At 39.7% G+C, this 142,412-nt stretch overlaps 1 protein-coding gene across 2 annotated transcripts; it reads right to left on the bottom strand.

Moving 5' to 3' along the window:
* Positions 1–45,962: 45,962 nt before the first annotated feature.
* Positions 45,963–91,859, bottom strand: OXTR (oxytocin receptor). 2 transcript variants are annotated; one of them, XM_039348907.1, is made up of 4 exons: positions 91,071–91,859; positions 88,369–88,504; positions 65,683–66,935; positions 45,963–47,433 (listed from the first exon to the last, which is right to left on the bottom strand). In XM_039348907.1, the coding sequence occupies exons 3-4, from the start codon at positions 66,581–66,583 to the stop codon at positions 47,186–47,188; spliced, it is 1,149 nt and encodes a 382-aa protein (XP_039204841.1). In that variant the 5' UTR covers positions 66,584–66,935; positions 88,369–88,504; positions 91,071–91,859; the 3' UTR covers positions 45,963–47,185. The 2 variants fall into 2 exon arrangements, with proteins under 2 accessions (XP_039204841.1, XP_039204838.1); XM_039348904.1 differs by lacking the exons at positions 88,369–88,504; positions 91,071–91,859 and adding an exon at positions 67,324–67,658.
* Between the last annotated feature and the right edge of the window lie 50,553 nt (positions 91,860–142,412).

The raw sequence follows: 142,412 nt of genomic DNA, 5'->3' as shown, positions 1-142,412 counted from the left end.
TAGATAGATAGATAGATAGATAGATAGATAGATAGGTGGGTGGCCAGGCACCCACATAGAAATTAGTTGGTTAATAGAACATAGAATCATAGAACTGGAAGGGACCTCAAAGATCTTCTAGTCCTGCCCCCTGCTCAAGTTGTTGTTGTTGTTCGTTGCGAAGTCATGTCTGACCCATCGCGACCCCATGGACAACGTTCCTCCAGGTCTTCCTGTCTTCTACCATCTTCTGGAGTCCATTTAAGCTCACAGCTACTGCTTCACTGACTCCATCCAGCCACCTCATTCTCTGTCGTCCCTTTCTTCTATTGCCCTCAATGTCAAATTAGGAGACATTATACTATCTGGTCAAATGGTTGTCCTGTCTACTTTTGAAAAATTCTAATGCTGGAGCACCGAGAAGGTATTCCACTATTGTTCTCACTGTCAGAAAATGTATCCTTACTTCTTTTTTTTTTTAATTTTAATTTTTTCTTTTTCTCTTTACAAAAAACAAAATACAAAGTACATTTTTCTTTTTTTTTAACAGGCAGGCAGGCAGCAGGCAGAACAAAAAAAAGGGCATCCTTTAAGCCAGAACCATCTTAGGAAAACATATCTGCTAAAACTAAAAATATTCTGTATCAACTGAATATACCCAATTTTTGAGCATGAATTGTTACCAAATAATATTCTTCAAGATAAGATATAGAACCTAAGAAATAACATAATTAGCCATGACTATATTATTCATTTCAGCTTCATAGTTATCAGGGGATGGCAACTGTTTTTCTGTTCTGAAAAACTAATTGCAGACAATTAGTCCTATCAGAATGCTCTATATTGTACAGTCCATCTTTCCGTACATTCTCTGAGCAGAGAGATACAGATATTACATTATGCCATGCCCCATATATGTGTTTTTACATAACTTCCACACACTCCTCTCTTGGTCTGTGCTATTTTTACATATCCTGCATCCTGTTGACATTTTTAGTTACACTGACCACCAGGGGGCATCACATGTCATAGGTATGCCATAAACCATAATGACATAATATAACATAATATTATGCCATAAGTCCATAGCTTCTAAAGCTAACTTACTGTATATAGTCACTGGTGGTGCAGTGGTTAGAATGCAGTATTGCAAGCTACTTCTACTGACTCCTGGCTGCCAGCAGTTCCAGTCTCACCAGCTCAGTGTTTCTCAACCTTGACAATTTTAAGGCATGTGGACTTCAACTCCCAGAATTCCACAGCCAGCGATGCTGGCTGTGGAATTCTGGGAGTTGAAGTCCACATGCCTTAAAATTGTCAAGGTTGAGAAACACTGCACCAGCTCAAGGTTGACCTAGCCTTCCGAGATCAGTAAAATGAGGAGCCAGATTGTTGGGCAATAGGTTGACTCTGTAAACCACTTAGAGAGGGCTGTAAAGTCCTGTGAAACGATATATAAGTCTAAGTGCTATTGCTATCTACTGTAAATGTGAAGGATCCTGAATTCAATTCCTGGTAAAGGGCTTGAACTCCACAGAATGTCTGATTCTTCTCCTCTGAGGAGTCCCAATGAGAATACTGGTCATCTGACACCTGCTGGCAGTCACCGAAATTGCAGAGATTAGTAAACAATGAAGTTGAAAGGAACCCTTCAGGTTTCTGTAATCCTGGATCTTGTTCTACTTGCCATCCTCCTGGGCTCTTGTGAAGCTAATATATTTCTGTCTCCCCAGTCACATTAGGCTATCAGTCTCCTCAGTCTCTGTTAAAACTTCAAAGGATGAATCATTAGCAGCTTCAAAGTGGCAATCAAATCTCTCATTTGCACGTCATTAGCCTCAGGTGCTTGAACAAAACACACACTGGGCTCAGTAATGATCATATCTAGTAGTCTATATTCCTTTTGTTTCTATTGTATTCTACATTTAAAAAAAGTAAACCATAAACTTTATTTTTTTACATCTTTAATTATCACTATGAAATAATTGTTGAGATCAGACTATGAGGCTGCCTGGAGTTTGGAATAGAGTCATAATTCATATTAAGGTTCAATTAAAGGCCTTGTTGAGACCTTCAGAGTCTTTGAAATCCAAATTACCAATTACAAATGCTTTTAAAGCTGCTGATTGGATGATCAGAAGCTCTTCTCTCCTCTATCTCTTTTACTTTGTTAGCTGGTGTTGAAGGAAAAATCTTCATCAGGGTTCAACTGACCACATGGAGCAGAGTGGTGGGCTTTTATACCTTCTGGGGCTCTTGAGGTTGTTTCCTGTTCCTATTAGAGGCTTTGTATTTCCTGTGTAATGTACTTTGACCTGAGTCTGAGTGTGTTCTTTTGGTACTGGTGGGTTAATCCTATTATGTCTCCTGTCCTTAGAATTTGGGTGGGGGTATGTAGATTTTTTAGGTGTCTTTGTCTTCCTAGTTTCTAGCTTCCTGGTTCCAACCTTCCTGAATGGATTATTGAATTTGCATTTCTAAAAGCTGGCTTCTACCTAGGGCTGGTCTGATTTCTGGGGGCTGGTTTCTGTTTTTTTTAAAATATCTTCTCCATTATTTCTTTGGGGAAATGTTTTCTGCCTTTTTAATATTTCCCAAAATATTTCTTTCTCTGGATTCTTCTCATATTCTTAACTTTTTGTTGGTTAGATTGCTTATTTTGCCCAGTTACTGCTTTCACAGGATGTTATAGAACAATTTATCTCCTGTCAATTTGTTTTTAAAAAATAATTTAAATTCAATTAAATGTGAACACTTTTACCCACATAGAAATTAGTTGGTTAATAGAACATAGAATCATAGAACTGGAAGGGACCTCAAAGATCTTCTAGTCCCGCCCCCTGCTCAAGTTGTTGTTGTTGTTCCTTGCGAAGTCATATCCGACCCATCGCGACCCCATGGACAACGTTCCTCCAGGTCTTCCTGTCTTCTACCATCTTCTGGAGTCCATTTAAGCTCACAGCTACTGCTTCACTGATTCCATCCAGCCACCTCATTCTCTGTCATCCCTTTCTTCTATTGCCCTCAATGTCAAATTAGGAGACATTATACTATCTGGTCAAATGGTTGTCTTGTCTACTTTTGAAAAATTCTATGCTGGAGCACCGAGAAGGTATTCCACTATTGTTCTCACTGTCAGAAAATGTATCCTTACTTCTTCTTTTTTTTAATTTTAATTTTTTCTTTTTCTCTTTACAAAAAACAAAATACAAAGTACATTTTTCTTTTTTCTTAACAATACTATGTCCTATATTTCTTACATTTATTTACACTTATTTACATTATCCATACTTCTAAAGGGTCTGTTCAGTGCTTTTTATTTCATTCCAAAAGATGCTCTGGATTGAGTGGGGGTGTGAATATATCACCTGCTTGCAACCCTTTAAAACAGCTCTGTAATTTCCTGGGGAAAAAATACAAGATTCATAAACAAATGGTACATTCACACTCTTGCATGCTTCATCACACAATCTTATTAGTTAGGCACTACTGAGTAAGGACTGGCCCTTGATGACTGAATGGATCAATGACTACCATCTCAACCTGTTCCAAGCAACAATTCTTATCTCTTCCCAGAATGTTTCAGTGATTTCTCTGATACCATCCATCTAACTTATCTCTTGTCTCCTTAAAAGATGGTACAGTAAGATTATCTGTCAATTTTAATTTGTAAAAAGTTCAGACTGAGTCATGAGTCCTACAGGCACCTACAAATCTTGTCTGGAGAACTGAAGCACCATTTGAATGCAGGCACCAAACTTTCAGGTGCCAGTAGCTTTGGGCTGGTGGTCACCATTCTGACAGCTTCTCTGCCTGTTTTGGGGAAACCTGAACAAGCCAGCAGCAGAAGCAGATAGGACTTCTGAGAAAGGAACTGAGCATTTTGCAAGAGATCTGATTCCAGTTTGTGGGCTCTCCCTTGGACTTTACTAGCAGGCCTTTCTAGGACATCTGAGCTGTTCCTAAGATTGGTTTGGAAGATTTGTGGAAGAGCAGGCTGCTTACAAAAATTGCAGGCATTTGTGCTGTATTTGTTCCCTCCCATTTCCCCAGAATCAGCATGGCAGAGTTGCCAATAAAGCTGCAACCTTGAAACAATTATGGGAGGAGACAAGAGGAACATGAGGATGAAGCATGTTTTTGGAAGCTCTGCAGCCACCAGCAGAGTAAAGTAGCGGAATAAAAGGTGGTACTTCAAAGGGAGTGGATGGTGCAGATGGGGGAAAAATTATAGAGGCACAACATGGAAAGGTGCAAGTACTCTACACACTAACCATAAACAGAGAAGAAATCCCAAAGAGAGAGGAATTAAGGCAGAATGATTTGTAAGAAGAAACCACTGCTATATAATAGTACAGTAGGAAGAACAATAGTAAAAGCAAAATTAGTTTCAAAACTCTCTGTTAACAAACTGTTATTGTAATCCATTCCTAGAAAGTTTATCACAGCATCTTATCTATCCCAAGTCATCCCAAAAGTTATGGGTCAAATACTTTAATACCATCTCTTAACTACTTTGTCAATTATATAACATATAGAAGATAATTTAACAATTTGCAAATAGACTTGGCTGTTGGAATTGGGTATGTCTAGTTTAACGAAGAGAAGGATGAGGGGGACATCATAGCAATGTTCCAATATCTCAGGGGCTGCCACAAAGAAGAGGGAGTCAAGTTATTCTCCAAAGCACCTGAAGACAGGACAAGAAGCAATGGATGGAAACTAATCAAGGAGAGAAGCAACCTAGAACTAAATGCTGGCGGCTTCCCGAGCTGTTCTCCTGCTCGCCATTGCGGTTACATCCTCTGGCGCGTGTGTAAATGCCCAGGGGCTGGGTCTCCAGTTGCTCTCACTCATCGTTCCCTCCCCTCCCCATTTTGACTGGTGCAGAGCCTTTAGGAACAAAGTTTTGCTTTGTACTCTGATGATGTTAGCAGTTTGGCCGACAAAAGCTAAGTAGTTGTATATATTAAACAGTTTGTTTATACTTTATTCTGGTGCTCAAGATTTTTGTTATTTTGGTAATATGTGTATACCCAGGATTTGTATTTTTAACACAATTAGGGATATGTATGTATGTATATATATATATATATATATATATATATATATATATATATATATATATATACACACACACACATACATACATACATATATATATATGTGTGTGTTTTCTGATGTTTTCACGGGTGTTTGTATGTAGGTCTTTGGTTATTCAGGTTTTCTCCCACGTAAAATTGGAAGTGTCTTGGCGACGTTTCGACACTGTCTACTTTATACACCTGTGTATAAAGCTCATAAGCCTCAATCAGCCTTTGCAAAAAAACTTTCCGAACTTTCATCTGCCTCCTGCATCACAAAAGACGGCTTTAACACATTCACTGAAGGCTTTCCAGCCTTGCAAAGAGCCTCTTCTACTAAATTCTGATATTCCTTTAACAAAGTCATGTGTGCTGGATTTTGTGTATTCCATTCAGGGTCCTTTTCTGGTGCCCTGGCTTCCATCTCTGGCTGTATATCCCGCACAGCCGGCAACCTATCCTTCAAACACTGCCTAACAGCAGCCTTCCACTTCTCCCTTTCCTCGGGAGTCAACAAAATATTCAACAATTGCTCCTCTTTACTTACTTCTCCCCTCACATTTACAGAGAGACCTTCCAAATCCCCTTCCTCCTTGGGGGCTGACAGCCTCCCCCTTTCTGTTTTCGTCTCACAGCTGGCTGCCTTTCTTCGGACACAGCAGGGGCAATCAGCCCTTCCTCCGTCAGAGCGGCTGCTGGCTCTGCCACAGCCGGCACTGGGGGGGGGAGGGGGAGAAAGGTGGAACGTAGGGAGGAGGTCTGAGAATCAACTCCTCTACCTCCATCCTTATCTCCTTCTTAGCATCTGACACCTTAGTTTCTGAAATCTTCACATTTTTCACTCTTTTAGTTTGTACTTGAAGCTTTTTTTTTTCCCCTTTGGGTCTAGCCACACACAAACAAACCATTTCAGCCTGACATTGCAATAACTCATCAGCTCGTCCTGCTACTGCATCCCCCCACTGATCTATATACTGAAATTGGTTAGGATAGTTTTCTTAAAAGTCCCCTCTGGGGGCCACCCCACATCCATACTACGCCCCCCCATCCTAACACACTGCCAATGACCTACAGCGCCGGCGGTCACTAGTAGGGAATGCACTGGCTTAACCACCCACACAACCTAACACGGACTTCATTAGGATCGCCGTCCCGAGTCCAGGGGAGTGATCAGGCCCCCTCTTCTATCTTCAAATGAGATAGGTACCATTACTTTAAACACATACTCGCCTGCCTTGTAGTTACACCCATCCTGGCCAGGAGTTGGTTCAGACTTCCTTTCCTTTCCCAAAGGGTTCTTGGACTGGCCTTCAGTACTGTTGGCTCTGCTGCGAAGCCACAGCTGTCTCCTGGAGGAAACACACCCCCATGGCGCCTGGAGAATTGTTCAGAGATGGCTTACCAGCAGGTCCGAAGGGTCCAGCCGTCCTCAGCGAAATATCGCCTCACTCAAGCTTTTCCCGGCCAATGCACCAGAAAATGTAGTAGAATTGAAAAACTTGAATCAGCTCTTTCAGGAAAGGGAAGTTTATTGCGTGCAGGTTCAGAGAGCCATCCTGGCTGTAGAAATCTGAACCCAGATTGTACCTTGATGACCATTTTTATAACCCTTTCTGGCGGGGGTTATTTTCAGGTCACATTACATTCTATAGGTCCTTATTCTAACATAGAAAAACTACTAGACAGATCTATAATCGATAGCTCCTCGTTTACATTGGAATGTTTTTAGCAATCAGCAATATATCAAGTGTTAAGCAATTTAGATATACCATGTGACAGGCAGTTAGTAATATATCATGTGCAGAGCTGGGAACAGGATGTCTGGCCATCCTAAATTTAAGAGTTGTCTTGTAAGCAAAACAAACCTCTCTTTTACCCACATTTTTGTTGGGCCATCTGCTTTTTATACACAACCTTTGTCGGACCATCAGTATTTTTCCAGGTACCACTTTAGAACAGCCAAGCGGAGGATGATTGGGAAAGGAAGGGGAGGTGTACGTTACCACTCAAACCTGATGGGGAGGATGGGTTGAAGAACAGAGATAATTTGAACGGTAGGGGAGTCATCCCACCCATCCCAGAATCGAAAGAAAGGAGGAGAGACGACAACACACACGTAACTAAGAGGAATAGGAGGAAGCAAACCAATCAAGCGCAGTTGAATCAATTAGGCCCGGTGACGAGATCGAGGAACCGGGCGCAGACTCTGACTTGCCTATAAAAAACTCTCACACTTTCTGGCGCTTTAGCCCTGATGATGCCAGCAGGGACGGCGAAAGCTTGACGCTTTTTAATTAAACTTTTATAGTTTTACTACCCTGGTGTTCATTTTATTTTTTGATATGAATACTCCCAGGGTTCATATTTTTAGCATATATATATATATATATATATATATATATATATATATATATATATATATAGAGAGAGAGAGAGAGAGAGAGAGAGAGAGAGAGAGAGAGAGAGAATACTGTAGTATAGGGGAAATATTTTAATAGTAATTGAATAGTAATGGAATAGAATATAGTTATAGTAATAATTTAACATAGTAATTTCACAGGGATGAATTTAGAAATGTCAGTTTCCTACAATCAAGCCCACTTTATTTTTTCAGCAGATGTTTGGTGATATGCAGGAAAGAATAGTGACACTATTTCTGAGCTGTGGTTAATATGGATTAGGTTTCTTGTGACGTCTGCACTGCCGAGAAAAAAGAAGATTAATTGAAATGCAAGTATAGTACTTGCTCATTTAAATTGCAAGTGCAAGGAATCGATCAAAATTAAGATTTCAGCAGGGAAAAAGTGTCACAGGCATGGTTCTTCTACTCTCTCACATCCAATAATACCTTATTCAATGATTTCCTGAAATAAAAGCAAAACACAGTCCCGGAAAATCATAAGATATGAGCAAGTTCCAGCAACAGTCATTACTTATCTCATGTTGCCTAATTGGCCTCATCCTTGGTTACCTTAAAAATATCCCTGCTGGTTTAACCAGTTGGAGTCTCAATGCCATAGAAATAGGGCCAAGAGAAACAGAATTACATGAAACAAAACAAAGATCAGTTTGTGTCTAGTACCTTGTGTATTCTTGAAGGAACCAGTGGGAGTGAGGGAATTAAAAGCAATTTCTCAAAAATAGCTAAACCTCCTTCTGGGAAAACAAGTCATTAAAGCTACTCATCAGAATCACTCAACCCATTGATTGGAACTAAAATGTGCAACAGAAGACTAGATTAACCATCTCCAATTGTCTCCTTTTCTAACCTGGGCAAAGCCATTTAAATGATTTATTACTTTCAGCAGAATTTCACAGAGAAAATTAATCTGGTACCTATACTGTAACCTCCAAGGACCAGTTAAGCTGCGACTTCTCAAGATCATTAAACGTTTATGATGTGACAAATGTCATGCTTAAAATGTATTAGCGTTAAAGTAAAAAGAACGTATGGTTTTGAATATTTTAAAACCAAGTTTGAAACAGAATTGTTTCAACAAGTGATGAATATGCAATTGCTAAAATGTATAAACTTTTATTAAAGAAATGCACAATAAAATTTGGTTATAACCTGCAGATGGAACAATGGGAAAATATGTAACTGAAGGGTCTGAAAATTAGACTATGTTATAATCTTAAGAGAATTTTTATAAAATAATGCACCATTGATATATGTCACAAGAGAAATTGTCTAGAATGTATAAAGGCATCATTTGGGGGGGGGTTATCCTACTTTTATTATTTTTACAAATAAATCAAGGCAATTAAAATGCATAATACTCCTTCCTCCTTCTATGTTGGAAATGTGAGCAACAAAAAACGGATCTCTTACTGTATCCTTGGAAATAAGCGAGTTAAAAAAAGCTAGAAAATCCTGCATTCAGATACATACAGAGATTCAGAGGATTATAAAAGAGTAATATATAACTGAGACCAAACTTCATCTTTTTTTTGTATATGATAACTGCAATAAGATTATTGTATGCACAAAAATTGTAAGATTCAAAAAATACCCACAGTGGAGGAATGAATAAGATGATGGAACTTGCTAAAATGGCCAAATTGACCTGTTTGATCAGAGAAAAGACAATATCTGTCAAACGCCAAGGAAATCAGGAGATTTAGGCAGTTCAAATGAGTATAAAGATTTATTGCAAACTTAATCTTTCTACAAAAAATCTACCCTACTAATGGTCAAGGGAAATGCACCAGGAATTAAGAAGGAATTCAAAGTGGGCTGGACTTAGATCTCTTGAGGGCACACAGGGACTTATGACACAGGCTCAGCCTGGTCATCTCCTACAATATCTACATATACTGCTGACTGGAAATCCCTTATAGAATTTTGGTGTGAAACAGAAAAACATGACTGTTATGTTTTATGGTTTTGATGATTAGACATGATGGATTATAGAAAGAATTATGCTGTAACCATAGAGTAAGAGGTAAATCTATAATTGTACTTATAACTGCTATAAAGAAGACAAGAAGCTACTTCTCTAAATCTTTTTTCTTTATTTTCCATTTTTTAAAGTTTTTTTTTACTTTTTGCACGTTTAACTTTCTTTTTTTCTTTTTCTTAATTTATATTCATTCATATTAGTTTTTAATCTTCCTTTAAAAATCTTTAATAACAATTATTTAAAATGCTTAAAATTCAATAGTGGTGGATTTCAGGCAAATTATTTAATGTTGTCTAAACATCTTAATATCTGTTAAATATTAGCAACTTCATCAATGCTTCTTTGAGCACTGTCACTTACTTATCCTGAATACTTGCAGATCTTTTCTCAATCTTAATTCCCTAGGAATTTATACAGCAACAACCATCCCAATCTGTTATGTTTCTTTTCTTTAAAATAAAAAAAAAGGAAGGGTGTACATGTTTGGTTTCACAAACGTACAGAAGCATCCCCAAAACCAATAATTTCTAGTGTTTCACTTCTTAACAACTGCATATTTTTCTGGGATTCCCATATACATATATACAAGCCCATCGTTCCATTTTGTTTTTGATAAGCAGGATTAAGAAAAGAACAGAAAGAGAATAGCAAGCAGTGAGCAAAATAAATTAAAGGAAGAAGTGACCTAAGCAAATCTGATATACACCAATAGTAAGGTGACCAACTTTTTTACAATGAAAAGGAGGACACGAATAAATTGAAGAAAAAAATATCGTAAATAAAAGAAACATTATATTTATTGCAACAATAATACAGAATACACTATAATATGATAAATGCATAATAAAAACATTTGTAACAATAACATTTTATATTGTAATTATGCTTACATGCCTATTAATTATTTAAATGCGTACTTTTCCATTGAATGAATATTTTTTGTCAGTGTATCATCTTCTAACAATATATTGGAAATATCTGAACAAGAAATATCCTTCATATTGAATTTTACGGCAAGTGCTGCAGCTAGAGTATCAACATTCAATCTCGATTTCTCACTTGTCCAAAAATCTACACGGCTGGACTGCGTGGGGGTGGGCGGTGGAAGCAGGTGTTGTGAGCCAGGTGCTCCAGGACGGCCACGTAGGTGCGCAGGGTGAGGTGGTGGCAGCACAGGTCAGCACTGCATAGACCACCAGCTGGCGCTGCCCATGGAAGGTCAACTGCCTGCCGAACCCCCGCCCACAGCCGCCCCACCAGCACCGCTGCCCTGCCATGGAGAGCCGGCCCCATGGCTTGCAAAGCACCAGCCGAGCCAGCTCCGGCCCTGCAACCGCTCCCCCAGCATCACTGCCCACCCTGCGTATCCCCGTAGAGCTGGCCCCGCGGCTCGCAAAGGCAAAGCACCAGCCGCGCCAGCTCCAGCCCTGCAGCCACCCCTCCAGCCACCCCCCAGCACCACCGCCTCCCCCCCTAGCTGCCCCCCAGCACCACTGTATCCCCATGTAGAACCGAACAAGGAAGATCAAGAGAAACTTACGTTCCAGTCTCCTCCAGCTATCTTCGGAACTAAGTAGGAGATGGTGTAGTTGGGTAGCAATGAGAGGTGCAAAGTTCCTGCAACTTGCACATGCAAAGTTTGCTGCCTGGGTATTTTGGCGCGCTCAGCAGCAATTCCTATTGGCTTTCGAAAGCCAAGAGGGGGAGTAGCACAGCTCATGCAAAAGTTGAAAAATGCCATCAAAAAAAGGTCTGTGAGGAAAAAAAAGCCCTGCAGATTAGTCTTCAAATATAGAAAAAGAGGACATTTAGGAGGACACTTTTCAAGGGAAGACAGAACTCACAAAAAGAGGACTGTCCTCCCAAAAGGAGGACGGCATATGGAAAAGGAGGACATTTAGGAGGACACTTTTCAAGGGAGGACAGAACTCACAAAAGGAGGACTGTCCTCCCAAAAAGAGGACGGTTGGTCACCTTACCAATGGCATTGTCTATAGTGCCACATACACACACTGTAATATCTTATGAATCATCCTTACTTCTACCACATTCATACATCAAAACTTTACAAATGTGTATGAAGCGATTCTTGGGAGTGTTTATTATACAAGCAGAAGAGATTGCCAAGATTGTTATTGGAGGACTGGATTTCATATAAAGGGGGGGGGAATATCCCTGAGTATCAGGGACCTCTCATTTTCCTTGCAGAATTGTGGCAGCTGACTGCCTATCTGAATACTTAATTCCCTGTTTTTCTATTCAGGGAAACCATAAGTCTTCTTGCTTAAATTGCCCTTCAAGAGACAAATTGAAAGCATGTGTGAAACTTTGAAACTCTGATCTACACCTCGCCTGTAAAGAGTCATCTCTCAACAGGAGGTTAATAATTTCAATTGTCATTAGGGCCAGCCATTTCTTGCTTTTTTTAAAAAAAAAGATACGGTATTCAGAAATAAAACATGATGTCCCTTTAAAGTGGGAGAAGTAATAGTGGGATGAATAATTTTGGGGATGCTTTATTTTGTAAAATGCCACTGTTCCTAAGGACTGCTGTGAAATAAGAGTAGCTTACTGCTTTGAATTTGTCTTCAATACTTTTTTCTTTAAGGTCAGTGATAAAAATCAAGAAGCTAAGCCCAGACTGCATTGTCCTTCAAGATTCTACTAGATCTTTAGAAATGGGTTCCGCTGTTTTCTAATGCAAGAAATTCCTAATTCCTTTCTGGAACTATTTTTGGATTTTGCCTTTATCCTCACCTTCCTTTCTTTTTTTTCTTTTCTTTTTAGCCTTGCAAATACAGTACAGGTAGTCCTCAATTTACAGCAGTTCATTTAGTGACCATTTGAAGTTACAAAGGCCACTGAAAAATGTAACATGACCATTTTTCATACAACAGTTGTAGCATCCCCATAATCATGTGATCAAAATTCACAGCTTGGCAACTGACTCATATTTACTATGGGTTGTAGTATCCTGGGGGTCACGTGATCGCCTTTTACAACTCTCTGACAAGCAAAGTCAATGGGGAAGCCAGATTAACTCAACAACAACAACAACAATAATAATAATAATAATAATAAAGTTGGAAGGGACTTTGGAGGGCATCTAGTCCAACCCCCTATACCATTCTGGACAAATGGCTGTCCAGTCTCTTCTTAAAAACTTCCAGTGTTGGAATATTCACCGCTTCTGGAGGCAGGTTGTTCCACTGGTTAACTATTCTAACTGTCAGGAAGTTTTTCCTTAGTTCTAGGTTGCTTCTCTCTTTGGTTAGTTCCCATCTGTTGCTTCTTGTCCTGCCTTCAGGTGATTTGAAGAATAGCTTGACTCCCTCTTCTTTGTGGCAGCCCTGAGATATTGAAAGACTGCTATCATGTCCCCCCTCGTCTTTCTCTTCATTAAAAACTTAACGATCGTGGCAAGAAATGTCATAAAATGGGACAAAACTTATTTAACAACTATCTCACTTAGCAACAGAAATTTTGGGCTCAGCTGTAGTTGTATGTCAAGAACTATCCATATTACCATCTGATCTCTATCGCCAGTTTAATCATACTTCATTCCTTTCTACTCTTCTATTCTTACAAACTAATATAAGATGCTCAATTATCTTTTTTTTTTCTTTGTGTGGTTTTTGACCTTTAACACATAAGCCTTCAAAGGCTGTCTGGAGTTAAGCAACCTTAAAATTTAATGAAATAAAAAATAAGATAAAATTGAGGTGGGGAACAGTATATACGTGTTTCAAAACTAACAAGAAGAGTTTGATTTCCAGTTACCTGTGTGCAGAACTGGTTAATAACAGCTTTGCCTCTGCCATGTACTGTACCATTCCCAATGTGCTAAATTATTATACAGCTTCTGTGTTCAACTAATTAAAAGCTATGTCTTCAGTGCTAATGATGGGCAACTATCTGAACATCCCATGTGACCACTGTTTCCTCTTTTGGGGAACTGCCAATGTAAAGATAGTGAACAGGTTCTTCCAGGTTGTGCTTTTTACAAAAATATTCATGGAACATTTATAATACTTTTCTTTAAAGCATTTTCCAGACAGTGAGTCCAAATGTCATGTATCAAACAAAAATTTGAGCAACTCCAGGAGTGTATGATTGCCTACTTCCAACATCCAAAAGCTAATACAATCCTTGGTTGTATAAACAGAGGCATAGAATCAAAATCATGTGAAGTATTAGTACCACTTTATAAAACCCTAGTAAGACCACACCTGGAATACTGCATCCAGTTTTGATTCCCCCCATTACAAAAAAGATGTTGAGACTTTGAAAAAAATACAAACAAGAGCAACTAAGATGATTAAAGGCCTGGAGACTAAAACATATGAAGAACAGTTGGAGGATTTGGGTTTGGCTAGTCTAGAGAAAAGAAAGACTGCGGGAGGGGGGGACATGATAACAGTATTCCAGTATTTGAGAGGCTGCCACAAAGAGAAGGAGGTCAGTTTTTTTCCAAAGCACCAGAAGGCAAGACAAGAAACAGTGGATGGAAACTAATCAAGGAGAGAAGCTACCTGGAATTAAGGGGAATCTTCCTAACAGCGAGGACAATTAACCAGTGGAACAGCTTGCCTTCAGATGTTGTGGCTGCTTCATCACTGGAGGTTTTTAAGAAGAGACTGGACAATCACTTGTCTGAAATGGTATAGGATCTCCTGCTTGAGAGTGGACTGGACTAGGAGACTTTCAAGGTCCCTTCCAGCTCTATTCTGATTCTGAACATCATTTGCCAGTTTTAATTGTCCAGCATTCAATAAACTTTTGTTATTTTTCAACACTGTTGCAGCTAACCAACACTAACTGATCTTGAGAAAGCTAAGCAAAGTCAGAATTGATTCATCCTTGCAATGGAGACCAGTATGAAATCCTAAAGTTATGGATGACATAGGAAAGATCAAAACATAACCCAGAAGAAAGCCACTGATATATTGTTACCAAGGAAACTTCATGGAAGTATTTGATTTCAGTGTACACTGCTATAATTAACTAACATACACAGGCTGCATTCTCTGAATATGGATGCACTGAATCCCTTTGTGGAAATACATTGTTAGCTCCCTTTTCCTGTCCAGAGTGGAAGCAACACAACTAAGCAGCAGGAAAACAAGTTTACCAGCAAATCTGGGCTGGGTTGTATGATGCAGCTGCCCTCAGCTGTTTAGAAGGAATGAGAACTGAAAAAGCTTCTTGGATGAGAAGTGGAACGTCTTCATGGAAAAACAAAGAAAGTCCAGTTGCCCTTTGGAAAAGCACCTTTGGAACAACCATGACCTGGATGACTGAAAATCTCCATAGATGTTTAGGAGGGCATGATCTGAAACCATGAAAAGTTCACAATGTTCCAGGTATTTCATGCATACAAAACATTTGGGTGGATTTTTATTTGCTTGATTTTCTGTAAGTAAGAGAGGATCTGAATCTGTTCAAACAATATATAAAGTTCAGCAGTCTGGAAAATGATGTCAGAAGACCATACAAGCCTTGCAAAGAAAAGGATTTTCCCACAAAAGAAAAGGACCTGGAGAAGAACATCTCAAAGCACATTGATGAAGCTGGTACACCTCTGCACTGAGTATATTAATAGAATCATACATGAGCACTGGTGGAAAGAATCCCTGGTGGAATGTGACTCACAGTATAAATATCTTCTTTTGTCTATTTATATGGTACAAGGATGGATTTTGAATTCTGATGCCATTGCGTACCAACTATAAGGAATTCAAGCATATTGTGATGGGTAACCATTATACAAAATGAGATTATGGAGTATCCTGAGATTTGATTGTATCACTGTTCTTTGATTCATATATGTTTATGCTTGATTTACAGAATGCATATTTACAGCAAAGAAATAGCATAGAGTAGTGAAAGAAGAAAAGTCTCGGAGCATAGAAAGCAAACAAAGATTAGAAATTATAATTATTCACCTGCAGAAAGAGAGGGATCCTAGATGCTCTGATCACTGCAATGGCACTTGTAAAGTAGAAATCATAGGCAGAATCAGTAAAAGTGAATTTTGTGCAATAGCTTTCTAAAGGAATTCTAAATCGCACTGCTATTGGCAGATGGCAGAATCTGGGAGGAAAGCTGTATCTCACATCTGCATATTTTATTACAATTTTTTAATTGATTTCCCTTAGGAATTCACTTGTTTAACTTCATTTATTTTGTACTGGCTATTTCATTGTTATTCTCAGTGTTTCTAAATATAATTATTGGTAGTTTGGGTAAAGTTATTACAATACAATAATCAAATCACAATAATCAGTATAGTATAATAATTCAAACAGTAGGCCAAAAGCAGAAAGAAAAAAAACATATGCCCAAAGTTTAATGTTTGAGATCAACCACACCTCTCTAGGGAAAGAGTTTCATAATCTTCAGTGGAAAAGATGCCATGGAAAATAAGATATAGAAGACAGTGTCTGAAGACCATGGGAAGAGAATAATTGTATGCAGAATCTAAGGGTTCTGCCTTTTAAACAGGAAATCACAAAAAGTCGTTTTGTTTTGTTTTTGCTTTCAAGATTTTCAGAAATATTAAATACAGATTTCTTCACTATTACTTCTCAGAATCATAAGCTGGCCATATGTGTAAATGAAAACAGTTTATTGAGGCGCTACCTTTTCTACTAAAAGCTCAATAAACTCTTTATAATGCCTTGGTAAGGCCACACTTGCAATACTGCATCCAGTTTTTGTAGCCACGATGTAAAAAGATGTTGAGACTCTAGAAAGAGTACAGAAAAGAGCAACAAAGATGATTAGAGGACTGGAGGCTAAAACATATAAGGAATGGTTGCTGAAATTGGGTATATCTAATTTAACGAAGAAAAGGACTAAGGGTGACATGATAGCAGTGTTCCAATATCTCAGGGGCTGCCACAAAGAAGAGGGAGTCAACTTATATTCCAAAGCACCAAAAGGCAAGAAACAATGGATGGAAACTAATCAAGGAAAGAAGCAACTTAGAACTAAGGAGAAATTTCCTGACAGTTAGAACAATTAATCAGTAGGAACAACTTGCCTCCAGAAGTTGTAGGTGCTCCAATTCTAGAAGTTTTTAGGAAGAGATTGGAACAACCATTTGTCTGAAATGGTGTAGGGTTTCCTGCTTGAGCAGGGGGTTGAACTAGAAGACCTCCAAGGTTCCTTCCAACTGGATGCTATTCTCTTATTCTGTTAATACAAATATTATTGCATTATACAGAAATATACCACACCTTTCTGATAATAATTCAGAGATGCTATTTCTTCTGTTTGCCATCTGAGCTTGGCACACTTACAGGAAAGAAACACTCGTGTGAATGCTATTTGTTGACTTCAGTTCGACACGTAATGCAATCATTCCTCAGTATCTACTAAACAAACTGGACCTTTTAGGCCTTAATATTCCTTTGTGCAACTGAATTCTTGATTTTCTTATTGACAGACCCCAGTATGCGCGAATTGGGACTAATATTCCTAACACCATTTTCTTGAGCATAGGTTCTCCTCAGGACTGCATTCTAAGTCTACTGTTGTTTACCCTGTTGATCCATGACTCTGTTGTGGAAGATTTGCCACCAACCATATTGTGAAGTATGCAGAGGATAGAACAGTAGTGGGCCTTATGAGGGTGCTTACCACAAGGAGGTTGAGGGTTTGATGAACTGGTGTAATAAAAACAGCCTAGTTTTAAATGTTGAAAAAACTAAAGAGATCATTGTTGATTTCAGAAAAGGCAGGCACAGCTACACTCCTCTGTATATTAAGATGGTTAGCAACATCAAATTTCTGGGTGTGCAGCTAACAACTAGGTTGGCTTGGTCGCACAACAGTGAGACACTGGTGAAGTGGGCACAGCAGGGCTCCATATTCTGCATCACATGAAAAAAGCACATCTTCCTTCCTCTGTCCTTATCATTTTCAATAGATGGACAGTCAAGAGCATCCTGTCATACCGCATTACAGTCTGGTTTGCAAGCATTACTGCTTCAGACAGGAAGGCGGTGCAGAGTGTGGTGAAAATGGCTGAAAAGATTGTTGGCAGTTCACTTCCTTCTATCCAGGACATAGCACATAAGTGATGCTTGAGCAGGGTCAGCAAGACTGTCTGGGACGCTATACATCCTCTTCATAACCTGTTTTCCTTATTACCTTCTGGGAGGAGGCTTCGTGGTATCTCAAGCAGAACATCCAGATTCAGTCAAAGTTTTGTTCCATACAATATCAACCTTGTGAACTCTCAAGCTTCCTCTTTCCACTATGTATTCAAGATGGACAGTGATTAATATTTATATGTATTTATATTTAAGGGTTTAGATATATACATATGTATGTATATAGCATGTCTACATGTGTGTTATATATGTGTACATTTTTGAGAGTAGGCAACAGAATTTCATTTTTAATGTGTGCCTGTGTGCCCACAGTAAAAAAAAATAACAATAAAGGTTATCTTATCTTACCTTATCTTATGATTTTTCTATGTTTCTATTGTTTCCCTAATTCACTACTCTCTGTTAGGTGGCATACATGCAAGGGAAAGACAGTAGTAGCTGCACCTGTTATTAGCATTTTTAGCCAACAATACCCAAATGAGAAATATGCATAGTTGGATATCTGCTTTGTGGTACAATTAATAGAGATGTACATAGCACTGGCATCTTGCAACATTTGTGATTAAATTAATAGGAAAGAGAGAAAAAGTAATAAAAAAGGTTGCTATAAGATTGGGAATATGCCTATGAAGCAATTTCATAGAATATTTGTTTTGCTAAGCAGTTTTTGGTCATGATTCATGATTTTGGGAATCCATAACCTAGTTTAGGCTAAGACTACAAACTCTATACATGTTTATTAGAAAGAATACCCCCACAACACAATTTGATTTATTTTTGAGAAAACATGACTGTAGTTTCAGCAGTTTTATTGAAATTTAGTGATGTGTTTGATTACTTTGTCATTATCTTTGAGAGCTCTTCCAAAAAAAAAACTACAGGTGGTCCTCGCTTTGCAACCACAATTGAGTCCAAAATTTCTGTTGCTAAGTGAGAAAGTTGTTAAGTGAATTTTGGCCCATTTTACAACCTTTCTGCCACAATTGTTAAGTGAATCAGTGCAGTTGTTAATTGAGTAATATGCTTGTTAAGTGAATCTGGCTTCCCCATTGATTTCGCTTGTCAAAAGATCAGAAAAGATGATCACATGACCCCGGGGCACTGCAAATATGAGTCAGTTGCCAAGCAACTGAATTTGGTCATGTGTTCAGGCAGCAATAGGGATGCTGCAATGATCATAAGTGTGAAAAACGATAAGTCGCTTTTTTCAGTGCCATTTCCAGTGCCACTTCTAATAGTTATTAAATGTACTGTTGAACTTGAGAACAACTGCACCTCCTTTCACGCTAAACTATACATTTTTATTCTTCAATTTGTAAGTGTAACAGAAATAGACTAGTATTGGAACAGCTTCCAGATGAGGCTTTTATAATTCCAATCCCACTCCTTTACAAAAAATTATACGAGGACCAGGCAGCATTGTTTTCCATTTATAGCATTTTTGTGATTTTCTGCTTTTTTAGTAAAAAACAAAATGTTGAAGAGAAAAAGAAGACCTGCACAATAACTTTTTAATTGATAGAACTTTTTAATTGATAATGCCAGTTAGAAGTAATCACTACCAACCATGAATAGACAGAGGGGTGAAACAAGGATGGAAAGCATGGATATTGGTTACACAAAGATAATTGCTGGGATATGACAACTGCAGTCACCACAGAAAAAGTAGAGAAGGTCCAATACAGTGGTTCTCAACCTGTGGGTCGGGACCCCATTTGGGGTCAAATGACCATTTCACAGGGGCCGCCAAACAACGCAGTCCGCCATTTTTTCCCCCTTTTCCTTAGCTGTGCTACTCCCTTTTATTCTATTGGCTTTTGAAAGCCAATAGAATAGACTCTCTTGAATAGAGTCTAATTCTATTGGCTTTCAAAAGCCAATAGGAATTGTCCAGGCTGTCTCTGCCTTGCTGAGCACGCCAAAAGTCCCATTCTGCAAACGGTGCTGCACCAGTTGAGTAGTCCTCGACTTACGACCGCTTGAGTAGTCCTTGACTTACAACCGGTTGGGGGTCGCGGCATTAAAAAGGTTGAGAACCACTGGTCCAATATAATGAATAGGGGACAAAGAAGTAAAGCCATCCAAGGAGAGAAAGAAGTAGCCAGAGAGACTTAACATCTGTTCTGTTGTGGTTGGCATCCTTATTGCTAATTTTATACATTCGTATCCCACCTCAAGCAAATTGCAGTCACCATATTATCAAATTAATCTATTCTGACCATCCATTAGGAGAAAAACTTGTTATACAGTATAATGGCAAATAAAACATGTGGTTCCAAAAGCCTTGGAAAATTTGCTGTGGAGATACTAATATTTGCTATGTTTTATTTAACAGTTTAAAAAGGGAACAATTACTTCATATAATAGTTTCCAGTTGTCCCTGAGTTCTGGTTGTTTACTTTCCCAGGGATTTTTGAAAGAAATAATTACCATCACCAAGATTTGCAAAGCACTTCCAATGCAATTGTCCACTGGCAGATTGATATTCTCAAATATTTTGCAACAAAAATAGAACTATAATCAAGAAAATAGATCTGTTTTTAAACAATAATTCTTCTTATGCACCTCACTCATGTCAGAACATTAAATGAAAACTGGGAGAAGAAATAATCTCAAATGTCTATTAGAAAGAGAGAATCAGAGAAGAAAGTTTGACTTCAATATTAAAATTCACACTAAAAGACTAGAAATGGACAGAATGGAATTTTATACTTTGGCTGGGGAAAGACCATGAGAAATCCTTTTTTTTTATCCCAATTTAAATTGCAAGAACAAGATTGAAAGTCCCATGTTAAAATGTCTCCTTAATGTTAAAGCTAATTTAGTTCCTTGTAATTAAAAAGAGAGCAATCAGCTTTAACGTACTTGACTTGTAATTGAGTTCTCATGTCACAAACGCCACAGTCCTCTTCATAAAGTGCCCAGGAAAATACTTAAGGCTGCTTAAGTGCTGGCCTATTTGTAAGTTAAGTGATTTATTTAATGACTGCAGCATGTGAGAAAAGCATAAATTTAATATACCCCCACAGGGACACTTCAAACATCCTTTTCCTAACCTTAAAAATGGTACTGATTTTTGTTTTACTTTCAGTAACTTTATTGCCTTCTGCAGAGTTGTTTTGTTTGTTTATCAAATTTAGAGACTGTGCATCTCACTCTCAGAGCAGCTCTTAGACAAGATAACAAAAAAGAGATTAGATCCAATACCTACACTAGCTATGCAAAACAAATGCAAGAGTCAGTGAATTTGCTTTGAAAAATATGTGCTATAACCACTGCCCAGAATTGAATTCAAGTGGTTCTAGTAATTTGAGAGGGTCCTTGATGTACCTGAATACTTGCCATTAGCAAGATTGCAGATAATAAGACTATGAGACCATGCATGCATAAAAGCCATTCAGTAAAACACCATCAAAAAACCATTGTTATGTAAAACTTGTCATAGACAGAAAAGTCTATAGTTTTTAACTGGATAAAATCTGGGGTAATAAGACTACAGATAATAATGGTAGTTTGGAATCTCCTATTTAAGATCTTTTACTCTGCAAAAATCTAGTATGCTGAGGAAAAAAAAATAGGTCCTCCTTATTCTTAACATGCTAGTTTCCTGCATGTTAATTAATTTCCTGGGATGTAAATTTAAATATTTAAACCTTCTACTACAGAGGTGTCAAACTGCTGGCCCAAGGGCCAGATGCGTCATCCGGAAGCTGCACCCACCCCATTGCCAGCAAGGGCAAAACCTTCCAGATATGTTGTGCGATGGTATGTGACGTCGCAAGTTTGACATGTCTGTTCTACTATATTCTGAAAAGATGAAGACCAGGAAGTTAAATGTGCTCTTAAAACTAAAGAAATTAAGGGGATACAAGAGGATACATGATATATGGAACAGCTTCAGGCAGAGTCTGCTTTTATTATGGAGGCTGTTTATTGCAGCTATCTGCTAATGCCTTCCTGTGGAAATGATAACTACAAGGAAGTAGATATATCATTCCTTCCCTGCACGATTATTTCTCTATTTCTCAACATCTTACACATCACCATTACATCTGGAAAATAGGTGATTCAGACTTTTATTCTCAGAATTTCTGATTGGGTGGCAACCTATGATTCTGACAGTCTTAAAAAAATGGGGGTTAAGTATGCTCAAACATGGCACAATACAGTACTTCTAGTGCAATTAATTTTAATTTTTTAAAATTGTATTTATAGCTGCCTTTATTATTTTTATGAACAACTGAAGGTGGATAACTTATCTATTACTCTTCCTCCTCCTATTTTCCCTGCAACAACAACCCTGTGAAGTGAGTTAGGCTGAGAAGGAGTGACTGGCCCAAGGTCATCCACCTGGATTTCATGGCTAAGGAAGGATTAGAACTCATAGTCTCCAAGTTTCTAGCCTGATGTCTTAACCATTAGACCAAAGTGGGCTCAGTTGGGCTCCTTGGGGGTTTGAAGATCTTGATGATTCCTGAGAAATTTGCTCTTCCATATTCATTGAAATTCAGTGACTCATCAGAATAACAGAGTTGGAAAGGACCTTGGAGCTTTTCTAGTCTGACCCCCTGCTCGAGCAGGAGACCCTAAACCATTTCAGACAAGTGGTTGTCCAATCTCTTCTTAAAAACCTCCAGAGATGGAGCACCCACACCCACACCCACCCTTCTGAAGGCAAGCTTTTCCATTGGTTGATTGTTCACATTATCAAGAAATTTCTCCTTAGTTCTAGTTTTACCACCTTCCTTCCAAAAGTGAGTTATGCTAAGAGCTCCCGCTCAACAACATGCTTTTAAAGTTTTTTTTTAATTATATTTTATTGATTTTTTAATATAAACATCTTGATATTTGGTAAACAGCGAGTTGTCTGGGTTTATATTTAAATTTCTATATTCCAAAATCCACGTTATAACTTTGCTTGATTTTCTCTTCTTCCAATAATATTCTCTTTGCAACCTAAATTAATACAATTCTTCTTAATTTGATAGGTAACAATTAAATGTAAAGATTTTTCTAAAAATTCTACCAATAATAATCTCATCAATATCATGCTTCTTTTCTATATGGTTGCCTCATCACAAATCCTGTTTACAATTCTTAATTAAATCTATTTTCCATTTCTACTGGTTAAAATTTTCCCAGAATTAATTACCCTAAAGTATTTAAATCTATTTTCATATCTTAAAAAATAAGTAAGAAAAAGAGACAAAAGAAAGACATAGAAAAAGAAAAGACGTGAGAGAGAAAAAGAAAAAGAGAAAAAGAAAAAAGAGAAAAGAGAAAAAGAAAAAAAGAAAAAAAGAAAGAAAATAATATACTACTTAAAATACATATCCCTTTTGAATTAGTATACACTTATTTCCAAATTCTTTCTGTTCTTTTTACCCATAATTAAACCTATGTTTAATCTTTAAATATTCCATTTAATAAATCCAATCATCTAATCTTTTAACTCTATTCAAAACATTTTCCCCATTTTTAGTTATCCATTGGAATTTTCTTAAAATCAATTACATTCTAAAACATTTCCTTTATGTTAATCATCCCACGCATTTTTATAGTTCTCATGTCGAAAAACAAAAGAAAAAAAGATACTGTCTTTCTTAGAGAGTTCATCCCTCTTAAACTAAAATCTTTCAATTTCTTCAGCCATATTCAAACAAGTGTTTAATTTTTAAATATTCTCTCTGATACACCCCATCATCTAATTCCTCAATTCTCACTTTAGCCGTCTTCTTTTGCCAAGCATCTCTCCCAATCAATATATTCCGTTGCATCAAGGAGTCTTTCCATAATCTTGTAAATGTTGTTGTGGATATAGTAGGAAATCAAACATCATGTCTTTGTAAAAAGATTTTGCCCCTTCATATTCATTGAAGATTTCTCTCATATCCCTTGTCTCCCCATTTCTTGTGGTACTCCCAATGGCTCAGCAATCCATTTTGTCAAATCTTTTTCCTTATCCTCAAATTTACTTTGTGATCTTAGAGTTATCTTTTCAATATTCAATGTTCCTTGTAAGTCCTTCTCTACTTGAGTCTCCACTAGCTTATATTCAGTTGTCTGCTTTACATGATCTCTCTCTCTCTTTGTTTTCTGATCATTTGATTGTTGTGACATTAAATTGAGAATGCATTCATTTAAATTTTCAAATTCATTTTTAATTTCCTCATGGTTTGAAGTTAATATCATTTGCATTTGTTGTAATAGAAAAAACATTTCCTCCTGGTATTTATTTTTTCTTGATATGTTCTTTCTGCAAATCTCTGATGCTCCATAATGACCAAAAGTCCTTTCTCTGCCAATCACTTTAAAGTCACAATTTAAAAAATATTTATAATCCAGGAAGGTCAATTTTTTCTAAGTTTTGTAGTTCTCACTTTGTAGATAGTCCAGCTGTTCTTTGTTTAATCAACACCCTGAAGGTCACGATAATAGGCTTGTTGGGCTGTATATTTAGGGCAGTATTTTCATCCACCACTAGATGTCAGCACCAGTCCATCTTTCAATCTTCCCCCCTAAACTTAATTTGCTGCTTCTGTTTAAGGAGGGTGGAACAAGGACATACACCCCCTCACTTTCGGAGGATTTTTACTTCTGGATTTTTTTTTTTTCTCAGGAAATCAGTCAGGTAGAAGAGAAAAAAATCAATATTCTTACCCAGTTCAATCACACTGTTTACAATCAGACTTAGTTTTTGACTTCAGCTGCATGTAGCTTGGGCTAGACTCATGAATGATGCTTTCTTCTGTCATTTTTGGAGAGCTTTCCCCAGACATCCAGATCGACCATTGTCTCCCCATGATCGGTGGGGCTTCCCTCCTTCCTTGCCACCTCTCCAGGGTGGCTTTGGGCCCATTTAGAGTCCCCAAATAGAGAGAAATCAGCTGTAGGGATCGGATTGTCTCGATCCCTCAGTGATGCGCTAGCTGCGCAGAACCGGAAGCCCAACATGCTTTTTCAGTTTTATCACCAAATGTATTAATCTCTAGAGCAGGGGTCTTCAAACTTGACCCTTTTATGACTTATGTGCCTGGCTGGGGAATTCTGGGAGTTGAAGTCTACAAGTCATAAAAGGGCCAAGTTCGAAGACCCCTGCTCTAGAGCAGCGGTTTTCAACCTATGGGTCGCGACCCCATTTGGGGTCGATCGACCATTTTTCGGGGGTCGCCAAAGGCGGTGATCCACCATTTTCTCCCCTACGGGGGCGGCGCCGCGCATGCGCACCGCGCATGGGGCGGCGCCGTGCATGGGTGCGGCGCCGCGCCCCCAGGGGCAGCACCGCGCATGCATGCACGCCGCGCCACGCATGCGCATAACGTTTGTGTGACGGGGGTCGCCGTCACACAAACGTTGAGAACCGCTGCTCTAGAGCATCATAAGAAGCACCCATAAGGCTGGTTTCTTTCAGGATTGCATTTTGCCATAATTGCCTAGCTTTTTTTTTTCTTTGAAGTTGCTTTTAAATGCATTTACATCACAGGGAAATGAAATTAATTCCAATTTTCAGTGGCTTTTGTTCCTAGAGACTATATTTTATCTCCCCCTCCTAGTTTGACTTTTGTGGCTTTATGCCCATGTAATTCAGGTTTACAGCATCAGAAATCAAAACAGGATGCCAATGAATGTCCTCCAAAGTTGTAAATTGAAATGTTTGATTTGTTAATGCATTTGGTGTGGCTATACGGCATTCCAACTTAATTGAATTGCATCTAAACTTTGCACAGTAATTGAATGACATCAGCTTGTATTTTTTTTATACACAATGAATGCTGATATATTCACTCCCCTGTTTTTGTATACATGGACATGTTATACACAAATATATTATGAAATGTGTTAAGAAATGTGTTAGGATATAAAATCACAAGAAAATCTATAAAACCAGCCCGGCAATTGGAATGTCTTAAAGGGAATCTGTTTTAGTAGGACAAAAAAATCAATATGGCAACTACAATGACAACCACACAATCAGATCTCTGTCCATTTTTTAATGTGCATTATACCCATAACGCGTGTAATAAAGGGCATGGTTTTGACGGTGCAATATAATTCATGAGCCAGGATGGTTGAAATCATGGTGGAAAGAATGCAAAGTTTCAGTGAAGCAGATTGGGCACTTCAGAGGGATCACAGCATTGAATTTCATTACATTTATTACCAGAACCAACCTAACAGCCCCAAAATGCAAAAAGGAAGGCAAAAATGAAATGGCCTCTGAACTGCCATTCCCTGCTTAAAATGGCATCACCCCAGATCATAGGTAAATGCTGGTGAAAAGTTTCAGTGGATCGTGTTGTATGGACAAAACATTTAAAAGCTCATTAAAAAAACATTGAGCATTTGGATCAAAATTTCTGATCCAATTCACAGATACTTGTTGGCTTACATTAAAGCTGTTTTTATTCCTTTAGGCACATCTTCTCCAAATATATATTTTAAATTATAGAGAAGAGTTATTTTGAATATGCCTTCCTTCCTTCCTTCCTTCCTTCCTTCCTTCCTTCCTTCCTTCCTTCCTTCCTTCCTTCCTTCCTTCCTTCCTTCCTTCCGCTTTTGAAATAGGATCATGAAAACTGGAAGCACTATGACTTCATGGGTATTGCTTTTCTTCAGTTCCTTGCCCACTTTACCAGCAAATGCTGGAAGCTTAAGTATTATCTCAGACTTTATCAGGGCTTATTTACAGCTGGGGATTAGTTGAGAGCTAATTTGGCACAGTACTATGTTTTAACCTACTATTACTCTGCAGCAGAATTATAGCCATCAGGTGGCCTTTTTTTCATATATAGAGCTCCTTCTGCCACCTCCAAACAAATAACTTCTTCCCCCTCCAAAGTTCTCTGTCTCTCCAACTCTTGTTCTGACTTCTCTATGTCCATAACCACTATGCTTTCTCCCCAGCTCAGCCCCAACTTTCTTCATTGCATAGAGAGAACACTTTTTGGGCAGACTGCTCATCTCCATTTCTCCCATGGCTTAGGGGACTGCCATCAACTTTTGAGGTGTTATATTGACAGCTGGGCTATGCTATCCAACTCCCCCATAACTAGTAAAACCTAATAGAGATTGCGGTGGAACAATTAGACTGCATTATTCTCATACACACATACCCCCAGATTCCTAGGCTCGGGGCCTTCTAAGAGGGTTAATGACAGATTTATCTACATTTTTGTTGGGGAATGCAATGTTGCCAATGAATTTCCTGCAGTCAAGAGCAGGAGGGATGGCCATGTAACTGTGATTCCATGTCAGTTTTTCCCAAACTCTCTCACTCTTCTTTGATAGCAGCTAATCTGGTACAGATAGCTCTGGACAGTAACTGAGCCTGGCAATTATAGTCATAAACCATGATGGTCATAAAGCAAGTCAGACCTGTTTTTTAATGACCTTTTTGGTGGTGGTTGTTAAGTGAATGCAGGAGCCATTTGCTATGAGCCAGTTTTTGTTTGAAACTGGAAGGAAACATCAGTTTCTGGTGAAACCATTGTAAATTGTGATTATATAACCATGGGGTGCTGCAAAAGGTCATAAATGAGGGCCAATTGCAAAGTACCCAAAATATGACCACAGATGTGGGCCAATATCAGAACTTCAAACCCAATCCATTTTTAGGGGTCTGTTGTAACTTGAAACAATCTAAGCAATTGGTCATAAGTCAAGGATTTTCTGTACAGAAAGAAACTCCTTTGAACCATAAAAAGGATAGGTGGGATTGGCAGGCAGGGCGTCCTCTCCTTCCCATTCAAGATAATTAATGGAGAAAAAGTCATGCATCTTCAGACTTCAAAGCGAATGAACAAACATCTACAAGCAACAAGGCACATGGGTGCTTCATAAAAAGGAATGTATTTCTCTGTACTCTATTTATAATTATAATTTGGTCAATAATGGTACATTCCATGCATAAAGTATCAGGAAATGACAAGTAATTAGTCTTGAAATAGCTGCATGGGAAGTTTGAAGTAATACAACAATTCAAAACTTTATTTCTGGCTATAATTTTCTGTCATATGAGCCCTTATAGTACATCTTCTGCCAGTGGTTCAATAGGGTGACTTGTGCCATTTCTAATCTTGTATATTATAGGGCTGTGCATCAAAAATTGTTTGGAAGAACACAGCACTTTTCTGCTATTCATTCAAGCAGCCTCTCTTTTTTTCTGGCTCCTGTATGCAACTGAAAAAAAAAGTGTGACTGCTTTAAAGAATCAGATTTTTTTTAATACTCAGCTGTTAAAGAAAAAGCAGAGGCATCTTTTTTTTCCAACCTGCAGTTGAGTTGTTTTAATGAGTAGCTGCCCTTGTGCCAACATGAACACCAAATGATTTTTTAATCGTTTTTTTTTTAAAAAATGCACTGCCAGGTTGCATGATATGCCCAAATGGGTTCAACTATTTTTTAAATCTGAGCCAGTTTTCTCAATATTAACCCAAGCCATGCTATGAATCGATCTATGTGACCATGGAAATGACTTTCACGAGACTCAGGGGTGACATTCGCCAACATTGTCCTTGCCATTCTGCAAATCAATGTTCAGTCTTTTGGTGCATGCTTTCACTTATTTATTCATTTTACTGTATTTATATTCTACTTTCCTCTCAATATAGAGCCAGAAAAGCTAACAATAACATGAGAATAAAATGACATTATAATTAAAACCACCAAACTTAGAAATGGGTTGAAAAAAGGACATTGATTGGAAATAAACAACTCTTACTGGGTCAAACACCAGGGCTGTTCATCTTTTCTCTTCCCATAAACTATATTCTTGTTTCTTGGTTTGACTTACCACCCTTTTATCAAATTTGTTGTCTTTTTGTTAACTGCTACACATTGGCCTAGGCCAGGAATAGATGATGTACACGTTCAATAAATAAGTACTATGAGGCCATGGTAGGAAGGACAGACATTCCCTTTTATGTGATGATTGACACCCACCTCTGATGGACAATGTGGCATGTTTCTGTCTTTGCATGCTTTTAAAGATGGAAGGTCCATGCCTTTATCATCTAGGAAGCTGAGAGGGGAGGAAATATGGAAAGTTGCTCTATTGTTTTTTTTCTTTCTCATCCTCATTGCTGGTTAATCAAACCTGGAGACTAACATATATGAAGAATGGATGCAGGAATTGGATATGGCTAGTCTAAAAAAATAAAAGATTAGAAGTGACATGACAGCAGTGTTCCAGTATTTGAGGGTCTGCCATAAAGAAGAGGAGATCAACTTATTTTCCAAAGCACCATAAAATATGACAAGAAACAATGGATGGAAACTAATCAAGGAAAGCATCCTAGAATTAAGGAGAAACTTCCTAACAGTTAGAATGACTTGTCTCCAGAAGTTATAGGTGCTCCAACATTGGAGGTTGTTAAGAAGAGATTGGACAACCATTTCTCTGAAATGGTATAGGGTTTTCTACTTGAACAGGGGGTTGAACTAGAAGACCTCCAAGGCCGCATCCAGCTCTGTTATTCTGTTATTCTGCTAATTCAAACAATATTGCATTATACAGGAATATACCACACCTTTCTGATGATGATTATTATATGAGTCTATTGTTTCCCTAATTCATTACGTTTTCTTAGGTGACATACATAGGAGGTTGGACTAGAAGACCTCCAAAGTCCCTTCCTGCTTAAGTCTGTAACTAACTGGAATAAATTCCCTCTCCTTCTTGGTATTTTAAAAATAAAATGAGGACCCCTGCTCATCCTAATGTTGTAAGCCAGCTGCACCAGCTTGTGTTAACTTCCCTTTCATTTCTTACGCTTCAGTCAGCTTAGCAGGTGCTACCATTATTCAGCAATTGCTTTTTCCCTTTAGAAAATGCTGGGGATTTTAAAGAGGGCCCTCTTGAATACAAAGCTCTGGCTTTTTACGGGGGGGGGGGGGGGGAGGGGGGGCTTTATGCAATGCCAGGTAAAGGGAATAACTGGAGATAAGTGTTTGTGTGTTCCTAAGTATCTTAATACCTGGAGATGTCTATTTGAGAACAAATAGTTTTTCAAAGGCCTATATGGCTTTATAGTCAAAAAGCTGCTTTTTCAATTGTTCCTAGAAAAGCAGCGTATGAAACTCTTCCAGTCAAAATGTTGCAATAAGCTATTTTTTTTTTCATTACAAGCCATCCAACTCCATCATGAATCTAGATACAGCATAAAACAGTAAGGTAGAGTAATACAAAACCTTACAAGAAGAAATATCTGGGGAAAAAATGCACCAGGACTAATAAATCAAATATCACTCAAGACATCTACATGCCCCTTTTAGCAAGAACTGAGGGGAGAGCTAGATTTTAAAAGCTCATTTGATTAGGAACTAAGTGCAGAGCCATATAACTGTCGGAAAGGGCTATTATTCCAGAGCAGGGGTGTCAAACTCGCACCGACACATGATGAGTTGTGACCTGTGGGGACTTTTTTGCCATTGCTGGCAATGGGGTTTTGCTATGATGCAGCTGGCCCAAAGGCTGGCAGTTTGACACCCCTGTTCTAGAGAGTGGGTGCTGCAATAGAAACAACTCACTTCCTGGGTCCTATCAAATGACCCAGTATGTAACTGATAAGACCTGAAGCAGGCAAACTCTGCTGGATTTAGGAAAAATAGGAAAAACCTGAGGATAAATGGTCCATCAATAACCAGGGTCTGTACCATGAAGGATTATAATTTGCCCATTTATAGGCTGGTTCTGGTACTCTGAACTACTCAAATTTGCTTATATATACATATATAAACTTGAACTTGCATTACAATTTGTAAAATTGGGGCAGGTGGGGGGAGATAACCGGATGCCATCAGCACTGGGGTAGCACTGAACTATCAGTCTTCAGATAGCTTATTGTCTCATGAATATGTTAAATATCATAGGCAAAAAGATGAATGCTCCCCCCCCCAAAATGCTATAAACTAATAGCTTTGGCATCAAGCATGAATTCCCAGAACAACATAGTGAAAAACAATAATTAGGATTGGCTGTATGAACCATGCAGGATGTCATTTTCCAATTCAATGGCTTTTTTCCAATATCAGATACGGTTAGTAGCAATAAATATTCTGAAAACGCCATAGGGATTCACCACCCCCTTTTCTCTCTGTCCAGTTTGATAGTTCTCCTTAAATGTCATGTAAACTTAACTCATTATAAAGGCTTCAGTCTCTGCTGGCCATTGTCAGGCCTGGTCGCCTAATACTTAGCAATTAGATGTAGGAGTTGATTTGCAATTTAAATTCCCCACAAGAAATACTATATCTGGGATATTGCAAATAATGAAGAGGTAGAGTAGGTTCATAGCTAATGCTGCTTCCATACAATCCTTGTCCCCTTCAAAATGGGACATTTTTAAGAGTACTCTCTTTGGACTTTTGCCCATTCAACATAGAAACATAATGGCAAATGTTAGGAGGATGTGTATGCAAATAAAAAAGCTTGTTACTTTTACTAGTCAAAGTTGAAGTGTACTATATTTCCATATATTACAATTTCAATTGCTCTCAGAACATTATTTGACAATGTACTGTTTTATTAACATATGCAATGGCAAGCAATTTTGGTGATTTTTATTCTTCTACTTTTTTACTACATAATAAGCATCTAAGAATAAGAAAATTTGTGATATATAAGCCATGTAATGCTCATTGCTGAATCAGGGGATAGTAGCTTTATAATATTTTAGAAGGAAAGTTTGCAGGGGAACGTCATGCAAAAGGTATGTAGTTGGCTGTCTCACTCTTATGACAAATATCCCTCTGTATACAGTAGATGGAAATCAGAGAGTATGACCTTCAGGTTTGCAAATTTAATAATTCCTAGAGCAAGGATAATACAAAATACAAAGTTCATTCTACTCAGTCATTCTGCATTTAATATTGACTAACAAGCACTGATGATGTTGTCTAGTTTGGATACTCCTCATTTCATTTCAACCTGGAGCTACAATATTTTCCTTTATTGGTACCTTTTCTAACTGTCCTGAATGTAGTTAATGGAAAGCCAAGATCTTATTCAGATGTAATATGTAAGTTATTTAACAAGGTTAATTGTACTAATTTTATATAGAATTCTGTGCCTATGATTGTTGCCTTCCTTTGTTTACTCTATATTTCTCTTTCCTCAATAAGTTCTTCATTACATCCAAAGATGTGTCTTAATTGGTTTTCTAAGGGTTTCTCATTAAAACCTTCTCCACACCTCTCCATTCCAAGATTGCACTGTTACTATTTGTACTTCAAGATTAATGAAGGGTTCGACCCATTCATAGATGTCATGGAGATCAATGGATATTAACTTTCATGGCAGTGTAAAAGTCCACTACTAGGAGGCTAGTGGGTCTCTTTGTGTTGGTCAATGTGAGAACAGACTGCTAGACTAGGTGGATCAAGGGTCTCATCTAGCAGGTACTGCTTATGTTCTTACGACACAAACTTTCAAAGCATTTTTAGGCTTTGAAAGCATTTTTAGATCTGCTCAAAAGAACTCCTGGATAGAAGGGATAAGAAATGTCCAGCTGGATAGATGGTGTCAAAAGGTTCCGGTTGGTGGTAGCAGCTTATCATATTTTTATTGGGAAACTTTGGAAAAAGGAGTTTACTAGGATATTTTTAAAATTCCTTCCCCCTCCTTCTTGTATAACACTTACTGGAATAAGTTTACATCTCAGAATGACCTTACTAGGCAATTTCTGGTCGATATTGAATACCACAGGGATAAAGCAAAGTCTTATGAATACTAAATGTTGAAGCACCATAAGGATCATGGAGGAATCACAACCATAATCTTCCTGTAATGGTAGTAATTAGTGAAATTAATCTAAGACCATTTCACCTAATTTGGAGAATTGCTCCAGGAGGAAATAGTGTTTAGTGGTAGCAAAAGCCAATTATAGTCCAGGAGAATCAATAGGGTTATACTCTCCCTGTCTCTTTCCAGGCAACACTGTGGCCCATATAGTTTTAGTGGTAAAGCCAGGCCTAAGCCTAATTTAAATGGATCTAGAAAAATCTGTTTCATACAAGAATGTCTGAATCTGATCAGTCATTGTGTGCTTGATAAATTTGAGCAGGGAAGGAATGCAGTATTGGTCTTCCCCGTATGTTTAGAAGTAAGAATTATGAGATTTGAGTCAATATACATGAAGGCCACAGAATAGAAACTATAGGATTAGGGTTTAATTCATTACTACATTGTTCTATATCAGGGATGTCAAACTTGCAACATCACGTGACGTGTCGCGATGTATCGTGACTTTTTTTGCCATTGCCGGCAATGGGGTGGTATGGTTTCACTATGATGCATCCGGCCCGCAGGCTGGCAGTTTGACACCCTTGTTCTACATGCTTTCTAAAAGAAATTTTTCCAGATGAAAGCACATGTGAACGCTTGAGTTTTGCCCATCCCACTTGGTTTTTGAAACTTATTAAAATACATTCATTGAACCAACAGATAACCTATGGTCCACGTCTCTCTTGCCCCTCTTCTATCCTGCTGCTCCCTATATGAAAATTGAGAAGTGGCTTGATGCTTTCATCAATGGGGATACATTGAGCCAGATAGGAACTGGAATATGATGGACATTTCCTATAAATACATTTCCTTATTTAGTTGATTGGTTAGTTGTTTTACATTGCCCATCTCACCTAAGTGACTGGGCAATTTACAAAGCACCTCAGAAATGGGCAAAATGAAATGAAGTGAAATGACCTGAAACTAAGATTAAATTTAGAGATCTATATTCTGGGCTTCTATTCCAAAGTTATAAGCTATAGACATGTAAAGCAAGTGATAATTTAAATGACAAATGATCAGATTGGAAAATAGTTGGTGTACAAATGTAGAAAGCTTGGGTATATGTGGCAAGTGTAAAGAAGCAAAGTGTTATACATAACGTAACACCATTTCTGAGGAAGTAAAATAGTAGGAAAAGTGGAGTTTGTTCGTTGTTTGGGGCAAAATTCATTATTTCCTGACATTCAAAAACAGATCTATCAGATTTTTTTGCTAAAATTTACTAAATCAAAGCTGATTAAATTGAGAGTTTTCTAGCTCTAAGGAAGCTTGGCTAAACATGTTTTCAGTATCGATCTAATTTTGACCTTCTTAAATCCTTAATGTGGCCAAGTTAGGTATCATATCAGATTCTGTCCTTTTGCTTTGTTTCTATTTTCTTTCAGTCCAGGCTAGTTTTCATCCGGAAAGCTAGCTTCCAGAAAAATATGACTACAGCAAGCAAACAGGGAAGAGTTGCATGGAATTTTGGCTAAGGGAATTGGTAGGGAAGGGTCCAAACAATGAGGAAAACATCATTATGACATGTAAAGTTTGTGTAATATTTACCTTCCCGACTGAAGAATCCCCAAACTACACCTGCTGCAAGTCCAAGCTTTCGGGAAGAGAAAATAAATGGACTCCCAAGAGAGAGTTGTTACATTGAAATGCATCAGTCTTTATCCTTTCTAATGCATATTTTTTCAATGTTTTCTCTAATTTTGTTTTGGTATTTTTGGGGGGAGGGCGCTCGTATTTTAACTTTCTAAATAAAAAAATTAATTGTGATGAAATGTATCAGGAAAGAGGTTGCTAGATAGGACAGCTGAAGCTCTGTAGGAAGGACAGAGAATACCAAAAGCACTGGGAAAAAAAGACTTTGCACTGCAACATGGAAAAAAACTGTTCCCCAAAGAAGCCGGGGGTCAGAAATTTAAGAAGTACTTAATGCTAGTGGGACTCACCTTCTAATGGATGATTGACAGCCAACCTTGCCAAAGGGTATTGTACAAAACATTTGGTACTCCTGAATTGGGAAAATGTGCTATGTCGTGGATGATTCCTTATTAAGGGTCAGTGAAGAGGTTGCATATACAGTAAACCAAATATGACATTACAGAACATATAAGGCCACACCTGGAACACTGCATCCAATTTTGGTCACCACAATGTAAAAAAGATGTTGAGACTCTAGAAAGAGTACAGAGAAGAGCAACAAAGATGATCAGGGAACTGGAGGCAAAACATATAAGGAATGATTGATGGAATTGGATATGTGTAGTTTAATGAAGAGAAGAACGAAGGGTGACATGATAGCAGTGTTCCAATATCTCAGGGGCTGCCACAAAGAAGATGGAGTCAAGCTATTTTACAAAGCGCCTGAAGGCAAGACAAGAAGCAACAGATGGAAACTAATCAAGGAGAGAAGCAACCTGGAATTAAGGAGAAATTTCCTGACAGTTAGAACAATTAAACAGTGGAACAACCTGCCTCCAGAAGCTGTGAATGTTCCAACACTGGAAGTTTTTAAGAAGAGACTGGACAGCCATTTATCTGAAATGGTATAGGATTTCCTGCCTGAGCAGGGGGTTGGACTAGAAGACCTCCAAGGTCCCTTCCAACTCTATTATTATTATTATTATTATTATTATTATTATTATTATTATTATTAATCTTCATCATCATCATCACACAGTCAGCCAGATGTTCAGACTGGATTTGGCATTTTTGTCTATCAAGGCTGTATACTGTCGCCCTGCCTATTTAACTTATATGCAGAGCACATCATGAGAAAGGCAGGGCTAGATGAATCAAAAGTTGGAATTAAGATTGCCGGGAGAAATATCAACAACCTAAGATATGCAGATGATACCACTCTAATGGAAGAAAGTGAAGAGGAACTAAAGAGCCTCTTGATGCAGATAAAGAAGGAAAGTGCAAAAGTTGGCTTGAAACTCAACATTAAGAAAACCAAGATCATGGCATCAGGCCCTCTCAATTCCTGGCAAATAGATGGGGAAGAAATGGAGGTAGTGACAGATTTTATTTTCCTGGGCTCCAAGATCACCACAGATGGCGGCTGCAGCCAAGAAATTAAAGCTCGCTCCTGGGGAGGAAAGCTATGGCAAATCTAGACAGCATACTAAAAAGCAGAGATATTACCCTGCCAACAAAAGTACATATAGTCAAGGCCATGGTTTTCCCAGTTGCAATGTATGGCTGTGAGAGTTGGACCATAAGAAAGGTTGAGCGCCAAAGAATTGGGGCCTTTGAACTATGGTGCTGGAGAAGACTCCTGCAAGTCCCTTGGATTGCAAGGCGTTAAACCGGTTAGTCCTAGAAGAGATCAACCCTGACTGCTCTTTAGAAGTCCAGATCCTGAAGTTGAAACTCAAATACTTTGGCCACCTAATGAGAAGGAAGGACTCACTGGAGAAGAGCCTGATACTGGGAAATATTGAGGGCAATAGAAGAATGGGGCGACAGAGAATGGGGTGGCTGGATGGAGTCACTGAAGCAGTAGGCATGAGCTTAAATGGACTACAAAAGATGGTAGAGGACAGGAAGACCTGGAGGAATGTTGTCCATGGGGTCACAATGGGTCGTACACGACTTCACAACTAACAACAACAAATCGAGTCCTTACCAAGGACCTGGGATAGGCAGATGTAGATGTTTAATGGTATTACAGATATCGTCGCAGGATGGAAGCAGTTCCTAGTAAGGCCACCTTTTGCAATTGACTAATGGCAAATTTGTCAATGCCAATGGTGTTCAAGTGCTGCTCCAGTTGTTTTGGGATTTATTATTATTATTGTTTTTGTTGTTATTATTATTATTTGCCTTTCAGGTACTTGAAGATGTAGTCCTTGTTTAACAACCAGTTAAACAGTTCAGCAACTGTTCAAAGTTATGACAGCACTGAATGCTTAGTACTTGGGACCAGTTCTCAAAGTTCTAGCTGTCTGAGCACCATCAGGGTCACATAATTGCAATCTGGGTGCTTGGCAATGACCTAAAATTTATGGCAGTGCCCCATGGCCACATGATTGCAAGATCACATGATTTGCTACACCTCATGGGTCACCCACAAAACCTCCATTGCCTGGCAATATCTACCCCTCACTATCCTTTCACTGTGCTTGCAGACCACTTGCCCACTCTCCCTGTCTGGCAGCATCCATACCCAGCCATACTGTGTTCAGGCTGCACCTTACCTGCCTGCCACCTTATAAGCTGCCTGAGATCTCCTCGACAACCCACAGTCCTCGCTTATAGCAAAGGGAAGGGGGATCGTCAGGATTGCTGACATTAAGCAATGCAGTCCCCTGACATTACGCTTTACAACCATATTGCTTAGCAACAGAAATTCCAATCCGAATTACCATTCTTAATTGAGGACTCCCTATGTATAGGCAGGAGTAGGCAATCTTGGCTCTTTTATGACTTGTGGACTTCAACTCTCAGAATTCCTGAGCCAGCATGGCTGGCTCAGGAATTCTGGGAGTTGAAGTCCACAAGTCATAAAAGAGCCAAGGTTGCCTACCCCTGGTATAGGGAATAATGGAGAATTTACCAGGACTGTTCAAATCCACTTACAATTATCCTTTCCTCTTTTTTATTCATTTTATTCTTTTATGACGTAAAATGTGAAAATACAAAAGCAAATAGGGAACAACAGTAGAGAAAAGGAAAACAAAAAGGGTGTGACGAAAGGGAGGGGAAGAAACAAAAGGCATTGACTTCCAACTCTCTGTGTTGCAATAAAATCAGACCTTGAAATCAAATCTCAACTTTTTACATTTCTATAGTAGTAGGCACTCGCTATTTCTGTATCAGCAAATGAGTCTAATCGGTAAAACCCAAAATCATAATATCATTTTTTTTCCACCTCAAGCACAAAGTCCAGAAGCAGTTTCCAAGTAGAAACAAAAGTACTTATGTTCTTTACTTTTATCAGCAGAGTCAATCTGACCATCTCTGTTAATTCCATCAGCTTTTGTAACCATTCGTCCATGGTGGGAATTGAGGCATCCTTCCACTTTTGTGCACAGAGCAATCTTGCTACCGTCACCATATATAAAATCAGAGTTCCAATTTTTTTCCCAGTTCTCTTTCCATTAGACCAGGGGTAGGCAACCCAAAACACTCAAAGAGCCACTTGGACCCGTTTCCCACCAAAAACAAAACACCGGGAGCCGCAAAACCCTTTTGATATCTAAAATAAAGATAACACTGCATATATCCTTTTTTACCTTTACTATAGGTGTGTGTGTGTGTGTGTGTGTGTGTGTGTGTGTGTGTACATACATACACACACACACACACACAGACACATTAAAAATAAAAGTAAAAATATGACTCTTGGGAATATCCATACTATTAAAACAATGATAAAGAGAATGCTTTAAGAGAATAAAATTACATACACACACAGGTAAAAAAAAGATATATGCAGTGTTATCTTCATTTTAGATGTCAAAAGGGTCTCTCTCTCTCTCTGACTCTCTCCCTCCCTCTCTATCTGCCCTTGGTCTGCCACTCCTCTTCCACCCCCTCTCTCTCTCTGACTCTCTCCCTCCCTCTCTATCTGCCCTTGGTCTGCCACTCCTCTTCCCCCCCCCTCTCTCTCTCCCTCCCTCCCTCTCTCTCTTTCTCTCTCTCTCCCTCCCTCCCTCCCTCCCTCTCTCTCTCTCTCCCTCCCTCTCTCTCTTTCTCTCTCTCTCTTTCTCCCCCCCCTCCTATCTGCTGCTCACCTGGCAAGCTTCAAGCTGTTGTCCAGCAAGCTCAGGGGTAGGCAACCTCGTCTCTTTTATGACTCATGGACTTCAACTCCCAGAATTCCTGAATCAGCCTTGCTGGGCTAGCTAGCTCTCTCCTGCCCTTCCTGCTTCCTGCTTCCTGTAGAGATGCAGCAAAGGGAGGAGCTCCGCCCAGTAAGCTTTTCAGCTCCTCGGAGAACACTGTGAGTGCACTCTCTTTTACACACACAAACACAAACACACACACACACACACAGAGAGAGAGAGAGAGAGAGAGAGAGAGAGAGAGAGAGAGAGAGAGAGAGAGAGAGAGAGAAAGCAGGGAAGCGCAATTGCCTCTCTCTGTCTCTGTCTCTCTCTGCAAAGGCAGAGGAGGCTGGGAGCCACAGGGGAAGGCTCAAAGAGCCGCATGCGGCTCCGGAGCCGCAGGTTGCCGACCTGTGCATTAGACCCAGAAGGAAAGTTTCTGGTTTAATCTTTATGTTCACTTCAAGAATTTTCTACATTAATATATGAATCCAATTATCCTTTCCTCTTGATCCCTGTGGGGACAAACGACATGGCCAGAAAAGACTAACAAAATCTATAGAGACTGTAAAGCCTTGGTGAAGGAGAGTGAAGAAAATGGAAAGTACAGTATTATTTTCATCAAGATTGTCAGATGAGAACATTTTGGACAATGATAGTGGCCTATGCTACTTTCATGGATGACTTCTGGATACATTTTACGAAAGCTGGAAAGAAAATGTTTGGCAGATATCTCACGAATCTTATCAGCAGTGTGTTAAAGCAGAAAAAAAAGGATGAGCAAAAGCCCAGAAGTAAATATTCAGGCAGACCGGATCAATCAAGAAAGCAGGACACAAAAGGAGAAATTGGATGCTAGGATGGAGATTCAGGGTTTCACAGTATATCGCAACATAGATGCCAGCAAGTGATAGGCAAAAACTCTGATGTTTCTACACCAGTGGCAAAATATGGAAAACAAACAAGGGAGATTCAGGGAAATAACTTCGATGTGATAGACATCTCTGAAATTTCGTGGGACAATATTCCTGATTGGCATCAGCACTAGAGAGCTATATTTCATACAAAAGGAATAGACCAAAGAGGTATTTATTTATTCATTGTATGGCATCCAAAGGGACATTTTTGCACTATTTGAAAAGAAAAAAATATATATATATACTAGCAAAAAATCAGAACATTGGAATCTTGCCCAAAGTATCTGTGTAAAAGTATAAAGAGTATAATAAGTGAAAATGATACCATCATGAAAATTTAGTATAGACCACCTGGGCAGGTAAAAGATATTGATAAAGTTTCATTTATTGATAAAGCATAAGATGACTAGAACTTCAAGGAAGCATGCAACCAAGATAACAAAAGGCAGAGACAGAGATCTGGTAATTTATTTTCCTATATTGCTGATCACTTCAATTGTCAGAAAGTGGAAGAAAGAACAATCCTAGATGTAATCTTCATCATGATGGAGGAATTCTTTGATGAAGTGAAGGTAACTGACACTCTCATGGAAAATGAATGTGTTATTCTAGAATTTGTGAGATTCAGAGAAGGAAGAACTGAGAAGAATTGGATCTGCAAATTGGACTACAGAAAAGTGGATGTTGATGAACTCTAAAGGTTAGATCCAATGGCTTAAAAAGTTGAAGGAGAAAAGTATCCAGAAAGAATGGAGATGTGATACTGAAGGTGAAATTACAAACAGTCCCCACGAGAAGGAAAAGGGGGAGGGAGAATAAAAAAGACCAGGACAGATACATAAGCAGCTCTTTAAAATGCTAAAAGAGAAAAGGAAATGGAAGGATGGGAATATAACCAAAGAAGAATACAAGATTGTGTTTAAGAATAGTAGAATCTAATAATAATAATAATAGTAGTAAAGTTGGAAGGAACCTTGGAGGTCATCTAGTCCAATCCCCTGCTCAGGCAGGAAACCCTATACCATTTCGGACAAATGGCTGTCCAGTTTCTTCTTAAAAACTTCCAGTGTTGGAGCATTTACTGCTTCTGGAGGCAGGCTGTTCCACTGATTAATTGTTCTCACTGTCAGGAAGTTTCTCCTTAGTTCTAGGTTGCTTCTCTCTTTGGTTAGTTTCCACCCATTGCTTCTTGTCCTGCCTTCAGGTGCTTTGGAAAATAGCTTGATTCCCTCTTCTTTATGGCAGCCTCTGAGATATTGGAAAACTGCTATCATGTCCCCCTTCATCCTTCTCTTCGTTAAACTAGACATACTCAATTCTAGCAATCGTTCCTTATATGTTTTAGCCTCCAGTCTCTGAGAGAAAAGCTAAAGGCTTCTGACAAAAAGAGGAGAGGACCTAGTGACTTCTAACCTGAGTGGACTAGATGTTCTTTACAGTCAATTCCAGCTGTATGATTCCTTGATTCCTTTTAAAGAATATATGTGATGATCTATATCATTTATTAGCCTACATTGGCGTGCAACAGTGGAGTTCTTTGCATTGCTACCAATGATGCTGAACCCCAAATTTTCCAACATGACATCAGAAGCTTCCTTCTCCAATGAGCATGATGCAGATTGCATCCTTTTCAGCACTTCAGCTCTCCTAAGAGGGATTTGCCCAAGCAAATCCTATCTAAGGGAATATATATATATATAAAGAATGCAAGAATGCACTGAATAATCCATGATGATGGCATAGTGAGTGCTAATTACTACATGATCATTCTGCTTCCATCAACTGGCAAAATGAAATATATACCCTAGCATCGAACTAATTAAATGCCTAAACTATCTCTATGTTAATTAAAACAAATCCTGAAAATGAGTACATAAGACACTTGGGAGCGTTTTCAAATAGGCAGAAAATTAAGTACGCTTGGCGTGTTTGTGGATGCACAGGTTGCTGATACCTTCCTTCCAACCTGTTACTGTGTGGAGTCAGCCAATAAAAATGTTAAGAGGCTTCAAGCTAAATAAATGAAAATTAAATTCAAGTCACCGCATTCCTGATTATGTGACTCATTCGCAAAAATCCAATACTCTTAAGCCTGTGCTACAGATACATATTGTGAACAGAAGCACATATCTCAATAACTAGATTTACACTTATCTTTAAGCTATAATATAGTTAAACAATCAATTCCTGGTTCTTTATAAAGTGGGAGAAAGAAAAGACACATAAGACAATGTAAAGTGGTTGCAGGACCAGAGACCAGATCACAGCCATATCCTAAAACAGGAACCCGTCACCATCCCAGTAGCAGACATCCAACAGCAAATCAAGAACAAGAAGAGCTGGATAGCACCTGGCCTAGGACATGATCCACATCTGCTGGCTACAGAAATTAACAGCAATGCATGATGTCAACTCTACAACGAACCTGGCTGCAGCCATTTTTGTCATTTTAGGTTGCCACAAGAAGGGGAGGGGGAAAGGGTATTTCTGGTAGTCTAAACATGAGTAAATCTTGTGAGAACCGAGGTCATTCCCATACCGAGGGAGAGAAGGAGGATCGTTTAGTCAGAAAGCCCGCCAAGCTGTTCTATTGGATAGTGTTAGTAGAGGGGTAGGGATCATTACATTGTATTACTTTGATTCTTGGAGAGAAAGTTTAGATCCAGTTTCACTTTTGACTATGCTGATATTATGTATCCAATAAACATGTTCTTTGAGGAATTTTCCTGCCTCGGAGTTCTGATTTATTTGGTCTCATTGATCGGAACCTTGACACATGAACTCCTAGCAGCACAAATGAACCAGCTGCTAGTAGCAGGCTCTCACCCAGGCTGGCCAATACAAAAAAGGACCGTGCTGATCATGAAGACCCCTACAAGGGAACAGCATCACCTTCCTTCCCCATAACATGGAAAGTCCTATGAGGTATCATAGCTGCCAAGCTATAGGACCATGTGGGTTAGTACATGAGCAGACTGAGGAAAACATATACCATATGTTTAAAAATGGTATATATTGACTATATAGTAATATAGTTAATATAGTTCATGGAGAGAACCTATCTACTATATGTGGTCACTAGGAGTCAAAAATTAGTTGATAGAACATAATCAATCCATCAGTCAATAGTTCCTGGAGTCCCTGAGCTCTGACACTCAAGCTCTGATCATCTCTTACCTAGACTATTGCAACACAAGGATCTATCCTTGAAGAATATTTGGAAGCTACAGCTGGCACCAAAGGCAGCCAGACAGTTGTTCTTAGGGGCCGCAAGGGTGGCCCATGTTACACTGCTGTTCTGCAAGCCACACTGGTTGCCCATTTGCTTCCAGATCCAATTCAAGGAGTTGGTTTTTATCTTTAAAGTTCTTCATGTTGTGGGTCCAGCTTATCTGAGGAACTGTCTCACCCTAATGAGACAGAAAGGGAATGTTGTGACACCATTGGAGGAAATCCAGCTGGCATCATCCAGGCAAAGAGCTTTCTCTTCTGTGGCTCCCACCCTCTGCGCCCCCCCCCCAAGTGAGATTCACTCCCCATTTTAGCCTCCCAAAAGGGCATGAAAACCTGGCTCTGTCAATTGGCCTGGGGCCCTGATGGATGTTTGTGTGTGTATCATTCTGGAAGTGGTTAATGGACTAACCCATTTCCTCCCTATGTGCATCTTGCTCCCTCTTTGCTACAGTATCTTGGTTAATTTTTAAGTCAGTTTCAGTGTTAATATTTATTATTTTAATGTTTTAATTATTTTTCTTGTTTTTATTGATTATAAGCTGCCTAGAGTTGCCTTTAGGTGAGATGAGCAGCATATAACTTTAATAAATAAATAAATAAATACAAATGTGGTTTTGACAAAGTCAGATGTGTGAACACATTTCTAAACCATTGAAACAGCCATTATAGTTAAAGTATTACATTGAATCATGGTTTGTAAAAATGTGTGAATTCAGTTTATCCTCTAGGACAGGCTTAGATTCTTACTATTCTGATCTTCTGAGGTGACCAGTCAATGTATTTTTTTTCTTCCCTATGTTGTGTACCAGCTGTTGTGATTCTTCTTCCTATTGGAAAGGCATTGAGTAGTCTTTAGTATTACAGATAATGGTTAAAGGCTCCATAATCTTATTGTCTGTATTCAATAGTGATAGAAATTATTCTTATTTGAATAATCAAATAAGTAGACATCAAGTCTCTATTTTGGGAGTGCTGTGGATAAAAAGTCAACTAAAATAGTTATTTATAGATCTACTTATAAATAAATGTCACCTAAACAAAACTATTCATGCTGTGTTGTAACTTGCACCTACATTATCAGGATAGTAAATACATCTAGTATCTTTGTGTTAATAAAACAGTGCCCAGAAAATTTTAAACTTACATGTAATAAAAACTTTTTTTTTTTCTTCTGCCATATTTCTTCATTGGTCTCCTTCCCATTCTCCCTCTTTCCAACACCTCCCTTCTTTGTTGTGGCCAGATTTATCCCTTGCAGGCAGAGAATCTGGAAATATCTTTGATCAAATGACACAAGAACGGACTCCATAAATGCAAAATGAGTACTTCTGTAGAAAGTCACAGCACAGAGCAACCTTGGTGGTACGATACTTTTACATTTATTTAGAATTTATATTTATATTTACTTTTCTTGTATAATACACTTTAGCATTCTTTTTTCTTGGGTCCTATTTGTATCTTTTATTTGTGATTTTTTTTTCTCTTTTAAAAAAGAAGATAACTACTTACTCAAATGTACTTTTTTCAAATATTTTTTTCCAGAAAAATATTGTTTGAATTAAACAGCAAGGAACATATAGTCACCTAGTATTAGAAGAGCCATGGTGGTGCAGTGGTTAAAGGCTGGCTAACTCACTGCTCACTCCAGAAGTTTGATTCTGAACGGTTCAAGGTTGACTCAGCCTTCCATCCTTCTGAGGTCTGTAAAATGAGGACCCAGGTTGTTGGGGGCAATAGGCTAACATTGTAAACTGCTTAGAGAGGGTTGCAAAGCATTGTGAAGCGGTATATAAGTCTACTATTGCTATTGCTATTAAATCAAAGTTATCTTACAGTAAAGTCAGTGAACATGGCAAAAGTTTGGGTTTTTTTTAGACAAGAGGTTGGCTCCTGAGAACTTTGAGCAAAAGGAAGTTTGCAAAAGATAAGATCACCATTTCCTCTTCTCCTTTATGATATACTAGCTTCCCTGAAAGGTGGGATTCTTGAACAGCATGAAATGAGATGACCCTCTCCTTATGTCTGAAGTAGGACAACTTCCCTTTCCAACAAAGATCCACTCACATGCATCATCCCCTCCAGACCAGGAAAACAGATGTTAGAAACAAAGATAAGGCCGAGAAATGACTGACCCCAATCACCCATTTGGGTGCATTTGTATTGGAGGGTGGATTTGAACCACGTCTCCCCATTCCTATTTCAAAACCTTAGTTAGGATACCCCATGGAGCTTCTGATGGAAAATGCCATTCTGCTAGCTTCTTTCTGTTCCTGTTTCTCAGGGTCCATCCCACAGCTTTCAATTGGCCAACTTTTTTCCTCATTAAAAAATCAAATGACTAAATTCTGAATGGCATAATGTTTTCCAGGGGTTTCCTTAATTATGTGGGGATATATATATATATATATATATATATATATATATATATATATATATATATATGTATTAAATATGTAGGATTTCTGAATAATCCTTAAAAAATGCAAAGATCTCACTGATACATCTTCTGAAAAGACAACAGATCTATTGCCTAACTGATCCAATTCATGAATTTAAGGAAGAGCTTAGACATGCTGTGAGCTTTATCTTCTAGCATTCCACGTTATGCTATCAGTTCCAGCCATCACATCATCCTCACAGTCATATAACTGTGATCTGAACATTTGTTGCGTGACTTGCAATTACAATGTTAGAGCAAGCCACAGTCATGTGATCATAATTTCCAATGTTCCCCTGCTGGCTTCCCACAAACAAAGTTAATGGGGAAGCTGGCAGGAAGTTGGAACTCACAATGACATGATGTCCTTGGTTAATGATCTGCACGGTCATCACTTAATAATCGCCACCAGGACTGGCAGAACTGCTATTGCTAGGTGGCACAGTCACAACTTTGCAGACCATATTGCTTGGCGATGGCAATTCCATCTTATGTTGTTAAACAAGGACTATCTTTATTGTACACTTACTGTAGAGCTGTCAACATATTTTTTAAAAGTCTCCCTTGTACTATTCTTTTTGATCTCATTTATAATAAAAAGATGAAATCTGTGGAATGCAGCTAAAACAGCTCCAGGTTCATTCCCTGAAAATATTTAGCCAATATACATGCAGTAGAATCAGTAGCAAATGGAAGACTTCTAGAATAACATTCAATTTCAACTTGCAGATTTTGATGGATGCTTAGATAGTCTCTAAATATTGTCCAAATATTTAATAACTGCATTAAAATTTGAGTAATACCTCACTTCATTAATTTGTAAAATTGTAATATGTTGGAGCTTCAAGGAACTCCAAAGTTCATCTATATACATCATTGGTGAAAGGAGATACATCTAGAGCCTCTCTGCTTAAATATTTTCATAGATAATTGAGGTAATTCAATATTCAGCATCTCCAGAGATAATTTATTCCCCTGTCATAACATTAGGAAGTTTTTCTCGATGCTTAGCCAAAAATGGCATTCCCACCCATTCTTAGTAGTTCTGACTTTTTGAAGCTCAGAATATAAATCTGCTCCATCTTCTCTGTGATAGTTGTTCAAATCTGACAGTTTTCTTTGCTATCTACTCTTACTTTTCTTTTTGTCCAGACCAAATCTTGACTCTTTTATGACTCATGGACTTCAACTCCCAGAATTTCTAAGCCAGCATAGCTGGCTCAGGAATTCTGGGAGTTGAAGTCCATGAGTCATTAAAGAGCCATATTTGCCTACCCCTGACCCAGGCTAAACATTTGATACTTTCTGCTGCAATAGTCAATGACTGACATTCAATGTGTTTAATATCAGAAAGTACTGGTCACTGGTCTCTTGCAGGAATATTATCACATTAAAAAAAAACAACCCTCTGTTTTCTGCAAGTGGAAGAGATTTGGGGTCATGATGTACAATGTATCAGCTACTGACAAGGGCAGTGATGGGTGTCATTGTTATCTAGTCAAAAGTGTGCCTTAAAACTGCCTTCCAACATTCCCCTTCTGGTTAGATTTTGCAAGAGGAACCTGGTAATGATGGATTAGCTGGTGTTCTTCTACAAAGCACTGTCTGCATTCTCTATAAAGTTTGCTGTGTTAGATTTGTCAACAGTTAATGAGTGATACACAAAGTTATGCTGACAGTCTTGAAGGGTGGACATTTCACAGTCGAATGTTGGTGAAAAAATGAATGATGCCACTAGAAAAAAAATGGAATATCTGTAAAAATCAACTTCAGTTTCAGGAATTATTGCTTCCTCCTCAAATGTAGTTCCTGGTATCATTCTGGGCTCCCCTAATTTTTCTCCATGACTAGTCATTACATAACTGCAAGTTCAGGTAATGATTGGGTGTTTAAAGAATTGAATTGCTTGTTGTGGATTGAATGGTCAGTCCAAGAAGTAATAATGTTTTTCTGGCTTAGAAGACTCCACCATATTCATTTGACTTATACTCTACTGCCTTTACAATAGGAGACAATATTTTCTTCTTATTCCTGTTACTGTATTTGTAAGTGTAATCTGTTGCTCAGTTTGTAGGTTTCATTAATCTGTGGAATCCATCAGCATTGTAGTCAAACCTTGTATGTTTTGCATGGGAACTATTACTTGGCTCAAATATAGAAAATATATTGTTATTCAAATATTACTAATTTGTCTGCCTGACAGGAGTAGAACTTCAAAGTTCTTGAAGGGTCCAAATTATTTATCCTGAATCATACTATAGCCAGCTTTCTATTACCTTACATATCAATTAACAAATACCCTACACATACACATACACTCATTTTTACACATACAGTATATTTATGCCCAGACTTAACATGCACCCATATTACTTTGCCCCATTTTCTTAAGTAGACACCAAAGCCATTTCTAACCAAACATTTTAGTATAGTCTGTAGACAGCTGAATCTTTCTAGATCATGCTGTGGATGGCTGGGTAAAACTCCTTTGACTGGAGCTTTTGAGACTCAGAACAAAAGTGGATGAATTGCTTTTTTTGCTGACGCTCAGGTCACATCCTTGCCGAGCTTTTAAGTACCGTGAAGAACAACAAAGGAATCGGTGCAAAAGATCGTGGAAAAGATGACCTGTGAAAAGCATGTAGATCCAGGGATTGCAACAGCTGTTCAGACTTGCTAGGAGTGTGGTGATTATGAATGTCCAATCTACAAGAGAAAAATGTATTAGAAAGAGTTAAATATTACTGTAAAGGTTTAGGATCAACAGGGTTGTCAAAAAAAGAGAAATAGTCCGACAATCGGTGATCAAGTGAGACATTCTAACTATGCCTGCTTGGGTGATGCCACAATACCATGTGTCTTACAATACTTTGTTGAAATAGAGATATAAGGTTAGACATTTTATCAGGGTTTTTACTGGATGAATACATGCCACAATTGATATACAGATTGGTATCTTTGCTAGACAGTGGTAGAAAAATTTAATAACTTTAAGTCGGAAAATTTTACTATTCAAAATAATAATGATTTTTTTTTCCACAAATGAGGCTGCTATGAAAACTTTTTGGCTCAAGCACCAAGTATCTTGGGCTCATGGCAGTACAAAGTGAAGAAAATTACTGTGGTTTTGGAGAGCTCAGATAATTTAAAGAATTAAAAAAAGGATCTGTTCAAAGACTGACCACTATGTTACTCTTCTCTCCATTTTATTACATCTTCTAAATTTGTCAGTTTTATATATACAGTGTTCCTGATGCTCAGAGTAAATTAGGAAATGTGCTTGTCACTTTCTGGCATGGATTTCTAGATGTTCTACTCATCAGAATCGCTTTTTTTTACTTTAACATTTATAATATATAAACAACTTCCAATTAAATCTACATTATCCAGAATTGGGTCAGTTAGATATAAATCTATACTTTAAGGATGGGAATCACCAGCATCCCTTACCATGAGATCATAGGAGTTGTCATCCCAGCACTGCTGAGAAAGTTTGTTGTAGAGCCTAAAATTAAAACCTGGGTTTTAATAAATTTACTCCAAGCTATTACAAATACCTTTCATATTAGTACCTAAAAATATGTAGGGAATCAGAATGGCTACATTGTACTGCAAAGGTTTTTATAGTATCAGGGGTTTAGGAATAAATGTGAAACATTGTCAAAAAGCAGGATAAATGCTTGCCATTATTTCATGTTTAAGGAAAAAAGACTTCTTGGAATCATTGTTATCTGTACTGCAGATGAAAAAACTGAAGAGAGAAAATATTTTTCCACACATTAACTGCTCTTTAAATTCATCAGCCACTTTTGCCAATTCAACAATGAATAGTGTTTTCATGAAGTCTTATTTTCCAGTTCATCAATATTCAAAAAGCTTAATCTTCAAAACTTGTGTTAGTACAAAGTGTTTCTATCTTTCAAATGGCTTACAAAAAACTGCACAAGATAGACACCCTCCTTCTATCCAGTTCATGCTTCAGATAATCTATTACAGTGATGGCGAACCTTTTAGAGACCGAGTGCCCAAACTGCAACCCAAAACCCAATTATGCATTGTCAAGTGCCAGGTGGGTGTGGCCCATTGGATGGGTGTGGCCCATTGGATGGGCATGGCTGGGGTGGTAACAGCAGACTGGGTGGGACTAAAAAGTTCAATCAATCAATTCCAACTTTGCAAGATTTTTTTTCCCCGCAAGAAGTTGAAATTGACTAATTGAACTTTTTTTTTTTTTTTTTGCACACGGTGGCAGAGGCCTAAAGCGAAAAGGTTTTATAAAACCCAGCTGAAGGCCTAGGACTGGGGCGATGGCGTGCATGCCCACAGAGAGGGCTCTGAGTGCCGCCTCTGGCACCAGTGCCATAGATTCGCCACCACTGATCTATTAGGTTGAGTATGTCAGCATCTCTTAACTTAGCTTCAGAGTCAATTGGAAGCAAATCTAGCCAATGCATCTCATCCAGATAGACTAGATATGCAAACTGGTACACTAGGGACTTGATCTGATAAGTAGGCCTGTCAGAAATAATCATTATATATTGGTATTATGATAGATAAAGTACATTATTATGATTATTATTACTTTGTTGTTTTATATGTATAATGACAGTTTATGCATCAGAGACAAATTTCTTGTGTTTCTAATCACACTTGGCCAAATAAAGCATTCTATTCTATTCTATTCTATTCTATTCTATTCTATTCTATTCTATTCTATTCTATTCTATTCTATTCTAACCATTCCATTCCATTCCATTCCATTCTACCCTATCCTATCCTACCCTACCCTACCCTACCCTACCCTACTCTACCCTACCCTACCCTACCCTACCCTACCCTACTCTACTCTACTCTACTCTACTCTACTCTACTCTACTCTACTCTACTCCCTCCAAATATTATTTTCAGGTCCCAGCACCTTAAGAATATGCCACTGAAAGTGGCAATAGAATGGCCTATTTGGGGTGGGGATTGAGTTATAAGAGTGGGAGTTAAAAGTGGTTTGGTCCTACTACTTTTATTTTTACTCTTAAATCTTTCTCTCAAAGATCAAGTAAAAATTCAATGATAGCTCTTCTGGTATAACCAAATAGTTTTTCTTGGTTCTTCAAAAGGTTAGAAAGTTGAGTTGCAGCATTTGATCCTCAACATTGCCCAGCTTTTTGTAACATCTGATTATCTTTATATAGTCACACCTCACAATCCTCTTCTCCTTAAGAATATCAGCCAAAGGAGTGTGCTAAACTAATTTAGAACTTCCTCTATGTGTAAAAAAAAGGCTCACTGCAAACAGTGTTTTAATTATTGCCGTGTAACTAGCAAAATGCCTATCCCATTAAATTGGCTATTTGTCCAGACACCAAGTATTGATAAACAACTTCAAAGTTCATGCTCTGTCTTCTCATGTTTTTTTAAAAAATAGAATAAAGGTTATATGCCTTTATTATAAGGAACTAAGGAGAAATTTCCTGACAGAACAATTAACCAGTGGAACAGCTTGTCTTCAGAAGCTGTGGGTGCTCCATCTCTGGAGGTTTTCAAGAAGAAATTGGACAGCCATTTGTTCAGAATGGTATAGGATCTCTTGCCTGAACAGGGAGTTGGACTAGAAGACCTCCAAGGTCCCTTCCTTATTCTGTCTTAATGTTGCCAGGATTGAGAAGCATTTCTCTCAGGCATTCTAATCCCTGTTCAGCAAACTAAACAAATCTGTACGTGATTATGTTCTGGAATTCAGTCAATAGATACAGTGAGAAGCAACTAATAATATTACTATGATCGATGAGGAAGGGAATCTAATATTCATTGTCCTATAACCCCCTAGAAATAGATACATGCAACTTGTGGCTTTTCCTAGAACTGGCAATAATAAACTTGTTCAATATAAATGAGTTATGTAACTTAGAAAAATAGCACAATATCCTGACAAATACGGTGTTATTGGGCTGACACAGATTCATATCCTGCTACCTCTGTTTATTTAGAAAGATTGTATAGCAAAAGTAGCAAGTCGTACTTACTGTTGCTAAATTGTTTGCCTTTTTAACAACAACAACAAAATGGTTGCAAGCAAGTCTTTACATAATCAGGATTTCAATAAGAAATTATAATCATGCTAGGAATACAGACCAATTTATTTCCAGCATGAACCAATGAAAAAAGAAACCTCAAAAATCTCTCATTCATCATGGGAATACTTCTCCTTAACACGCTACAAAATATTTCATTTTTCTCATTAGCTTTTCTTGAGACTGAATCATTAAAGTGACCTTTGCATAAGCTAATCACAGAATACGAAATTCCTTTGAAATCTACTCCTTGCTGTGAAACATGGCATTATTAGTTTAAAAAAGGGAGGAAAAACAAAACAAAAAATAATGTAACTGATTACTGTTTAGTATTAGCATCGATTCATGATCACCCATTGAAATCCTCATGTTCAAACAATCTATTTAGGCTCCTGGGTAACGTATCTAGATTCCACTTCTGAATGCTAATTGGAACTTTTTAGGTATGTTTTCAGTATTTTGAACTTGTGAAAAATAAGAGGACAAGTCTATTTCTCAGCCATTCCACTGGGCTTTGCATAGAAGTGGTTTAGCATAATTACATCACATAAATTACACTCTTCATTGTTTAGGCTGCAGCAAATTAACCCAGTATCTCCTCTGGAAGTTAGCACAAAGTAATTATTTGAAGTCAGCTTTTCAAGATCTGTTCCTCTCCAGACCCTCTAGGTTACAGAATTCATAAAAAGAACAGCTGGCAATAAATATGGGAGTGGTCTCAATACATTTGGAAAGTCGCAACTGGAAAGACTGCTCAAAATGTTTATGTGTTCAACCCTTGCATGAGACTCATCCAACAGAGCTCAAGTGTAGACAGACTGAAGAAAAATCTATTGCTATGGACTTTATTGTTTGGCTGGGTATCACCCCAATATGTGTTTTCTGCCTGAGCAGCAGGTTAGACTAGAAGACCTCCAATGTCCCTTCCAACTCTGTTATTCTATTCTATATAGTTCCTCAGGAATCAAAGTGAACTGGGATTAGGCACACTCAATGGGCTGGGATTTTTTTAAGATACCCCCCCCCAAAATTTAGCCATTTATTAATACAATTTATATGGAAAATGACCAAGAAGTCTACAGCTGAAGGGGTTAAAGAAATTCTACAGGAAAAAAATATTAATTCATATTTGCTCTAGGGAGCAGGGAGTTCAAAAAGACAATCTCTACTTAATTTCAAATCCTACCTGGATTTTTTTAATGAATATATACTTATACAATCCTGTTCTTGTTACTCTAGTACAGGGGTGGGCAACCATAGCTGACTCAGGAATTCTGGGAGTTGAAGTCCATGAGTCATAAAAGAGCCAAGGTTGCCTACCCCTGCTCTAGCAGAAATGTATTTCCAGGTTTCTAAAAAAGAACAATTTAAGCTTATGATAAAAAAAAACTGAATTAACCATTGTGGATGACAAAAAAGGGATTTGAAGATAAGAAGACTTATTTAATAGATATCTTCCAGTGATGCTAAACCTTTATTGTGCTTTATTTCGATGAATGTACAAAGCTAAAAAGTAGGCAGTGCTGGCCCTAATATTAGGCAGAGTAAGGTAGCTATCTAAGGCAACAGATCCTAAGAGGCAAATAAGAAGATCAATGTACTGTGTGTTCTTTAAATTATTCAGCTCTTGTTAAGTGCTATAGAGGTAGGCGCCAAACTAGAATTTAACTACTAATAATCATCTTTTCAACATAGAATGAAAATGTGTAAGTCTTTCATCTAAGGCAACAGCCATCTTGAGAGAGCCATTGGCTATATCAAGCCACTGGATTTCATGAGTGGTCTGGTGCCAAACACCCCTTAGACACAATTGGAAATAGTGTTCACAAACTTTATTATGAAGCTGACTGGACAACTATTAATCAAGAAATCATAAGATGACATTACTCATCATTACAACAATTCCCATGTGTATTTCTTCATCGTATTATCAGTGATCTGTTACTTAGAGTTCTACTTTAAAAAATTTAGCTACAGTATTAAAAGTAATTATCTTCATATTCTCTAATAATAAAAACAGAATAGCTACATAGTAGCAACTAAAAGCTGAAGTCACCCACATCATTTTCAGCCTGTCATAAAATGAGATCTGAGATGATGTGTGTGCTGTGATAATGTGTTTGACTTTCTAAAGTGCTATTTTATGTTAATTATTAAGAAAAAATAATAGGAAGGTTTTTTTTCCATTGGTGGAAAAAAGACATTGATATGATAGAACTGGTGGTTCTGCTATTAGGAAGCATCTTAAAACTATCCCAGCTTAGCCATAGGTAGGTTCCCCATCCTACTAAGACACAATATGGTTTGTTTGAATGTGTGGTTTATTCAATAAACAATTATTCATTTTAAGTCACCCATTTGTAAAAACATGTCAATGAAATTGGATCTAGAATGTCCCTTTTTTGAATGGAAGGCTCTTTTCCACTTGCAAAACGGGGGGGGGGGGAGGTAAAATTGAACAGAAATGTCCCCTGGAAGAAGGGAGCAGGATGGTGTTTGACAAATGTTTCCTCTTCTGTGATCTTCCGTATCACAACCTACAGTGTTGGCTAATAATCAGATACATATATAGCAGGGGTCTTCAAACTTGGCCCTTTTATGACTTGTAGATTTCAACTCCCATAATTCCCCAGCCAAGCACGCTGGCTGAGGAATTCTGGGAGTTAAACTCCATGAGTCATAAAGGGGCCAAGTTTGAAGACCCCTGATATACAGAAAGTATAGCTCTACTATAAAAAGTTGGGATACAATTATAGATATGTGTAGTCCTCCAGTTATAACTATTCATTCAGTGACTGTTTTAAGTGCTGAATGAAGTAGTACTTATGCTGCTCCCACTGTAGAGTCCCTACATGATCAAAATTTGGACACTTGGCAGCCCACCCGCCTTTACAACTGCAACTGAACTTCAGCTCCTGCCAACTACCTATCTCTCCCCCATCTCTGCCTTTTCAGCCACCCGACAGAGTGGCACTCCTTGGTGGCAGCAGCTGCACTGGGCTCAAACAAAGGCCTGAGGCCTTCAGCAGCCTTAGCCCAGTGCCCTCAGTCCCAGGCCTCAGGAAGAAGATATAGCCAGCAACTGCCTGCACAGGGCCAAGCTGGGCATGCTTCATCAGCAGCAGCAGGGAGATGGCAGAGTCCACTGGGATCATCGGGGCTGGTAAGTGAATCAGTGCATAACTGGCAGGATGGTAGGATGAGCACTAGGTGGCCGGGCTGGCAGTGGTAGCAAAGGGCAGGGCAGCCAAAAGGGCACAGATGGGGGCATAGATATGTGGGTGGGGGTTGTTGAAGAGGAGGGCGTCCCTTACTTTAGCAAAGCTCAGGGATGGGAGAGGTTTAATTCTGGGTGGGTCTTGTGCTAATGACAGATAGGATTCGATTAACAAAGGCAATGGGGAGTACTAGGATTGCTGTCACTTAATAAATAATGAAGCCATGAGATATTCTGCATCACAACCAAATCACTTAGCAATGGAAATTGCAATCCCGATTACCATCGTGAGGACTGCCATCCCTAAAATCCCATTAGTGTAAAAACGTAAAAACTTAAATTTGAAGACTATAGTGGAGATGGGTTTTTTTTATTACTTTTGATGCTCATTCATTGACACAATAAACCTGACCTCAATGACTCTGCTACTCTACATAGGGAGAAAAATAAACATTTTGCTCATTAGAAAACTTTTCATCGTGCTGTGTTTTTGCATTCTGAACACCTGGCCCAGCCATGCCTCTGTTAATTGTTAGCTTGGACACTTTACATGTACCTTTCCAACTGATTGCACACTTTCACAAGCCTACTAACAAAAGTTTTAGCAGAATCCTAAGATAGTATCTCACTGCTATGCATATTACTCTGCCGCCGGTGTACTCAGTGGCTAAGACTGCATGGATAGTCAATCCCAGCAGGTAATATTTCACTGTAGTGTACCATCAAAACAAAGCACAAATTTAAATCAGAAAAAAGTCCAGGGTACAACTTTTGCCTTATGGAAGAGAGAATAAATAAATGCTGTGCATGAGGTCAAGCAGCTTTTAACTAGCCAACTTCAGATGCAACTGGTGCTCCTTTAATAGGGAGTAAGCCCATCTTAAGAATGTGGGGCTACCTTCTGAGTAACCACATGCTGTTCATTTCATGCAAGGGTTATTTTAGTACAAAAATACTGATTTCTCTTTAAAAATATAAATATAAAGCAAATGTTGTGATTCGAGTAGAAGAAACAGAGCACAGAAATATAGCAATAAAATATTATAATTAGAAATAAGATTCATCCAGAGACAAGTTACATTAGAAATGCTAAATTAATAATTATCTAGATCATACAAATATAACTTTGCATTCATTCTAATAAACACATTTTCACATTCTGAAGTGCTTTTGGGATATTTTTTTCTCCCTTAATACAGCAACAATCACTTTCAACATTATTGGATTTGAAGGCTTGTAAAATATTCCATTCGCTTGCGAATGATGAGGAAACATGGCAAAGTTCAACAGTTCTTTATTTCTCCTTAATCAATACTGAACGGACAGCAACAGGCACGCAGGCCTCTTTAAGTGACCAGAGACCCCGACAAAAACAAAACAAAGTAGCGGGGCATTTTCACACCTTGCGCATGCGCACAAGGCCAGCGCCATTCAGTCTGGTCCCGGGCAGCTTTTGGAACGCCCGGGACCAATGCAACATCCCGAGCCTGATTTTGCAGGCTCAGGACACAACACCCCTCCCCCCTAGATGGAACATATCTGCGTGCACACAAGTGCGACATACCTTGGGAGAGTGTTGTATAGTTCCACAAATCAAATGCATGGAATGTGAAATACTCAAGGCTACCCTCGGGCAAAACCCTTTCTACTTGTTAGGGAATAAATGTATCCAAAATCAAAAAATAATACAAAATAATCTATCCTATTTAGAGCCCTTACGAGCAGCACCCTTGGAACTTGACAGCAACTTCACAAACTCTCTAAGCTGTTTGGGTGGGCACTTGGCCCGCTGCTACCTCCTAGGGCCAGGAGGGATTGCCTGGCCCCTTTGCTTGCCTACCAAGCAAGGCAGGCCAGTGTGTGGCTGCCTTAAATTTTCCGGGGACCCCGGTGAGGTTGCCAGGCTAGGCAGACCAGGACTTTGCTGCCCCAAATACCCAGTTAACCCGCCCATCTGCTGGCTGGCTGGACCCTCTAAGTCCAAGCCAGCATACCTTGGAGGGGTAGAAGTCCCTGGGTCCACAATGGATCCTTCTTGGGAACACTGTCCCTCGAACCCAAGGCCAGCAGAGGGAGAGTGCTGGGTAGCTGAAGTGCCCCAGTACTCTGTGGCCCCCAAGCATGTGCCAAAAGTGCCAGAGTCAGGATTCGCCTCCCTGGCTACCCCCTTCCCTGTTGACCTCCTTCTGGGAGCAATTGCGGAATTGGGCCAGCGCCCCTGCTGGAATTATTGTACTCTTGTTGTTTGTGAATTATGTGGATACCTCCAGTCAGTCTCCCTGTCTGGAGCACTCTGTAACATGTGTGAATAATGTGGATACCCCCGGTGTGACTCCCTGTCTGGAGTACTTATGAATGTGTGGGACGACCCCCTATCCTGTGACTTCCTGTTGGGAGCACTTGCGGAAACTTGGGATGACTCCCCAATAGCCTCAGCAGCGGCTAATGGTGGCCTGTTAGACCTGTGAAACTGAACCTCAGAATGCATATTATGGTCCTCCTCCCCCCCCCAGAGCAGAGCCAGGAGCAGAAGGGTGAGAGTCCAGTCTCCAACACAGTTGGTCTATGTATCTGCGAAGAACATGGCCGTCTCCCAAGGCGACTTTGTATGAAAGCGGCCCAGAGACCTTGCAGACCACAGCTGTGACCCAGAGATGACCAGGCCTATAATTCCATGCCCAGACCGGATCACCCACTTGGAGTCTCCTAGGTACGCGGTTGTGACATCTGTGCAGCCACCCAGTCTGGGTGCAACCTGTCCAGTTTAGTGATAAGATGGCGACCCCAGCGGAATTCAGCGGGGCTCTTCCCAGTAGCAGTGCATGGTGTGGTGCAGTGTGCAAGAAGGAAATCTGCTAACCTGTGATGCCAGTTACCGTAAGTCAGTTTCTTGAGGGCATCTTTGGTGGTGCGCCATTCTCTCAGCCAGTCCATTGGAGGATGAGTAGAAGGGAGCCAATGTTGCATGCCGGATCAGATTGGCCTGAAGAAAAACCTGGAACTCAGAAGAGGTAAATTGAGGGCCATTATCTGAAACCAGAACATCTGGAAGACCGTGTGATGCAAAAATTCCTGTCAACACCTGGATGGTCCTGGCAGTAGTAGTAGAGGAATCAGGAACAACTTCTAGCCACTTGGAATGGCTATCAACAACAACCAGGAAGAATTGCCCCTGAAAGGGCCCAGCGTAATCTATATGCAACCTAGACCTAGTTTCCTCCCACCTATGTACTGGGGCCTGAGGCATTTCAGGCCGAGACGGTTGGCACACTTGGCACCCATGCACCTGGGCCTCAATGGCTTTATCGAGCCCAGGCCACCAAAGATGGCTGTGTGCAAGCACTTTCATCCTGACAATACCAGGATGTCCCTCATGCAGAGAGATCAAGATTCTAGACCTCAATGAGGTTGGGATCACTACCCTGCTACCCCACAACAGGCAACCCTTGAAAGTGGAAAACTCATGCTTCTTGAACTAGAAACTTTGGAACTCAGTATCCATGCACTTGTCAGGCCATCCTGACAACACCCATGTCAGCACGCATGTAAGCGTGTGATCAGTGGCAGTTTCTGCAGCCACATCCCTAGCGTTGAGGGGAGACTCAGGTAACTCCTGGATGGACAGAATATTAATGGCGGGAGCTGGATGTGGCTCTATTTGGTTTAGGGGTAATCTGCTCAGGCCATCTGTATGACCCATTTCTTTTCCTGGTTTGTGGACCAATGTATAGTCATATGCTGACAGGAAAATGGACCATCCCAGCATACGAGGAGAAATTATATGTGGGGTCTGTTTGTTAGTGGTAAACAGCCCCAACAGAGGCTTATGGTCAGTAAAGACCGTGAAATGGCAGCCGTATAAGAAATCATGAAATTTCTTAATGCCAGCCAGTATGGCCAAGGCTTCTCTATCAATTGGAGTGTAATTTTGCTTAGCAGAAGACAGAGTCCTTGAATAATAGGCCACAGGGACCTGCGTCCCGTCAGCCTTCAGATGACTGAGTACAGCTCCAACCCATAAGGAGATGCATTGCATGTGATGCAAACAGGCAGTTGCTCATTGACATGCGCTAAAACTGCATTAGAAGTGAGCAAGGCTTTAACCTCATTGAAACTCTTTTCGTGGACTTTGGTCCACTACCAAGAGGCCTGCTTGTCTAAGAGGCTGTGTAAAGGCTCTGCTAGTGCAGCTTTATGTGGGAGAAATGCATGGTAAAAGTTAATAGCCCCAAGAAGGCTTGCAACTCACTTTTAGACTTAGGGTTTGGGGCCTGCTGGATAGCTTGCAATTTAGATTCAGCAGGGTGAATGCCTTGAGATTCCTAAGAAGTCAGTAGAAGTGACTCCTATCTTACACTTGTCCTTCTTTAACGTTTTTGAAGAGGCCTGCTCTTCAAAAACGAAGCAAGACAGCCCTTAATCTCTCTGCTAAATTTTGAGATGATTCCCCAGCAGTGAGGACATCATCAAAGTAGGGACAGACCCCAGGAATACCTCGAAATGTGCTTTCCATGACACTTTGGAATATACCAGGGGCTACATTTACTCCAAATTGCAGTCTCTTGACCTTGAAGGCTCCCCTGTGAGTTACAATAGTCTGGGCCTCAGCAGCTGCCTCATCAATAGGTAGCTGTTGATAGGCCTGTGCCAGGTCAAGCTTTGCAAAAATGCGCCCCCCCCTTGAGGGAGGCCAGAATGTGACTTATCACAGGCACTGAATAAGCGTGCTGTTGTAGCGCCTTATTCAGTGTGCACTTGTAGTCTGCACATATACGTATATCCCCATTAGCCTTTAGAGGTGTTACTATGGGGGTTTCCCATGGACTAGAATCTACAGGTTCTAAAATGCCCTGCTGGAGCAGTTTGTCCAGCTCAGCATCAATCTTGCCTTTAAGGGCAAAAGGTACCCTCCTAGGCTTAACCCTTATGGGCATAATGTTTGGGTCTAACCGTAGTGAAATTGGGGGCCCCTTGTAGGATCCTAACTCTGAACTAAACGCATCTGCAAACTCCTTGCAGATTTCTGCAAGGCTTAATGTTTGCAAATGGTGCAGCCCAGTGACCTGGATTCCCAGGGCCTCGAACCAATCGAGTCCAATAAGACTCGTGCATTCACCCCCAACAACCACCACATCTAGGGGACCTTCAAAATCCTTATGTTGTACTCTAAGGGTGACCTCCCCCTTAACACACACCATAGAATTCTGAGAATCTGTAAGGATTAGATTGGATGGCCTGAGTTTAACTTGAAGGCCACTGCAGCTGCAAATCCTTTTGAATGTGTTAATGGAAATAATGGAGAAAGCGGACCCAGTGTCCAACTCCATTGATAAGGGAACCCTTTGCAGCCTTAAATTGATGAACAGCTTCTTAAGGGGCTTATGTGTTCCTGTCCTTAAAAGACTCCTATGCGATGTGCAGAAGCCCATCCTATGTTGGCTGGGGACCCTGGTACCTTTCAGACACAATTCTTCACGAGGTTGGACCTTCTGGCGACCCAAACAGATGGATGCGATGTGGCCTTGCCTGCCACACGCTCTGCAAATGACGGAGCAGAATCTGCAATCAGCTCGCTTGTGGTGTCCTCCACACTTGAGGCATTGAAGAGATGCTGGGACTTTGTCCAGACATTCCTTCTGCCTCCTTCCAGCTGGCTGGTGAAGACTATCCACCTCTTCTTCAGGATCCACTTCAAATTCTTCTCTAGCGTCCTCTTGATGGACTGTAGCTGACTCTGGAGGGCTCTTGGTGGGCCGTATGGTCTTCACAGCCCCGCCTGCTGCTTCCTCAGCTGTCACCTCTCATAGAGCATCTTGGAAAGAGACATCTTCTTTAGCAAAAATCTTCTGCTGTAAGTCTCTATTCCTTAAACCACATACAAAGCAATCTCGCAGCCTCTCTTCCAGATCCTTAAATTCACATGGTCTGGCTGCTTGCCTTAAGGCCGCAATAAAATCCATAGATTCACCCGGCCTCTGGTCTCTCTGCTCGAACGTGTGCCTCCAAGCAATAACAGATAACTTTGGCTGGAAGTGTTTCTTTAGCATTTTCTTCAAATCAGTATACGTTACTGATTCCAGAAGTGCAGGGGCCACCAGATTCTCCGCAATTTCAAATGCTTCCTGTCCACAAACACACAAAAGAGTTGCAGGTTTCAAGCCATCCTCTCTAATTTGGTTTACTCTGAAGTAATTCTCCACCCTTGCAACGTAGGAGTTCCATCTCTCTGGGTGTGAGACATCAAAATCAGCCAAACAACCAATCTTCGGCATCATACCTTGCTTCTTTCACCACTCGCTCCTCTGCAAACTTCTGTTTAGGGAAAGGGTCTTTTAGCCGAGCTCACCCTCCAGCGATGCTATATTGGCAGGCTGGGACGCTGATTCAGATGTCGTCTTCCCTCTTCAGAACTTTCTTGGTAAGTCCTCAAAAGTTTTTCTTTAGTTTGCGAAGTATCCTCGTCGCCAGTGTAAAATACTCCGTTCGCTTGCGAATGATGAGGAAACATGGCGAAGTTCAACAGTTCTTTATTTCTCCTTAATCAATACTGAACAGACAGCAACAGGCACACAGGCCTCTTTAAGTGACCAGAGACCGGGACAAAAACAAAACAAAGTGGGGCGTTTTCGCGCCTTGCGCATGTGCACAAGGCCGGCGCCACTCAGTCTGGTCTCGGGCAGCTTTTGGAATGCCCGGGACCAATGCAACGTCCCAAGCCTGCTTTTGCAGGCTCAGGACACAACAAGGCCCATCATAAATCATCTACTATTTTGCTCACTATCTTTTAGAACAATAGCTAAGACTCAACAGAAAAGTTTAATAGCAATTAAGTTTGGTCTAGTTGTTAAAGCAGGTTCGAAAGCAGAATTCCATGAGTTCAAGTCCCACCCTAGCCATGAAGGCCAGCAGGGTGACTTTGGGCCAGCCACTCTTTCTCAGCCCAACCATTTCAGGCTTATTGTTGTGGGGAAAATAGGAGGAGGATAGAGTGTTGAATATGTTTGCTGCCTTGAATTATTTATAAAAATAATAAAGGTTGGATACAAACAAACAAATAACCTACTCCCCTTGGTTTGACAGTCCATGAAATAATCTGGGAATACTAGAACATATTGACTCAAAATTCTGGAGGGCATTGAGTTGGGGAAGACTATGGTCAAGTCTAGAATAGGAAGGTCAGTATCTGAACTGCATTCTTAATTACTTAACCGTTATCTAAACTATGCATAAGCATCCCTTCTTTAAGAGGGCCATTCTTTATTTCACCCTACAGTGGACAAACATGATCACCAGATCATTGTGAAAATGAGGCATTTGCAACATTTAGTAGGATCAAACTCTTCACTTGATCTATTGTCAGTTATATGATACCTTTGCATTTAATTGGCTACAACTTTTCTGAAATATATATTAGTTCCTAATTCCATCAAGGAAGACAAAAGTAAGGGTCTCTACCCATCTCTACTGCCAATTCAAAGACAAGTTTAATCCTTCTAGCCCTCTGAGCTCTTGGAATATTTGGCAGGCAAAGTGTTACAAAGAAATATTCTTATTGGAAACTCTTTTATGGTCTTTGGCAAATAAAGCCCCATATCAGAAGTAAGATAATCTTCTCTGTTCTGAAAGCAAGGAACATTCTCCTGCAACATATAATGAAATGTTGGGAAGCTCCTCATACTCTTTATCAAACCAATTCCCAAATGAATTTTTCTTCTCTTTTCATTTTGTGGTTATCTGCGCTGGGAGACACTTTGCATACTCCCATGTCTCCTCTTTTCCTTTGCTCCGCTTTTGCTATCTCCCTTCTTCTACACATTTCATTTTGTCTGACTGCTTGGGAGTGAAATTACTAGGGTCAAATGGATGGGCTAGAGGGCATGCAGAACTTTTCAAACTTCACAATATTTTTTCTTAAAAGTCTTCCTGGTCTGTTAAAGCACAAGGGGGACACATTTTTACACAGTCAAGCAGTTTTGGTGGAAATAAAAATCTTCAAGCTTTCAAAGATGACTGAAGTGAAAGAAATATACTCATCTTGGAAATATTTATCTCTGACTGACAAAGGACAAAAGATCTCACAGAAATAAGAGCTGACCAGATTACAGTTCATTTTTATTTATTTTGATCCCATTTATTATATTTATAAATATCTCAAGGCGGCAAACATACATAATGCTTTTTCCTCCTCCTATTTACCCCACAACCACCCTTTGAGGGAGTTGGGCTGGGAATTGTTGATATTTCTTTTATTAATAACCCTGGCATGAAATGAACAGTGCATGCTCACTCCAAAGATAATCTCACATTCTTAAGATGAGTTTACTGTCTGTTAAGTGAGCTCTGGCTGCATCTGAAGCTGGGTAATTAAAAGTTGCTTTGACATCATGTATCACTTTTATCCATTCCCTTCCCCACAACGCAAGAGTCATAGCCTAGAATTTTTTTTCTAATTTAAATCTATGCCTTGTTTTAGCCACCAAGGTCACCTAGCCGGCTTTCATGCCTAAGGCAGGACTGGAATTCATGGTCTCCTGGTTTCTCACCTGGTGTCTTAACCGCTAGTCCAAACTGACTATAGTAATAAGCTACCGTAAGGTTGTCATACGTACAGCAAAGATAATATCTTAGTGGCTGGGCTTAAACCAGCCTAGAGGAAGAGCACTAACTGATTAAAGGAAAGATACTATTGTCACAGATGCTCTACATAGCAAACTTAGTTGGCAGTTGCTTGGACAGAGCAATAGATCCAGTTCCTGGATTCTTTTATGACTGGATGGGATAATTTACAGTCCTGAATATATTTTTGATTTGTGGAGAATATAATAATAAGAGAGATAGATAATATCTTATTCTTTGGCTTTTCATTGAAATAGTAATATGATGATTTTCCTCATGAGGTCCATGCGCTGAGCAGATATGTACAACGGGACCATGAACAGAAGTTACGTTGAGAGAAAGCCCCTGACAAAAGAGGGTTGCAGTCAGAACAGGAAAACAAATCTGGGTTCTCTATATCCTTGCGGCAACACCAGGACTGTCGGCTCATAAAGATTTTTCTTCCTCCCAGCTGGGGAAGGATAATTGAAATGGAAAAATAGGAAGAGGGAAATGGCTAAGCAAGCTCATCCTTTATTTCTCTACTGAAAAATACATAATCTCAAAATGATCTTTTGTGGGAAAAGAAGGAGCAAGATATTTGAAGTTGGAGAGAGACAAGTGAACAGTACACATTTCAGTTGTAGTAGCTGGGCATTCAGAGTATGAATGCAACTTTGATGTTGGTAAAGTTTAAACAATAGTGGAGCTGGAAGGAACTTAATGGCTCCTCTCTAAACACAAAGGTAACCAGCTATCAATCCTCCAGAGCCACCCAATTTTTGTCTAAGGTTTAACAGGTCTAACCAAATTTAAGAAGAGATTGGACAACCATTTGTCTTAAATAGTATAGGGTTTCCTGCCTGAGCAGGGGGTTGGACTAGAAGACCTCCAAAGTCCCTTCCACCTCCGATATTCTATTCTATTCTATTCTATTCTATTCTATTCTATTCTATTCTATTCTATTCACTTTGCCAAGTTTCAGTTCCATTTCATTTTGAGGTTTTTTCCAGTTACTATGGCTAAACATTTGTTTTGCAAATATTTATTTTCTGAAGGGGTACAAGTGGAACTTGCATTTAAAGTCCTAGCCATATAAGACCTGTAGGGTCCTAGGTTCTCTCTGAGCTTGATAGTTTTCTTGCACCTGGACCTTTTACCAGCACTGATGGTGCTACCTAGTTTGGCAATGAAAGGTCTGCAAGAAAACCTTCAAGCTCAGAGAGCACCAAGGACTCCACAGTTGAACCCTGAGCTACAAATATTCTCTTCTTTTGGTGCCACATAAGACTGTTTTGCTGTAGCTAGTATTGGATTTTTCACATTGTAACAGCCCAAACAAGAGATACAGTTAGTTCAGCAAAATACACATTCACATTGGCCACAATGGGTTCTGCCCAATCCTTTGCACACTTCAGTTACAAAATTTTGGAGGTAATGGAGATAGTGGCAGTCTGAGTGTTTTCCCCCACACGAGTAGATGCTTAATGCCAAAATAGTATCGCTCATTTTGTGAGCCAGCTGATAGACTTTGGCATCTTCTCTGTAGACTGGACCCTGTTGGTGGAAAGGTGATATATGGAAGGGTGATTTCAAGCCATTTAAATATTAGAAAGTATGCTGGAAAGGATGCTTTGCCACATAGCTCTTATTTTGAACCACACATTGTTGATACTGGAGTGATAGCAGCCAAAACCCTTAAAAATTGCATCCATTAGTTTGTTATATTTCAGAGGAAAAATTTCCCGTTCTGGGACAAATAAAAGAGCAGAGAACATTGGGATACCTCAAAGTACCCAATGATGACAATCCAACCTTTTCAAAGTAAAAAGGGGGATGAGCAAATAAGAAAGTAATGTCATATTTCAAAAATCTTTTTGCTAAGAGATTATTACACAGTTAATTTTAGGCAAATGGGAAGCAAGGGGCTGCCACAAAGAAGAGGGAGTCAAGCTATTTTCCAAAGTGCCTGAAGGCAGGACAAGAAGCAACGGGTGGAAACTAACCAAAGAGAGAAGCAACCTAGAACTAAGGAGAAACTTCCTGACAGTGAGAACAATTAATCAGTGGAACAGCCTGCCTCCAGAAGCAGTAAATGCTCCAACACTGGAAGTTTTTAAGAAGAGACTGGACAGCCATTTGTCCGAAATGGTGTAGGGTTTCCTGCCTGAGCAGGGGGTTGGACTAGATGACCTCCAAGGTCCCTTCCAACTTTATTATTATTATTATTATTATTATTATTATTATTATTATTATTATCATCATCATCATCATCATAAAGGCATGTTTAAATTATTAAACTTTTTATGTATGGTTGTATTAGTGTGATTTAGTCTTTAGCCCTTCTCAATATTAGCCATTCTTAAGATAAAAAGTGCATTTGATTGGTGCCCCTCCATGTCAAGCTACCAACTCCCCAGTCAACGATAGCCTGCACAACTCATTCACAAAATTTCTCTGCTTCCTTCATTTCTGAGCTAGCATTTAGAAATCAGCTGATTTATGGAGTAAAGTCAAAATGAGAGCGTGGAGCTCCTTCAGTGAAAAAGATTATCCATCCTATTTGTAAAAGTAATTTCCCATTTTCTCACAGCAGTTGATATAAACATTATCTTTCATGTGCTCCCACTAAGATTAACAGAAAAAAAATAGTTGATGTGGCTAAGTATGCAAAAAAATACCTGGCTTTTCTATGCCAATTATTCTGATTAATCTGTCTCCGGATTTCCAGCTTCCAAATAAAAGCATCCAAGTTCCCTATGTTATCACAGGATAATTATGGGCAGAGATACTTGGAAATTTATCCAAGGTCACATAACTAATATCTAAGATCTGAAATCAATTTTTAAATTTTACCAGCTCTATTGTCCTAGTCAATGAACCAATGAATCTTTTTTCATTTGAATAATGTTTTCTTTTCTTAATCTGCATATTCCCTAAAGCTTTGTTGAATGCCACATTACAGATCAGCTCTACTGATAATAGTTCAGTTATATAGTTTTTAAAGAAATTACAGTGAGGCAAATTACTGCACAGAGCTACATAGGCAAGTATTAAAAAAAAGGAGAACTATACCTTCTTTCGGAGCATTTTCATCCCATGCAAGCCACATCTGCACAATAAAATAAGGAGTCCAGCACATAATGAAGGCTAAGACAATAATAAAGGTCATTTTGACTGTCCGTATCTTGGCTTTGGAAATGAGTTTGATGCTGCTCACTCTGGAGAGGGTGCCTCCGTGAGAATTACTAGAGGTTAGGTTCACACTTGTTTCATGGACAGTTTTTAGCTTCACATTTTGCCAAATTTTGAAGCTGATCAAGCCATAGCAGACACTTAGCACAATCACTGGGATGATGTACACAGTCAAGGTCATCCAGGTGACATAGGCTTTAGGACCCCAAGGCTGAATAAATGTCGCCCAGCAATCCATCCCTCCATGGGACACATTCTTCATAGAAAATATCTGGAGCTGCGGGATGCTGAAGAGGAGGCACACAACCCATGTGAGGAGCACAGACAACCGGTCAGACCTCTGATGTAAAGACCTCAAGGGCTGACAGATGGCCAGACACCGATCCAGCGACATCAACAGCAGCATGTAGGTGGAAGCAAACATCCCCACCACTTGCAGGTATTTGATCAGCCTACAGAGATAATCTGGCCCTTTGAACCTGAAGGTGATGTCCCAGATGAGCTGAGGCAAGACCTGAAAGATGGCCACAACTAGGTCAGCAATGCTCAGATGCTTCATAAAGAAGTACATGCGGGAATGTTTGTGGCGGGTTGTGTAGATAGCCAGCAGTACACATAAGTTTCCTGTCAAGGCGAGGAAAAAGATGAGGCAGAGCACCGCAATCTCTACCTTGGCAATGTCCTCGTTCCGTTTTATGACTGAAGTTTGGTTGGCTTGTGAAGTGGGGTTTTCCAGGGTGGCATTGCTCAAGGAACAATTTGAACAATACCAAAGATCCATGGTTGATGGTTCCCACCCAGACTCTTTTGCAAGGCTGAACTGAGAAGAGAGAGACGCCTTCTCTGCAGTGCAGTGTGTCCTTTAGAGCCTCCCCTTTCTTGGGACCAGGCCTTTCAGTGCTGCTTTCCTTTTCCTGAAGGTCCCTTTTACTCCCATTTGGCCCTTTGCCTATTTATTTATTTATTTATTTATTTATTTATTTATTTATTTATTTATTTATAAGTCCCGTTGACTCCCTTTCGCTGTGGATCCTTCAGCTGGACTTGTGCATGCAGTTGATGTATAGTTATGAGTTCTCTTCCACCCGTAGGATAAATCTTGCTCTTTTTCTAAATTACTTCATTTGTTCCTCCTATAGCAAAAAATGAAATAAAATAAGGGGGAGAGAAAATAAATAAGGAATCACACCAACGTTGTGAGCCACATAGTTACATTTTGAATCTACTCTCTCACAAGGCATTCATTCAAACTCAGGAGTGTAATTTCAATGGCTTGTTTCTGTTTGCTTCAAAACAACAATCAAGACTTGCTTATTAGTTCTCCCAGTCTTTTTTTTTTTTTCAGCTGCAATATTTATCCCAGTTCCTCCTTGTATATGGATGGCTCTGCATCAGTCTAAATATAGATGTAGAAAGCCAGACTACAATTAAAACAAAACTCAAGGGATGACACAATTAACAAACACACAAGCATGCCTTGCCTAAAAGTGCCTTTCAGAGTTACAAATAAATTTTTCTTACCTTTAGCTCACTTTTTTTTTTTCTTTTAGCAACTCCTGAATCACAGAGCTCTCTCCCTCCCCCACCCCTAGAGAGAAACATTAGAAGCTAGTCCTATCCAGCTGGGAAGGTCCAAGAATGTCAGGTGAGTTCTTTTGCTCTTGTGACACATTTAGCGGCTCCACAAGTTTGCTCTCGAATGAATGCAGGAGGACAGAGAGGAGGAGCAGGAGAAGAAGGAGGAGGAGCAGCTGAGCTTGCGGTCCGCTCTTCACAGTCATTCATGGATAAAATATACCGACTCTTGTATTGTTATAATGCAGGGTTTCTTTTGGCCCTTAGGTGTCGCCCTAGGCCATTTCTTCAGTCTCATTCTCAAGAAACTTAAAGATGAGAAGTGGGCTGAGGTCTCACTCAGCAGAGACTGGTTTTCCTGTCGCTTGGTTGTGCATGGTTATGCACAGATGTGCCTGAAGATGGGCAAAGAAAATATAGAACCAAAGGACAGGAGCTGTGTTCTTTTCCCCTTCTGCTTCCCCCTCTTCTTCCCTTTCTGGGATTTCATTTCTTGTTATCCTACAATTTAGGAAGCATTACGTCCCTTCCCAACATACATTTTCAATGTGACAAGAGGCTTTTAAGCCTGAGGGGAATGTTAAAGATATTGACGCAGTAAGGTGAGAATTTTTAACAGGCAGAGCAAGATAGCTGGTTTGAAAGTCAGCCAAAGGTTTCTTTCTAAAATTGTATTGCTATTGGGCTTGCGTTCTCGTATTTTTATATTTCTAGGATTTGCCACCCTATTAAATCAGGGTGATTGTTATGCATCTTGACTAGAAAATGGGGTTTGGGTGTCATTTTGCTAATCTGGTAGCAGACTAGAGGGAGAATAGATTTCCTATCAAGGGGGGGGGGAGAAAGAATGGCTTCTTTTTAATTGCATTCATTTCAGGCAAGCCCCTTATATAAATCTAAGTTTTATTGTTGGATTGACTAATTTGTTTTCATTGCCTCTTCCTCTGGAATTCAGTGAGGTAGAGCAAGTTATAAACATTTTAAATCACTGAATAAGGAAGCAGCTGTGCTGAAACCTGAATGAAGATTAAAGGTAAATGTCTCAACTGAGTCATTGTAGATCATTTTTTTCAGAGAAACAAAGGTTTACACCTCATTTCCAAAGTTTTTTTTTTTAACTGACCAGAAAAAAAAATTTTTTTTGAGATACTTTGTATATTTGTTATGCTGGCTGTATGAAATATGTGGAAAGGATTTCCCTTGATGAACAGTACATTTTTAGAGTAGCACTTTTCTACATTTGACAGAAGTTCTAAACTTGTGTTATCAATCATCAGTCCCATATTTCAATAAATCTGGATGGCAATGTACGCAACAAAGAGTTTTGCAGCAGCAGCATGGCTACTTACTCATTTTATATATATACTTATATTTGTTGGAATTTCTATTTTACTTGTCCTCCAAGGTGGCTTACATGAGATCCCTGCTGTAGATACATTACAATGGACTACTGCAATGCAGTATACATGAGGCTGCCTTTGAAGACCATTCAGAAGGTACAGTTGGTCCAGAATGCAGTAGCACATATATGTCTTCACTGCTTTGTGAGTGCCACTGGTTGCTTCTAGGTATAATTCAAGATATTGGTGACTATAAAATAACTATTGGTGACTATTTATCTACCTCTATAGTTACTGCCTACCATATAAGTTCAGACAGAGCAGGTGTGCTCCAGCCCCTTCAATTAAATAATGTTATTTATTAGGACCTAGGAAATAGGTCTTCTCTGGGTCCCACCCTGCAATTGTTCTCAAGGTTGGCTGTTAAGTCCTGTATTTTTGGAGTATCAGTACTTTTTTTGTATGTGTGGTTCTATGGACATACATTTTCTTTCTCATTCCCTTGCAACCTACATTTAAAATGTAAAACCCTCCCCCCTCTAGAATCATTTGGGAGTTAAGCAGCCTTTAAATCCAAATAAATATTTATTTTATTCCCACAACATGATGTAGCAGAGAGGGCTAAGAGAGAATGCCTGGCTCAAAATCATTCAGGGAATTTCTGTGGCTGAGGATGGGCTTGAAGCTGGAACTAGTCCAAAGTTTTAACCACCATATGGATTCTGTTCTTTATAAAATGCCCTAAAATTGTTTGCCAAGGAACAATATTTATTTATTAGCACTTCTTATGTAATTTTTACTGAATTTAATCTTTTCCTAGTAGAAAGCCTCACAAACACAACACACACCCCTGACATTTGCTTCTCTACTTGCCGTAGAAGATATTGATTTCTGTCCTTTTTCAATTCACTGAATATTATCACTTTTCACTGCAACAGATTTCAACTTAATTCATGATTTATTATTGCTGAGAGACATAAAAGCTCACAAACTGCAATACACTGAAAAGCTAATCAGCTGTAATGTCAAATATTTTACAGCTTTTAACTTTAACTTTTTTAAAAGCTTTGAGGCATTTAAAAAACAGTGCTGGGATTGAATCTGTGCCTGATGGATCTCAGGTACATATGGAGCACTCTATCTTTTTCTGAGTCATACCCATTATTTAAAAATGTCTATGGAGATTCTCATTCATCCAGGTCATGGTTGTCCCAAAGGTGCTTTTTCAGGAGGCAACTGGACTTCCTTGTTTTTCTTTGAAGACATTTCACTTCTCATCCAAAAAGCTTCTTCAGCTCTGACTGGATATTGGGGAATGGATGGATTTATATTACTTGCAGTCAGCTGGTCATTTTCATTCTTAGAGAGTCTTTGGGGCCATGTGGAGGTTTTCTGTGTCCTCAGGGTCACCTGAGTAGTGCAGATGGGTATGGAGCCTTCTTGGCTGCAGGATGTTTTCTGCCCTTTTCTTGTAGTCTGCAATGTTTTCTGGAAATCCATTCATATTCCTGCACCATTCGAAGGACTTCATCCCAAAGTGCCTACTGTATTTTCCTGAAAATAAGCCCTACCCTAATTTTTGGGAGTGGGCCTAATATAAGCCCTACCCCCAAAATAAGCCCAGGGCGATGGCATGGTCAGCATAAGAGGCGGCAAATGTGCGGGGGCTGATGGTGTCTGGCACCAGCCACAGCCCGCCAGCCCCTTGGTGAAGCACAGGTAAATCCAAGTATGGAGGCAGAGCTGGGCGAGGGGAGGCAGGCAATCTGGACATGCTACATGGCTGCCTGGCTCAGAGGAGGCTTGTGCAGTGGCACCAGCATCAGGGGGAGGCAGAGTCATAGGAAGGAGGCAGGCAATCCCAGCACGGCTGTGGGCAAACCGAGAGATGGTGGGACAAAGTGGGCGGCATGTCAGGATCACCTGCCCCCCCTCCCCCCATGCCTCTGCCTCCACCTGCTGCCAGTGCTGTCACACCAGCCTCCTGCGAGTCAGGTGGCTGCATTTTGCATGTCAGGATCACCTGCCTCCTCTCCCCCCCCCATGCCTCTGCCTCCGCCTGGCTCCAACACACACTTTTTGCCCAGAGGGAGACTGGGAGCTTTGTCTGCTTGCAAATGGGGTGCTTTGAAACAGAGTGATTAGCCCCATTTCAAAGCACCCCATTTGCAAGTAAATGAAGCTTCCAGTCTCCCTTTGGGTGAAAAGTGTTTGGGCACCTATGGGGCACTTGGGAACAGAGCAAATCACTCCATTTCCAAGTGCCTCATAGGCTCCCAAACACTTTTTACCCAGACGGAGAAATGACGGAGACTGGAAACTTCATCTGCTTGCAAATGGGGCACTTTGAAACAGAGTGATTAATTTTGTTTCAAAGCGCCCCATTTGCAAGTAGATGAAGCTTCCAGTCTCCATCATTTCTCCATCTGGGTGAAAAGTGTGACTGCCCGGGGAAGCCCTGTAAGCTGTTGCAACTGCAGGCAAGCAGATGGTGAGAGGGAGCATGTGGCCACAAAATAAGACATCCTCTGAAAATAAGACCTAATGGTCCCAAAACAAATATAAGTCTTATTTTTTGAGGAAACACGGTAGCTAATGTCTATGGAGATTCTCATAGACATTCCTGTGAGTACACAGAAAACCTCCAGTGGCCCCAAAGACTCTCTAAAAGAATGCAAAGTATTCTTAAAAAGAAATTAAAAAACATAATACAAGAAATTAATTTTAAAAATCCAGAAAATGCTCTGGAGAATAATTCAGTTTCTAGCCACTTTTTAAAAGATAGAAGGAGTTAAATCTGCTCTCCGGTGGGAGGCCATTCGAAAGTAACGGCAGCAATGTTGCAGAGAAAGAATACCCTCTTGTCTTGATTCCCTTCCTCTCCAGAAAATGTAAAACCATTAATAGCTTTTTCTCAATAAATTCTAAAAGGTCTGCCCAATGTTGTTAGAAGGCAGATCTATACATATCCAGTGCCAAGCCTGAAGGGCATTATAAGTAAAACTCCAGCACTTTAAAATACACTTCAGATTGGTTTTTGCTAACCGATAGGAAGTTTATGGTGCCTCCTTTTCAAAACATGGAAAAATAAAAACTGCAAGCCCTAATTTTTTATATTTAAATAAATTAAGCATCCATAATTGAATTTTAAACTTCTTTCCCATCTTGCCTTTATTTTCTTCCCCTTTTAATATTTATTTCTTTATGCAGGTGTCAATGGCTCCTGCCTTCTGGAATATTCTTCCTTCAGATGTCAGGATGATGCTGTCACTATTGGCCTTTCCCAAGGCCTTTAAGACTTGGTGGCTGCCTTAACATCCATAGTAACCCTTTTACTTGGTGCCATATTTATTTATTTTGTACTGTTTTAATTGTTTAAAAATATCTTTTTTAATATACACCACCTGGTGTGACTTGTAGAGGTGGGCAGCTACTGAACTCAAATAAATAAATAAATGCATAAAATGGGTATTAAGAAGAGCTGCTGAAATACATAGAAAAATATAGATTTGAAGAGGAAAGATGAAGAGAAAAATTTGGGGCAGAAATTTAAAAAAATCTTCCATACACCATTACAATTTCACTTAACTTCTCTCTCATTTGGGTTTGCCGGTCTATCTATCTTTAATGATAAATAATAAATCTTCCCTTGATTTCAAAACTTGCAAGCTTGGTATCCTGTGAGAACTTCAGATTCATATAGCATTACCTTGTCGAAAAGTTTGATTATTACTTCATCTATTCAGCATCTCCTACTTTACTGAGCACAAGGGGCAGTGAATTGAAAACTCCATTAGTGAGACCTTAGTGCAAAAGGTGAACTGGATTCATATAAGTTGTCTGGATAGGGTGGAAGTGTTAAAGATGCATTGTGTGTCTCCTTTTTATCTTTCTGCTGGCTCTTTCTCATGACATTGCTAATCTGGGGGTCATTTCCTTCTGTCTCTTTTCCCGGGGACCATCAATGCCAACTGGAAGGCCAAGGTCATTCAGAATGAAAAAGCTACCATTGGGGCATTATGATATCACTAAGCAAGCTGCATCCCTTTTATGTCTTGCAGATGCCACATACATGCACATAGACACGCAAAAACAATCACTTGCTATTTGCCACTTCTGGTAGGATATAGCTAGGTGCTAGGCTATTTCTATCCCTATCTTGTTTTCCCTTAAATGGATCTTCGTTCTGTTATAGCTATAAATCTTGCTTCAGTAATCATTGGTTAGGTGAGGCTAGATTCCTGGTCTCAGTAAGTGTAATAACATTCAGAAACACGTTCTTCCAACAGCCCTTTGGGGTCACAAATGGCTTATTTAAAGCCAGATAAATGATGTGCTTTTGATCTTGCTCCTATCCCATTTAATCAACAGCAAAGCATGATTTTTTTTTCTGTGAGCAAAGATAATTTCTTCCCCAGCAAGGTACTATTCTGAATCATTATAACTGACAAAAACCAAGGTAGCACTCATTTTTCTGGACTTAAATAATATATAAGAACTTGGCCTTTGCATCCATCCTATTGTCCTGTCTATTCCTATTTAAACATGATCTTCTTTAGAAACTATCTGAAATTTTAGAGAAATGAGCAAATCTCATATCCAATGCAAAATCATATCTGTGCAGGGTACTTACTAGGTGATAAGGGGAAAATGGTTAAAGCATTTGCCTTTTTAATTGCTATACTTTGTCCACCTTAAAACACCTTCACTCATACAGACAATTTATATGAATCCAATCCACTCTACCACCATTTTGCCATAGTGCCTAAGCTCTCAGCAATGTCATTCTGATTTAACATCAGATTTAACAAACATGAGATCTTTTGTTATTAAAAAAAAACACAAACCAAAATCTGGATATATGGATGAACAGCAATCTTAGAATCCAAGAAACTCTGAACTTTCCACAAAAAGCTTGATCCATTCAGTAATCACACCTTCCTAGTGATAAAAAGATTCAAAGAGTGCAGCTAACTCTTAGAGAAACCACCTCCTAAAGTCTTGGTTATCACCTGCCATGTTGTTATTGATATTAAAAGAATATTCAAAAAGAAATGCATTCAATTTAAGGTTTTGCTGTACTTAATCTTCTAAAATATTTTGCATCTTAACATAAAGCTGAATGATAAAACAGCACGGTTAGTTTAGTCCCCTAGCACACAGAAAGTTAGCATGTTGGGAAAAGGAATAAAGTTTTTTTCCAATTAAAAAAGGGGCAGGAGGTTAAATGCTTAAGGGCTTATTTGAAGGGTGAACCACTCCAATTTCAGTTCAGATAAGTGGGCATAGCAATAATGGAGCTGCCACGTGTTTACTCTGAGCACAATGTGTGCAGATTGGACTACTGAAGTGAAATTCCCTGGAGCCTTCCTTACCTAAAAAAAAAATAAAATCCATAAGTATTTTGCAACTTTTTGCTGATTCAGGACAAATGTGTTGAGCAGCCTTTACCCATTGTTGGGCTGAACTGCTCTGTACCGATGCTTAAATCGATGGAAAAGTATACCAGCATGACATTATTCCTCCCATTGCCAATCTCTTTCCCGTTTCTAACAGCTGTTGTGTATCTTGAGGCTTTGGATGAATAGGGTAACAATAAAGATGGGAGGGGGGAGAACTCTACCCCAGTAAAATGAAATAGAGTTTAAGCTCGCTTATGCAAGGGCTGAGACCAGCAGAATGCAACTCCATGGGGACATAATAATAATAAGAAAGAAAAAATGGTGCGGTGGCTCAGCAGCTAACTAGGTCAAACTTGGTTAATGCCCAAGTTCAAGACCCGAGGGCCACGGTTCGAAAGCATGCAAGTGTGAGTAGATAAATAGGTACCACTTCAGTGGGAAGGTAACAGCACTCTGTGATGTCATGCTGGTTACATGACTATGGAAATGTCTTTGGACAGAATTGGCTCAATGGCCATGAAACAGAGATGAGCAGCAATCCCTAAAGTTGGCTGCAGCTAGCAGAGTAAAAGTCTGCAGGGACTCCTTTACCTTACTTACCTTTACCATTTTGTGTGTGGGGGGGGAACCCATTCTGGTGATTCCATGACACCATCATCATCATTCTATCGTTTTTCCCACAGGTGCAAGGTTCGCTTTTCGGGTCAAAAGGCACCATCACACCACATAAACAAAAATGTAGTGGAACTTTTCCAGGCATCCAGAATTTGGGGCACAGGGTACCCTGTCCTTTCCAGTATAAACATCCCTGAGTGCTTATTAAGAGGTGAGTTCTTACATACAGTGCGCACTGCAAATCATGTGTCCTATTGGATTCTAGTATTGCAATACAGTCCTAGTTAACACCGAGGAGATTGCTCATGACCTTGGCTGATTAGCTGCTGCTAGGGACTCTCTTCCTTCCTCTGCTGCATTCTCCTGCAGCACATATTCCAAGCAGGAGGCCAGCTGCAGCAGCTCCAGAAGCTGCTTCCAGCTCTGTGACTCCAGGATTAGCAACACACTATTTTACTGCAGCAACTTTTTTGTGATATGAGTGACCTGCTTCTCATTAAGATGTCATTCGTGGAAGAAGAATGTTCAGCATGAAGACAAAAGGCTGCCTTTTCTCCCCCTCTCTCTGAGATGACTTAGTTTGAGAAACCTGGAGTCATCACCCTGCCAGTTTTAAATCATGCCCCTTCACCCCCACAAGATGAAACCTAGGAGTCCAGGCTCAGTTATACATGCAGGTCACAGCTTGGCTGTTGGCAGGAAATCTGCAGCAAATGTGTGCTCTGCCTTCCAAATAGAAAACGTCTACCTTTTGCATCTCCATGTGATCGTGTAGCATGCCTGAGCATTTCAGTCTTCCAATGAAGCCTGTATATCTGAGCATAAATGTATGCATGCATGCACATACACACACATATTGCTTTCATTGAATACCTACAATAATAAAAAGCTAATCTGATGTAGTGGTTAAGAGGCTAGAAACTGGGAGACCATGAGTTCTAGTCCTGAAGACCTATATTTATCTATTTATCTACAGTCTCTGTCTCTGTCTCTCTCTCTCTCTGTCTCTTTGTGTGTGTGTGTGCGTGCGTGTGTGTGTGTAGATTATAGATGTAGATATATAGATATATAGATACAAACATATATGGATGAAGGTTCATTCTCTGAACTTGTGGGTTGGTTTCCAAATGTTTCCTTATCAGGTTGCGTAACATCTTCAGCAGAATTTAGGGAATGTCAGTTTCAGTGTTTACAAGGGCTTCAGGTGTGGGTGTGTCAAGTGAGGGTCTTGTGATGGGTCTTCTGATGGATCAGGTGTGAGTCATCAGTGAGAGGCTTGTGATGGGTCTTGTGATGGGGGAAGTTATATCAGGTCAGAATCATTGGGAGGTGAACTGCTGGTGGGGGGAGGGGGCTTGTGTGGGTTGGTTGAGGGTTGGCACTGTCTCTGGTTGGTTGTGTGGTTGATTTGGATTCTGGGGGGTTCATAGGCAGGTGTAACCTCCCCATCACAAGACCCATCACAAGCCTCTCACTGATCACTCATACCTGATACATCACAAGACCCATTACAGGACTCTCATTACATCACAAGACCCACACCTGAAGTCCTTTAGAAACATTTGGAAACGAACCCACAAGCTCAGAGAACAAACCTTCACCCTCATACTACACCTGAGCTACAGATATTCACCACTATTGCAAATATGTGCGTGCATCTCTACCTCTATCATCTAATATCTATCTATCTATCTATCTATCTATCTATCTATCTATCTATCTATCTTTTATAAATTATTCAAAGGTATATATACCAATATTCTAGAATTTTTTATTGGTCAAGTGTGATTGGATAGACAAGGAATTTGTCTCCGGCACATAAGCTCTCGGTGTACATACAAGCAACAAGTAATAAATTATGATTATAATCATAAAATACAGTCATCATAAATCATAACATACAACAGTCAATGATAGTCATGGGATACTAATTAAAAGCAATCAACATAAGTCATAACATAAATGGGTTCTAACTATAGAAAGGAAAGGAGGAATCTCCCATTTTTATCTGTAATACTGGATCCTGCCAGCTGGAATAATTGGACTAACAAGGGTAGCACCGTGTAGAGTGCAGAAAGGAGCATCAAAGCAACTGGCAACAGCGAGCAGACCCTGGCTGATTTGAGGAGGGTCAGATTTGATTATACACAGTGCTTTTTTTGTTAAAAAGAAAAAAAGATGCCAGAACTCACGCACAGCTCCAGCTCCAATTGAAAGCTCTTTACGAAGCCGGGGGGGGGGGGGAGAAGAAACTGCTTTAGAGAGCTTCTGAGGCGCAGATCAATCACCTGGAAAAGGTCTGTCTCCTCTCTGCTGTGGTTCCTGCTGCTGCTCTGATCTGAGGCCAGGGGACACATCCACACATACACCGCAGCCCAATCTGGGCTCCAGAGGCCTGAAAAAGACCTCTGCCACCCAGATCTATGGCCATGGAGCAATTTTGCGAGCCCCCAGTGGCCCAATCTGGGCTCCAGAGGTGTTTTCCAGGCCTCCGGAGCCCAGATCGGGCTGCTGGAGGGCCACAAAAGTGCTCTGCAGCCATCCCTGTACTCGCGCTGGCAGCTTAGAAGGAACTGGTTCTTCCATTCAAAAAAAGATGCCGGAATGCCATTCCGTGCATTCTATGACAAAAAAAGCCATGATTATAAGTACATTAGGGAGACACCAACAGAAATTCCCAGGTCTGTAATCTAAATTGAGAAATTGAAAAGAGGAAGATCAGAACAATCACCTTGTCCACAAAAACATGATGACCAAGTGTCAAGCTTGATTCAAAGGACACTTGACTTTCCCATATCCTTGTTTTCTCCTCACTGAATCAACCAGTGACTTTCCATCCATATCCAGTCTTACTTTGATTCAGACCAGTTGTTTCGTTGCCTGGATTCAGACTGTGCCCAGATACTTACTGCACAGATATCAAGCAACTAAGCAACTGCCAGTTGAGGAAAATAAGCAAAAGGGAATCTGAGCAAATCTGAGCAACTGCTTCAGTTTGATTGCAATCAAAAGTAAGAGAATAAGCCAAGAAATGCTAGGATCTGGAAATGGTTTCTATACTTATTTTTCATCACTTTATAGATCAAAGTACCTCTAGAAGCAGTGTTTATCCCTAATTGAAATTTGGGATTAATTATGGCAATAGAGTCTGCTATGACTTTGCAGCTATGCCATAACACATTGGGGTACACATACAAAGTGGCAGGGCTTAACTTATACTGCTGCAACTACTAATTTGCTTGTTCTTTTCTCTCACTCACACACACAGTCTCACTCATAAAGTCTCTCTCTCTCTCTCTCTCTCTCTCTCTCTCTCTCTCTCTCCCTCCCTCCCTCCCTCCCTCCCTCTCTCTCTCTCTCTCTCTCTCTCTCTCTCACACACACACACACACACACACACACAAACACAAACACACACACACACACACACACACACTACTGCTGGTGATAATATGTCATACTACCAAAATGGTCTATTGGATTTTCATCCTTTTCTTCTTTCAACTATATGATAATGAATACAGGAAGAAAATAAAAATACTAGGATTGGAATATCACATCTCTATTAATGTGATTTAGATATATTTCATACAGAATATCTCATTCTGTTATATCTCGCTCCTACATATGTGCCTCTTGTGACAATCAGTTGAAACTAATCCCTTTTAATTTCTTTAGTTTGATTATCATGTTTGGTAGCCCTGAGGTAAGAGCCAATAAATTTAGTAAAACAACTTTTTTTATCTATGGAGAATTTAGTCTTGTGTTAATCATAATTCCCCTCTACATTCTTGTTGCAAAGTGAACCAAATATTACCATGGTTTGAAACAAAAGCAATTTAAAGAATTTTGCCATTAAAATATTCTACCAGAGCCTCAACAGTCTTCCTAATGCAGCAGTTTTAAGTCCAAAGTCACACTGCCAGTATACTGAGGAAAACATATTTGATTACTCAAATGTTACTGTTACCTTTTCTTGTAGACCTATTTAACTTTCCTGCAAAGGCAGTAAAGATTGGCTTGAATTAATTAATGAAATTTAATTAAACAGATTAATATTTAAATGCTATTTGCTAGACCAAAATTTGATGTTACGTACTTACAAATTAAATTTATAATGCCGATTGCCAAAAGTAGTGGGCCAAATTATAAAGTAAATGCAAATACAATTATGAAAATACATTATATAAAATCAGACTAAGTTGATAGGTGGGTGCCAAAACAAGACAAGATTGTGGCATACACTTAAAAGGAGACCAGGAAGTTTGTAATTGGGGAGTTGGTCTGGCAAGGACAAAGAATGCTTATTCACAGGGAATATGCACGTGTAACACTTGTAACAATTCTGGGTGGTTAAAAAGCTGCTAAAAGTAATGAAGAGTTAGACATTTTGCAGATTCAGCTAAAAGTTAGGAATAGATATGACCTGGAGCAAATAGATTGTGTATTAGGTAACTCCTGAAGCATTCAATAGCCAAGGCTTAGGAAGGGGGATGGCTAGAGACCAATAGAATAATTGTTAGATTATTATTGAAAAGTTTTTTAGATGATATTTCTTATATATCTGGCCTTATCCCACCTTCTGCTTTAGTGAAAATATATAAAGCTTTATTAATTTGGTAGTTCAAGGTTCCTAGGCATTTTGGCCAAGATCCCTTTTCTTGGAGCGCTTCAATAAAAGAAAACAAAATTGCATCTCATGTCTGGTGTTCTTCATTGGCCTCAGCACCAGGCTCAGACTCAATCTGGGGGCAACAAAATCACAGCTGACTAACTAGACTTTGATTAAACTAATATAAATATACAAACAAGAAAGCAAAACCAGGGAAATATAATAAAGAAATATAAAAAAACAGGTGGTGATTATCTTCATCAAAACTATTATAGAAGATTAATCAAAAGAGAAGAGGGGGAGGAGAGGAGAAAAAGTTAATACAAAAAGAAAAAGATGGGAAATTGACCAGTTTTTGCTGCAATCCATTAGTTTTTTCATCCCACACAGGTCTCAGATTAATTTAAAAACATAAATTTCTTAATCAGCCAAAAACCCATCTAAATGAATATTCAGTTTCAAATCCTAGCCATGCAGAAAAGTAACAATAAGAACATAAAGACAACATTGGATATTTAAATTTATATGTCACCTTGACCATAAAGATACAGAGGTGTCATGGCTAATACCAAGAGATAGAAGCAAACACATTGTTGTGTTGTATAAATCAGGAAGATCTCAAAACTAAAAAGATCTTTTTGATATGAGCCACCTAGAGTTTGTTTGAAGAGGGGCATTTATATAAATGTTTAAAATAATAAAATAAAGTAAAATAAAATAAAATAATAAAATAAAATAAAATAATAAGGGTATATCTTAGTTCTGAGGTAGATGGAAAATTGCCATTAAGAGAAATGATAAAGTACTTTTGAATTATATTTTAATTAACAGAGGTGATGTTCTGAAAGCATTAACTAATACTATAAACTGGCTGAGTGTGATGACCTGTGTACAATTCTATGAAGAAACATTTTTACAAGAAGTGCCAACCGAAAGTCACAAATGGTGTAAGATATTACACATGTGGGGGAGTGTGGTTTTCTGCACATTGGATAAACTTCCCTTTTTCCTATATGTGTTGTCTTAAGATATGAACTTCTCTCTTTTAGTGTGTTAAAGGTAGATAAGAAGTCATCTATTAGGTTAAGCGTGGGCGGCAAGCTGTATAAAAATGACACCCTGGGAGTAACTCAGGGTTCAGAATCTGTCATGTGAATGCTCTGAACCATTGTGCACAAATAAAGCCTGTTTTCTCCAACCCTTCGTGGTCTTGTCTTCTGATGCAAGTATTGTGGTTTTTCCACAACAGTTCAAAATAATTCCTATTAAAATCAAGGAAATTTTTCATGCTGATTTAAATGAGATCAAATTCTGACCAGCTTAATCTGGATCTAACTAGATTAAAATGTAAGGCAATTTTAGTCCTCCATTAGTAGGATAAAATTGAAATTATCTATCTCCTTATTTAGGAGTGAATTGCACTGTATGCCTTTTCCTCTTACACAATTTCTACAGGATTCTGCTGCCCAAGCTCTTATCTCTGTTTCTCCTGAGATAAGATTTGCTGATGCAGATAACCTCCAGTGTGGAGTTTGCTTCTTACAGAGAGGTCTCTTCTTTCTGATAAATATTGTTTCAAAGAGATCTCCCTCAGAATTATTGTTTGGATAGGATTTGATTTATTCAGGAAAAGAATCACAATGAAGTTCAGGCAGACATAAGAAATTATGAAACAAAATTAAGCTTGTTTGTTTGTATTGGGGAAGCCTTGCTTTTATTCAACCTCAAATTTAACTTTGGGGCTAGATATGATTTGACAGCATAATCTCTTCTAGTTTCTGTATAATTTATTCTCATCAAGCCTGCTTCTTACCAGGGGGACTTCTGAAGTGTGACCTCCTTTCTCCTGGGTGATCCAGTAAGAAAGAAATATTTTTAATTTATTAAAATAATTGCTTATGAGCTTTTATTGTTTTTACTTCCAATTACAAACTTCTTAGAGCTTTTATTATATTACGAGGAAACAATAAAGAGCATATCAACAGGATCAGTGCTAGTAGGAGTTTTACACCAAACTATTGAATTACCAATCCAGTAATCAAAGCACTTTCCTTTCCTTCCCATCTGCTGTTTGTCTCTGCCAAAGTTTTCTGTGGTGGATGTTTTGTTGGATCTTAAATCTGCTTTTCTTGACCCAGTATCTTTCTTTTCTTGGTAGACCTCCAAAACCACTTCTCAGCTTCTCTTCACAGGTGAAACTTTCAGCTTTTCATATATTGCCTGGACTGCCAATCACGGTTTTGGTATTTCTTGTATCAAAGGGCCTTCTCTTCTTCACCTTTTCCTCATGAATAAGCCACACAGTTAGCAGGGCTCCCTGCTTTGTTAAGTTCAAATGCTCTTGCTCTCTTTTTTCTGTTCGCTTTTGCTGCACTTACAGTGAGGGTGTTGTTGAGTCCTCGGCTAATGGCAATGACGACGCGAGACATTCTTGATGTTCAGTAACCTTCTTTATTTCTCTTCAGCAGCCCCGTTACAACTCAAGGCAGCACGGACTTCTCAGCCTCTCTTAGGGACCTTTTTCCCCGGGCCAAAAGGCAACATTTAGGCACGCGAAGAGCCTCGCGCATGCGCGCAAGCGCTGGCGTCAACCAGTCTGGTCCCGGGCAACTTGCAGCTGCCCGGGACCGTTGCAATGTCCCAAGCCTGCCCTTTTGCAGGCTCAGGACATAACACCCCTTCCCCCCCCAGCTAAGACTACATGACAATTTTAACGCGACCTCAACACGAGCATGGTGTACACTCTTGTTAAATGGTACCACGCTATAGTGCTGGTGATTAACTCCAGTGTTCCCATTTCCGGTTTCCACAGAATACACTTAAGTCTTCTGCCTGGCCGGTAAGGTTATAAAATCTTCAAGATATTTGGGAGACCTCTTATCTCTCTGTGACCTACGTAGGTCTGGATTATTTACAAGTACACCTTGTCCTGTGGAGGTTATAGGTTCACCCCCCTTCTCATACCCTGGTGGCCCCCGTGGACTGTGCCCTGATGCCTGGCCTGCTTGCTTGCCCACCGGGCTCATCAGGCCAGGACCTTGCTCTCTCTCTAACCTGGTTGACCTCCCTAGTTGCAGGCGATCTGACCCTTCTGTTAAGCTGCCATTGTTGGGTAGTTCTGAATGGCCTCTCAAGCCCACACTGGACCTAACGGGAGGCTGGCTTCCTCCACTCCCCAGTTCCATAGCAGGATTGTCTGTTATTTCAGTATAGTCCCAAAACTCAGTTCCCCCCTCCGTTGAACCAGAGGGTCCACTGTCTAAAATTGGCTCTTCTCCCACTTCCCTGTGGCAGTGTCCTTCTTTGGGGACTGTGGCTGTGTTGGGCCAATTGTATTGATTGTGTGCCAGCTCTCTTGCAATGTTTGAGTTGTTAGGATGCTCCCGGTTATTCTCCCTGACTGGAGTGCTGAAAGGTGTACATGTGTAATGATTATGCCCCCGGCTGGAGTCTGCGCTGTAGCTTGTGCGCTAACTGGTTCCCTTGAATTCCTGTTTGGAACACTCACGGAATCATGCGACAGGCCGTCTGTGGCCTCACTGTGAGAGTCTGAATGCTGCCAACACCCTTCCCTTTGCCCGTAAGGGTCCCCCTCCCCCCTGGAAAAGAACCAGGAGTCTCTGCAGGTGAGTCTAGCCTTGTACTCAGCTAGTCAATATGCCTTTGCAGGATGCGGCCGTCTTCCAAGGAGACCTCATAAGACAAAGGGCCTGTAACCTTGCAAACAGCGGCAGGAACCCATAAATGGCCTGGCTGTAGTTACGGGTCAATACAGGGGCACCCACTTGCAATTGCTGCGGTGCCCTGGGCTGTGTACCCCTAGGCGGCAGTTTGTCCGGATGCAACTGGTCAAGTTTAGTAAACAGTTTGCGCCCCAAACAAAGTTCAGCTGGGCTCCTCCCGGTAGAAGTGGAAGGTGTAGTGCAGTAGGAAAGGAGGAAGTCAGCCAACCTGTGATGCCAGTCCCCATAGGTCAGTCTCTTTAAAGCATCCTTGGTGATGCGGACCATCCGTTCAGCCATCCCGTTGGTGGAAGGGTGGAAGGGAGCAGAAGTGGCATGGCGAATCATGTTGGCCTGTAAGAAAGCTTGGAATTCGGAAGAAGTGAATTGCAGGCCATTGTCAGACACCAAAACATCCGGAAGCCCATGTGCAGCAAAAATTCCCCGCAGTACTTGGATAGTCTTTGCAGTGGTAGTGGACGAGACAGGTACAATCTCAAGCCATTTTGAATAGCTATCAACCAGGACCAAGAATAATTGACCCTGAAAGGGCCCAGCGTAGTCAATGTGCACCCTAGACCATGGGGACTGTGTTTCCTCCCACCTATGTATGGGAGCCTGAGGCATTTCTGGGCGTGAGCGTTGACAAAAGTGACAAGCATGCACCTTAGCCTTAATTTCCTTGTCTAACCCAGGCCACCACAAGTGGCTGCACGCAAGCGCCTTCATTCGAACAATGCCAGGATGACCCTCGTGAAGGGACCCTAAGACTCTAGATCTCATTGAGGTAGGAATGACAACTCTGCTACCCCACAGCAGACAGCCCTGGAAGGTGGACAACTCGTTCCTTTTTAACCAGAAACTCTGAAACTCAATACCTGGACAACTCTCTGGCCATCCAGACAAAACCCAGGATAAGACTTGAGAGAGTGTAAGATCCGTTGCTGATTCAGCAGCCACATCCCTGGCGTTAAGGGGTGACTCAGGCAGTGCTTGAATTGAAAGAATATTGATTGCCGGGGCAGGGTCAGCCTCAACTACCTGTAAGGGTAATCTACTGAGGCCATCAGCATGGCCCATTTCTTTGCCCGGTTTGTGAATTAAAGAAAAATCATAAGCTGACAGGAAGATTGACCATCTGAGCATCCTGGGAGAGATAATGTGAGGGGTCTGTTTGTTAGTTGTAAACAATCCCAACATAGGCTTATGGTCAGTGTAGACCGTGAAATGTCTGCCATATAAAAAAATCATGGAATTTTTTGATTCCAGAAACAACAGCTAAGGCCTCCCTGTCTATCTGGGCATAATTCCTCTCAGCAGAGGATAAAGTTCTCGAGTAATATGCAACAGGAACCTGAGTTCCATCAGGTGTGAGATGGCTGAGTACAGCTCCTACGCCATAAGGGGAAGCATCACAAGCAATGCACACAGGGAGTGTTTCATTAAAATGTGCAAGCACATTGTTAGATGTTAGCAAGGCCTTAACCTTATTGAAGCTTGCTTCGTGTGCTTGTGACCATTCCCACACAGCTTGTTTGTCAAGAAGCCTATGAAGTGGTTCAGCTACATCAGCCTTGTTAGGAATAAATGAATTGTAGAAATTCAAAAGTCCCAGAAAAGCTTGCAGTTCAGCTTTGGACTTAGGTCTGGGAGCTTGTGTGATAGCTTTTAATTTGGACTCAGCAGGATGAATCCCATTGGCATCAATTCTGAACCCCAGAAAATCTGTAGAAGACACCCCAATTTTACATTTGTCTTTTTTGAGTTTGAGTCCTGTTTTCCGAAACCTCAGCAGGACAGCCCTCAATCTTTCAGCCAGATTTTGGATAGACTCTCCAGCAATTAAGACATCATCAAAATAGGGGCAAATCCCTGGAATACCCCTCAAGGTATTTTCCATTACTCTTTGGAAAATTCCAGGAGCTACATTTATTCCAAATTGCAGTCTCTTGACCTTGAATGCCCCCCTATGAGTTACAATGGTTTGTGCCACAGCAGCAGCTTCGTCCAGAGGCAACTGCTGGTAAGCCTGAGCTAAATCAAGCTTTGCAAAAATACGCCCCCCTTTGAGGGAAGCCAGAATGTGGCTGACAATAGGCACAGGATAGGCATGTTGTTGTAATGCCTTATTGAGCGTGCATTTGTAATCTGCACAAATGCGAATATCCCCATTAGCCTTAAGAGGCGTTACTATGGGAGTTTCCCATGGACTGGAGTCAACAGGTTCTAAGACTCCTTGCTGAATCAATTTGTCCAATTCAGCATCAATTTTCCCTTTTAAGGCAAATGGTACCCTTCTTGCCTTTACTCTGATAGAAGTGACAGTGGGGTCTAATTTCAAAGACACTGGGGGACCCTTGTATGTGCCCAACTGAGGGCTGAATACATCTGCAAATTCCTTGCAGACTTCCTGTAAGTCTAACATTTGCAAGCTGTTGAGCCCTGTAACTTGTATTCCCAGGGCCTCAAACTAATCGAGTCCTATGAGACTCGTACGATCACCCCCCACTACCAATACATCTAATGGACCTTCAAAATCCTTATACTGCACGTTAAGGGTGGCCTCCCCCTTAACACACACTTTGGAGTTTTGAAAGTCTGTTAGTACTATGTTAGAAGGCCTAAGTTTGGCCTGGAAACCACTGCCAGAACAAATCTTTCTGAATGTGTGAATGGAGATGATTGAAAGTACAGACCCAGTGTCTAGTTCCATGACCAATGGAACTCCTTGCAATTTCACCCTAAGTGACAGCTTCTTTTTAAGTGGTCTGTGTGTGCCTGTCTTAAAAATGCTTCTTCATGAAGCACAGAAACCCACCCTGTTTTGGCTGGGGACCCTGGTACCTTTCAGGCGCAATTCTTCTCGGGGTTGTACCTTCTGTTGGCCCAGACACACAGCTGCTATGTGGCCTTGCTTCCCACATGCTCTACAGATTGCAGAACGGAACTTGCAGTCGGTCCTCTTGTGGCGACCTCCACACCCGAAGCACTTGGGTACAGGTGAAGACTTTTCTTTGCCTTCCCTCTGCTTTCCTTCTTTGGTTGGGTAGAGATGATCTATTTCTTCATCAGGCTCCTCTTCTGAGCTTCCTTGAACTCCCTCGTGATGCACGGAAACAGCTTCTGAAAAGCTTTTGATGGGCCTCATATTCTTGATTGCCCCACTTGCTGCCTCTTCTGCAGTAACCTCTCTCAAGGCATCTTGGAATGATATGTCCTCTTTGGCAAAAAGCCTTTGTTGTACATCTCTGTTTCTCAGTCCACATACAAATCTGTCTCTCAGTCTTTCCTCTAAGTCTTTAAATTCGCAATGCTTAGCTGCCCTTCTTATTGCAGCAATGTACTCTTTAGCTGATTCACCAGCCCGTTGATCCCGCTGTTCAAAATTATGTCTCCAAGCAATAACAGACAACTTGGGTTGAAAATGCTCTTTCAGTAATTTCTTAAGATCTGTATAGGTAACAGATTCAAGAGGTGCAGGGGCTACTAAGTTTTCAGCAATTTCAAATGCATCTTGACCATAAACACAGAATAGGGTGGCGGCCTTTAAGCCCTCTTCTCTTACTTGATTAACTCTGAAATAATTTTCTGCTTGGGCCACGTAAGATTCCCATCTTTCAGGATGTGTAATATCAAACTCTGAAAGTTTTCCAATCTTTGCCATTTTACTAAAGCAGGAAGTGTCTATCAGCCAGCTTACCTCCAACGAAGCTGTATTGGCAGGCAGTTGCTGAATTTAACGCCGTTTCCTCGCTGTGCTGGACTCCAGGGTAAGCTTACAATTGTTTGTGTAATTGCAAGGCCATCCCACCTTCGTCGCCAGTGTTGAGTCCTCGGCTAATGGCAATGATGACGCAAGACATTCTTGATGTTCAGTAACCTTCTTTATTTCTCTTCAGCAGCCCCGTTACAACTCAAGGCAGCACGGACTTCTCAGCCTCTCTTAAGGACCTTTTTCCCCGGGCCAAAAGGCAACATTTAGGCGCGCGAAGCGCCTCGCGCATGCGCGTGAGCGCTGGCGCCAACCAGTCTGGTCCCGGGCAACTTGCAGCTGCCCGGGAACGTTGCAACGTCCGAGCCTGCCCTTTTGCAGGCTCAGGACATAACAGGTGTTAAATATGATTTTGAGCTAGTTCTCTCTCTTCCTCCACATCAACTAGCTTCCTTTCCTTCATTATGTCCTGACCTTTAGCATTTAACTAGAACCCAGTGACAATAGTTTTACTGAAAAATCTTTCCACCTCTTCCCAACATCTTTTTTTTATTATTATTATAATTTTTTACAATTTTACAATAAAAACCCCTTTCCCAATCCCTCCCAACCCTCCCCAAAACCCTCCCCCATTCTTCCCAGAGCTGAATACAGAGTTAACTAGAACTTAAAAGAGAAAACCTATAAACTCAAATAAACATCAAACAAATATAATTACATTCAAAAACCAAATTGTTAAATACATTAACTCCATTATATATAAAAAACAGAAAGAGAAAAAGAAGAAAAGAAAGAAAATAAGAAAAAGAAGAAAAAGAAGAAAAAAAGAAAAAAACTAAACTATTCTACACTTCTAAATAATATCTTAAACTTTAAATATAAATTATTCAAAAGCTAAATAATAGTTTCTAATATCATACCTATATTGTATAAAATTTATCCATCTTTTCCACACCAAGAGATACTTCTCTTGCGATTGATCTTTCAAAAAAGCCGAAATTTTTGCCATTTCAGATAAGTAAGAAATTTTAAGAAACCATTCCTGCAAAGTAGGCAAAAATTCCTTCTTCCAATATTGTCCTATTAACAACCTTGCCGCTGTAATTAAGTTTAACATTAAGATAATTTCTTTGTCATCACAATCAGAAACAATACCCAACAAAAACAATTGTGGAGTAAATTTTATCCTTCTTTTGAAAATTCTTTGAATATTCCACCAAAAAGCTTTTATACTTTTACATGACCACCAGATATGATAATACGTTGTATCCAAGCAACCACACCTCCAACATTTAGGCTGCAAATTTGGATACATACGAGACATTTTTTGTGGATCAAGGTGCCATATCTCTTCCCAACATCTGTACTTATAGTTATCTACTACCCATTTTAGAAGATCCTGTTTCCTGTGTTCTGAAATCAGTCTTTCAACCAAGTTTAGTTTCTCTTAAGTATTATGCCCTCCTTCCTCTCACTTGGGCCTATTTAAGTCCTGCATGCACCTTTCCATGCTGCCATTCCATCAAGACAGGAAAGTAAAACAGACTTTCCATGCATACTGAGGAGGAATAGTGCGACAAGCTTGTACCTTTTCGAAGATCTTTGTTTTTCCATCACACAGTTGGAACAAGAATTCTACTTTGGCCTCTTGCTACTTTATGCCTTCCATACCGTGACAGCATCTGGTGCTTCACTGTGGTAGTCACAGTCTGTTTGCAGCCCTACTAGGAAATGAAAGAAAATGGGGAAGAGGGAGGAGAGAGGAGGGGAGGGGAGGAACACCACTTCTAAATGTGCCCTTCAACTCATGGCAATTCTCCAAGACATCTATCACCACCCAATTGCTTGAGGGCCTTTAAACAGAGTTGATTTCAGGCTGAGACCTTATTTATATAATTCCGGAGCTCTGGAAAGACTCAATACTCCCAAGGCCTTAGGAGTGGAAAATCTACTTCTGATGTTTCTTCTCATTTCTTTCTTTTTTCACCCCATGGCTTTCTTTTATTCTCTTCTTTGTTTGAAGGAGTTGCAGGCTGCCCATTACTTAATAAAAAATAAAAGCCTTTTGTATTGTCACTACCTTAATTAAGCACATCAGGACTGTAGCTACAAGCCTACTACAGTATTTTATGAAGATTGTTAGCATCTCATTTCACCTTTAGTTAAACATTTTTAATTGAGAGTTTCAAAGCCAAGTTCTTACAAATCCTTCAAAGAATATTGGTACTTGCCATCGATTGTGCATCAGCACAATTGATCCATCTGTTTATTAATAGTGGGCAGTGACTATTGGAAAGTTGCCATATTATGTTTCTCTGTTTATCAAAGAATCTTACTGTTTAAATGCCATTTAAGGGTTGGATGCACTTGGTACTTTTAAGAGGCAACCTGTAGCTTCCAACACTTCTGAAAATGCTACCAGGGAAGGTTACCCTCAGTATATCTTCTCTGAATTTAACAGAGGGGTGAGAATATAGAAAATAGAATCATAGGAATGGAAGGGACTTTGGAGCTCTTCTAATCTAATTTGGCGCAATAAAGAATAGAACAGAACAGAACAGAACAGAACAGAACAGAACAGAACAGAACAGAACAGAACAGAACAGAATAGAATAGAATAGAATAGAATAGAATAGACCTTGGAGGTCTTCTAGTCCAACCTTCTGCTTAGGCAGGAAACCCTGACCTATACCATTTCAGACAAATAGTTGTCCAATGTTTTCTCCCTGCTCAAGGCAGGATATCTTATAGCATCCTGATCAGATGGTTATGTATTCTTTAAAAACTCCAGCAATAGAACACCTGCCAAAAAATTCTCCTTATTCTAAGTTGGATCTCGCTTTTACAATCTTCCACCCATGACTTCTTGTCCTGTCCTCCAGTGCTTTGAAGAATAAGTCAATCCTCTCTTCCCTGTGACTGCAGATAGCAGTTAAATATGTGGGAACTACTTGAAGCAGCTAAATAGTCGTTCTTCAACTTCTTTGCAGTGGTGGCATTTGCTATCTGTTGTTTTTTTTTTCAATTCTGGCTTTATATACATTTGTTCTTATGGTCTTTATGCAGCCAGAGTTGTCTCGAACTGCCAAATGAGTGGCATATACATTTAATAAAATAAACAAACAAAAAAACAGAAAAAAATGTATATTATCTCCTTTGCCTCTTCTTCAACATTCCTGTTCTTAGGCATTGCCAGTTCTTGTTGTTATCTGCTTTGCCTTTTTTTTTAATGTACTTGCCATATAATACTTTGCCTTGCCATGATTCTTTTCTATAGTTCATTTGGTTTTTCTTGCAGGCCAATTTAGTCTCATGGAATACTACAGTAGCTTCTGTGTCTCTGCTTCACTGTCTTTCAGATATTCTTTCAGTGTTCTTTTTATTTCTTCAGTTGTCTGATGCAACATTGCAACACTGCAACATTTCACGTCCATCTACTTTCCTTGGTAAACAGAGTCTATCAACATCACTGCATGGATAAAAGACATGATTCATTGCCATTACTTTTCTGATCTTTCTGTCTAGGATTTCTACTTGGGCTTCAGTTTAGTCCACTATTCCATCTGCATATCTAATGACAGGAATTGCCCAGGTGTTGATCACATTGATGGTATTACTTTAACATCTTCTTCACTCTTCTGATGTGTTCATCACAAACCTTCTTCTTGGCTTCAATATGCATGAGGTTGTCAGCACATTGCAGTACTCCAGTTGTGAAGTGATCAAGGCATAAATAACAGTCTGAATGGCCTCCTGGCTTCCTGAGGCATAAAGGCCCTCCTTCCTACAGCTGACTCCTGCCCTTCCATCAATAAATAATTTTTAAAAAACCCACCCAAAGTTAAAGAATGGGGCAAATAACTCTAAACACAGCGCTCCTTATTACATAATTTTTAACCAGCTTCTGGACAAACAAGAACCAGTTCCAGATAAGCAGGAACAATGACGAAAGATTGAAATGAACTGAAGAGTGGACTGAAACAATTCTCCATTCAAAGAGCAATCAAGGAAGTAACAGTGCCCTCTTCAAGACTAGTAGCACAAACTGCCACATATAAGCAGCCAGCAATCTCCATGTCCTGATGACACACTGATCTTGGCAAGAAGAAAAGCAAGCTGTCAGAACATCAAAGACCCCACTCCCCCCAAAAAATCAGAATAGACCAACAGGGAAACCAATAGATAGAACAAGAGACCGATTGTGTGTCCAATCCAGTCTCCCAAATACTAGATGGGGCAGCAACATTTGTATTTCTCATGCTAGCATTATTATTACATTATTACGATCACCTCATCGCCATCCTTGAGGCTTGGAGGACTCAACACCACAATGTTCACCTCCTTTGTCCTTCTCAATGTGTGCAGTTCTATCTTAAAATAAAAATAAAATTAAAAAGTTAATGGAGAAGGCAAACAACAACATAAGAAAAATGAGGAGGATAAAAAGCTTGTATAATTGTGGTCTCTTAAAGATTACTTAAAACATTCACCCTGTTCTGTTGATAACTCCTCATCTTGGCCCCTTTCCATCTCTCCAAAAAAGATTAAAGCATATCATTTCTCTCAACACATGAAAGTCATGCTAGATATAGTGCTGAGATAAATGGTGACAAAGCACAGGAGAAGCCCTTATTGGAAGGTCAGGGTGGAAGAAAGAGGATAAGGATAAGGTTTTTCAAGGAACACAGCAGGTATGAGAATGATATAACATCACTGGAGAGCAAAGGACTGGCATCTTCTGCATTTTGATTTTGAGGGAAGAATGTTTTTATTTTATTTTATTTTTATTTATTATTTATTTATTTTGAAAAAGTTAAGCAAATCACTATGTGGGAACTGATTTTCAAAATATCAATTGATGAATACACTCATGATACCTGGGAAGTGGAGATGGCTGTGTTAGATTGTGGTTTGTGGCTTATAGATCACAGATTGGCCACCTCTGTCATAATCTAGCACAGACGTATTGCATTCAACGTCTGCATGTATTACTTTTCAAAAACATCAGCATGATTAGACAAGTCAGTTAATGGAAAAACTGCATTAATTACAAGGTTTCTGAAAGGTTTTCAGGCAATTAGTTAATATGGGAGTAAAGCAAAAAAGTGGATAATATTGACAGAATGTTCTGCATTTCAGATCCCCCGCCCCAGGCTGGAAATATTGTATGTGTTTTCAGAAATATCAAGACAAAAGGATGTTTCTTATTTCAAATATCTCCTCAGGTAATTATAGACATACAGAGAATACAGACTGCATAACAAACTGAATAAACAGAAGCTATCAGAGTTCTCCATCAGCTTCTCTACTTGTTCAAATCAGATCTAAGATAGAATAAAAATTATTCTTCGGTTACAAAGACATTAATAATACTGTTCAGGTCTTTATAAGTTACCTGGAAGATAGAGAGAAGGGAGATCTGTATCAGATTTGCAAATGATAGTAAACTAGGACGATTGGACAAAATTATCAATCAAAATGACCTTGACAGGCTGAAACATTGGATCAAATATAACAGGATAATATTCAACAGTGAGAAGTGAAAAACCCTGTGCCTGTGTAGGAAAAATCAAAAGGCACAGGCATAGTTTCTTGAGGGTTTAGCAGCTAAAAATGTACAGAACTGAGAATGGTGCAATAGCTAAACAGGCCAATGTAATGTGTTAAACACACTCTCTCTCTCCAGCATTTTTATACTGCCACAATTATGCACCTCTAGTGGCTTATGATTCAAATAAAAAGGATATATTATAGCCCATTGCTGATTGGATACGAAATGAATCATAGCTTCCAAAGATCATATATAAAAGCCTTCCAAAAGATGACTTAAGGGGGGCAGGAGGGAGGGAGGGAGGGAGGGAGAGAGAGAGAGAGAGAGAGAGAGAGAGAGAGAGAGAGAGAGCATTAGACAGACGGACAGACAGACAGACAGACACAAAGACAAATTCCAGAAGGCTGGTGTAGCAAGAAAGAAGCTTTTCCAGGCTCTTCCAACCTTCTAGAATATTTTTCCCCAAACTTCAAGCTGCCTAGAATAATGATTGATTCTGCATTTTGTAAATATATTACAGAATGTAATTATAGATTATCACTGAACTTTCTATATTGCAGACATAATGATGCTATGTTTGTTCCTCTCCAGGACAACAAAAACATATCCTGCAATGTCATTGTTGCCTGATTAAAAAACGCGTTGAAGACTACTGATTTCCCACAAGGTAAAATTGAATAGAAGTTACTTTTGAACATACCATTCAGATTTCATAAGTGACTTCATAACATAGCCTCAACCTTTTTTTTTCCTAATTCAAGGAGGGAATGCAGAAGTTGCAGAGGACAACAAGAACATTTTACTCATTTTGCATCTTTAACTCATCAGTCAAATATTTGTATCCTCCGAACATCAAAGCTCAGTATAGTTTCACAGAAATGAAATTTCCCTCTAGGTCTTTTTGAAGTAACATTTCACTTACCTGAGATTTATTCATTTCTTAGTTTTACAGTTTGATTGTTTTAATTCTCCAAGTGCAATATGTTCTCATATAAGTTCAACCATTCATGTAGAAATGATGTATAGAGACTCTAAATGCCAATTTGCTTTGGGTGTATATAAAAGAGAGAGAAAACAAGATTTAACAAAAATGAGTAATGGGCAGATTTCTTTAGGTATCATTTAAAACAGGGGTCCCCAACCCCTGGTCCATGGACCGGTACCGAGCCACAGCATGCCAGCAACTGGGCCACACAAACAAGCAAAGCCCCATCCGTGAGATGTAGTCAGCACACAAAACCACACCCCCTTCGGTCTGTGAAAAAAACCTCTGTCCACGTAATCAGACCCTGGTGCCCCAAAGGTTGGGGACCTCTGATTTAAAGTACTTAAATCACATCATTCACTTGGCTGCCCAAAAAAAGAATTATCAAAACATCATAAAAGGCAGCAGCTGTAAGAGTCCAGTTGCAAAGGCAAGACACTTATTTATTATGTTCATATCCTTCTAAAAATTCCTTATAAAATTATAGAAGAATATTTTAATTTTCCTTTCAGGCACTGACCTGAAATGCTTAGTTTCAATTCAGCAACTGCATTAGGGAGACCAAGTCCTGGTTTTACCTGACCTTAAGACAGAATTGTAGCTACTAATTGAGTCTCAACTGCAGTAAAACTGCAACTATAGGATTAAGCATTAAGAATGGCTATCATGGATCATTACCTTCCAGTGCTGAAGGGGCTTGTACATTCCAATATCGCTATGTACCATAACACTGAAGTACGAGCTGGATGGGAGGATCAGGTTAAATAGTGTCTGCTGGAGAAGGTAATGGCTATCCATTCCTATATTCTGCCAAGACAACCAAAAGAGACAATGTCAACAGGATTTGGGAAGTGAGCCCCCAGCTTAGAAGGAACCCAATCAGCTACTGACAAATGGGGATGCTAGCCATTCAATCATGTCCAATTCTCAGTAACTCTGTGGGCCAGCTCTCTACATTTTCTGATTATGCAAGAGTTCTTTCAGTTATTTTATGCTTTTTCTAGTGTCAGTTTTAGCTATTCACTGTGTTTTTACTGATGGTCACACTTCCTTTTTTTCCTAGAGAAAAACAGGGAGTCAATATAGGTCATTTTTGACCTATATCCACAATGAGGACCAGAATTTTTGTTGCTAAATAGCGCAATTTTTAAGTGAGATGAATTTGATTTGCGGTCTTTTTTGCCTTGGTTAAGCCTATCACTACAATGGTTGTAACTGCAAAGACTGATCATAAGTAACTTTCTTCAGCACTATTGTAATTTTGAATGATCGCTAAACAAATGGTTGTAAGTGAAGAACAACAAATGATATTGGTGCTTATAATGTGGCTGGGTTCAAGCTGGAAGAACATCCAGCTGCAGCTATGCCCAAAGTCAAAAAGGAATTTTGATGCTGCAAAGATAAGTATACCATTAACATATGGAATGTCAAAACCAGAACCAAGGCATAATCAAAATTGCCAAAACAGAAATGTCAAAATTGAACAGTGACATTTGGGAATCAACACTGAGTGGAATGGCTCAGTTCACAGCAGAGGAGCATAGCTTTCCCAGTTTAAAAGAAGCCAAAAAAAAGGGGGGGGATTTTTCAACCTAGACTACTTAATGAATGGTATCTAGGACTTTCAGATTCATCATTTTTAAATGCTTAATAATGTTAAAGAGAAAATGGTATAGCTTATATTTTGATATAGATCCTTGTTTCTATGGCCTAGTCACTATTATAAACATGAGAGACCTTCCTCATAATTCCAGTCCTTATAGATGTTCATTGGGGTCAACCAGAAAGATGTCATTTTTGGTTGTGGTGCCCCATTTTGAAATAAAAGTCAACTTCACTAATTTGAAATAAAAATCAACTTCACTGATTTGAAATAAAAGTTAACTTCACTGAAAAAACTTAAAGCTTTTTTTTATTTGCCATTGGATGTCACAACTTTGTTTTAATCAAAGCTTTACTAATTGTGCTAAATTATATTTATTTTTACTCATAACAAAGTCTTTATAGTTTTATTATACTCTACTACTTGATTATATTGTTGAAAGAAAAATCTTCATTGGGGTCCAGTCCAAACTGGGAATAAACAAAATGGAGACTGCTTTAGAAAGAAAGTTATAATTTATTGAATAGCAGAGCCAGGTAGAAGCATGGCTCTGGGAAAACTGACCACATGTAACTGGGAGTGGTGGGTTTTTATATCTTCTTGTGCTTTTGAGATTGTTTCCTGTTCCTGTGGCATGAACTTTGGCCTGAGCTTTTGAGTGTATCCTTTTTAGTATTGGTGGGTTAATCCTATTATGTCCTGAAGGTCATGTTTTCAGAGTTTGGGTGGGGTATGTAGATTTTAGGGGTCTTTGTCTTTCTAATCTCATTACCTTCTAGCTTTCTGGCTCCAACTTTCCTGAAAGGATTATCAAATTTGCATTTCTGCAGAGCTGGCCTCTGGCTAGGTTTCTGGCTGGGGGATGGGGAAGGAGAAGTTTCTGCCTTTTTAAGATCTTCTCCATTATTCCTTTGGGAAAATATAATATTCTGCCTTTTTAATATCCCCCAAAATATTTATTTCTCTGGGGGGTGCTGTCTTCCCACAATATTGTATGCGATAAGCAGCACAACAATGGAATACATAATACATATATTGTTCAGTAACTCAAACTAAGAATTCTTTACTTTTTTTTCTTTACCATACTACTGAGGATTAAAGATGTGTGTAATTTGTTTAAAGTATTTTACGTTGGGTTTTAATTAATCGTTATATTTAAATAGTTAATGGTGTTAATAATTTTATACTTGACTACTATGAGAATTATCACATGCATGCATTTTTCTCACTTTTTTCAGCATTTTCCATGTTGGAAAATTTAAACAATCTGTATTTTCTCCTTGTATAACTTGCATATTTCAAAAGTCTGGATATGACCCAACTAATAGCATGTTCATATGCTGTGGTTTCAAAGATAGCAGCATAGACTTAATTTTCTGGGACATAAAATATCTTAATTTCTAATGAAACATTTGCACTTTCAACTTATTTGTGCAGTTGAAAATTATTGATCCTAGAAGCTTTGGATAAAGAAAGAAATGAACTGATTAAGGCTGGAACTAATTGTATAACTTAGAAAAAGGTAATGACTAGACATTCCTGTATTGTTTCTAAGAAAACTGTAGAGATGTGTTTGTGTAGTCACCAGCAGTCATGCTGAACAATAAATATTGGAATGATTGGCTGTGTTTGAGATTATTTTACTATTATTTATTTTCATATTACCTTTTCTCATGAAGGTACCCAGAGAAGTGGGGAAGGGGAAGAAAAAAAAGAAGAGCTCTTTTTAATATTCTATGCATGTCAAATTTAATAAGGGTTGCGATATGTTTACAAAAGCAGAATAGGAAATGAAAGAGACCTGATGGATGGATGGATCTAGGCTAACCTAGATGTACGCCACCTTTCGTAAATCATTTCTGGACTTCATACCTCTCAAATTGCAGGTGGGCTGTATACTGTACCCTTTGGGCCATGTGACTAAGAAAGGTGGTACTTCCTATAAAAAAAGTCACCAAATTACTGAGCAGATACCCAATTGACTGTTTTAGAAGGGTGCATTATCAGGGATTTTTTCTCTTGGATTTTCTTTCTTTGCTGCCCTCAGCCAAATCCAATTTCCAGCTTTTCTCACCACATCAAATTTGTTTCCACAATGTTCAGTTTTTGAAGACTTCTGTTGACTATTAAACAGAACTGAGGAGGTGGCTGCTTTCCTAATTTTTGTAAATCGTTCCTGAGGGTCAGTTTCTTTTCATCAGCTCCAGACCCTATATAAAACCATGCATAGAAAATCCCATTAATGTGGTTGAATAACCATCCTACACAGGAGGTTTTAACAAATATGTTTTATATATGAGGAAGAATGTCACAACTATAAATATTTCATTCCAGATTTTTCATATCCTCTCCTGATTGAAAATATTTCCTACAGAAATTTAAAATACCATCTTTATGGCAGCCTGTCCTTCAATCTAACATTTAAACCTTTTAAATATTCTTCAGCAGAGTTTGGGGAAAATTAATGTGCTTAAAATATGTGAAGCTATCCTTAATTCTGGTACTGAATCAATCAGTACTCTCAAGAGATGCATTTTCTGAGGACAGTGTGATGGGTTGATCACCTACCTACCATTATCATTACAGGGTGTCATGCAGAGTGAAATTCATTATCACACATTATGTTATGCCTGCATATTATATCTAAATTAATACTTGACAAAGAAAAGTTTTGGCCATAGTTCCAAGACCTACTATTCTTATTATGTCAGGCCCAAAAAGTCTAATGATATCAGAGTTACAATCTAATGGGATTTTAATAATGTAATCTGTAGGATTTTTAGGCAGGTGAAAATGCATAGATTTAAATGGAAAATATGAACAATTTTAATAGGGAATCCTATTTCATTTAATAAGCATCACAGTGTTTACCATGTTTTCCCAAAATTAAGACCCGGTCTTATATTTTTTTGGCCTCCAAAAGAGGCACTAAGTCTTATTCTTACCTTAGGACCACCACAGCCAGGCCTCCGACACCCCGACACCTGCTTGACTTCTTCTGCAGCCACTTGCCACCACTTGTGGCCAGATGCCATGTGGCACATTGTGCCATTTCCGCTCTTCCCGGCAAGAAGCCACGTGGCTCTTTGGCTGTTTCTGTTGCTCGCGGCAAGAAACCGCACAGCACTTCGGGCCGCGATGTGTAGTCTTTGAGCCATTTCTTCTTGCCGTGAGTAGCAGAAATGGCGCAAAGCACCCTGTGGCACCCTGCTGTGAGTAGCAGCAATGGCCTGAAGTGCTGTGCAACCTCCTGCTGGGAGGCCTGGCTGTGGCGGTCCTATCGATAAGGTAAGCGGGAACAGTTTCACCCCCGCACCCCCGTCCTACCTTGATTTTTAAGCATGCACCTCGCCCCAAAACTAGGGCTTATTTTTGGAGTAGGGATTATATTAGGCCCACCCCAAAAAATCAAGCTAAGGCTTACTTTTTGGCTGGTTTCTTACTTTAGGGGAAACACAGTATTAGGTATGTAATATGGGATCATTGCTTTGATAGGCTGCCAAGATTCTATTACATTATTCTGCTATCAATAAAGTTATTTCCAGATATCCAAGTGACTTTTGTTTCTTGAGCTTGCCAGCCTTACAGAGCTTGACATTTCTTGTTAGAATCCATGTGACAAGAATACTCCCCCTTGTTCTCAGTTTATGAGGATAATCTACCGCATACAATCTCTCATCCGGTGAGTCTCAGCCAGAGTCTGAGCAACCACCCCCAGATTAGTGATTGCTTAGCAGTAGACTATTTGAGTTCTCTTTGCATTATATCTGTCTTTAATTTTGTACAGTATGAGCACTAAACTCAATCACTTTGAAGCAGCTGCTTGAAAGATCTGGATACGGATGGCATTGCTTAGTCCTTTGCCATAATCAATCACTTCCTGGACTTGGTTAATGTAACTGAACCCAGGACTCACAAGAATGAATGGAACAATTGAAATGATTCAAATAAGGTATCTTATGGATCTATGTAGATTCCAGTGGCCACTGAAGAGTTCCCTAGCAACTTGGCAGGAGTCCTGACAGGTCCCTGGTCTCTACTAACAATGAGATGACACATGCACTTGGTATAGTTGCTCCGAAGCAACCTGTCTCTCTATTGGTCAGTCTACATTGGTTCCACGGTTTACTGAAGAACTTTGGGAGATGAAGTAGCAAAAATGATACCCAGAACATTGGTAGAACAAGATAAGACACAAATCTGACTAAGTATAGAGGGTGAAGTTTGAGCCTACATTGTGGTGATAAGGAAGACAGAGTTATTTCTTTCCTTCCCTCATTGTGTTGACAGTCAGTCAGCCAGCAATCTTTTTTACGGTGGGCAATTCTCTTATAAGAATCAAGTAATAGATAAATCTCCTTCCTGGCTGCTGTGATCAATTTGCACATCTGTTTGACAATAAAGTCACTCGTATTTACCCATCTCTTGATTCTTTGGAGGAAGTCTGATGTAATGACTTGGATTGTGATTTGCCACATTTTCTGGGACATGTACTGGTCTCTAAGATCCATATAAATCAACAGAATGCTGTCTGGTATGTCTTTGACCAATTATGATATGAACTAGATCCATGTCCTTCCTGGCTTCTACATGGGGCAAGACAAGATAGATCTGGAATATATATCTCAATGCAAGAGGAAATAATACTTGCAACACTGAAAGAAGTGGTGGTGTACCTTCTTCTTAAGAACCATCACTGAATCCAGCTACTTTGGGGCACTATTGTCCAGTCTCTAACCTCATCATCATCCAGTGTTTCAGAGACATACCATATATCACTGGAGTCATCTCTCCACTACAGATTTGCTATGGTTAGTTTCAGTCCTTCCTTGATGTTTCTACCTTTTCTTCACCTCCTGTTCCACCTTCCAACTTCTTTCAACACATACAGTATGCCTCCACCTCCACTTCCCCTCATCTTCATGCCACTGTCTATTTTTTCCTACTTCCACCAGCACATTCCAGCTCCCCATTCTCAGTAACATTCTCCTCTTTCCCACCAATCACCTTCACATTTCCTTGTATTGAAAAGCTGGATGATTACAGATGGTCTTCCAATCAGTGCTGGCAACAGATTGATAGAGGAAAAGATGAAAAAGTCTGATTATCTAATTTTGGGAGCAGTTTGACAAATGGAAAATATTTATTTGCCTCCTCTTTCCAGTGATTTATGTTTATTAATTATTCCTACATCAAGTTAAAATAAACATTTGTGTGAACTGAATTCTCAGAATCTGAACAAGATGAGCAAATAATGAGCAAGTACTATATAAAAGCTGTGAATGGATAATGTTTATGAATTATGGATGGGTAAATTCTAATTTGTGAATGATGGCAAGTAGAAAGTCTAACAGGAAGTATATTTATCATTTAGTTGTAAACAAGCCATAGTGCTGCCTTTAGTTTTAGATTTATATGATTGAAGATATATTCCTTTCATCTGCTAGCTGGACCCCCTTTTTTGTAAAGGCATGTTCTTTGAATAGTGTTTTTGGCAAATCTGGGATTCTTTGAAAGCCTATCAGGGGTTACATAAGGAGTCTTGTGGTAATGGAGGACTATAACCTCAATTTATCCAAGAGCACTGGCTTTTTTTCTGCTGTAATGCAGAGATACAGGTAGAATGTTGCCTGATTTTCATATTCCTTTCAGTGCAATGGAATCCTTTACATACAGCATGCAATGGGATTAAAAGAAAGCTTTGTCTTCTGTTTTACCCCAAAGCAAAAATTCTCATTAAGTTTGTCAGAATGTTTGAACTGAATCATATGGATCAAAAAGTGCCCACATTCCGAAAAATGATAACAGGTGATCACAAACACTTGAGAGACAAGAATTCATTTTGAATAGAATAGAATAGAATAGAATAGAATAGAATAGAATAGAATAGAATAGAACAGAACAGAACAGAACAGAATAGAATAGAATAGAATAGAATCTGTAAGGGACCCTGGGGGTCTTCTAGTCCAGCCCTCTGGGGGTCTTCTAGTCCAGCCCCCTACTCAAGCAGGAGAACCTACACAATCTCAGACAGGTGATTGTCTAGTCTTTTCTTAAAAATTTCCAGTAATGGAGTGCCCATGATTTCTGGAGGCAAGCTGTTCCACTGGTTGATTGTCCTCACTGTCAAGAAGTTTCTCCTTAATTCCAGGTTGCTTCTCTCCTTGATCAGTTTCCTACCATTGTTTCTCATCCTTCCCTCTGGTGCTCCGGTGAACAACCTGGCCCCTTCTGTAGTCATTGTGGAAGTATGGGAAATCAACAGTGGGCTCTGAACCGCATGTGGACTTCCTCTGCCTTATTTCTGGGCCCACCAGCACCCCAGCATCACAGAGCTAAAAATCAGTGAAAAAATAAATACATATATTCAAGGGTGTGATTATTTTGCTTTTTATTAAGATTAAGAATGGAAATGGGAACCTTAAACTGTTGCGTTGGGAGACTTTTTTTTGTTTTTGAATGGAGTTTTAAACAAGAGAATGGGCATGGGAGGTGTCCAGGAAGCTGTCAACTCCCACCCCTCATCACTCTTTACTCTCCCACCAAATCATGATTTAAAAAAAACTGTAAAATTAGCCTCCAAATGGTAGGTTTGGGACATTTTTCAAGGGCTGGGAATTTTAAGGCTTGGAATAGAATCTGTTTGATGCCCAGCTCTCATTCTGGTTAACAGCATTGAAAACATAGCAAAACAATCACTCAAATGACACACTCATACCCACAGGCTTCTGGTAACCTATCATCAGTTTGCTCTTTAGGGCAGGGCCCACCATTGCCCTAAAACCATCCCCTACCCAAATTTTATTTTTTTAGCAGCATGATTTTTTTTTCTCCCTCTCCACCCCCAAATAAGAGTAGCACTTAAGGTGAGAAGTCTATGAGAAGCAAAATGATCACATACCCTCCATCATCCCTCCAACCCCCCCTCCAATTGTGCTGCCCAATTCCTGTGTTTTGCTGAACAATTTGATTAATTTTAGGGAGGTTTTCAGCTTTCCTATCCAATGGCCTCATGCTTCCATTTCATAAAAAACAAAACTGGGGGGGGGGGGGAATCACCCCTTTAAAGCATTTACAGCAATGTCCCTTTTGGCCCTTATGGCAGTCTGAGGAGCAAAAGAAATATTCAGTTCCTATTTCAGTTGGCTTCTGTACCTGGAAAAGGAAGATCACATCTTGTTCTGTGATGAATTGTTTGTCTATCTAAGTTAAAATGTGAATAGTGTGTAGTACAGAGTGCACCTGAAATCCATCACAGAATAGATCTGTTGTTGGTTATGATAAGGAGTCCTAAAAAGGTTTATATAGCCCAGTGGTGGCAAACCTATGGCACTCGGAACCCTCTCTGTGGGCATACGTGCCGTTGCCCCAGCCTTGCCTCCCCCATAACCCCCTCCTCTCCAGCAGCCCCCCTGAAGGAGAGTCGCCCTCGAGGGTGGCCCATACAGAGCAGCGCAGCCAAGGACATGGCAGCCAGATAGCGTAGACAAGACTCTGCCCTCATGCTCCATCATGCAGTTGATGCTGCAGGGCGTGGGCAGAGGGTGTGGCTGCCATAGCGCTGCTGGGCTGCCTGGGCGATCTGCGGTGGGCCCTGGAGGCGGTGAATGGTCCTGTGGGCAGGCAGAGCGGGGGATGGGAGAGCAGAGTGGGGGCAGGGCAAGTTTTGGGGCACTCAGTCTCTAAAAGGTTTGCCATCATTGATATAGCCATTCATAGATGCTTCACCTGTCAATCCTTCCAGTACAAAGTGTATAAATCAGACTGCAGTGCTCAAGACACCAGAAAGATTTTCAGTTTATCTGGTACAGGTAGGAACATTCTCCAATTCTGAAATAACAGTTTGTGCCATTTCTAGAGAATTAGGATCATTTCTGATATGCAGAACTGCAAAACAAAAGCTTCAAAATTGGAAGCATTTCAGTAGTTTGGACATAAGCCATGATAGTCAAATTCTCATGCAACAGTTTTCTGTAAACATTGTCATTAACTCAGGCCCAGACTTGGAGTAAAATATATATTGGGTTTTTTTTTTTAATCTAAGGATTACTCTACTTCAATTAATGGTGATAGTTTCCATCATTTTGTTTTTACATTCATCTTGTATTTATTTCCACAAATCCCTTCTTTGAAGGACTTTTCCCTCCAGACTGAGGACCTGAGCACTGGGACAGGTGCCAATGTAAATGGTTATTGCTATTTGAATTGATTTGAAGAAAATATCCTTTGTATCTGTTTTATAAGCATTAGACTTCATAAGATTATTTCAGTTAATTTTATATTATTTTTAGCTACAATGTGTGAAGAAATCATAAAATCCTTGAAAGAAAAGCTCTTGCTGTCCCTTTTAAAAAGTCAACTGGACTTCTTTGGGATTTTTTTCTTTGAAACGTTTCACTTCTCATCCAAGAAGCTTCTTCAGTTCTAACTGAAGCTTTTTGGGCGAGAAGTGAAATATTTTCAAAGAAAACAAAAGAAAGTCCAGTTGACTTTTGAAAAAATTACCTTTGGGACAACCACGACATGGATGGTTGAGAATCTCCATAAACAAGAGCTCTCGCTAAAGTTTTTGATTTGCATATTGAACCTGACTGAATTTGCTTTGATTCATCTCATAGCATTTGGGGTTATATCAGCATGCATCTATTATCCAATGATCTATACTGCTTATATAATGTTGGCAGCAATATAAGGTGTCATTATGTTTCCAGAAATTTCACAGCAATCTACCCCATCCCAGTGGTGGGATTCAGCCAGTTCACACCAGTTTGGCAGAACCGGTAGCTAATTTTTTGTTGCTTCTGGAAGTGGTATCCACACAGAGAACCAGAGAACATTTGAATCCTACCACTGCCCCACCCCCACCCTGTCACAACTATTCATTTGTTCTTCATGATTTGACACGAATTACTGTTGTTTTTACTTGGGTGATCTAATCTAGCCATTTAACATTATCATCAGCCAGTGATAAAAAAAAACAAAGTAAATATTTTATATCCTGGCATTTGACAGACATAAGAACACTGTTTTTCTACATACAGCCAAAACTTTAGCAGAAACAGAAAAGAGTAAGATGTGACCAGACATGGAAAGCTGTCCCAGGTGCTCCAAGAAATGCCAGTTGTCAAGCTGGGCTGTGAAAATTCACTTAGGGCGAACTTAGTTCATACTATTTATAAAAGCTGCGACCCTTGAAATACATTACAGGATAGATCTGTTGTTGGTTATGATCAGGAGTCCTAAAAACTTTTATGACAGCTATTCACAGATGCTTCAGCAATCATCCAATTCTGTTGTCCACTGCTTAATGGACATTGGACTCCATTGGGCAAAAGTACTGTGCCCAGATTAATGACACCATAATGCACTCTCTTTTTATGAGTTAACGAGCCGGAGAAAAGTCAGCAATTAAATGACACTCTCACCACTTTCATTCTTGTAATGGAAGACAGTTTTTGCTGGTCTCTTTCTCTGGATAGCTCTAGCTTCAGCCCTAGTGTATATTTTTACTCTTGGGATATTAATTATTTGTGCTACAAATTAGGAGTCTCTAGGCTGTTTAAAAACATTCCTGTTTGAAATACTAAAAATCTTGTGTCTCTGAGATTTGCTCTCCAAAGGTCCAAATCTATAATCTTGGGACTGTTCTGTTAATATAGTTGCAAAAAAAGTCTATGTTTGCTGCCACATCCTAAGGAAAAGGCCAACACAGGAATTATTTAAAATCAGGAGTCCTCTTAGGCTTGCAATAATTTTTAAAGGCAGTCAAGGCTTTTGTTAGTGTCTTGTTTTTTTGTGTCTGCCTAGCTATTAAAGAAATACATGTCTCAACCCTTTTTCCTATGCAGTGAAGCATCACACCCATTTTGAAATCCTTTGACCCGAGTTCAGTTTTTTACAATTTTCAGATACATCTATAATCCTTGTTCTAATTTCTTCCCATAAAGTCCTTACATTTTTCCAGAGACTTAGCTCAGAAGAAAGTCTAAAATGGTCCTTCTTTTGCCAGTGGGCCATAAGGAAAGCAGCTTAGGTCTGATGCAATAAATACAGTACTTGATTATAGGCTACCCAAGTTCAGAAAGCTTAAGTTTTGCCTTCATCCAACCATCTCCATCCCCACTTAACTTTAAGTTCAACTTACTTAATCACTTACTTACTTAACTTGCTTAACTTTACTTAAGTTTAGGTTTATTTGATTGTAAACTTTGTAAATCACACTTGGAGGAATTCTTGATGATGTTACCTACTTAGGATAATGAAATGTCTGCAAGAAAACAAGCAAGCTCAGAGAGCATGAAGGGCCCCTCATTTCAACCCTGAGATATAAATATTCTCCTTCACTGGTATCCCACTTGGAGGGTTTACCTGTCCAGGTAATCTCAATTTATGATCAGTCACTTAGCAATGGTTGAATTTGCACCAGACCCCAAAGAAGGGACTTACAACTTAGATTTGAAGTTCTGATGTTCACCCATCTTCCCATGATAATGTGACCATATTCTGAGCACCTGGAAGCTGGTCTGTATTTATAATAATTTGCAGCATCCCATGGGCACATGATTGCAATCTGCTAAGTTTTTTTTTTCTGGAAACCGATGTTTACTTCCAATTTTCAGCAAAAAATGCCCCATGGCAAACAATGGGTTCACCTAATAATCACAGCGTTCATTTAACAGCCACAGCAAAAAGGACATAAAATCAGGCAGTGTCACGTGTTGACCCACTTGATTGCAGGTTCAATTATGGTCATAAGTGGAAGACTAACTTTACAGTATCATATGCAACCAAGCTTCAGGACTGGAGGAGATAACCAGAGATTGAGGTCTTGTAAGGTAGTGGAAACAAGAAAGAGGGAGAGGAAGAGAGAGAGAGAGAGAGAGAGAGAGAGGGAGAGGGAGAGAGAGAGAGAGAGGGAGAGAGACAGTTCTGATACAACATTTATTTGCTAAAAATACGAATTGCTGTGAGTTTGAATTTAATCTAACAATCATTATCTTATCACAGAGTATTTTCCACAAAGCTGACCTCTCTTTTCACTCTATAGCCATATGCACATTACATAAGTTGTGATTCACAAGTTATCAGCACATGGAGCCTGACCTCAACAGAGGCAATTTCCATCAAGCAAGTTGGAAAGAAAGAAAGAAAGAAAGAAAGAAAGAAAGAAAGAAAGAAAGAAAGAAAGAAAGAAAGAAAGAAAGAAAGAAAGATAGATAGATTTGCCTAGACTATCTCCCATAAATGAGCTTGGGCTTCAGATATATTCTCCTGTTCCTTCAGGCAAAAATAAATGAAAGGACATTTGACAACAGAGCAAAGAGCTAGGTGGAGCTCATTAGCACATTTATCAGAGAGTAAGGTAGCACAGAACAGTATAGCCTTATCGCTCAAGGTAATGTGGGAAGAAAGCAGGCAGTAGGAAAATTAATAGCACCAGAACATGGAGATTATTGACCTGCTTCTGAATCAATTCCTCTGAAGCTACACTGATAGGCTGCAGAGAACGACTCGCATCACAGAAAAGACACGATTGGCTGAGCACTGCAGAGATTCCAAAATCCCCCATGTGCTTGTCTCCAAAGGTGCTCTGATGCACAGCTGAGATTCTTAATGAAATGCCACCCAGAGAGAGAGTATTAAATGTTAATGAGAACAGATGTTGACTGTTAAGTCCTTTGATCATGGACGAATGATGAAGACTCATTGTGCAGTTAACCGCTTTTTATTCGTTTAACAGCAACACCCCAACAACGCAATCGGCACGCAGGCCTCTCTTTATCTGCCCAGAGACCCGGATACAATGGCAACAAGTAGCAGAGTGCTTTTGCGCCCTGCGCATGTGCACCAGGCTGGTACCGCTCAGTCTGGTCCCGGGCAGCTTTTGGAATGCCTGGGACCAATGCAACGTCCCGAGCCTGCTTTTGCAGGCTCAGGACACAACACCCCTCCCCCCCTAGATGGAACATTTCTGCGCACATACATGTACGTCCTACATTGGGGAAGTGATATATAGTTCCATAAATCAAATGCACGGAATGTGGAATATTCGAGGCTACCCTCAAGCAAAACCCCCTCCACTTCATTTCGGGAATACATGTATCCGAAATCAGGAAATAATACAAAATAACCATGTCCTTTTATTCAGGGCCCTTGTGAGTAGTTTCCTTTGAACTTGACAGCAACTTCACAAATTCCCTAAGATATTTGGGTGGGCACTTGGCCCGCTGCAACCTCCTCGGACCAGGAGAGATTGCTTGGCCCACCTGCTCACCTACCAGGCTAGGTGGGCCAAGGCGTTGCTGCCCTAAATTCCAAGGTGACCCTGGTGCTGTTGCCTGGCCTACCTGCTCGCTACCAGGCTCGGCAGGTCAGGACTTTGCTGCCCCAAATACCCGGTTGACCCACCCATCTGCTGGCTGGCTGGACCCCCTAAGTCCAAGTCAGCATACCTTGAAGGGGTGGTAGTCCCCAGATCCACAATGGACCCTTCTTGGGAGTACTGTCCCTCGAACCCAAGGCCAGCAGATGAGAGTGCTGGGTAGCTGAAGTGTCCCAGTACTCCGTGGCCCCCAAGCATGTGCCAGAAGTGCCAGAGTCAGGAGTCACCTCCCTGGCTACTCCCTTCCCTGTTAACCTCCTTCTGGAAGCAATTGCAGAATTGGGCTAGCGCCCCTGCTGTAATTCTTGTTATCCTGTTGTTTGTGAATTATGTGGATACCACCAGTCAGTCTCCCTGTCTGGAGCACTCTGTGACATGTGTGAATAATGTGGATACCCCCGGGGTGACTCCCTTTCTGGAATACTCATGAAAGTGTGGGATGACCCCCTATCCTGTGGACTTCCTGTTGGGAGAACTTGCGGAACCTTGGGATGACTCCCCAATAGCCTCAGCAGCGGCTAATGATGGCCTGTGAAACTGAACCTCAGAATGCATGTTATGGTCCTCCTGCCCCCCCCCCAGAGCAGAGTCAGGAGTGGAAGAATGAGAGTCCAGTCTCCAACGCAGTTGGTCTATATGTCTGTGCAGAACGCGGCCGTCTCCCAAGACAACTTCATATGACAACGGCCCAGAGACCTTGCAGACCACAGCTGTGACCCAGAAATGACCAGGCCCATAGTTCTGTGCCCAGACCAGATCACCTACTTGGAGTCTCCTAGGTGCCCACGGTTGTGATACCTGTGAAGTCACCCTGTCGGGGTGCAACCTGTCCAGTTTAGTGATGAGGCAGTGACCCCACAGGGCTCTTCCCTGTGGCAGTGCATGGTGTGGTGCAGTGTGCAAGAAGGAAATCTGCTAACCTGTGATGCCAGTTACCGTAAGTCAGTTTCTTGAGGGCATCTTTGGTGGTGCACACCATTTTCTCTGCCAATCCGTTGGAGGATGAATGGAAGGGAGCCAAAGTCGCATGGCAGATCAGGTTGGCCTGAAGAAAAGCCTGGAACTCAGAAGAGGTAAATTGAGGATCATTATCTGAAACCAGAATATCTCAAAGGCCGTGTGATGCAAAAATTCCTCTCAACACCTGGATGGTCCTGGCAGTAGTAGTGGAGGACACAGGAACAACCTCTAGCCACTTGGAATGGCTATCAACAACAACCAGGAAGAATTGCCCCTGAAAGGGCCCAGCGTAATCTATATGCACCCTAGACCATGGGGTTTGAGTTTCCTCCCACCTATGTACTAGGGCCTGAGGCATTTCAGGCCGCGACTGTTGGCACACTTGACACCCATGCACCTGGGCCTCAATGGCTTTATCGAGTCCAGGCAACCAAAGATGGCTGTGCACAAGCGCTTTCATCCTGACTATACCAGGATGTCTCTCATGCAGAGAGACCAAGATTCTAGACCTCAATGAGGCTGGGATCACTACCCTGCTACCCCATAACAGGCATCCCTTGAAAGTGGAAAACTCATGCTTCTTGTGCCAGAAGCTTTGGAACTCAGTATCTGGGCACTTGTCAGGCCATCCTGACAACACACATGTCAGCACGCATGTAAGCATGTGATCAGTGGCAGTTTCTGCAGCCACATCCCTAGCATTGAGGGGAGACTCCGGCAATTCCTGAATGGACAGAATATTAATGACTGGAGCAGGATCAGGCTCCAATTGGTTCAAGGGCAATCTGCTCAGGCCATCGGCATGACCCATTTCATGAAATTTCTTAATGCCAGCCACTAAGGCCAATGCTTCTCTGTCGATTTGAGCATAATTACACTCTGCAGAAGACAGAGTCCTTGAATAATAGGCCATAGGGACCTGTGTCCCATCAGCCTTCAGATGGCTAAGTACTGCTCCCACCCCATAAGGAGATGCATCGCAGGCGATACAAACAGGCAGTTGCTCATTGAAATGTGCTAAAACAGCATTAGACGTGAGCAAGGCCTTAACCTCATTGAAACTCTTGTCATGGACTTTAGTCCACTGCCAAGGAGCCTGCTTGTCCAGGAGCCTGTGTAAAGGCTCTGCCACAGCAACCTTATGTGGGAGAAAGGCATGATAAAAATTTAACAGCCCCCAAAAGGCTTGTAGCTCACTCTTAGATTTAGGGCTTGTGGCCTGCTGAATAGCTTGCAATTTAGTTTCAGCAGGGTGAATGCCTTGAGCATCTATCCTGAATCCTAAGAAGTCAGCAGAAGTGACTCCTATCTTACATTTATCCTTCTTTAGTTTAAGGCCTGCTTTTCGAAAACAAAGCAAGACAGCCCTTAGTCTCTCTGCTAAGTTTTGAGATGACTCTTCAGCAATGAGGACATCATCAAATTAGGGACAGACTCCAGGAATACCCCGAAGTGTGCTCTCCATGATGCTTTGGAATATGCCAGGGGCTACATTTACCCCAAATTGCAGTCTCTTGACCTTGAAGGCCCCTCTGTGAGTTACAATAGTCTGGGCCTCAGCAGCTGCCTCATCAACAGGTAGCTGTTGATAGGCCTGTGCCAGGTCAAGCTTCGCAAAAATGTGCCCCCTTTGAGGGAGGCCAGGATGTGGCCTTTACTACAGGTAGGATAAGTGTGCTGCTGCACCGCTTTGTTCAGTGTACACTTGTAGTCAGCACATATACGTATATCCCCATTAGCTTTTAGAGGCGTTACTATGGGGGTTTCCCATGGACTTGAGTCTACGGGTTCTAAAATCCCCTGATGGAGCAATTTGTCCAGCTCAGCATCAATCTTGCCTTTGAGGGCGAAAGGTACCCTCCTAGGCTTAATCCTGATGGGCATGATGGTTGGGTCTAACCGTAGCGAAACTGGAGGCCCCTTATAGGATCCAAACTCTGAACTAAACACATCTGCAAACTCCTTGCAGACTTCTGCCAGGCTCAACATTTGCAAATGGTGCAGCCCAGTGACCTGGATTCCCAGAGCCTTGAACCAATCGAGTCCAATAAGACTTGTGAGTTCACCCCCAACAACCACCACATCTAAGGGACCTTCAAAATCCTTGTGCTGTACCTTAAGGGTGGCCTCCCCCTTAACACACACCCTAGAATTCTGAAAATCTGTATTATATGGGATGGCCTGAGTTTGGCTCGAAGGCCACTGCTGTTGCAAATCCTTTTGAATGTGTTAATGGAAATAATGGAGAGAGTGGACCCAGTGTCCAACTCCATGGATAAAGGACCCCTTGCAACCTTACTTTAATGGACAGTTTCTTCTTTAGGGTTTTATGTGTGCCTGTCCTCAAAATACTCCTGCGCGATGCGCAGAAACCCACCCTATGATGGCTGGGGAACCTGGTACCTTTCAGACACAATTCTTCACAAGGTTGGACCTTCTGGCGACCCAAACAGACGCATCCAATGTGGCCTTACCTACCACACGTTCTGCAAATGGCAGAGCGGAACCTGCAGTCAGCTTGCTTGTGGCATCCTCCACACCCGAAGCATTGAAGAGCTGCTGGGGCCTTGTCTGGACATTCCTTCTGCCTCCTTTCAGCTGTTTGGTAAAGCCTATCCACCTCTTCTTCAGGATCTGCTTCCGAACCTTCTCGAGCGTCCTCTTGGTGGACGGTGGCTGCCTCTGGAGGGCTCCTGGTGGGCCGCAAAGTCTTTATTGCCCCACCTGCTGCTTCCTCAGCTGTCACCTCTCATAGAGCATATTGGAAAAAGACATCTTCTTTTGCAAAAGTCTTCTGCTGTAAGTCTCTCTTCCTTAAACCGCATATAAACCTTAAACCGCATACGGTCTGGCTGCTCGTCTTAAGGCCGCAATAAAATCCTTAGCAGATTCACCTGCCTTCTGGTCCCTTTGCTCAAACGTGTGCCTCCATGCAATAACAGACAACTTGGGCTGGAAATGTTCCTTCAGCAGTTTCTTCAAGTTAGTATACGTTACTGACTCCAGAGGTGCAGGGGCCACCAGGTTCTCTGCAATTTCAAAAGCTTCCTGTCCACAGACACACAACAGGGTTGCAGCTTTCAAGCCATCTTCTCTAATCTGGTTTACCCTGAAGTAATTCTCCACCCTTGCAACGTAGGATTCCCATCTCTCTGGGTGTGAGACATCAAATTCAGATAAACGACCAATCTTCGCCATCCTGTAGTTTACAACCTTCATCACTCACTCCTCTGCAACTTCTATTGGGGAAAGGGTCTTTCAGCCAAGCTCACCCTCCAGCGACGCTATACTGGCAGGCTGGGACATTGATTCCAATGCCATCTTCCCCTCTTCAGGACTTCTTGGGTAAGTCTTTAAAGCTTTTCTTTTTTCAGCTTGTAAATCATCCCACCTTCGTCGCCGATGTTAAGTCCTTTGATCGTGGGCGAATGAAGACTCATTGTGCAGTTAACAGCTCTTTATTCGTTTAACAGCAACACCCCAACAATCGGCACACAGGCCTCTCTTTATCTGCCCAGAGACCTGGACACAATGGCAACAAGTAGCGGAGTGTTTTCATGCCCTGCGCATGTGCGCAAGGCTGGCGCCGCTCAGTCTGGTCCCGGGCAGCTTTTGGAATGCCTGGGACCAATGTAACGTCCCAAGCCTGCTTTTTTTTTTCTCCAGATATTTCCAGAAAAAAAAACACCTGTTGTGAAATTTACTTTTTAGGCCTTTGTTTTACTCTAGCATAGACTTTCTCCCATATTATCTCAGGCACAGCAAATGTCATATTTGCTATTAAAATAAGTTGCTTGTCTCTTTGAATTAGCAGATAACACTTTGCACAAAGCTAACACATAATAACATGTATTATTCTAGAATATTCTTCATAACTCAAGCCAATGTTTGCTAAAATACCTTTGTAAATCCAGTAACACCTATAGCAGTGATGGCAAATCTTTTAGAGACCGAGTGCCCAAACTGCAACCCAAAACCCACTTATGCATCATCAGGTGCTGGGGGCGTGGCCCATTGGGTGGCCCATTGGGTGGGTGTGGCTGCGGTGGTAACAGCAGACTGGGTGGGACTAAAAAGTTCAATCAATCAATTCCAACTTTGCAAGATCTTTTTTTTTTCCACAAGAAGTTGAAATTGACTGATTGATTGAATCTTTTTTTTTCCTTTGGTACACGGCGGTGGAAGCCTAAAGCAAAAAGGTTTTATAAAACCCAGCTGAAGGACTAGGACTGGGGCGATGGCACGCATGCCCACAGAGAGGGCTCTGAGTGCCGCCTCTGGCACTTGTGCCATAGGTTCACCACCACTGACCTATAGGAAAGAGAATTAGGCTAATAGCTGCTATCTTAGTGGACAAAGAGCTCCTGGGCCCCTTGGACATTCTGCTGCCTATAATGAAAAAGAAGTTGGGAAATGATGTTATACATCATTGTGGTCTTGGGATTTTCTGCTTAGCGACAGCAGCAATGGGGTTGCTAGTCCCAATTGTGGTTGCTAAGTGAGGACTACCTCACATGGTATTACTGAGATCATGTCTTGTATTTTGTGCCCTTCATGGGACAGGGCAGAGGGAAGGACACAATTTCAGGATGCTGTCTGACTTTTTTTGAGGCTTTACTCCTGGATGCTTTCTGATTTTGTGCAATTATTTGCCCAAATGTTTAGAAGGACTTTCTGTCAAAATCTTGTCCACAGCTGGCTTTTATGAGAATTCCAAAGAGAAGGGTTGACCTAAACAACTAACTCTGTCTGCTTGGAAATAAATATTACTAAGTTCAATGAGACCTCAGCAGTAGTCATCTGTATGCTTTGAGCTCCAAAATAGGGGTTATAACGAGGGCAATTCAGAAACAAACCTCCATTTGATTATCAATGACAGACACTCACAGAAACAAAACTTTTATTATACACATTAGAAAACTAAACATTACATTAATTTTCAACATAATCACCATTCAAATTGAAGCACTTATCATAACGTTTTACAAGGTTTGAAATTCCTTAGTAGTAGTCGCTCGGCGCCAAATCTGGGCTATAGTGGCGGTGATCAAAAACATCCCAATGGAACTGCTTCAAAAGTTTTTGGGAGCATCTAGCAGTGTGTGGGTGAGCATTATCGTGTACCAACAACACACCAGAGGTGGTGCCATAGAAAATCCTGTCAAATGTGAAGATGCCAAAGGAGTACCACGAGTGAAGTTCACGGAGCATGGTTCAGCCATCAATTCCAGAAGTCTACTGTGAAACGTTACAAAAACTCAGATGAACCATCCATAACAAGCATCGGGGCATGCTGATTTCCGGTGTGGTGTTGGTTTATGATAATACTCACCCGCACACTGCTAGACACACCCAAGAACTTTTGAAGCAGTTGTGTTGGGATGTTTTTGATCACCCCACATAGCCCAGATTTGGCACCGAGTGACTTCTATTAAGAAATTTCAAACCTTGTAAAATGTTATGACAAGTGCCTCAGTTTGAATGGTGATTACGTTGAAAAGTAATGTAATGTTCTAGTTTTCTAATGTGTATAATAAAAGTTCTGTATCTGCGAGTGTCTGTCATTGATAACCAAACGGAGCTTTACTTCCAAATTGCCCTCATATTATCCATGTTCAAGCAATGCAGTGGTCCCAGTCACTCCCATCTGTCAACTATCTGCGAGAAGCACACCATTGGGGCTATCTTAGACTGTTGCATGGCAGCTGTGTTTTTAGTCCCAGCTGCCACAAAGAAACCTGGAATCTATCATTTTCTTTCTCCAGCAACATTGCATATGTTCTGCAAAATGAAGGGGGGGGGGAAGTAAGGTTCTACATTTAGGCAAGAAAAACCAAATGTACAGGTATAGTATAGGGGGTACCTTGCTCAATAGTAGTAACTGTGAGAGGGACCTCGGAGTCCTAGTGGACAATCTCTTAAATATGAGCCAGCAGTGTGCTGCAGCTGCCAAAAAGGCCAACACAGTGCTGGGCTGCATTAACAGAGGGATAGAAACAAGATCACGTGAAGTATTAATACCACTTAACAATGCCTTGGTAAGGCCACACTTGGAATACTGCATCCAGTTTTGGTCACCACAATGTAAAAAAGATGTTGAGACTCTAGAAAGAGTACAGAGAAGAGCAACAAAGATGATTAGGGGACTTGAGGCTAAAACATATAAGGAAAGGCTGCTGGAATTGGGTATGTCTAGTTTAATGAAGAGAAGGATGAGGGGGGACATGATGGCAGTATTCCAATATCTCAGGGGATGCCACAAAGAAGAGGGAGTCAAGCTATTTTCCAAGGTGCCTGAACGCAGGACAAGAAGCAACGGATGGAAACTAATCAAGGAGAGAAGCAACCTAGAACTAAGGAGAAACTTCCTGACAGTTAGAACAATTAACCAGTGGAACAACCTGCCTCCAGAAGCAGTGAATGCTCCAACACTGGAAGTTTTTAAGAAGAGACTGGACATCCATTTGTCTGAAATGGTATAGGGTTTCCTGTCTGAGCAAGGGGTTGGACTAGATGACCTCCAAGGTCCCTTCCAACTTTATTATTATTATTATTATTATTATTATTATTATTATTATTATTATTATTATTATTATTATGGGTTGATATTTTTTCTATTTTAAATTTAGTTTTTATGTTTTTAACATTTTATTTGTACACTGTCTGGAATCCCTTTGTAAAGGAGATGTGTTGTTCCAAAATGTGATAAACAAATGCTTCTTGCATAGCCATGAAACCCAAAATGGCCATAACAGGAGTTTTAATGAGATCTCTTTAGAACTTCTGCTGAATTACATTCATCAGAAGAGACAGTTAACCTCAGGGAAGGAATTCTGACATCATAAGGAATGTTGGTCCCAAGTAAGCATGAGTCTGTTTCAGGCAAAACATAATATAGGTAGTCCTACACTCACAACCATTCATTTAGTGATTGTTCAAAGTTACAAGCGGCAATGAAAAAAGTGACTTATGACCATTTCTCACATTTACATCCATTGCACGAATCCCAAGATCACGTGATCAAAATTTGGACACTTGGCAAGTGGTTCATATTTATGTCCTAAGGTCCCTTTTGTGATCTTCTGACAAGCAAAGACCATGGAGAAGCCAGATTCACTTGACAACTATGGCAAGAAAAGTTATAAAATGGAGCAAAACTCACTTAACAACAAACTTCTTGAATGAGAAGCAAAACGTCTTCAAAGAAAAACAAGAAAGCCCAGTGACCTTTTGAAAAAAAGCATATTTGGGACAACCATGACCTGGATGACAGAGAATCTCCATAGATATCAGAGCAAATATTCTCTGGTTTGTGACTCTTAGAATGGTGGTTTTCACCTGGCTTTTCACCTTCTTGCATTATAATAGCCTGATCCTACCGGCAAAGCTTTGTCAAAAGCCTCTTTCATGATCACCAGACTAGTATGCCATATCCTAGGAGCACTATTTGCTACATAAAGATTATTGCAAAAGCATCATTACAAGCAAGAGTTCCATTTACTGTTCTCCTAATGAAAGCCATGGTGTTTTTGTAGCACATTCAACAGAGTTAACTCAGTGCAATTAACTGTGGTTGCCTTCATTTCTATTAATCAACAACATTAAGAAAGAAATCACTTTATTTGTTTGTTTGTTTGTTTATTAACAGTATAATAGAATAATAGAGATGGAAGGGACCTTGGAGGGCTTCTAGTTCAATCCCCTGCTCAAGCAGAAAACTCTATACCAGGGCTTCTCAACCTGTGATATGGGTACCACCTGTGGTACATTGGCACCTGGCAGGTGGTACGCGACCATCCTAGAAAAGTGGTAGTGGGGGAGGGGAATGAGCTGAACCAGTGACAGCACCGCACAAGCCTGAGCGAGAGATGGCTGGAGCTGCAGGGCTATCAGGGCTCAGCGGAAGCGCCAGGATCAGTGCCACTTTCCAGCTGATCGGCACTTCTTCAGGGCTGTCAGGGCTTAGTAGAAGCACCAGGATCAGTGCCAGGCTCCAACTGGAGCTCGGCACTGATCCTGGCATTTCTGCTGAGCCCAGAAGAAGCGCCAATCAGCTGGAATGTTGCAGCATCTCCAGGGTCTTGTGATTTACATTCAGATGCTTGGCAACTGATTCAAATTTATGATGGTCACAGTGTCCCAGGGTCTTGTGAAGTGACCAAAACCTGCTGCAACCACCCAGCAGATGGGGTGAATAAAAACCAAACACCCCTCTACCCCACCCCTGCTGCCAATCCTCAACAGAAATGCTCACAATAATGAAAACCTCGGACAGGAGAAAGAGTGCCGCCGGGTGGGCAGGCAAGTGTCTTGCTCGGCTGTGCCTTGGGGGGCACTTTTTTCAGTGCCATTGTAACTTCGAACAGTCACTAAGCGAACTGTTGTAAGTCGAGGACTACCTGTACTTTATCACTTTTTTCCTTTTTGGGGGGGGGTCATCAAGTTTTTGACACCTTGCTAGGCAACAGGTAGTACTCGGATGCTGCCATATCCTAAAAGTGGTACCATGGGCGAAAAGATTGAAAAGCCCTGCTCTATACAACTTCAGACAAGTGGTTGTTCAATCTCTTTTTGAAAACCTCCAGTGTTGGAGCACCCACAACTTCTGGAGGCAAATCATTCCACTGATTAATTGTTCTAACTGTCAGGAAATTTCTCTTTAACTTTAGATTGGATCTTTCCTTGATTTAGTGAATTTCTATAGCTGGTTACTCAGTCAATGACTGAGATGGTTAGACTTCAAAACCTATTTTACAAATAAAACATTAAAGACATTTTTAAACAAATAATAATAATAATAATAATAATAATAATAATAATAATTAAAACAAAATACAGAATGCAAGGGAAATATTTCTACCAGATAATAACAACTTTTCTCCTGGTGACATGCTTTTTATTCCCAGATATTTTAAAATAAAAAGTATGAATGCCACTGTGATTTGGTGACATTTAGGTTCTCGTGGCTAGAAATTAAAAGACAGATAATATGTAATGGTTACAGATTGGCTTTTGCAGGCAAAGATAAATCTCTTATAGCCAGTGCAGATTAATTCCAAAAGTGATTATGAATGTCATTCCAATGCCATATAGTGGATATTATTTTATTTTATTTTATTTTACTTCATTTTATTTTATATTACCATTTCATCACATTTCTTCCCAGGGTACTATTCAACCACAAAATATGTCAACTTTAGGACACCTGTTGCTTTTTTTTAATGCAAGATAGAAATTTTAAAGTTCAGGCCCAAATGCTTTAAACCTGAATATTATAGACTGTCCTAGAATCACAGAATTCTACAGTTGAAGGCTCATTTAGTTCATCAAACTGCCAATATATTTATGAATTTTAAATTATAATAATTTATTTTATTCTGTATTGTCAAGCATTATGAGGATTCAGATAAAACAGAACAGGTTCGGAGATATTTTGAGGGAACTTCTGTCCAAACATTCTGAAGTTTGGAAAGTATGGACCACCAAGGAGGCTTTAGTGAGATTGAAAAATGTGTATCAGAAAACTAGCTGCTGTAAGTGTCAATTCCAATCCAACTTCAAAGTAAGTTCTAAAGCATCATCAAAAGAAACTTGAAAGAATTTCTCAAGCACCCTATGAATAAAGCAGACAAAAAAGAATCCTCTATGACTTGGGAAGGAATTTTTTTAAAGAGGGAAAGATAGATTTTCCCCACAACAGTACTGAAGACTTCAATCTGACCAAGACACACATCCAAATTCTCTAGTCATGCATGTGAGGTAGGTAGCTGTATAAATTTCCAAATAAATAAATATGGAATACAACAGAGTTCTCAAAGTTCTTATAATTCATGGAAGGTTTAACAGTACCGGAAGCATCCTTCTCCATATCCAGTGGTGTATTACTACAGTGGTACCTCAGTACTCATCATTAATTTGTTCCAGGAGGTGCGATGAGTACTAAAAATGATGAATACCAAACAATTTTTTCTATAAGGAATAATGCAGTGAGTGACAAGGTAGCTGACAATGACAAGTTCTAGCTTGTGTGCTGAGTACCAAACAAACAACGGATACTTGGACAAAATGTTCATGTCAAAATACGTTGAGTACCAAATTTGATGAGTTTCAAAGCAGTTGAGTACCAAGATACTACTGTACTATTATCATAAAAGACTGAGCCTCTTCTCCCAAACTTTCTGTCATGGAACATCCTGCCCTTCCAGCATGAATCCATCATCCCTAAGGGGCTAAGAATCCTTACTAGTATAGTATAGAAATACTTAACTTTAGGCGTGCCCAGCTATGTCTATAGTTCTTTATCCAAACAAACTCCAGCTCAAAGTTCCCATTTGAAATGCTATCTGTTATGTCCCGAGCCTTGCAAATGGGCTCGGGGCGTTTGCAGGCAGTCCCGGGCAGGTGCAAGCTGCCCGGGACCAGACAGGCTGTCGCCAGCGCCTGTGCGCATGGGCGGGTGCTGGTGCGGGAAAAGTAACACATTGACCCGGGAAATGCCTATATAAGAGGCTGGGAGCTTTTGGGCATTGCTGAAGCCTTCATCTGTAACCTGAACACAGAATAAAAGAAAACCTAAGAACTACAACTGCTTCTCGTGTCTTGCCTTTCACAAAGGACTCAACACTGGCGACGAAGGTAGGATGCCTTGCACCGACGGAAAATAAAAAGGTGTAAGCTTACCCAAGTGAGTCCTGAGTGGCGGAACGGCGTTGACTCGGCAGCTACCTGCCAATCCAGTGCGCATTCGGGGGTAGGCTGGCTGATAGATCCGTCTCCTGAAGATGGCAAAAATTGGAAGGCTTTCGGAGTTCGACGTCTCACATCCAGAGAGGTGGGAGTCCTACGTAGCCAGGGTGAAAAACTACCTCAAGGTGAACCAAGTGAGGGAAGATAGCTTGAAGGCTGCCACCCTGCTGTGTATCTGTGGTCAAGACGCCTTCGAAATCGCGGAGAACCTCACAGCACCTGTCCCATTAGAGTCTGTCAGCTACGCAGATCTAAAGAAGCTACTGAAGGAGCACTTCCAGCCTAAGATGTCCGTCATCGCATGGCGCCACACCTTCGAGCAGAGGGATCAACGATCCGGAGAGTCGGCCAAAGAATACATCGCCGCATTAAGAAAGGCCACCAAGCACTGCGAGTTCAAGGACCTCGAAGAATGACTGAGGGACTGATTCGTGTGCGGGCTAAGGTATCGAGAGTTACAACAGAGGCTTTTCGCCAAAGAGGACTTGTCCCTCCAAGATGCCTTGAGAGAAGTCACCGCAGAAGAGCAGCAGGCGGCGCCATCAAGAACATGCGGCCGATCAGGAACAGTCCAGATGTTGCATCCGTGCACCAAGAATAAGTCCAAGGGAACTCCGAGGAGGATCCGGACGAGGAAGTCGACCGTCTCCACCCCACGAAGGAAGGGAACCAGAAAGGAAGCTCTTCAGCTCCCCTCAAGTGCATCGGCTGTGGAGGTCGCCACAGGAGAACCGACTGCAAGTTCCGCTCCGCTATCTGCCGGGCGTGCGGAAAACAAGGACATATTGCAGCTGTGTGTCTGGGCCGACGAAAGGTACAACCTCAGGAAGAATTGCGCCTGAAAGGTACCAGGGTCCCCAGCCAGAATAGGGTGGGGTTTTGCGCTTCGCGAAGGAGCATCTTTAGGACAGGCACACACAAGCCAATTAAGAAAAAGCTGTCACTCAAGGTGAAGCTACAAGGGGTTCCATTAACTATGGAACTAGACACGGGGTCTGCACTTTCAATCATCTCCTTACATACATTTAGGAAGATTTGTTCCGGCAGTGGAACTCAGGCCAAGTTAAGGCCTTCTGACATTGTGCTAACAGACTTTCAGAATTCGAGAATGTGTGTTAAGGGGGAGGCCACCCTTAACGTTCAGTACAAGAATTTTGAAGGTCCACTAGACCTATTAGTAGTAGGGGGTGAACGAACGAGTCTCATAGGACTCGATTGGTTTGAGGCCTTGGGGATACACGTCACGGGACTCAACAGCTTACAAACACTCGACCTGCAGGAAGTCTGCAAAGAATTCGCAGATGTCTTCAGCCCCCAGCTGGGCACATTCAAAGGACCCCCCGTGTCCTTAAAACTAGACCCCACTGTCACTCCTATTAGAATTAAAGCAAAAAGGGTCCCTTTTGCTTTAAAGAGTAAAATTGACACTGAGTTGGACAAACTGATCCAACAAGGAATTCTAGAACCTGTTGATTCCAGTCCTTGGGAGACCCCCACGCCTCTAAAGGCAAATGGGGACATTCGCATTTGTGCCGATTACAAATGCACTCTGAATAAGGCATTACAGCAACATGCCTATCCTGTTCCTGTGGTCAGTCATATCCTGGCCTCTCTCAAGGGGGGGGGCGCGTTTTTGCAAAGCTTGACCTAGCTCAAGCGTATCAACAGCTGCCTGTTGATGATGATGCTGCTATAGCTCAGACCATTGTGACCCACAGAGGAGACTTTAAGGTAAAAAGGCTACAGTTTGGAGTGAATGTTGCTCCTGGGATTTTCTAAAGCGTAATGGAAAACACACTACGGGGTATACCAGGGGTTTGCCCCTACTTTGATGATGTCTTAATTGCAGGAGACTCCACACACATTCTAGCTGAAAGGCTAAGGGCTGTTTTATTAAGATTCAGGAAGACAGGCCTCAAGCTTAAGAAGGACAAATGCAAAATAGGGGTGCCTTCTACTGAATTTTTGGGATTCAAAATTGATGCTGCTGGGATTCACCCTGCTGAATCCAAACTAACTGCCATTTTAGAAGCACCTAGGCCAAAGTCTAAGGCCGAACTTCAGGCCTTCCTGGGCCTCCTGAATTTTTACAATTCTTTTCTTCCACATAAAGCTAGTGTAGCTGAGCCTCTTCACAGGCTATTAGACAAACAAGCAGTGTGGCAGTGGTCACAAACACATGAGAATAGTTTCAATGAGGTCAAGGCCTTGCTCACCTCTAACAGTGTACTTGCACACTTCAATGAGTCCCTTCCTGTGTGCATCGCTTGTGATGCTTCCCCTTACAGGGTCGGAACTGTCCTGAGCCACCTCAGGTCTGATGGAACTCAGGTTCCTGTTGCATATTACTCCAGAACATTGTCTTCTGCTGAGCGCAACTATGCTCAGATAGACAGGGAGGCTTTAGCTGTTGTTGCTGGAATTAAAAAATTCCATGATTTTTTATATGGCAGGCATTTCACGGTCTTCACTGACCATAAGCCTCTGCTGGGACTGTTTACCACATGTAAGCAAACTCCCCAAATCATTTCACCTAGAATGCTCAGGTGGTCTATTTTTTTGTCTGCATATAATTTTTCCTTACTTCACAAGCCTGGGAAAGAGATGGGCCATGCTGATGGCCTCAGTAGATTACCCCTGCCAGTAATAGAAGCTGACCCTGCACCAGCTGTTAACATTCTATCCATCCAAGCCTTGCCAGAGTCCCCTCTGAACGCCAAGGATGTAGCTACTGAATCGGGCACAGATCACACACTTTCACGTGTCCTTTCTTGGGTTTTGTCTGGTTGGCCTGAGCACTGTCCTAGTCCTGAGTTTCAGAGTTTCTGGTCTAAAAGGAATGAGTTGTCCACCTCTCAGGGTTGTCTGCTTTGGGGAAACAGAGTTGTCATTCCCACCTCAATGAGGACTAGGATCTTAGGTTCCCTCCACGAGGGTCATCCTGGCATTGTTCGAATGAAGGCCCTTGCGCGCAGCCACTTGTGGTGGCCTGGTTCTAGACAAGGACATTGAGGCTAAGGTGCATGCATGCCACCTGTGCCAACGCTCTCGCCCAGAGATGCCCCAAGCTCCTGTGCATAGATGGGAGGAAACACAGTCCCCATGGTCTAGGGTGCACATTGACTACGCTGGGCCCTTTCAGGGCCAATTCTTCTTGGTCCTCGTTGACAGCCATTCAAAATGGCTTGAGGTTGTACCTGTCTCATCCACCACCACTGCAAAGACTATTCAGGTACTGAGGGGGATTTTTGCTGCACACGGGCTCCCAGATGTCATTGTGTCTGACAACGGCCCTCAATTTACTTCCTCCGAATTCCAAGCTTTCTTGCAGGCCAACATGATTCGTCATGCCACTTCTGCACCCTTCCACCCGTCTACCAACGGTATGGCTGAACGCATGGTTCGCATCACCAAGGACGCCTTGAAGAAACTCACCTATGGGGACTGGCATCACAGGTTGGCTGACTTTCTCCTTTCTTATCGCACTACATCGTCCACTTCTACAGGGAGAAGCCCAGCTGAACTTCGCTGGGGTTGCAAACTGACTACGAAGCTTGACCGGTTGCATCTGGACAGACTACCTTTATCTACCTCACACCCTAGGGCACCTAGACAACTACTTGTGGGTTCCCCGGTTTGGACTCACAATTACGGGCCTGGTCATACATGGGTCCCCGCTTCTATTTCCAGGGTCACAGGTCCTCTGTCCTACGAGGTCTCCCTGGACAACGGTCGTGTCCTGCGTCGGCACATTGACCAACTCCGCCCTAGGTGGGACCTTCTTACTGAGACTCCTGGGTCTTTTCTAGGAGGGGAGGGGGACCCCCTTGAGCAAAGGGCAGGGCATGAGCTGCTGCCCATCACCAATGATGGAGCCACAAACGGCACATTCCAAGATTCCGCGAGTGTCCCAAACAGGAATTCTAAGAGCCTATCCAACCACCAGGCATTCACGCCTACTCCAGCCAGGGAGTGACCCCGGGGGTACAATCACTATTCACCTGCACAGCACAGTACTCCAGTCAGGGAGGATACCCGGGAGCATCCCAATAAATCATACCCCGCAAGAGAGCTGGCACATAATCCCCAGAGTTGGCCTGACCTTACCCCAAGTCCTACAGGGGGTCAAACATACAGGGAGGGGGTCGAGGAACCAAGTCCCGACCGCAACACCTCTATCCCAAATCAGGGAGTAACTGAGTTTTGGGAAGGTACAGAAACCCACACGAGCCCGGACACAGAACGGGGTTTAGGGGATGGACAGCCTCCTGACAGGTCTTGGACGGACCTAGGAGGTTCTACAGAGATGCCCAGCAGTGGCTATCACTTCAAGGGGCCCGAGGGCCTACAGCTAGGCGGGTCAACCAGGTCACAAAGTGACAGAAGCCCTGGCCTGATGAGCCCGGTGGGCAAGCAAGCAGGCCAGGCATTGGGGCACAGTCCTTGGAAGACACCAAGGCATGATAAGGAGAACAGGCTCATGTCACCCCTCAGTCGGGGAACACCTGTCAGAAACCCAGAGCTGAGAAGGTCACAGAGAGCAAGGAAATCGCCTAAGTATTTAGAAGATTACATAACATTGCTGGCTAAACAAAAGCCAGTAAACAGTAGGAGCACTGGGGAGTAGAACATTGCATTAAGAAATGATTGTATGTTGGTAGTAGTTTTAGCCCGGGGGAAAGGGGTGTTATGTCCCGAGCCTTGCAAACGGGCTCGGGGCGTTTGCAGGCAGTCCCAGGCAGGTGCAAACTGCCCGGGACCAGACAGGCTGTCGCCAGCGCCTGTGCGCATGCACGGGTGCTGGCGCAGGAAAAGTAACACATTGACCCGGGAAATGCCTATATAAGAGGCTGGGAGTTTTTGGGCGTTGCTGAAGCCTTCATCTGTAACCTGAACACAAAATAAAAGAAAACCTGAGAACTACAACTGCTTCTCGTGTCTTGCCTTTCGTGAAGGACTCAACACTATCCGAAACTGAAAGAACAAGGTGATATTCAGTTCACTGTGTAATTTTATATAGTAATTCAAACAATACCATAAATAATAACGTTTCAGATGGTCACCATTATCCTTTTATAAAATGTTTTTCTTTTGCTCAACTTTCATAGTATATTTAGGTACCCATTACTGTACTTCAGCATGAGAATGACTGTAAGTCCTGGACTAATAATGCAATGATATATCTCTATATTTAGAAGTGAAATACATGGTGTCCAAAGCACCTTAAGTGTGTAGAGGACTGCTATCTGAGCCATGGGTAAATTGGTGGTTGAAGACACTGAGATCAATTCTGGATATATCAATTCTAGAGAGGGAGGGAGGGAGGAAAGAAAAAACAATATCCAGAAGCTGGATGAAATTTCATGAATGAAGGTGGTCAGTTATATATTAAATGCCTCATCCGGTCCTGCAAGCTACTAAATTCATTCTGCAAAATTAACTTTTCTCAAAATTCTCCTATTATCTAAATAAAGAATGAGTGAGAATAAATTTAATTTAGTTAATTTTAGCTTAGCTTAGTTTAACACTAATCAGGAAGTACGAACTGGTTTGTTTAATATATTAATGGAAAATGTATACATAAAATGTATACATATATGTAAAAGAATGCTTGTGGTGACATGAAAGATTTGTTAGCTGAGCATTTGAGTGTGTATATACTTCTGTATGCAGATGATGCCATGTTATTAACTGACAACCTAAATGATTTGCATCAAATGTTGAACTGTTTGCTGCCACAAGGAAAATGGAACTGAAAATTAATGTTTGATAAGAAAAATGGGATGAACGATTGCAAACTGTGCATAAATGGCAAAATATTAGAGCTGGCAGATTAATTGCCTTGATAAAATATATAGAAAAATGGAACAATGAATAGGGAAATGTGAAAGCATGAAAACTGTGATACAAAGATAAGTGGTACTTTGTAATCAGTTGTGAAGCATGGATATTTTTCAGAGAAGTGAAAACTACTGTGTCTCTTCTCTTTGTGTTATATGGAGAGAATTTTGGAAAAAAGATAAAAGTAAATTGAATGCAAGAGGAATGGGTACTTAAATGTATCAAACAAAAAAGAATAGTCAATATGAAAAACAGCATGTTGAGATGATGTAGTTGTAGAGATAGAATGAGAACTGAAGAACAAAACATCTATATCTATAGATCGATGGATCGATATATATATGGATTTTGCCGACAAAGAGTTAAAGGGAGACTAGTATATTTTGAACTATTTAACTCTCATCAGCTAGCCAGACCCTTCTGAGTTTCAAACCTGGGCTGCTTGCATTTTAGGCAGCTGTATTAACCTCTAGGCCACAGGGTCTCCTCACTTCTGTCAGCTGAACCAGGAAAGAGAAATTAAATGTTTTCCGGTAAAGCCGGTCTATCAAAACATCCGGTTTACAAAGCAATCTACTGGTTGCTTTTAGCCCTAATCTTAGATGGCATTGAGGAGCTGAATCCTCAAGAAAGATAGAGGAGAGAAGTTTAAATAACAGAACACAATATATGAACACTCTGAGTGAGATAGGCAGTTTCTAAATTGTATATAGAAATAAATACAAGTGCATAAAATATAAATTTGATGGCAACAAGCAAGGATTATCAGCAAGGATGGAAACAAAGGAGAGGCATCATGAATGGTGTTGTTTGTACTAAATTGCCTTTTCTTTTCTTGTATTTCTTACATTTAATTTTTTGTTTACTATTTCTTGTTCCTTTCGTGTATTTTCTATTCTATTCCTTGTTTTATTCTTAAAGGAGAACAGCCTTATGCATACATTTGTTTAACAGATGTGACATCCATTAAACAAATTTTATTTCACAATCTCTTCTCTAGGAAATAATCTTGTCCTACCAAACAGGATATTGTAAGAATTTTTAGCATGTGTGAAGATCTCCTATTCAATATTACAGCAATGGTTTTAGTCTTGTAGGAGCCCATAGGCTTGAAAAGCAGGTACAAAATCTGTCACGCTTCCAAGTTAACCTTAAGCTGGAAGCCATAAAGGTCCTCTATTGTATGTTGAGAAATTTTGACATCTAGTTTAGACTTCTGGGGACATCTTAGGGAAAAAAAAAACACTGTGACATGAAGAGGATGAGGCAGGCTTCAGAATTCTTCCTTCAGCTAAGGGGATAACAATCGTCTCTTTCTACTTCACAGCAAACTTGCTTTTCACTTTGATTTCTGAAAACTAGCATTCAGTAGGCTTACTCCATAAGATCTTAAGATCCATTTAAAAAGATATTAAGAGTTAAATATCTGGAAGCAAACTGCAAGGTTTCTAGAAATCCCTGTCTTTTACTATATGTCAAATGGATATGATGTAAGGCAAACATAGTCATTTTTCTTAATTAAAACATTTCTAATGGTCCTGATATGCAAGTTGTTGACAATTTGCAGATTAAAGGAGAATGGGTGCAGGTGGATATATGCCATATAAAAAACACATTCTGCATATGTTAAAATAAAGTTAGCAACGATCAGGACTGCTTTATTATGATTAACAAGCAAAGAGCCAAATAGTGAATTTTAAATCACTTTGAATAAGTACTGTATCTCCTTGGCTGAGATCATCATTCTCCTTCTGGCAGTTTGCTTCCTTCATATAATCCTCTGTAATCATAAGATTTCATTTATAGAATTAATGCAATGCACTTGTGTCCTCTAAAGTGGTGGTGTTACCATTAGATAATATCCCTCAGATATTAGATAAAGTAGACAGCTGATACTTCTTACTTGACAAAAAAAAAAACTCTCACAAAGATGAGAGAGCAGGAACAGGGCATGAGACCGTAAATTGGATTTCTGACAGGAGTGTGTTGAATTTTGAAAAAGATATCCAGGTTTCCTTGTTTGCAATACGTGACTAATGTTTTAACTAATGAGATCTTTCTGACTCCTTAGAAGTTCATAAGAGACTAATGATTCTATAATAACTCTAATCTAGTCATCCCAATGACAGCTTCTTGTTTCATGTCTTGCTGTAATCACCAAGACCAGAGCCATATCTTATCATGGGGACTTTATTTATCACTATCAGGGGCTTGTGACTGAAGGCAGAAGCAGGGAGGAAGTTTTAGGGAAACTTCAACAAGCAAAAGGATGATGGGTGGGGAGAGGAATAGGGCAGCGGTAGGGAAACAAGGATATTTTTTTCTGCTGCACAGAGGCAGGCTGATGAGCCTAGATGTGTTTCCTAGCATCATGCTTTGCAAGCAGCTTTCTGGAACTAGTTCCAATTAAGAAAATATGCCATAGAATCACAAGCATGATTTCAGATATCATCTTGTTCACCCCCTTGCTTGATCCAGGATCTTCTAAATCACTTGGGTAGATATCTACTTAGTTTTTGCTTGCAGGTCACCAGTGAAGTGGAATACAGTACACAATTTCACAAAGCAACCTATTCCATTGGTTGTCAACTCTTACCATCATTCCTTGTAATCCACTTCCCTGTGATTTCAATTCATTGGTTCTGGTCATGAACTCCAAAGAACTGGGGAACAAGACAATCCCCTCTTCTAAATAATACCCTTAAGATATCTGAAGATTCAGCATTTTGTGCTGCAGGCTCAACATTCAGGTCCTTTAAATTTTCACCTCAGGATTTAATTTCTAGTCTCTTCACCATCTTGGCAGCCCTCCAAACTCGATCCAGTTTGTTGGCATCCCTTTCTGGTGTCCAGAACTGGACACAATATTTCAAATGTGGCCTAATCAAGTATAGTGGGACAATTATGTACCATGATCTGTGGATCCCACCCCAAAATAATCCTTGTCTTTTTAGCAATTGCCTCATGTGCAAATTGGAAACTGCTAGAAGACTCTAATCCTTTCCATATGTCAACTGTCAAGCTAGGTCTCCTCCATCCTATTCCATTTTTTTTAAAGCTCTTAACATAGAAAATAAAAAATGTGGAATAACACTATAGAGAAAGGCTTTTAGTGATATTTTCTCCCCTTCCCTCCCGTTTTTCCTCCATTCCACTCGTGTCCCTTTTACTTTTTCTCTCCATATGCAGAACTTGATATTTCTCCCAGCTAAGAGCCCTCTGCCACTTCATTCAATGCTACTGATATAGACTCATTAATGACTAATGGGTACAGTCATTCAACCAATTATGAATTCATCTAGCAATTGTTATCATCTAACTCACACTGTACTATTTTATTAATATCACAAGACACGTTGGCAAAGGTAATGCTGAGATCATAGTATACTGTATTTGTGGCATTTACATTTCTCTGATCTATGAAGCAAGTGTCAAAGAAGGTGATAAAGTTAATCTGGCATGACTTGTTCATGACAGACTAACTGGTGACTCTTGTTAACTGTGGTTTTTCTATCCAAGGCCTCACAAACACTTTTCCTCCCTTTGGTCAGTGTTAAAGTGGTGAATGCTGACTGAGATTAGTCATGGATTAGAAGACATTCAGGATGCTGCTTATATGTGCTATCTGCTTAGAGCTCAAAGCATCGTTAGAGACCCCACACACCCACTTTATGGTCTGTTTCTGTTGCTCCCCTCTGAGAGGAAGTTTCAAAGTATTTCTAACAGGACTACCCAATTCTGTAATAGCTTTGTTCCCTATGCCATCCATCTAGTAAACTTGCAAGATTTGTTTTTCTCGCCATGCACAAGCATACATAATCCGAACTAGACTGTGTTGTTTCTCTGTGTCATATAATATGCTTTTCAAAGGCATTGAAAAAAGTGACTTATGACCATTTTTCAGACGTTTGACCATTGCAACATCCGCATGGTCATGTGATCAAAATTCAGAAGCTTGGCAGCTGACTCATATTTATGACAGTCGCAACATCCTGAGATCATGTGATCACCTTTTATGGGTATATGCATAATTCTGTATTTGTTTATTTTTGTCATATTTATGTAGTGTATATTGGAAATGGTGACTTTGAGAGCTGAATTCAAAGAAATTTTTATTCTATTCTATTCTACTCTACTCTACTCTACTCTATTCTATTATCAACAATAATCCTTTATGCCTAAATAGTTGTACCATCTTCCATTTTCTTTACAAACAGAATTTGAGCCACAATACTAAAATCCTTCTAACTCTGTGGTGGAAGAGCGATGAGGAGGAAAAAAGGCATTTGCATATTGCATCTTCCTTGCAAACAAAACCCAGTAGAATATTGATTAGGTTATATGAAAATTGACTCACCATGAAACTGATTGTAAAATCACTGGCATATAACTGACTGGCATTCTTTTTTCACAAGAAAAAAGGTTGCTAAAACTTCAAAGAAAAGACAAAAGACTGCCTTCTCTCACACAATGTTCTTTATGAGTTCCAACCTTCATTAGGAGCCCTGACCCAAATGCTCTCAGAGATTTGTCCAAAAGAAAAGTTCTCCTTCTTTTGCTTGTCCTTTTTATGAAACATCTTTTCCAGGAAACATACTGATAGATCCACCATAACATTTTTCTGAAGTTACATAATAGGCCTCCTAGCAGATCATCAAAGCTGTTTGAAAATCAAAACGAAGCTGAAAGAGAGACAGATATGACTATCTTGGGTTACTTTGACTTTCTTTTATTGATTTCAGTTGGCGTGATTTTCTTCCTTTCAGGACAGGTCAGAAAGGTGCAAAGATTTAAGGTACTTAATTTGCACTTTATGGCTTTCCTCCATACTTTTATTTAAGTTGACCGAAGAGAATTGCACTAGATTTCTTCCGGTAGCAGAAACCAAGTGATTCCCATTATCTGCCCACCATCACTTCCATTTCAGTGCAATTAAAAAATATCAGAATTATTCTATCTTTATTTGAGAATGGATAATGACATACCACCAAAGGTAATGAGAGCAGATGGCATCAAGGACATAATACCCCATGGAAGAAATTAACAAGAGTTAGATTTAGGTGTTTGACTTTCAAAGAAACCTTAACTGTCTTAATGTTAATTTATGCACTTGTTACAGCTCTAGAAAAGATCCAAGATTTCTGCTTGGCTAAACTGGCTATCTAGATCCCTGGCTGGAAGGTGGGAGTTGAATTCTTTGCAGCATAAGATTTAAAAACACGATCAATAAACGAATATAATATAAGGAAATATGATTGTCTTCCTTCTTTAGCATAAAAGATACAAATTAAGAAAAAAGCTCAGCATTTAATCGCAAAGATGCTTCTTCATGCAGCAACTGGACTTTCTTGTTTTTTTGTTTTTGTTTCAAGACATTTTGCTTCTCATCCAAGAAGCTTCTTCAGCTCTGACTGGATGATGGGGAATGGAAAGATTTATGCTCCTGAAGACAGCTGTTCATTTGCATTCTTTTAGCCAGCCATTAAAGCTGCCTGGAGGCTTATCTGTGTTTTCAGGGTCACCTGAGTAGTGCAAATGGATGTGGAGCCTTCTTGAAACTGCTGAAAGGACAGTGTTGTAGACTGGAGATAGATGATGTCCCTCTGTTGAGAGAGGGCTGTTCAGTTTTGACATAGATGGCTTCTTTGAAGAAAAAGAAAAGAAAGAAAGTCCAGTTGCCTCATAAAAAAACATTTTTGAGATAACTATGACCTGGATGACTGAGAATCTCCATAGACGCTCAGCATTTAAGTGAAACAATTAAGTTTTGTTAAGAGTTTTATTTAACGATAATGGAAATGAATGTAATTTGTTATGAATGTAGTTGAACTGTAGTTTAACAAGTGCACATGGACATTGATAAACATAAAAATAGTATATTTTATTTATTTATTTATTTAAAACGTGTATATAGCTGCCCATCTTATAATCAACTCTGGGTGGCTCCCAAATAAAAATTAAAACAACATGCAAAGCCAAATTAAAACCATAAAATTAAACATATTAAAATCTTAAAAACAACAAAAACCTGGCAGCAGGTCAAACTTCTAAAGTGCAGTCACCTAATCTTATCCTAGCACATAATGTATATTTACATTATGATGTTCATAGGTTAAGTGATCCAAAGGAAAATATTTTGAGTAGAAATATTCTCCATTCTTCCTATGAGAGATATATGAAAATATACTTCTGTGTTAATTTTACAAGTGGGGACGCTATAAGAATTATAGCTATTATCTTATCCTGCTCCCATTTGTGCATACAACATATTATTTTTAAAAATCCTCCATATATATTTGAAGCTATCTTAGCAAATCATGTTTTAACCTGAATTTTTCCCTATATAATAAAATATCCAGACCTTTTGAAATTTGCTCCTGTATCATGCATTATTCTGTTTTATCTTACTACTTACTGATCTTTTGCTATTTATTTATGTGTTCTTTCTATCCTCTGATTCCTTCCCTATCATTTTTAATCTTATGCTGTTTACGGTATCTGCCTGAGATAACAAGTTAGTGTTTTATCCCTCTTTTTAGCTTTTATTAGTGACAATAATCTTAGCTCTCATAAACATCCAAAATGGGAATCCTGTCATTGCTTAACAACCCTATTTCATGGTACATTTAATTCTGAGATTGACTGTAACTGACAAATACAATGGTTGAAAACAAGGTATAAATTGGCATTCACTAGTAATTAAGTTTGTTCTAATTGAACATATTAGTTTGATTTCTGTTTTCTTTCCTAACTGTACCATGCAAAAAACCCCACTCACTCTTTACAGATTATTCTTTTGTTTGCCATGTTTCTATTGATATTCCATCAATTCCTGATTTTTTGTTTTGACTTGATAAGGACCATAGTATTGATCTAACTTTTGGTCTTTGAAGTTCTTGTAAATAATGAATATTTGAATAATGAATAATGGATGTTCATACCTTTCCTGTACAGAATTTCAGTATATTCTTTCCATTTTTGTTTGAACTTTTTGGAATTCCATTGGCATCCTTTAGCATATAAATTCAACGTGATAACCACCTTCTGAGTTCAGATAACTTTTGGAAGACTTTCTTGGATGAATGTTTCCATCTTAATATGTTTCCATCTTAATATGTTTGCAGATATTGTTGTAATACTGCTTCATGTCTCTTTTAATAGAGCTTCGAAACAGAGCTTCTTTTCTCTTCTTGGCAATTTCCACAATTTGTTCTGACTCCTGGTTTACTTTCCTCTATTTCTTAAATTTCGACAGTCCCTTTTCACTTTCATCTTTAACAATTTCTTTACATTGAGTCCACAATTATTCTGGTTCCAATCAAGTAGTTCCAGTCTACATAGTGATCCCTGATATTCTCTAGAATATGGTGGGTATATGGTCAAGATCATATTGTGGAAACCTTTTGTATTCCTCATCTATAAGATAGCTTTAGCCTACTTTTTTTAACTTCCACTCAAACTTTTGTTCTACAGTCAGCCCCAGGCCATGTTTTTTCTGTTTAAATTGAGCTCTTTCACCTGCTTGTAGCAATAATGTAGTCAATTTGATTTCTATGTAGACCATGAACAGCAGGCATCATTTGGTTGTTTCAAGACTGTATTATCAGTGAAGAAATCACTGATTTCCCAGAAATGTACAAGTCATTATCCTGCTTCATTTCACACTCTTAGGTCATACTGTTCAACTCTATTTTTCTCCCTAATATTTCCAACTTCCAGTTTCCAATTACAAACAGCACATCTTGCTTGAGTATTCTGTTTATTGAGTATAAGTTTATTGATAAACTTATCAACCTCTTCTTCTACATCAGTGGATGGAGCATAAACTAGTATAATCATTATATTAAAGGATTGTCCATGAAATGTAATTCATTTTATTCAGTCACTGTACCCAAGTGACTCTTGCTGTGCTCTTCCTAACTATGAAAGCAACACTATTCCCTCTTGATTTTTCCTTTCCTGAAAACCAAGTAAATAGTGATCTTCTGACTGAAAGTGTCCAATTCCAGACCATCTAAATTCTCTAATGCTTCAGATGTCAATATGTAATTAATTCATTTAATCCTTCACTGTATTGATCTTTATCATGTTTATACCTCCTACATTCCATGTCCCTACTGTAAATTCTGTCTTTGCATTGTACATTGTAAAATTAATTTCTCTATAATTGTTAACATTCTATTTATCAGTGATTTGACCCTGAGATTAGAAATGACATGAATCAATGTGAAACCTGTTGAAATTACCTTCCTCGTATCTCTAATTAATTGCCCCTTTGTTTCAGGTTGTTCTTTATGATATAGATTTATTTAACAAATTTCTATGCCACCATAACAATGATAATAAAAACTATATGTGGTTTACACAGAAGAAATACAGATTAAAATATCCATGGTAAAAATAAAACAACTATAAAGCCAATAGAAACTAATAGAAATCTATTAGCTACAAATAGGACAATTACAATAGTATAGATGGCAACATTAGCATCAGGGTAAGGCTCTTCAACAAAGTTTGGTCTTCAAGAGTTTTCAAAAGATCAACAAAGGTGGAGCCAGTCTGATCTTCCTAAATCCCTTTATGTAATTTTATCTACTTTATACACTATTAAATCATATATAATTAGTGGAATATGGCCGGGTATCAATCTTTTAATAAAAACAATCCATCAATTAAATGATAAAACAAAGCACATATACTGAACTCTCTGGAGCTTCCATTGCTGCATTGCCTATAATATTGTTAGGCTTTTCAATTTTATTTGAGTTTAAAAATTATTTGCCTTTCCATTGAGTTCATAGAGCTATATGAAGAGCCATTTTTGAGCTTCCGGTACGGAGCGACAGCGATGGCGGCTATCTTTTAGCCGTCCAGCTGGGAAAGTGTCAGAGCCGCGGAGCACAGCGTGCATCAGCTGGTCCGCGGCTCGGAACTCCCTTCCCGGGCAAAGGGAAGGGATAGAGAGTGCAAGAGTAGAGGTAGAACCCCTGAACCCTCTCTGGATTTAATCCTAGAGGGGGTGAAAGGAGTGTTCCCTCGGAGCTCTTGCTGTCTCCGCCTCCCAGCTGTTTTTGCTTCCTAGGAAGCAAAAGAAACTGCCGCTTCTATCTCCGTGCTTATAGAGAGTTGGTGAGTAATTCTTAAAAAACGGACAGAGCAGTTTAAAGGATTTTTCTTATATAATTTAGGTGTTTATTTTTTTTACTTAGTTTTGACTATTTCTCCTTTTTTTTCTTTTTTTACTGTGGAGAAGGAATTAAGATGGCGTTTTGAAAGTGACAGAGTTTTTTTTTCCCTTGTCTTTTCTTTCACTTTCTCCTGTTTCACTTTCTCCTGTTAAGGATTGGACTTTACTTTTGCTTTTGGTATTGAATCCTCTTTTTTGATTTTCTTTTTCTTTTTGGTTTTTTTTCTCTGGATTTTCAAGGATTATAGTGTTTTTGCTGCCTCTTTTTAAAAGTAAAATTTTTCTCTTTTTCCCCCTCATTTTTTTTTTGGGGGGGGAAAGGGAAGTGAGAATTGTGTTATTTAAAATGGCTTCAAAGAGACAGCCGCCTTCTACAACATCCAAGGTGATTTCCTCTCCCATAGCTTCTACTGCACAACCACAACAACAACTTAAACATGCACCACCGGCACAGCCACCACCCTCCCCTCCTTTGCCTGGACTTTCAGCACAAGAGGTTAGAGGTATAATGGGAGAGGCTGTAGCTCAAATGAGAGAGGAAATGAAGCAATTTACTATACAGCTTAAATCAGAAATTAAATCTGACTTTAAAGAAGAGATAAGTGGGATGAAGGATCAAATGGAAAAGAATAATAATATTTTGCGACAAGATATACTTGCAGCAGTCTCAGGTTTGGCTACAGTGGTGGTTAAGCTGAATGCAAGACTCGAGGAAGTTGAAGATAAAGTTGATTCCTTTGATGATAAAATTCAAGATGTGGAAAGGAAGGTGGAGACTTCACAAGAAGATATTCTGATGTTTCAGTACAGGCAGATGGAATATGCTTTGAGGATTAGAGGCCTCAAGGAAGATATGAATCAAGATCTGATGGAGGTGGTCCTTACTGATTTGGCTGTGGTTTTGGATATGGATAAAGAAGAATTGCGCAGAGAAGTTGAAAAAGTGTACAGGCTTAACTCTTGGATTGCTAAGCAGAAGAATTTGCCTAGAGATGTGGTGATTTATTTTACGAAGAAGTCTCTGCGTAATGAGATCATACAAGCCTTTTATAATAAAAGATTTCAGATAGCTGCCCAAGATGTCATCATACTAAAGGAAATCCCATCAAAAATTTTAAGAAGCAGGAAAGATTTTGCTTTCTTAGCTAACGAGCTTAAAGTTAGATCAATGCCATTTAGATGGGAAATCCCGATGGGTATTGTTTTGAGCCATGCGGGGACACGTTATAGATTGAATACGGTTGATAAAGCTAGAGAATTCTATACTTCAGTCCTAGGTGCAGGCTCAACTTTACCTGTTCAGAAATCCCTGAGTGGCAAAGAGGCGGAGCAGCAGTCTGAGGCATTAGATTTGGTTTCTGCTGGGATGCTGCAAGCTGAATGGCAACGCCAGATGGAGGTTAAAGAGCAGAGAATGACTCGTGCAGCTTACAAACGTAAAGAGAAGGAGCAACATAAGAAAGAGGCCAAAGAGATTTCTCCTGGAAACGTATCATTGCCGGTGGGAGGAGCAAGACCCAAGAGTTATGCAACACATGCTGCAATTTCAGATTTCCAAGGTGTCTTCTCCAGGCTGAGTGCCAAGGGAGATGGCAAAGTTTCTGACCTGGAATGTTAATGGATTGAATTCTCCTCAGAAAAGGAAAAAAATCTTTTATTATTTGAAGCAACGTAATAATGATGTTATTTGCTTACAGGAAACTCATATTTTACTTAAGGATCAGAAATATTTAGTTAATGCCCGTTTGGGATCTCACTTCGTATCTTCTGCTCCCGGAAAGAAGGGGGGAGTTGTTATCTATGTTAAGCAAAATCTACCAGTTTGTCTAGTGGAGTCTGACCCCCAAGGGAGATATGTGATGGTTGAATTGGGCTTATATGGTAAGAAAGTACTTATAGTGGGGCTATATGCACCAAATCAGCAACAGGAACAATTTTACAGACTTTTACATGAAAAAATAAATTTGCTGGACTATAGATCCGTGGTACTAATGGGGGATTGGAATGGTGTCTTAGATGTACAAAGGGACAAAAAAGGTTCCTCTCCTCTTCTTAAGCAGGCAAAACTACCTAAAGCCTTTTTTGATATGAAAGAGGACTGGGAATTACGGGACTATTGGCGGGAATGTAATCAAGAGGAGAAAGACTTTACCTTCTTTTCAGATAGACACCAATCCTTCTCAAGAATTGACTTTTTCTTGATCACAACGGACTTATATAATAGAGTAAAGAATGTCAAGATTTTCCCTAGGTCTTTGACGGATCATAGTCCAGTTTGGATAGAGTTGACTCAAGAAAAAGAGGAGAGAAGATCCTGGAGGGTGAATGAGAATTTATTTAGACAAGAAAAAAATGTTCAGAAACTAAAGGAGTGTTTAAAGGATTATTTTGTTTTGAATATGTATAAGGGGACTTCAATGTCAATGGTATGGGATGCAGGGAAAGCATTTATGCGTGGGATTTTGATAAAAATGAATAACTGTCATAAGCAAAAACAGATTCAGAAACGTAAAGAATTGGAAGATGAAATTAAATTAAAAGAAAAGTCTTTGATTTTAAATCCTTCTGATGAAAGTATTAAAGAATCCTTAAAGTTGTTAAGAACACAATTTAATATGTTGTTAGCAGATCAAGCTGCAACCAATTTATTGTTTATGAAACAAAACACATTCTGTAATGCTAACAAGCCAGGGAGATGGTTGGCTTATCAATTGAGAAAGAAACAGAGACAGAGAACAATAGACAAAATAAATTACAAGGGTAAATTAGTTTATCAGAAGGAATTGATTAAGAAATCTTTTTTGGATTATTATCAAAGATTATATAAATCTACTAATGTGCAAATTTTAGAGATAAATAAATACTTAAGTGAGGTTAGTTTCCCTAGATTGACAGAGGATCAGAAACATGAAGTTAATGGTATAATTACTAAGGAGGAAATTTCGCTAGCAATTCAACAATTGAAACCAGGGAAAGCACCGGGTACGGATGGGTTAACAGCTGTTTATTATAAAGCCTTATTGGAGGAGATGATTCAACCATTAGGTGATCTTTTTAATGGCATTTTACAGGGTCAAGAGATTCCTCCCTCATGGCGTACTGCTTTTATATCATTGATTCCAAAGGAAGATCAAGATCTTACTTTACCAAAGAATTATAGGCCTATATCTCTTTTAAATGTGGATTATAAGATATTTGTAAAAATTTTAGTAAATAGGCTTATGAGGGTTGTGCATCACCTTGTGCATAAAGATCAATCTGGGTTCATAACTGGAAGGTATATGAAAAATAATGTCAGATAAATTATTAATTTATTAGAATATTTAGATAAAAATAACCAAGTTCCTGCAGGGCTGATATTTTTAGATGCTGAAAAAGCCTTTGATCAATTGAATTGGCATTTTATGTTAAGAGTAATGGAAGAGATGAATTTTGGTGAAAAGATATTGCAAGCTCTTATGGTAATATATCAAAAACAAACGGCACAACTTATCGTTAATGGAGGTTTGTCAGAGGTTTTTACAATAGAGAAAGGCACTAGACAGGGTTGCCCACTATCACCGTTGCTGTTTGTCTTAACACTGGAAATATTGTTGATCAAAATTCGTGAGTCGCAGGAAATTAAAGGAATAGAAGTTAATAAAAAAGAGTATAAGTTAAGAGCTTTTGCGGATGACTTGGTCATCACTTTGTCGCAACCTACTTATTCTGTAGTAAAATTATTACAGTTGATTCATAATTATGGTTTGGTTTCGGGTTTTAAGATTAATGTTAATAAGACTAAAATTCTACCTAAAAATATGACTAGTCGGGAGAAGCAGACTTTGGTTAATTTGACGGGTTTTGAAATTGTTAATAAGGTAAAATATTTGGGGGTGATGTTATCTGTTTCTAATGCAAAATTATTTAAAAATAATTATGAAAGGTTGTGGGTTAGGGTACAGAGAGATTTGAAGAATTGGGAAAAGTTGCAATTATCCCTCATGGGAAGAATTGCAGTGATAAAAATGAATATTCTACCCAAGTTTCTCTTTTTGTTCCAAATGATACCGATTTTGAAGAATGAGATCAATTTAACTGAGTGGCAGAAAGGCCTTAATAAATTTATTTGGGCAGGGAAAAAGCCAAGGGTTAAGTTTAAAATTATGCAAGATTTCCGTGAGAGGGGAGGACTCAAGGTGCCGAATTTGAAATTATATTATGATGCGGTGGTTTTAACATTAGTTAGTGACTGGGTAAATTTGACAAACTCTGATATACTTCACCTAGAGGGATGGAATCTACTTTTTGGGTGGCATGCCTATTTAATATTTAATAAAAAAATGGATTGGGCTTTTAAATCTCATATCTTAAGAACTTCTTTACTTAGGGTTTGGAGAAAATATTATAAAAGTGATTTTAAAGTACCATTATGGGCTATACCTTGGCATGCAATAGAAGGAATAAAAAGAGGGGTTAAAATGGATACGGTGTCTTACAGACAGTTACTTAAATGGGATGGTCAAAACTGGCAGTTAAAATCACGGAAAGAGTTAGCACAAGAAAATATTATTTATTCTTGGTTCCAATATAGGCAATTATTAGATAGATGGAAGATGGATTGTAAGGTGGGTTTTCTCAGAGAAGATGAAAATCTTATCAAGCAAGTGAAGGATTCAAGACAAACCCACATTAAGAGAATTTATGGGGTTTTAGTTGAATTGGATTCAGAAACGGAACTAATTAAAGATTGTATGATTAGATGGGCGCAGAATTTTGGCGAGCCAGTTCCATTGGATACCTGGGAAACTATTTGGGTGAGAAATGTCAAATTTACACAAGCACAGAATTTAAGGGAGAATTTTTATAAAATGTTTTATAGATGGCACCTTGATCCACAAAAAATGTCTTTTATGTACCCCGACTTACAACCTAAATGTTGGAGATGTGGTTGTATGGATGCTACTTATTATCATATTTGGTGGTCGTGTAGAGAGATAAAAGCATTTTGGATTAAGATATGGTGGAATATCCAGAGAATTTTTAAAAGGAGGGTAAAATTTACTCCACAATTATTTTTGTTAGGTATAGTTATTGATTGTGATACAAAGGAGGTTATATTGATGTTAAATTTGATTACAGCTGCGAGGCTGTTAGTAGGACAATATTGGAAGAAGGAATCTTTGCCTACATTGCAGGAGTGGTTTCTTAAAGTGTCTCATTTGGCGGAAATGGCAAAGATTTCGGCTTTCTTAAAGGGACAAACGCAAGAGAAATTTCTTGCTGTTTGGGATAAATGGATAAAATTCATACAATTTAAACTTGATATAAAAAAATATTATATAGTTTTCTCATAATTTTTAATTATATATACATATATTTTTCATTTTATATTCTTTTTTTTTAAATATAAATTTTTTTTAATTTTTTTTAATTAAGCCTATATTCTGCTCTGGGAGGCCCTGGGGGGGGGAAGGGGGGGTTTGGGTAGGGGTGGGGGAAGGGGTTTTTTTGTTGGGTAATGTTTGTTTTTTATTTGTATATGTTGTTTTTTTGTTTCTGTATTGTCTTTTATTTTCTGTAAAATTTATAAAACTTTTTAATAAAAAAAAAAAGAGCCATTTTTAAAATGTCAGTGATTTCAGAAAAGTAAAAATAAATCATGACATTATAAAGTAGGAAAATAAACTCACGCATGTCTAGGCAATAATATTTACCTTGCTCCCTTAATCTATAAAGAATTATTGGAAGAATTATTGTGTGAAAATAAAAAAGAAATGTCCACTAATTGTAAAACTACAGAGATTTTTCTGCACTGCCACGGAAGAAATGTATATCTTCAGACATATACCAACTTATCATACTCTTATTAATATTTGACAGTTCTTACATGCTTGTATGTCAGAGCATTATCTTAAATATTTGTAAAATTCATCTTTAATTTATTTCAGTATTTATATTTGTTTTGACTGCTAATTGGTAAATTCATTTTATTGGATTGAATTGTGTTGCATTGATTTGTACTATGCCTGGGGGGAAAAAATTATTCCCCAAATAATTTCCATTAGGGCATTGGGCATTAAATAATTAAAGATCAGGGTATCTGAAATACTCTCCACTGTTTGCTTACACTCCAGAAGCTTTGAAATCAATATCCAAATGGTTTTTTGGCCTGCTAATAAGAGATCAGCGAATGCCAAGGACAGGACGTTTTCTGTGGGAACCCCAAACCTTTGCCATTTCCTTTTCTAGGAAGTGTTTGCTCTTTACAGGTTGTTAAGGTGATCTTAAAATAAAACATTTCTTGTAAGCTGCCCTCTGCTGACCTTCCCAATATTTTATCAGTTTCTGTACTCTTAGTTATTATTTTAATGAATCATCTATCAAAGAGTGTGCTTTTTATAGAGTGAAGGCATGAGTTTGGAGTTTTGTTTTGTATTGTTTCTTGGTGAAGATCAGTAAATATTTGCCTGGATATATCCTTCTCTAGGCCGAGGGTGGATTGACAGACCAAGGGATATTCTGAGTACATAGAGCATAAATTCTAAATCCCTGATTACAGGCGATTCTGTATAAAATATTTACTGCTTCTCTGACATGCAACATAAATCTTTTTCTTAAAAAAATAGACAATCCATGTTCAATTGGTATGATCAAAATATGATAATATGATATGATCATTTTATAATGTATTTCCTAATATAAAAGTTTTTACAAGGAAGAAGTGTACTGTAGCTGGGAGATTCTAACATTATCCATTATTTTCTATCTGATGCAGATAAATATTATTCTTTTAAGTCAGTAATATTAGAAATAGTTTCTGGGAAACGTCAAATAGATGTATGCAGAATGGATAGAAATACCTTGCCATGGGGCCTATCTGATATAAAATTGTTACAATGGTACTGTTGCAAATATAAATCTTTCCAGCTTTGTAATGATCATTTGCTGTTTTGTCATTTTCTGTTTTGTGTGAAGAGTATAGTACCTTTTAGATTATAAATATTTTAAATGGAATATGTAAATTATTCCATTCTTTTTCCCCCATCAATTTATATTCCCTGAGCTCAGAGAAATTTTAATAGACATATGTGAAACTGTCCTTGAGAGTTCAGTTACTAAGTGAAGTACTTAATGAAAAGCATTGCTTCTGAAGTGATGTGAGTGATATGGTACTCTGTCCATGATAGTTTATGTGGGAATGCTCATTTTTACATGAAGGTCATTAATGTTAAGCTACCAACAAGCATCTGTAGGATTTATGTTTCAGTTTTCTGATTATTTTTATCCCCGTTATTATTTTTGTAAATAACTCAAGGTAGCAAACATGCCTAATACTTCTTATTTTCCTAATAACACCCTGTGAGGTGGGTTGGGCTAAGAGAGAGTGACTAGCCCAAAGTCACCCTGTTGGCTTTCATGGCTAAGGTAGGACTAGAACTCAGTCTCCTGATTTCTAGCCTGGAGTTTTAACCACTGGGCCATCAATAGTGATCCTGGATTAGTTAAACATACTAATTATCTTACCTGTTATGATGATGCACCACTATGCAGAACATCTTAAATAGCAAGGGAAAATGTTATACCTAACAATCGTGTTATTTTTCCTACTGTATGTTTCTATTCCACATTACCGCTCCTTGTATTTTTAAAATCTAATTTGTCCTACGAATGCATTGCAGAGATTTCCACGCTACACTGGATTTAATTTTGTGGAAATAAAAATGCAAAGCTTTAAAAAGTCATATTGAAGCAAGAGAAAAACTCACTGCGAGTTTTATCTCATTGAAACTGAGTGGGTAAACCCATTTACTTACTGAGGGTAGTTATACAGACTGTTCTTCTAACAGACCTGTTCCAATATTGTCCAAAATATATGATGTTTGTCCCACTTGAATGAAAACCCTACATTATGATTCCCAATAGCATTTTAAGTGCCACACATTTTGTGTATATAATGGGATGACTATTGTCCTTTGTCTTACTTTTGTAGTATATCTGAGCATTTATTTAATTATTTTTGGTATTTATATTTCCAAGTATTGGAATTTGTCATAAAACACTGGACTTGATTCTGCATCAGCTTTTCATTAGACTCACTAATTAAAATAACTGGGGAAAAAAAGCAACAGCTTTTCCATTGTCCTAAGAAGTGCACCTAGGCAAGGATGTTCCATAATTATAAAATTATTTCTAGAATGATTGTCATATGCCTGTCAGAATATGCATGAATGGCAGCCCACTGACTTCACAGAGATGTTGAAAGAGGTCCAGTGGCTGATTCCTTTCAAGACAATTAGAAAATGGTATTCTTGAAAATACTTTCTTTCTTCAAAATATTTGATAAGATTAATACAAGGAAGCTATGTACTAAGATTCAGGAACCAACTTTATTGTT

This window comes from Crotalus tigris, unplaced genomic scaffold, assembly GCF_016545835.1.
Source record: "Crotalus tigris isolate CLP2741 ecotype Arizona unplaced genomic scaffold, ASM1654583v1 scf7180000018202.2534663867:1097284, whole genome shotgun sequence".
NCBI classification, from domain to species: domain Eukaryota; kingdom Metazoa; phylum Chordata; class Lepidosauria; order Squamata; family Viperidae; genus Crotalus; species Crotalus tigris.
This window is presented reverse-complemented; position numbering and strand designations above follow the sequence as displayed.

Bases quoted from the DNA above. Each gene is read 5' to 3' on its own strand.
- OXTR (XM_039348907.1), bottom strand. From the start codon at position 66,583: ATGGATCTTTGGTATTGTTCAAATTGTTCCTTGAGCAATGCCACCCTG. The intron at 47,434-65,682 runs GTATAGTTCTCC...TTTCTCTTGTAG, and splicing joins TGAAAATGCTCCGAAAGAAG to ATTGGACATTCATAATCACC.